The 142,142-nt window shown below is 35.2% G+C and overlaps 14 protein-coding genes across 16 annotated transcripts; 8 read left to right on the top strand and 6 right to left on the bottom strand.

Moving 5' to 3' along the window:
- Positions 1–3,377: 3,377 nt before the first annotated feature.
- Positions 3,378–14,109, bottom strand: LOC145613112 (patatin-like protein 2). Its single transcript, XM_081668167.1, has 7 exons — positions 13,808–14,109; positions 5,665–5,846; positions 5,048–5,234; positions 4,599–4,760; positions 4,204–4,506; positions 3,848–4,020; positions 3,378–3,706 (listed from the first exon to the last, which is right to left on the bottom strand). The coding sequence occupies exons 1-7, from the start codon at positions 13,937–13,939 to the stop codon at positions 3,583–3,585; spliced, it is 1,263 nt and encodes a 420-aa protein (XP_081524293.1). The 5' UTR covers positions 13,940–14,109; the 3' UTR covers positions 3,378–3,582.
- Positions 14,110–22,406: 8,297 nt separating this feature from the next.
- LOC145613807 (uncharacterized) lies at positions 22,407–24,023 on the bottom strand. The gene is made up of 3 exons (XM_081668855.1): positions 23,114–24,023; positions 22,884–23,017; positions 22,407–22,769 (listed from the first exon to the last, which is right to left on the bottom strand). Exons 1-3 carry the CDS (start codon positions 24,021–24,023, stop codon positions 22,407–22,409), a joined length of 1,407 nt encoding a protein of 468 aa, XP_081524981.1.
- A 7,398-nt stretch (positions 24,024–31,421) lies between these two features.
- LOC145615391 (uncharacterized) lies at positions 31,422–32,655 on the bottom strand. Its single transcript, XM_081670466.1, has 2 exons — positions 32,434–32,655; positions 31,422–32,313 (listed from the first exon to the last, which is right to left on the bottom strand). Exons 1-2 carry the CDS (start codon positions 32,608–32,610, stop codon positions 31,798–31,800), a joined length of 693 nt encoding a protein of 230 aa, XP_081526592.1. The 5' UTR covers positions 32,611–32,655; the 3' UTR covers positions 31,422–31,797.
- A 2,578-nt stretch (positions 32,656–35,233) lies between these two features.
- On the bottom strand, positions 35,234–36,559 carry LOC145615114 (uncharacterized). Of its 2 annotated transcripts, none has more exons than XM_081670193.1 (2): positions 36,396–36,559; positions 35,234–36,004 (listed from the first exon to the last, which is right to left on the bottom strand). In XM_081670193.1, exon 2 carries the CDS (start codon positions 35,913–35,915, stop codon positions 35,535–35,537), a length of 381 nt encoding a protein of 126 aa, XP_081526319.1. In that variant the 5' UTR covers positions 35,916–36,004; positions 36,396–36,559; the 3' UTR covers positions 35,234–35,534. The 2 variants fall into 2 exon arrangements, with proteins under 2 accessions (XP_081526319.1, XP_081526320.1); XM_081670194.1 differs by lacking the exon at positions 36,396–36,559 and adding an exon at positions 36,099–36,358.
- Positions 36,560–39,981: 3,422 nt separating this feature from the next.
- On the bottom strand, positions 39,982–48,957 carry LOC145614689 (uncharacterized). The gene is made up of 8 exons (XM_081669761.1): positions 48,685–48,957; positions 48,454–48,542; positions 48,039–48,102; positions 47,623–47,700; positions 42,347–42,423; positions 42,194–42,260; positions 41,998–42,105; positions 39,982–40,364 (listed from the first exon to the last, which is right to left on the bottom strand). The coding sequence occupies exons 1-8, from the start codon at positions 48,754–48,756 to the stop codon at positions 40,335–40,337; spliced, it is 585 nt and encodes a 194-aa protein (XP_081525887.1). The 5' UTR covers positions 48,757–48,957; the 3' UTR covers positions 39,982–40,334.
- A 5,662-nt stretch (positions 48,958–54,619) lies between these two features.
- Positions 54,620–63,353, top strand: LOC145614555 (uncharacterized). The gene is made up of 7 exons (XM_081669612.1): positions 54,620–55,217; positions 55,491–55,579; positions 55,783–55,921; positions 61,406–61,504; positions 61,638–61,760; positions 61,936–62,198; positions 62,908–63,353. The coding sequence occupies exons 1-7, from the start codon at positions 55,049–55,051 to the stop codon at positions 63,016–63,018; spliced, it is 993 nt and encodes a 330-aa protein (XP_081525738.1). The 5' UTR covers positions 54,620–55,048; the 3' UTR covers positions 63,019–63,353.
- Positions 63,354–71,502: 8,149 nt separating this feature from the next.
- Positions 71,503–74,436, bottom strand: LOC145613805 (uncharacterized). The gene is made up of 3 exons (XM_081668854.1): positions 74,019–74,436; positions 73,685–73,930; positions 71,503–72,053 (listed from the first exon to the last, which is right to left on the bottom strand). The coding sequence occupies exons 1-3, from the start codon at positions 74,434–74,436 to the stop codon at positions 71,503–71,505; spliced, it is 1,215 nt and encodes a 404-aa protein (XP_081524980.1).
- A 6,663-nt stretch (positions 74,437–81,099) lies between these two features.
- On the top strand, positions 81,100–87,163 carry LOC145614740 (origin of replication complex subunit 2-like). 2 transcript variants are annotated; one of them, XM_081669810.1, is made up of 7 exons: positions 81,100–81,118; positions 81,538–81,672; positions 81,759–81,865; positions 84,717–84,849; positions 85,007–85,298; positions 86,296–86,523; positions 86,631–87,163. In XM_081669810.1, the coding sequence occupies exons 2-7, from the start codon at positions 81,544–81,546 to the stop codon at positions 86,828–86,830; spliced, it is 1,089 nt and encodes a 362-aa protein (XP_081525936.1). In that variant the 5' UTR covers positions 81,100–81,118; positions 81,538–81,543; the 3' UTR covers positions 86,831–87,163. The 2 variants fall into 2 exon arrangements, with proteins under 2 accessions (XP_081525936.1, XP_081525935.1); XM_081669809.1 differs by lacking the exon at positions 81,100–81,118 and having other exon boundaries at positions 81,469–81,672.
- A 3,036-nt stretch (positions 87,164–90,199) lies between these two features.
- Positions 90,200–99,732, top strand: LOC145614270 (uncharacterized). The gene is made up of 7 exons (XM_081669297.1): positions 90,200–90,638; positions 92,087–92,144; positions 94,290–94,370; positions 97,009–97,044; positions 97,197–97,436; positions 97,519–97,660; positions 98,806–99,732. Exons 1-7 carry the CDS (start codon positions 90,460–90,462, stop codon positions 99,297–99,299), a joined length of 1,230 nt encoding a protein of 409 aa, XP_081525423.1. The 5' UTR covers positions 90,200–90,459; the 3' UTR covers positions 99,300–99,732.
- A 767-nt stretch (positions 99,733–100,499) lies between these two features.
- LOC145614816 (uncharacterized) lies at positions 100,500–104,872 on the top strand. Its single transcript, XM_081669879.1, has 5 exons — positions 100,500–100,789; positions 100,872–101,003; positions 101,427–101,591; positions 103,891–104,196; positions 104,547–104,872. The coding sequence occupies exons 1-5, from the start codon at positions 100,508–100,510 to the stop codon at positions 104,685–104,687; spliced, it is 1,026 nt and encodes a 341-aa protein (XP_081526005.1). The 5' UTR covers positions 100,500–100,507; the 3' UTR covers positions 104,688–104,872.
- Positions 104,873–105,823: 951 nt separating this feature from the next.
- LOC145613804 (uncharacterized) lies at positions 105,824–109,844 on the top strand. The gene is made up of 5 exons (XM_081668853.1): positions 105,824–106,093; positions 106,402–106,512; positions 108,803–108,967; positions 109,238–109,543; positions 109,704–109,844. Exons 1-5 carry the CDS (start codon positions 105,824–105,826, stop codon positions 109,842–109,844), a joined length of 993 nt encoding a protein of 330 aa, XP_081524979.1.
- Positions 109,845–113,395: 3,551 nt separating this feature from the next.
- On the top strand, positions 113,396–115,050 carry LOC145615440 (B3 domain-containing protein At5g42700-like). The gene is made up of 5 exons (XM_081670512.1): positions 113,396–113,532; positions 113,670–113,800; positions 113,894–114,068; positions 114,676–114,882; positions 114,966–115,050. Exons 1-5 carry the CDS (start codon positions 113,401–113,403, stop codon positions 115,008–115,010), a joined length of 690 nt encoding a protein of 229 aa, XP_081526638.1. The 5' UTR covers positions 113,396–113,400; the 3' UTR covers positions 115,011–115,050.
- An 8,732-nt stretch (positions 115,051–123,782) lies between these two features.
- Positions 123,783–125,741, top strand: LOC145615535 (B3 domain-containing protein At5g42700-like). The gene is made up of 6 exons (XM_081670609.1): positions 123,783–124,019; positions 124,174–124,272; positions 124,362–124,393; positions 124,505–124,667; positions 125,299–125,505; positions 125,590–125,741. Exons 1-6 carry the CDS (start codon positions 123,894–123,896, stop codon positions 125,632–125,634), a joined length of 672 nt encoding a protein of 223 aa, XP_081526735.1. The 5' UTR covers positions 123,783–123,893; the 3' UTR covers positions 125,635–125,741.
- Positions 125,742–128,066: 2,325 nt separating this feature from the next.
- LOC145613389 (DNA topoisomerase 1-like) lies at positions 128,067–136,450 on the top strand. The gene is made up of 16 exons (XM_081668488.1): positions 128,067–128,247; positions 128,536–129,786; positions 129,925–130,119; positions 130,700–130,780; positions 131,797–131,856; positions 131,943–132,037; positions 132,166–132,322; positions 132,405–132,530; positions 133,619–133,699; positions 133,838–133,928; positions 134,010–134,143; positions 134,569–134,637; positions 134,721–134,810; positions 135,012–135,115; positions 135,213–135,381; positions 135,919–136,450. Exons 2-16 carry the CDS (start codon positions 128,545–128,547, stop codon positions 135,985–135,987), a joined length of 2,763 nt encoding a protein of 920 aa, XP_081524614.1. The 5' UTR covers positions 128,067–128,247; positions 128,536–128,544; the 3' UTR covers positions 135,988–136,450.
- Positions 136,451–142,142: the final 5,692 nt, after the last annotated feature.

Raw genomic sequence — 142,142 nt, 5'->3', positions numbered from 1 at the left:
TCCCCTTTGATTTCCTGAATACCCCACCTAGTAGGAAACTTAATGACTTGATGGTGTGTGGAAGGGATGGCATTCATCTCATGTATCCATGGTCTGTCTAGAATCATATTATATGATGACAAGGTGTCGATCACTAGGAACTTGACTTGTAAGTTGACCCCTTTTGCATAAGTGGCTAATGTGATCTCTCCACTTGTCTTCTTGGTTTCCCTACTGAATCCTACTAGCATTGTTGACTTGTTGATGATGTTCTTCTCATCGATGTTCATATGCTTCAAGGTATCAAGCATGATGATGTTTGCGGAGCTTCCATTGTCAACAAGGATTCGCTTGATCATACAATTTCCAACTGGGAGTGTAATTACTAGGCTGTCATGATGGCCTTATACTGCATCGCTTTCTTCGAACATGATGGGAACATCCATTTTTAACCTTTCCCTTCTGTCGGGCTGATCCTTATTGCTTTCCTTTGCATGCCGCATTGCTGCTGAGTATGTTAAGCCGCATACCTCTGACCCTCCTGATATGAAACAAATAGTCTTGATAATTGGAGGAGGAGGTGAGGGGCCACCTTTCTTGGATTCTTTTTCTCTTCCTGGAGCTTTGGACCTGTCTGATAGGAGCTCTTTGAGATACCCTTTCTTCAATAGGTAAGCAACTTCCTTTCTGTGCGCAACGCATTCATCAGTTGTATGACCAATATCCAGGTCTATCACTCTTTCTGGGACATTGCACGGTATCTTTTATTTTGTTCAAGGTCCTAATTACTCCTGCAGGGTTAACATTGAAATAATATTCATGCAATTTAGGTGGAAGTTCATGATCTTCCCTCCAATTTGAGAATTCTCCCTTGATAGCATTGACTGATCCTTTATCAAAACGGGAACGCTGATACGGCTTGAATCGGTGGTCCCTTCTGGAAAAGTTGTTGCTCCTTCTTGGCTGACGATCTGGTTCAGGAGTCTTTCTTGCATAGACATCCTCTTCGAATCTGACTTGCGCCATAGCTTTAGCTTGCACATCCTCGAAGGTCGTACAGGGATACTTGGTTAACTCCTTATAGAGCTCACTATGGTCTAGCAGCCCTCTTCTGAATGCTTCGATTGTTGTAGGAGCATCACACTTGTGTATCCCAATCTTCTCCCTGTTGAACCTGTTAAGATAGTCCCTCAAGGATTCTCCATGACTTTGCACAACACGGTACAGATCCGAGGATTGCTTCTCAAATTTTCTGCTACTAGCGAATTGAATCTTGAAGAGATTCGCCATTTTTGCAAAAGATCGAATTGTCCCATTATCTAAATTAGTGAACCAAGTTAGGGCTGTACCTGATAACGTGGCTCCGAAACCTTTGCACATGATGGGTTCCTTGATGTCTTTGGGAATTGAGCTTGTCATCGTCTTCTGTTTGTAAAGGGATATGTGCTCATCAGGGTCCGTTGTTCCGTCATACATGGCCATGTTGGGCGGGCTGAACCTCTTTGGCACTTCTTCCATGGCGATCTCTTCTGAAAAAGGAGATTCTATATAGCCATCCGCTGCTTCTTCCTCCATGGGCTTAGGCACTCCAGGGATCTTGGCGATCTTGGCCTCAAATGCTTTGAGGTACTCCTTAACCACTTTCTCTATTTTTCCTTCTTCGGTTCCTTCTTGTCTGTTCTTATTGAGGGTTCCTGCATCCAGAAAATCTAGGTCCAGGGACGTTTCCCTGTTGTTAGATCCTTTTTCCCTGTTAGGGGTATGGAAGGTTCCAGACATGTCAAGCTGCATGGCTATACTTTCAGTGCTTTTCCTGGTGTTAACGGTTTTGGATGCAACTGATTGTATTTGGCTGCGGAGGGCTTCATTTTGTTTGGTTGGGCTAGGGATTTTGGCTTCGGTTTGAACCTTTTGGGCCAACAGTGTTTCGATTTGGCTTTTTTGCTAGTCTAAGGTTTGACGGAATGCGTTCATTCTTTCATTGATTTCGGCAATGGTGAAAGGTACTTGTTGTCCAGTCATGGTGATTGTTTTGGTTTTTGGCGAATCGGTAGGTTAATTTATTATCAGCCCCACGGTGGGTGCCAAATTGTTAAGGCAAATCTTAGTTAGGGCATCTAAGAATTTGCTAGGATTTGAGGGGTAATAACAATCAATCTACAAATATTGAATATAGCAACCAAGAACAATAACAAAGCAATAAATAACCAATAAGTAAGCAATAAGTAAACAATAAGATCAAAAAGATAAGTTTAGAGAAGCAATACTGAGTAAGGACATGCTTCCTTGTTCAGCCAGGACATAGATCCGTAATCATAAGCAAAATAATTAGTTTATATTGAGGTATATGTGAGCGTACATGAGTATTGTGATGTCTTACTATGCTATTTATACTTAGGATCCATTAGGGTTACATAGATCTTCTTAATTTATTCTATTTCCCTATTCTGTAGGTGTATTCTTGGCAAGTATCTTCATGATTGATACTTCAATCTTTGCTTGCTATACTCGTTCCAATCAGGCCTCCTTGTTTGATTTGATGTATCTTCTGATTATTGAGCAATGCCCTAGACATATTGGATTGCTTAGTGATACAGGCCCAACAACCTTAATTAGGTCTACCATGTAAGGTTTTGTTTTATGGTTAATTCAATTGAAATACTTATTTTTCGATTGTTTATATTAGTAGTATGAAGTTTGGGCTACAAAACTATGTTATTTTTTGCATGAAAACATACCCTGGCACTATGGCAGTAGACATTCATCCTAAAACAGAATGATGTTTGTGTAAAATGACTAGTTTGATTTTGTTGTTCGCGGTTGATGATATTCTCTGAGACTCTGAGTTTTAATACTTGTTTGTTTGCATCAGTCTCCTCCTAAAGTTCTTGGATGTTTGACATCGTCACACTATTAGCTACATACTTCATCTCTTGATTGCTCTACAAGTTTTGTTGTTATGCACTCCCTAAGAATAGTACTTTCTGTCCATTATTAATATTTACTTACTGATCTACAATTTACATATGCTACAATCTTTTGTTGAGACTCTTTGCTTTTGCTAGTAACTCGTTGTCAACTGGTATGTTTATATAAAGCTAATAGAATTCAGTAGCATTATGGTTTTGTGAGAGAAATCAGAGTATAATGAGAGCATGAAGTAGTCCGTTTCTGCATGTAGACTTGTTTAAAAATATGCGAAATCTCATCATTTATATTCTCAACCCTCAGTTGGCTTCCTTAGTCCCTCATTAAATATGAAATGTAGATCTTGTAATGCATGCTTATGCTGATCAATTTGTTTACTAACTGTTTACGAAATTTCAGTTTGCTATAACTCCATATAATTTCTTATTTTACTTTTGAAATTTTTTATATTTGCAAATGCTCAGGGAATATTTAGTAAATAATTCATATCTATGGAGTAGTAATTTATCATCCATACATTTAGATTTCTACGAACTAAAACCAGGATAAGTAAAGTAATAAGCATTCATATTCCCTTTTTTGAGTGTTTAAAAAGGGAAATACAACATTGTTGAAGAAAAAAGAGGCAGGCTAGTGCATGGTGTCACCAACAGATAAATCTTTGATAAACATTCACTAGCTAGCTGGTTCATTAGTTCCTGCTTCTTCGGTATGGGTTCGCCAGTAATGAACACGTCCTTGCCCTTGAGGTGATCTTATGTAACGTAGTCGCCTCTCCTTCGAAAGTATATCGGCTATCCTATATTGTTTACATACATCACATATTCACATGTCAAGTATTACTCATATAAGCTTTACTTATTTGCACATTTCTTATTTTGCGAGTTCTCTATAATAAAATTAATCCAAAAGTATGTGTTTAACGATGTAAATTACTGACCTCTTGAGTATTTCTTCATTTGTATGTTGACTGCTTGGCTCACATACACCAGTGGCTAAATTCACCTTTGAAATTGGTTTTTTAAGCAATTCTTCACCAATTCTTACAAGATTAGCCAAGTTTTCCTCTGTTGATATATCAACAGATGCTAAATCTCCGGTTAATGTATCATCCTACATGCAATTTCATACAATTTAAATAATAATGTAAGCAAATTTATGTATGTATAGTTTCATATTTTAAAAAAATCTTCCTTCTTATTTTTTTTTTTAATTCTTTAGTACTTCAATTAACACATTAATTAAATGTTAATTTGATTTTTGTAACTAAATATCAATAGAGGAAGTATGTATTACCTGGATTCTAATGTAATTTTTGTTACTATGAAGGGCCTTAAAAACAGTAGAAAGATGAAAATCCACCATATCAGCACTAGCTTGCATGAACACATCGATCAAAGGAGTGGATCCACCACAAGTAAGCCACCCTAAGACACCCCATTTTGCCGCGGTTTCTGCATCATACTTCTCTTCACACTTGGTTGTTCCAGTACCTAGAGACAGTACTAGATATCTATGATAATCTGATGGTTTTATAGGATAGAAATCCGGGCTTCCGCTATATATCTCATTTGATACTTCATTTATCGCGGCCAATGCCTATACCATAAATAAAACGTAGTTTAATAGGAAAATGATAAATGTAGCCCTAGCGATGTAATAATGCATATTGAAATTTTATGATACATTACCGGATTGTTGGCAGCTACACCACCATCGATAAGGTTGAATTCTCGGACTTCTCCATTTAGTCCTTGGGTGCTGAAGTGATGGGGTGGGAGGTAAGTTGGTGCAGCTGAAGTTCCTATGCATATATCCGAGAGTAAGGCATCTAGACTTGGTGTCCTTTTTACCTGATCGTCATTCACATTGTACTAGTCACTTAGTTTCACACAATTTATATATATGTGCAAACGAATAAAAATGTTACATGCATGTGCACCATATGTACCAGATAGGTATATGGTATCTACTCATTTGGACTTAATAAGGTATGTCTCAATCAAAATCTGGTCTTATAATATTGGGAGCAAATAACTAATTGTTTTAATCAATAATACTTAGATCGTGTTAGAGAGTTATTCAGATTAATACAAATTAGGTGCTGTAAACAAATTAAAGGCTAGATTTGATTCGATACCTCATAGCTGGAGAAGACAACTGGCTGCATATGCTTGATGTCAAATGTTGGGACAACAATGTTGGTCAAAGTTTGATGTAGCTTTGTATTTCCCAACTTTTCCTTGGCAATTTCATGTAAATACTTCCCATCGTATTTGGGTCCTTCCAGCGATTTCATTATATCCCTTGCATGACCAAAGATAGACCTACAAAACATATATTGATGTGATCTAATCCTCATATATTTTGTATTTCCCCTATTTAATTTTTAATAGATAAAAGTCCATGCGATGCACGGTTATTTAATATATATGAATCTCAACAAAAAGATGTTTTTCTTAGTTAGAGAGACTTTAAGTTTTTTTTCTTATGTATTAATTATTTGATTTTTTTTTATTATTTAATAGTTTCTAACAAAATAAAATAAAATAAAATAAAATAAAATAAAACACATAGAAGCCTATATGAGGTACTTACCCAGCTCAGGTTTTATATGAATTTTACTATAAAAAAAAAATTAAATATGAATTTTTTTAAAGGTGATCACATATATTATAACATCATGTATGCATCGCGTGCATAATGTGCTAGTGGTGAAGGGTGATATAGTCAATGTCGAAAAAAAGGGATGCATACTTCTCTTGAGGGAAAATCCCGGGGCAATGGTCTAAGTAGAATTGCTTAATGTCTTTGGCAGCAAACAAAGGGCGGTTGTTTTCGTTTGGTGCTGCAAGCATGGCTGTCACTAGACCTCCTGTGCTGGTTCCTGCCATCACGTCGAAGTAATCCGCTAGTCTTGCATCCTCTCCATCCAATTTCTGCATAAAATCATCAAATTATTATATAGCAAACCCTTAATTTCAATTTAAAACCCTAAATGATGAATTCTATTTTATAATTAGTCCCCATAATTTTGTTAATTAGGTATTTAATTTTCAGTAACAAGTATCTAATTGTAAATATGCTTATTCATAGGGGTGTAATTTAGATGGGCTCCATTGAATTTTGCCAAATTCAAGTCTAATCCATATTCTTAAAAACATGAAAATCCAAATACAAGTATTACTATAACTTTATCTTGTATTAATATTACAAAAATGACTAGTCACATGCATATAAGGTGGGTTTACGTTAATTTTATTGTAAAACGTCAATATGAAGGTAACTTTAACCAAATTTATAGTAATTTTAAGGAAATTTTGCATAAAACCACCTTTTAAATATCGTTTTTTTGCAATTAACCACCTTATAAAAATAATGTTGCAAGAAATCACCACTTTAATTGCAAGTTAACACCTACCGCCGGAAAGTGACTAATTGACCAAACACTCTGGCGTTGACCGTGTCATATGCCACGCACGTGAGTTTAAATGAAAATTCCCCACCTTTTCTTTTTTTTTCCTTTTCTCTTTCGATTACCCTCTTTCTCCTCCCCTGCTCCTCTTTCTTTCTCTTTCTTCCTCTATTTGCTTTAACTTATCAATGGCTGACTAAGGGCCTGTTCACATTTACTTAATTTCAGTTCAGTTCAGCTCAATCAGTTCAGTTCAGTTCAGCTCCTAATTTCCTTCTCTCATAAAATATTCATTTCAGCTCAGTTCAGTTCAGTTCAGCTCTAATCAGTTTAGTTTCGTTCAGCTTAGCTCAGCTCTGTAAATGTGAACAGGCCCTAAGTTGTAGACGAGATTTGATAGGCGATTTTATTGCATGTGGTTGAAATAGTTACTGGGTAATCCAAATAAGGTAAAAAAATTGATATTTCATCTTCTATTTTCACTCGAGTCCAATTTTCGCCCAATTGCATCCTCTTCTCTGAATAATTTTTTGAACTTTTATGGTTGTCATCAATGGCTAAAGGTATAAGAGGCAAACACAAGGCTCAATTTGAGTGGGATGGGGCATATGGGAGATTGCTTGTTCACATTCCCATGTTAGTTTTTAAGGCTTTTTTTTGAATTTTTTTTTACAATACTTTGAGTTGAAAGGGGGAATAAAAAATGAAAATTGTTAATCCCAAATTAATTATGTAATTCACCAACGATTATGGTGCATATGGTTGTGGTTTATTGGGTTTTTAGTTGTTAATCAATGACCTAATTTCGCAAAAATAAATAAGGAATTAATAGAGAAGAGACGAAGAAAAAGATGAACAGAGAAGAAAGAAGAAGAGAAAGGCAAAAAAAATACTTGTATTGTTATGAAGCAACAACAATCAACAATGGAGGAGATGTGAGGAAGAAAGGGGAGTTGAGAAGAAGAGAAAGAAAGAAGAAAGAGGAACGTGGGAGGAGAACCGAGAAATCAAAGAAGAAAAAGTAAAAAACAAAGGGGGAGGACTCATTTAAATTCACGTGCATGGCACGTGACACGGTCAACATCAGAGTTTTTGGTCAATTAGTCACTTTTCGGCGGTAGGTGTTAACTTGCAACATTTTTTTTAAAGTGGTGGTTTCTTGCAACATTTTTTTTATAAGGTGGTTAATTGTAAAAAAGGAGATTTAAAATGTGGTTTTATGCCAAATTTCCTGATTTTAATTCCTGTAAGCTAAGGGTAAGTTATAATATGTAATGAGTTTAATTATATTTTAATATGTAATTTCTTATAGATACATGGTATGAAGGGTAATCTAATTAATCAAATACTCCACATTATAAGTGCTTTTTAAGGGTAAACTTTATGTTGGGAAAGTGGTAACTTTTGTGATATGTAAGAGTACGTAACTTTAAATGCTTTTAGGGTAGCTTTAATTTGTCTTACAATAAAATACCTTAATGAAAGTCCGTCCTAATTTAGAATCTGTGTTATAGAAAAAATTTAATTTGCATTATTGATACATACACAATAATAAAATTAAGGAAAATGTGTCTAAAAAAAAACTTTTTTATGCCCCATTTTGCGAGAAAAAAACCTTTTAAAAGCTTAATCGTAACAGAAAACCCAAAATAAAAAAATTTTTGTTCAAGACAACCTGTGCCTCTTATTAACTTAATTTAACTCTAAGTTCTTCTAATTACCCTATAACTCTCACTTAACCATATCATAATTAAATTAATTTAGAAAAAAAAAAGCAAAAACCACCACCTCCACCACCAGCCAGCAACCATTTCCCTTTCCCCCTACCCTAGCTGCATCCCCCCTCCATCGATTGAGCCGCGCCGCCTTAAACCCCCCAACCCCGGCGACTCACCTCTGCTGCCGGCCGAGACCTTCATTTCCCAAAACCCAGAGAACTAAGGGCCTGTTCACTTTACTTAATTTCAGTTCAGTTCAGCTCCAATCAGTTCAATTCAGTTTAGTTCAGTTTAGTTTCAATCACTTCAGTTCAGCTCCTAATTTCCTTCTCTCATAAAATATTCAGTTCAGTTCATTTCAGCTCCAATCAGTTCAGCTTAGTTCAGTAAATATGAACAGGCCCTAAAAAACACTCAAAAATGGAGTTTAATTAGCTTCCATCAACATTTTCTCTCACCTTATTCCTCAGCTAAATGTCATTTCCGAAGAAACCATTAACGCCATCGCTGAACTCCTCTCAAACATCGGCTTCAATTCCATTTCATTCACCCTCCCTTTCATCTCCCACCCCTCACATCCGTCGTCTCTTCCACCACTCTCTTCACGTCATCCGACTCCTCCTTCTCAGTTCTCACTCTCTAATTCAGGCCAAGTGTTGGAGTTACTAATTATAATTAGCTATCTCCCATGATAAATCTTCAAGTCTAAATACATTTGCTTATCTCCCATGATAAATCTTCAAGTCTAAATACATTTGCTTATCTCCCATGATATAACTCCAAGTCTAAATTATTTTGCTTCAAAAGATCAACTACAAATTTGAATTGATTAGTTGACTCTGGCCACCAAAAATATCTCCTAATTACCTTCTTTAATCTATCCGTTTTGTAGCATGATTGATGGACTACATATTGCTTGATTGACTAATTGATATCACTTGCATGATTGTATCAATCAGTGGACAATTGCCATCTTCATTCTCGTATTTATGCCGGATAATTGATATTGCTTGAGATCAGAATCATCACATGCATAGTTATGGGAAAGAATTGATTCTTTGCATGGTTGACTTACTTCTTTTCCTTTTATCAGACTTAGTGGAAGTAGTATATAAAGGGTTGATCCTTTTATCAGAAAATTGATTCTTTGCATGGTTGACTTACTTCTTTTATATATATATATATATATATATATATATATATATATATATATATATATATATATATATATATATATATATATATATATATATATATATATATATTGTAGACACCCATTTGTGTCTCCCCAAAACCAAACCCAGTGATGAATGTCTTTCACGTCGAACCATAATCGAATGAGGTGAAAGTGTGGAAAGTCTAGTGTTGCGGTTAGTTTTTATCAAAAATTCTCTTTCTTTCTGTTTTCGAAAACCCACTCTATTTTATGAAAACGTCCAATCCAATTTAGTTTGGTCCATGATAAGGGCCCAATAATGGTGTAGTTGGATGGGGCTTGAAAAGACCTTTCCAACGATATATTATAAGCCCAATTCCGATGAATAATGAGGAAGTTATGGCCAAAATACTAAACTGGGCCCAAACCGGATTTTACCTACGACCCAATGATCATGAGGAGGGTCCAAAGGTTTAATCCTATTCCTAACTAATTAGAATTGATTAGAATCTTCTATAAGTTTATAAAATATCTTAATTATCCTTTTTTGAAAAGATAAGATTAAGGAATTTGATTTAAATATAAACTTTCCTTTTTTAAAACTTTCCTTTTTTTTAAGTCCTAGTTCTATTCGAATTTAAAGATGTTCAAATCCAGTCAGATATTATTTTCGTGCCTCATATTTTTTATCCAAATTTTATATGGTTGGATAGAACTTGAAATTATCTTTCCAATGATATATTATAATATTAATTCCGAGCTATAACGAAAAAGATATGAAAGAAATACGAAACTCTATCCAAAACTGACACCCTTCCACTATTTCGGCCATATCTTTTTATCTACAAAAGATTTTAATTTGATTCTAATTGCATTAGAAAGTAGACTTCAAGAGCTTTCCAACGACATATTATATGACTTATTTAAACTTTTAGATCAAAAGATATGATAAAACAAAATCCGCAAAAACTGTCTCTGTCGCCAAATGACAGGTTTGTCGCCTCGCGACAGACCCTGTCGCCTGGCGACAAGATGAATTTCTGGCGACAAGGTCGGTTTGTTAGCGACAGAGTGGAGTTTTATTCCTTATCAAATTCTATGCTTTTTCGGACTGTTTTCTTATAAATAGGATCCTAAACCTCTGTTTTTTTTTTTTTTTTTTTTTTTTTTTTTTTTTTTTGAGAAAAAGCTAGGAGTACCATTAATTAAGAATTAGACAAATTGTCCATGAGTACATAAGGAGTTATATCGGTAGGACAATGATTTTCCCATACCTTCTCACAACCGAACGGTACTAACCTAGCTAAATGATGAGCGACAAAATTCCCATCCCTACGGACATGAGACCAAGACACAAAGTTCAAGTCCTTACAAGCAAACAGAATATCATCTAAAATAGAATCAAGATCAGAGAGATAAACGACAGACTTGGAGAGTCGGTTAATGACCAAAAGACAATCAAATTCCACCACCAATGAGACCAAGACACAAAGTTCAAGTCCTAAACCTCTGTTTTTATTCATCAACAATCATTAATTCTCTCTATTCTCACTCTAAGCATTAGCTTATTCTTTCCCTCTTGATTTCTAAACCAACCTTTTAAACACAATTCCGCATACACAAGATTTAGAATCACCTATCCAAGTTCGAAGTTGCCTTCGCCCTAGACGTGCAAGGTTTAATATTTTCTGAGGGTTTGGTCCAAATCTAGTCAAAACTTTATTTAATTTGATTCTAATTTAATTCTTTAATTATTCTTTATTATTTTCTTTGAAGTTTACTAACACGTGTATTTTTTTATTAGAAAGAGGTACGAGGTTTCAAAGTATGTAATCTTATTACTCTCTTTCAATGTAGAAAGTATGCTTAGATTTGTTTAATATTCCTTGTATCATATTAGGATGTTTTTAATGCTTTCTAGTATCATGTTTAGGGTGCCTTTTATTATTTCTAATATCATGTTAGTACCATGTTAGGTTTAAAACTTTGATCTATATTGCTTAGTGACATGCTATGATTTGTTATTAATCTTGTTAGTATCATGCCTAGGATCTTGCTATTATTATTAAGCTTTAATATGCCTTATCATGATTTTTATTGTTATGATGATTATTATTATGTTGCTTGATATTTATTGTTTTATTACTGTTATTGCTTGATCACGCTTTTTATGCTTGTTAAAGGGAATTTGTACTTGAAATCACGCTTAATAAGATAATTAATAATTTGGTTTAGGCTAATATGATTTTAATACAAGTGATCGCCAATAATAGTATTATTTGTGCATTAATATTCAACCAACATAGATTAAACAGGTTAGGGCTAAATATAATGATCGCATGTTAGTCGAAAAGCGCACATGAATACGAGTAGAACAAAGTAGAGGCCTATTTTATAGGGCGGGTCCTTTCTTTTGTAGATTGGATTCGTACCCTCATCCACAAACCCTGTTTGGTTCCTGACCTTATGGAGTTGACGATCTCCTGGATCGTTTATGGGTGTAACCTTCACCTCGTGATTGGTTTACAAGTTCCTAAAACTTGTTGGCGACTCTTTTGCTCTAGCTTTCTTCCCTTTGGAACGCCACCATACTTTTATGTATGATCACAGTGGGGTTCAAGCTTGGGGTTATAGTGCTTGAAATATTCCCTACATATATATATATATACATATACATGTGTGTATATATATATATATATATATATATATATATATATATATATATATATATATATATATATATATATATATATATATATATATATATATAAAGGAAGCTCTTTTACCTCATTTCCACACACAAAAAAAATATATAGACTATTCTTCTTCATTCTCAAAAATAAATAATACATAAAATCTCTTGTTTTTGGGCATTGATCATAGTGTTCTCAATCTGTCTCTTTGTACTACACCAACGAGGCAGAGGTCGTGTAACCCTGGAGGTTGATTGCCAAAAGTCCGTGTGTACGTAACGGGGCAAATCCAACTTTAGGCCAGGGTTTATTCGCGCCACGACTTGGTTCAGATAAGTTGTTCCGATTATTATCAATTTTCGTTCCTACACCAAGCAACCCTCTCTTTCCTCCAATTCCATTTTTGTACCTTCAATCTCTCTTATGGCACCCAAATTTGATCTATCCTTGCTCTCCTCCCTAACAATTCTCTCTCCATTACTTCCTTCGATTTCCGATGACAATGTCGCCATTCATGGCGTCAAGCTCCACGACTCCCCTGTTTTCGATGATGGGAAAGGGATGAAGATTGGTCAGCAGTGGAGGTGCGTCGCAGGAGTGAGGGTTCAAAGTGGCAGTTTAGTTGGGGAGGGGGGCTGCTGCCAAGAGATGGGGAAAGGCAGGTCGGTGAAAGGCGTGGTGGTTTATGTTTTTGTTTTTTATTTTTATTTTTATTTTTATTTATAAATTAATTTAATTATTAAGGTTTAAGTGAGAGTTACAAGTTAATTACTCCCTCCGTGTTTTTTTAAGTGATACTCTTTTCATTTTTGGCCGTGTTTTTTTAAGTGATACACTTCATTATTGGCAAAAAAATACATTAAAATATTATATCTCTCTCCTTTCATGGTCCCCACCCAAACCCAGTACTACTTTTTTATTATATCTTTCCTCTCACATTCATTACTTTTCAATAAACTATTAACCCCACTATCTTTCTTTAACAATTTTTTAATACTCCACTACCCCACTTACCTCTTATTTTATTTAAGTCAATTAAATTGCCTAAAACTATGTACCGGTCAAAGTGTATCACTTAAAAAAACACGGAGGGAGTATAAGAAATTAGAAGTTAATTAAGCTAATTAGTAGCATGTGGTTGTTTTAAACAAAAAAATTTCATGATCGGGTTTTCTTTTGCCAAAATGATTAAAATCGGGTTTTCTTTTGCCAAAAAGCTTTTAAAAGGTTTTTTTTCACAAAATGCAAAATGGTGCATTTAAAATGTTTTTTTGACAAATTTGTGTATGAATTTATATAATTAATTGTAAGACAGGTAAAAGTTACCTTTCTATACTCAAAGTTATCATTTTCCTAAAAATGTAAAGTATACACTCAATAAACACTTACATATATATACTTTACATAACTCCCTCCGTTTCATAATGATATTCCTGTTTCGTAAATCAATGCAAAAGTTTACCTATCTTTGACCGCAAATATCTTTAATCTTACACTAGCAAATATTATAAAAGTTAGATATTAATAATCTACTCACCAAGACGAATCAAACTAGATCCCACATGACTATATTTGTTTTTATAGATTAAGAGAAATTTAGAAGATTCACTCTTTCTTAAAAAAGTCAAAGATTCAAAACAGGAACATCATTGTGGAATGGAGGGAGTACTGTTTTAGATTCTTGTCAAAAAAAAAAAAAATACTGATTTAGATTATTCATATTATCCTTTATAACATGCCTTGTACAAGATTATTGCAAAGTAATAATATGATGAGTACCAACCAATTATCTCAAAATACAATTAAAGAAACAAAGAGAGTATTTTCTTAGCATATATGGAGTGTAATGGGTTGAACATATACGAAGTAAGATCGAATTGGTACGTATAGACATAGTATGTATTGCAATTGACTTTACCTGAAGCTCATCTTCTAAGAAGGCTAGAATGGTTCCCGGAATCAGCCCTCGGACTCCGCCTCCGTCGATGCTAAGAATAGTAATTAAGTTACCGTAAGTTGGAGCTTGAAGAAGCGAACTAGATCTTTCCATGGCTAGCTACCACCTATCAAGACTACGTATGTGCTTAAACAACAGCGTAGTCTATGTTAGATGGATTGGAGGAAGAAATTAGCGAACTATTTAAGTAAATATGATTAACCAAGGTGTACTTACTAGTTTGTAACAAGTACTCTATATTTTATAGCTAAATAATTAAATTCAACCGTACTGAAAATGAAACAATTTTGACGTGGTAAAACCTACCAATAATAAAGACTATTGATTACAATATATATATATATATTTTTTTTTTTTGAAAGGTATTGATTACAATATTCATACGTTCATTACAATGTTGTTAGTATTTTGTCAGATCAATAAATTGAGATATAATGATTAGATCAGTCATTGGTTGATGAAATGCAAATTGTTGTCAATTGGATACATATATATTTCCATATAGGTAAGAAAATAGATATATCTATCTATCATCTTAATTTCTTATCCTTTTCTATACTCCATATAGCAAGGCGGCTATCTTAGCTTGAATGTGAATTCTTTGCAAAATGCATTCAGTTATGACTTGACTTTGTGAGTGACGATCTTTAGTTTATGTTACTTAGACTCGGGTATTTGATTTAGTTTAATATGTTTATTAAGGAGCAATAGACTTGCTTGTAATTTAAGAGCTGTTCTCTTCAGCTTATTTTCAATTTAATTCAGTTAAGTTCAGCTCCAATCAGTTCACTTTAGTTCAATTCAATTTCTAATTTCCTTCTCTCATAAACAATTCATTTCAGTTCAGCTCCAATCAGTTTAGTTTAGTAAATCAGAACACACCCTAAGTTGTAATCCAAATATTAAAAAAAATAAAATACTATATCAATTATTTGTTAAAACCATCGATAAAGATGGCAAATAGATTATCAATTTTTCATACTCAAATTTATTTTCTATGCAAGCATATCCGTTAAATTTGTGTATTACAACCTCAGTTGTTGCTATGTTTTAAAGTGCTAGCTTCTAAAGTATGTACTAGGACTACTAGTACAGTACTGAGTGTCAACCCCACATCATAAATTCATAGCTAATGCATTGTCTACCATGGCAGCTTAATTATATACGATTATACGAAGTATGTAGCATCTAATGACTTCTCACCCATGTATGCTTCAAAGTTCAACGTTTGTAGGAACTTCAAGATCTATTTTTTATTCTCATTAATTCCATTATTTGTTCATATTATTGTATTAACATGTTCATCACGTATGTACTTAGTCATATTACGTACATACATTGGCCGATGAGACCAGCTAAGTGCAAGCTGCCTGAGAGGCCCATCGACCAGCTTCAATTTGATACTTCCTTGAATTAAGTTTTTGTTTACGTACAACACTTTTCTTTTTATTTTTATTAATTAATGAATTGTCTCAATCATTAATATTGATCTCCAATTATTAATAACTATTCTATCTCATCATTTTTTATTTTTTATTTTTTATATTTACTATTCAATTAGTCAAATACATACCTATAGTAATTTACATGTAAGAAAATTTAAATTATCACGTGGAATATGATTAGATTCGCTTTAATATGTAGTAGCTTAGTTTAGTTTCATAATATCAAAGTTATTTTAAAATTTTAAAAAGTAACTAGTACAGTTGTTCTATCACGCACGTTGCACGAATATACGTTTTGGTTGATAGTATTTGTTGGACTAAAGGCAATGTTTACATACCACGACCAGCCCAGACGCCCAGTAAAGGGTTAGGCTAGGCTTACCATTGGCCTGGGTCGGGCCAGGCTTTTTAATACTATAGTTAATTGTTATATTGATTTTTTTTTTTTTTGACTATTTTTGTAATGGATTAGTTGTTGTTAACTATATTTTCACTTTTCAATTTTCTCACTCACACTTCCCATGCAATTTTCTCACTTACACTTCTCCAATTCACTTCCCAATTTTCTCACAAAGTAGGGTTTTGTGATTGGTTTTTTTTTTTTTTTAGGTTCTTTAAGGATTTTGGTTGTTGTGATTGGGTTTTTTTTAGGATTGAATTTGTGATTTTCAAACAGAGCTATTTATTGTTTAAGATGTGTAGAGTCTCACTAATTGAGAGTAGGGTCTAAATAGTTAAAGGTAGAGTCTAATAAACCAAGCATACGATTTTAAAATCTAAGGGTAGAGTCTAATAGCTTAAATGTAGAGTCTCACTGAGTGAGAGTAGGGTTTGAATAGTAACATGTGCAGCATATAAAATGGTTATTGCAGAGTCTAACTTATCAAGAGTAGGGTCTGATAATGTAAAGGTAGAGTTTGTATCATAGAAAAGCGAGCGTAAGGTTTGAATATTCAAGCGGAGGTTCTGATTGTTTAAGGTAGATGATGCAGGCCCACAATTGAGCAGCTTAATGGACTCGATCATCAAGGGAGTATGATCTAGTGGATTCAGTTAAGGGAAATGCTGAGGTGGCAGAGGGAATGACAGCTAGACAGAGTTTGTTAGAGCAGGAATAATCTAGTGCATTGTATTTGATGATGGAATCTTTGCTGTTATTTACTTGTTGTAGTAATGTAAGGCTATATAGCCATATTTTGTAACAGATACAATTTATGCTTAAGGAAATCGTCCTCCTCTCTCTAAATTTTATTCTCTATATTCTGTTATTTGTTATTGTTTTTATTGATTATACACTTGAGAATTCCCTTGTTTCTTGGATTTTCTCTAAGTTAACAATCCAGCTCTTGTTCATTAATTTGAGCTAAGCTTGGTTTGGTCGGATTAATTGGTTGGTATCATTGGTATCAGAGTCATTCCTTCCTCAGATCAACATGCCTCCAAAGAAGAACACAGCTCAGAGCTCTGCTCCAGGCTCTACTGATGCTGAATCATTTTCTCCAACTGATTTGCAGAAACTTGAGGTAACCCTTAAGAATCTAATGGCGGATCAGACTAAAAACATGACTGATACATATAACAATAATTGCTTAAATATTAGTCAGAATACAAAATGAATCTCTGAATTGCATGATATGATGGTTGGTTTGTCAATCCAAGTCACTAAACTAACTTATTTCTGATAAGAATATTGGCGGTGAGTTGAATAATGATCACATGACCTCTAGATTTGGCACTCATGAGGATTTAGGATAGGGAAATTCTTATCAATTTTCTTCTAGATGAACTAAAATTGATTTCCCTAAATTTTGGGGTGATGATATGAAATCTTGGTTGTACAAATGCAACCAGTTTTTTGAGTTAGATGGAATTCCTGATGCTCAGAAGATTAAATTAGCCGTAATTCACTAAGAGGTTAGATCTATCTTATGGCACCAGAATTGTATGAAAGATAATAATCCAAGTAGCTGGGATGAGTATGTGCACATCATTACTGCTAGATTTGGTGAAGTTTATGATGATCCTATGGCTGATTTTAAGGCTCTTAAGCAAACTGGTACAATCCAAGAATACCATGATGCTTTTGATGCCCTTGCTAGCAGACTCAAACTCTCTTAAGAATATCTGGTTAGTTGTTAAGTAGGTGGGCTGGATGATAAGGACACTCAGCTGATAGTAAGGATGTTTGTACCCACCACCATATAGCAGGCTCATTGCCTAGCTAAGTTGCAGGAAGCAACAAACAAAGCTAAGAAATCCAAACCATCACCCAAACCACCTCTCCTAGCCACCCCAAAACCTTTCATTCCTTACCAAGGATCTCCTTCCACTTGGAAAGGGACCAATTCCACATATACTAGACCAAACACTAACCATATCCACACAGAAAAACCTTAACAGCAGCAGAAATGAATGAGAAGATGAGAGCTAAGGGTTTATGCTTTTAGTGAAATGAAAGTATGAGTTTGGGCACATGTGCAAAGGCAAGAAACCCAAATTGTATCATATTGAAGTAGGGGAGGACTGTGAGGATGAGGAAGAGCAGACTGATCTTGAGGGAAGCTGAGTGTGCCCAGATATCCCTGCAAGCTATGGATGGAAACACTACATTCCACACCATGAGAATGATGGGGCAGCATGGGAAGAAACCAATTCACATTCTACTAGATAGTGGTAGCACTCACAATTTCATTGACACTTCTAATGCACTAAAATCAAAATGTACAGTAGAGAGTATGTCACCTAGGTGGGTGAGAGTTGTAGATGGTGGACATATTAAGTGTGAGGCCATTATTAGAGGATTTCAATGGAGAATGCAGGGTTATGCATTCACAGCAGATTTGCTCCTTTTGCCATTAAGTGGGAGCAATATGGTATAGGGCATCCAAGGTTTGCCACCTTAAGACCCACACTTTTGGATCTTAAGAATCTCACTATGGAGTTCAAAAACAACCAGCAGAAAGTGAAGCTAAGAGGGGCAACTAGCAAGAAATTGAAGGGTATTCAAGCTGATCAACTCTCTAAGCTTTTACATAGAGAGGGTGAGTTGTCCATGATGCAATTGGTGGGTGAGGAAGCTGACTTGTGTCTGCGTTTGAGTGAGGTGGAGCAGCACCAAGGGGGACAGAGCCAATTGTAACAACTCTTACAGCAATTTTCAGATGTGTTTTCTTCTCCAGATGGACTCCCACCCAAGAGAGGCAGATTTGATCAACAAATTCCACATAAGGAAGGAACTGATGCAATTAACATCATGCCTTACGGATATCTAGTTGCTCAGATTGATGTGATAGAGGAATTGGTGCATGAGTTGATAGAACAAGGAGTGATAAGAGATAGCAGCAATTCCTTTGCTGCACCTGTAGTTCTGGTAAAGAAGAAAGATGGGGAATAGAGAATGTGTGTGGACTGTAAGGAACTTAACAAGGCCACCATCAAGGATAAGTTCCCTATTCCTATTATAGAAGAATTGTTAGATGAGCTACTGGGCACTAAATTCTTCTCAAAAACCGATTTAAAATCTAGTTATCATCATATTAGAATGCACCCTACTGACATACACAAAACTGCATTTAAAACTCATTTTAGGCACTTTGAATACTTAGTCATGCCTTTTGGTTTGACCAATGCACCCTCCACCTTCCAAGCTTTGATGAATGATGTGTTCAAACCCTTCTTGAGAAAATTTGTTCTGGTATTTTTGATGGTATCTTAGTCTACAGCTCAAGCTGGGTATACCATATTCTACACTTACAGGTAGTAGTGTTAGAAAGCATGAGAAATCATTCTTTACATGCTAATATGAAGAAATGTTCATTTGATGCTACTCAGATTCAATACTTGGGTCATGTATTATCTGAGAATGGGGTATCAACTAAATCTGAGAAGATTCAATCCATAGTGAACTGGCCTCAACCCAAGACTCTTAAGCAATTGAGAGGGTTTTTGGGATTGACAGGTTATTATAGAAGATTTATACAAGATTATGGGAAAATCAGCAGGCCCTTGACTAATTTATTGAAGAAAGAAGCCATTCACTGGAATGATTCAGCTACTGTAGCTTTCAACACACTCAAACAGGTTCTCACAGCCCTTCACAATTGAAACTGATGCTTTAGGAACTGCTATTGGGGTTGTTTAGATGCAACAGGGTCACCCTATAGCTTATTCCAGTAAAGCTTTGTCTGATACAAGCTCCCACCTCTTAGCTTATGAAAAGGAATTGATGGCCATTGTATCTGCTGTTCAGAATTGGCAACATTACTTGATGTTACAACCCTTTACCATTAGAACCGACCAGCAAAGTTTGAAATATTTGCTAGACAATAAAATTGTCACCCCGCCCTAACAGAATTGGCTCTCTAAGTTAGCTGGTTTAAGAGTATGTCATAGAATATAAACAAGGGTGTGAAAATAAAGTTGCTAATTCTCTCTCTAGGATACAGGGATTAGAGCTTTCTTCCTTGGTCATTTCTTCTATTTAATCTTCTCTCTGGGATGAAATACAGGATGGGTGGGTAACTGATCCCACCTTGCAAGACTTAATCAAAGATATTCAAACACATCCTGCCAAACACCCTCACTATTCTTGGCAAAATAATCAGCTAAGAAGGAAAGGGAAGCTGGTTATTGATTTAATTAATCATGAGTTAAGGGATAAGATTCTTCACTGGATGCATGATTCAGCTGTAGGTGGACACTCTGGGGTGGATGCCACCTTGAGAAGAGTGAAAACCTTATTCCATTGGCATGGTATGAAAAAACTATCATCGAGTATGTCAAGAAATGCACTATCTGTCAAAAGTGCAAGTATGATAACAGTGCTTACCCAGGCTTATTGCAACCTCATCCTATTCCTAGCAGAGTGTGGGAGGAAATATCCATGGATTTCATTGAAGGGTTACCTAACTTTATGGGGAAACAGGTAGTCATGGTGGTAGTGGACAGATTGAGCAAATATGCTCACTTTGTCTCCCTGTCTTACCCTTTCTCAACACTCAAAGTAGCTCAAGCCTTTTGGATTACATCTACAAGCTTCATGGATTTCCAAAGGCAATTTTTCTAATAGAGACAAGGTTGTTATTAGCACATTTTGGGCAGAATTCATGAAATTGCAAGGAGTTCAGCAGAAGCTCTCTACCTCTTACCACCCACAAACTAATGGTCAAACTGAGTTGGTGAATAGATGCGTAGAGTCTTATATAAGATGCATGTGCTATGATTCACCCCAAGAATGGGCTACATGGCTACAATTGGCTGAATATTGGTATAACACCACCTACCACTCTGCTATCGGACTAACACCTTATGAGGTTTTGTATGGTCAGCCACCCCTAGTGCACTCTCCTTACTTAGCTGGTAGAAGTGCAGTGGATAGTGTTTATAGAAGTCTCTAGAAAAGAGAAGAGGTTATTACCATGCTCAAGAATCACTTACACATTGCTCAGAATAGAATAAAACAGCAAGCTGATAAAAAGAGAAGTGAAAGAGAATTTCAAGTTGGTGATTGGGTCTTTCTCAAACTCCAGCCTTATAGACAAAGTTTTGTTGAGTCAAAGCAAAACCAGAAGTTAGATGCTAAATATTTTGGTCCCTATGAGGTGATAAAAATGGTGGGTCAAGTGGCCTATACTCTTAAACTACCTAGTACTTCTAATTAAGGTACACCCTACATTTCATGTCTCTCAGCTCAAGAGATACATTGGTCCTATACCTCCCAACATTGTTCAAGACCCTTTGTTAAGAGAAACAACCATGTTGTTGTGCAATTGTTGGTGCAATGGTCTAACTTTGGACTTGAAGATGCTACATGGTCAGATGCCATTGAAATCGAACAGAGGTTCCCATCCTTTTATCCTTGGGGTCAATTCAAGGATCTTCTCAAGGGGGGGTATTGATGCAGACCCACAATTGAGCAGCTTAATGGACTCAGCAAGGGAGTATGATCTAGTGGATTCAGTTCAGGGAAATGTTGAGCTGGCAGACGGAATGACAGCTGGACATAGTTTATTAGAGGAGGAATAATCTAGTGCACTGTATTTGATGATGGAATCTTTTCTGTTATTTACTTGCTGTAGTAATGTAAGGCTATATAGCCATATTTTGTAACAGATACAATTTATGCTTAAGGAAATCATCCTCCTTCTCTCTCTAAATCTTATTCTCTCTATTATGTTATTTGTTAATGTTTTATTAATTATACTCTTGAGAATTCCCTTCTCCCTTGGATTTTCTCTGAGCTAATCAATCCAGCTCTTGTTCATTAATTTGAGCCGAGCTTGGTTTAGTTGGATTAATTGGTTGGTATCAGTAGAGTCTACCTAATTGAGAGTAGGGTTTGAATAGTTAAAAATAGAGTCTAATAAACAAAGAATAAGGGTAGAGTCGATTTTTTTTTTTTGAGGGAAAGAGTCAAATTATTTAAACGTAGAGTCTGATTGATTGAAGGTAGCTTTTGAATAGTTATAGGTAGGAGCTTATCTTTATTTAAAAATTAATATTTATCACAATATCTTAATGTACACTATATCTCTTTCAATGAGGATGCATATATGTAAATTCCAACCCTATTTGCCATACACGCTCAAACGATTAAAGGAATTTCGACCCTTAAAGCAGCCATGATTTACATTTTTTTTTTGAAGAAAGCAGATTAGTGCATTTAACTCAAAACAAAAGTATCCATGAGTACATACGAGGAAACCTCACAAGGAACAAGTTTTCCCAAATTTGTTCTCTATCGAACGGCACTAATTTAGCTAAATGATGGGCTACAAAAGTTCCATCTCTCTTAGTATGAGACCAAGTAATGGAAGAAAAACAATAGCAAAATTGGACAATATCCTCTAAGATGCTATTCACTGCAGCAAAGGCAAAGAGTTTCTGCAAAGCTTGGATATTAATTGCAGAGAATCAGATTTGATTATGGCATCCGTAACTCCACAGTCTCTAGCCAATTGAATGCCAAAAAGTACAGCTTTACTTTCAGCAATCAGGGGCTCCCAGCGAGCTTTTAATCTCCTCACAGCAGAAAAGGCAACCTGCCCTTTGAAATCACGCGCAACAACGTAACCTCCAAGCCAACCCACCCCTCCTCACTTAAAGACGCATCAACGTTAATTTTCAGAACACCAGTGGGGAGGGTTCCAAGACCTGTCACCAGAAGCTTGGGGACGAGGAGCAGCACCATAGATTTTTTCCATATAATCGCCAAAATCCACCACTAATCTGCAATGTCTATACAGAAGAACATCATCCAACACCCAAGAATTTTTAAAAACCCATTTGTTCCGTCTGAACCAAACGAACCAGGCCAAAAACAAGCTCTTTTGGTAAACCTCAGCAGCAAGTTCTTTCTTCCAGTGAAGAATTATATCTCCAAAAGTATCCAAGTTTCCAATTTCAAAAGCTCTCTCACAGCCACTCCTGACCCAAAGTTGATGCAGACTAGGACATTTAATGACGGCATGAATAATTGACTATGACTCGCAACCATAGCAGGGACATCTCGCATCATCAATTAGGTGTCTATTCGCAAGCACACTATGAGAAGGAAAAGTATTGGAGCATCATCTCTTAAGAAAATGGCGTACCTTCGGGGTTACATCAGCCTTCCAAACTTCAGACCAGTACTGCTCAAAACCTTCCAGGAGCAAGGATTTCCCCAGAATGAATGTTGACTTCACCTCGTAACAACCATCTTTAGACCAGGCCCACGTGAGAACATCTTGTGGGAGGCGTTCGCTGATAGGAATAGCAAGAGCAGCCTATTTATCTTGCTCGTTGAAAACTTCATCGAGCTTCTCCTGATCCCAGCACTTACCCTCAACATCAATCAGGTCCGAAACCAAAGAGTACACATCCTCCCTGACTTTTGATGTAACAAATCTGCTAGACTCATCTATCAACCACGGATCCTCCCAAATACGAATGTGTTGCCCATTCCCTACTCTCCATAACATCCCTTCTTTAACCAATGCTTTAGAGCTCCAAAGACTTTGCCAAGAGAAGCTTGAAACAGGACCAAGAGCAGCCTCAAAAACCATAGAGTGAGGAAAAAATTTAGCTTTAAAGACACGGCTAACTAGGGAGTTTTCATTAGTTGACATCCTCCATAATTGCTTCCCGAGTAATGCATCATTAAACACTCCTAAATCACGAAAACCCATCCCACCTAAAAATTTAGGTTGGCATAAGTTATTCCAGCTCTTCCAGTGAATTTTTCTCCCCCTCTCAATCGATCCCCACCAAAAATGGGCCATCATCCCATGAATCTCATTTATTAAGGTCGAAGGGAATTTATAAACTCCCATGAGATACGATGTAATAGCTTGAATCACCGCTTTTAACAGCACTTCTTTCCCGGCTCTAGACAAAAGCTTCTCCTTACACCCTTGAATTTTCTTCCAAATTCTGTCCTTCACAAATGCAAAAACCGCTTTCTTTGATCTCCCCACATCAGTTGGCAGGCCAAGGTATTTAATGTGGTTTTCAACCATTTCCATACCAAGGATAGAACTAAAGGTGATTCTAGATGGTAAAGGAACTCTTTTGCTAAAAGATACCTCTGACTTCTCCAAATTGATTTTTTGCCCGGAAGTTGCTTCATATTTGTTGAGAATATGAACAATGATTGAACATTCCTGAGAGGTAGCTCTTGTAAATAATAGACTATCATTTGCAAAGACCCAAGTAAGTAATCTCCGAGCCATTCCTGCTAGCCCGTACACCATGAATCAACTTTTTCTCCGCTGCCACCTAAAGCATTCTAGATAGAACGTCAGCAACTAGAATGAAAAGATACGGGGAGATAGGGTCACCTTGCCGAAGACCTCTAGATGGAGTCAAAGTTTCCGACGGTGCCCCATTAATAATGAAGGAATAGCTCAGAGTGGTCACAAATGTCATGATAGTGTCAACCCAAGCCCCGGCAAAACCCAGCTTTATCAACAACTTCCGCAAAAAATCCCATTCAACCCGATCATAGGCCTTACTCATATCCAACTTCATCGCAATCGATCCCCGTCGACCTTTTGACCTTTTTTTCATAGTATGAAAAAGTTCTAGTGCAATGAGCGCATTGTTTTTAATTAATCTTTTCGGAACAAAAGCACTCTGGTTCTCTGTTACAATCCCTTGTAGGAGAAGTTTTAACCTATTTTCCATAGATTTTGAAGCCAATTTGTAGAGAGCATTGCACAAAGAAATCGGACAGCAATACTAGTAGGATCTTTAATTTTTGGGATAAGGGCAACATTAGTACGATTAACATCAGAAAGCGAGGATCTACCAGAAACAACATTATTAACAAATTTTGTCACATCATCCCCAACAATATGCCAATATTTCTGATAAAAAATCACATGTAACCCATCGGGCCCCGAAGCCTTACAAGGACTCATTTGAGAAAGAGCAGTAAAGATTTCAGCTTTTGAAAAGGTACGACATACAGATAAATTCATACCTTTCGTAACCAAGGTAGGAACACAGCTTAGCACTTCCTCCATAACCATCTCATCAATAGCACCTCTCGAAAATAAGGAGCCGTAGAAAAATAGTACAATTTTTCAATCTCCTTTTTCCCTGCTCTCCATACACCATCAGAATCATTGAGCCCCTTGATATAATTTTTTCTTTTTCTCTGAGCTGGTTTGTGGTGAAAATATTTAGTATTACGGTCTCCATCTTTGATTTCAGACACCCGGAACAAAGATACCAGTAGGCTTCATTTTTCTCATGGAGATCATCAATCAGATTCTAAATCCTGCGGCATTCGGCAAAATCTGGGCACCCCCCTCCGAAATTTTGAGCAACCTTCAAGGCCTCCTCGACTTCTGCAATTTTATCTCCCAAATTTTCGAAACTGTCCTTACTCCAATTCATTAGATCTTTACCAACAGCTACAACTTTTCCAACCATACTCATGTGGCTAGAATCAGCCCACACACCTTTTATAACATCTTCAATACCCTCTGCTAACATCCAGCAGGTTTCGAAGCGAAATTTTTTCTTTCTTGGTTTTTTCTTCTTATTCCCACGAGTATCAGTATCAAGAAGAATGGTCAAGAGGTCAGATTTATGCTTCGTTAAGTGAGAAACATGGGCTTGGTGAAACCAAGAAGTCCACCTTGAGCAAGCCACGAACTTATCAAGACGTTCCCGCACAATATTACTAGGAGATGTGCCACGTTCCCAAGTCACCTAAGAGCCATCATGTCCAAGATCTTTCAAGCAACAATCATCAAGATATTCTCGGAATGCATCCATAGCCCGCTGTTCTCTCATCAAACCCCCCGTCTTCTCATCGGAGCTAATAATTTCATTAAAATCTCCCCCAGTGACAAGGGGATAAGGAGAATTATGGTAAAGGTCACGGATAAGAGCCCATGTGTTAGACTTAAGAGCTTTGTCTGCCCATCCATAAACGCCTATGAACCTCCATACTCGCCCTCCCATCTCCTTAATATCGCCACACATATGATGATCAGAATACGAGACTAAAGAAAAATCCACTCCTTCTCTCCAATAAACACAAAGACCACCCGATTTCCCCCTACTATCTACTCCTACTGCCATACAATAGTTAAATTTATTTTTTAAATTTTCAGACTTATTCCTAATGATCATAGTCTCAGACAAAAAGATTATATCCGGACAAATGCTACCACTTCAAAACCAAAGTGCACGAATTGCACGGGAGTTGCCCGCCCCACGGCAATTCCAACATATTTTCATTGCTTTTTAGGGGGTTGGCTCTCTCCAACACCCCTTACTTGATTCACACCGTCACCGGTCAGCATAGTTGATGCTGATTTATGCTACTTTCTTACCTCGGATTGAGCTTCCTGCTGGATATCACAACCTAACTCATCGACACTTCTCTTACGAGCCACTGTCCCTCTTGAAACTTTCCCCTTCCAACTCTCTGTAACCCCACCAGTCATCCTCACCTCCCTCTTTTTAATCATTATTTTTTCTCTCTCCTCTTGAGAGCAAGGTAAATCATGTTCCATCATACCATAACCATCAGCAAATTCATCTTCTACCAAGTTCAAAGCCTCTTCTGACATCCTATCACCCCCTTTATCAATGATTACGTCCCCTTCTTTCTCCTCAATGGACTCTTGGCTGTCTAAACTCTTGATTCGTAGGATAGGTTTGGAGGTTACCTCATCTACTACTCTCACCAGAACTGCCTCTTTCGAACGGGGTGGGAAATGCAGCCTTCAAGCAACACCAGGAGGGCCAAATATTTCACAGCATCCGATTCATAATAATAGGGTGTGCGAACTTGCTTCATTGAAAATAGACCATCCCTCAACTTCTTCTCCCTTTCAATGTCTGCATCAGTCTTGCGCACCTGCTTTCTAGGAGAAGCACGTAGCCACGGGCCGTACTGATAGACAATCTCCTCGCTTACTTCTTTAGCATCATCCTTGAAAGAACACCCAGTTTCGGTATGATCCAAACTCCCACAAAAGAAGCAAAAATCTACCAGACGTTCATACTTTAGTGCAATCCACTTCGAAGTAGATAAGCCAGTAGCAAGGAACAGGCCTCGTCGAAGAGGTTTTTCAATGTTAATCATGACTTTTATCCGGATGAACTCACCCCATCCAAGGGGATTCGATTCATCGATCTCCATGAAAATCCCTAAGAAATCGCCAATTTCAGTCATAGTTTTTTTTGTTCCGCTTATTAAATGGAACATCGAGCAACCGCACCTACATAGGTGCAAACCAACATTCAACCTCCGATGGTTGTTCATAACCATTAATCTCCTTAAGGACAAGCAACTTACCATCGAAGAACCACGGGCATCCCTCGATAACCTTTTCTTTATCAGCCTCACTGAAAAACTGAAAAACAAAAAGATTCATCTCCACCATCTTAATCACCACATTATCTTGGAGTTTCCATACATTCGTCAAGGTGCGCTTCATAGCCTCCACATTGAAAGGCTTGGTCGTGAGAAGTTTCCCTACCAATGGCAATTTGGTTTCTAGTACCTTCATCCTCGATATCCTCAGAGTTATCACCAATGATTTTTGTCTCCTCCTCAGTCAGTTTAATTTTCTCAAAATCGTTCAATAAATCTTCCGCCATGGGATTCAACAATTGCTAAGATTGACAGAAAGGATTATGTGTGAGAGAATTGAGAGGGTTCCAAGGAAGAAAATCTCGAATTGCTATACGTACGTACAAACCCTAGGCAAGGGACGTACAAACCCTAGACGAGGGACACACTTACAAATATCCATTTTATTATTTAGCCCCACGTGTAATACTCTTAGCCATGATTTACAGTTACTTTACTAGGAAACAATCAATTTTCAAGTATACTTTCAGTTGAAGAGCCTAAACTCTCATGATCTGTTAGAGATAATATCGGAAAATATATGTGTGATATATTTTTCGTATTGATCTTATTAGAAGAATAATATATTTAGGTTTATTATATGTTAAGATATTATTAAAGTATATCTTTTAGGAAGATTGTTTCCTATCTTATGTTCTTAGGTTTTGTATAAATACTCTACCTATTGATCAAATATAATCAAGTCATTCTATTCTCTTTATTCTCTCTAATTTGTCATGGTATCAGAGCAGGTTAGATCTTGGGATACTTCACGAAAATTCCCCCTGCCGGTGGGTTAGAAAATTAAACTCAAGAAACGGGATTCATAAATTTTACCCAAAAATTCCGTTATGCAATTTTTTTTTTCTTTTTTGTGAGTTGATTCGAGCATGATTTTTCTCCTTTGGATATGAGTTTGGTTTTACTCTGAAAAACCAATAAGAGCTTAGTTGAGATTCGATTTTTTTTCCGTTTGATTAATTTACATAATTAACGAACGATCACATCAATAATTATTTTTTTTTCTCTTAAAATCGTGAAGAGATGACCGACAGTGCATCAGGGTCCGGCGGTGGTGGCGATGGAGGAAAAAGTAAGGTTGACATGACTTATCACTTAGGTTCGAGTGATGGTCCGGAAAATATTATTACTCCGATTCAACTTCGGGGTGAGAATTATGATGAGTGGGCGAGGGCAATTCGAACCTCGTTGAAGGCCAAGCGCAAGTATGACTTTATTGATGGATCTGTCAAGAAACCGACGGATGAGGACAAATTAGATGATTGGGTGGCTGTTCATGCTATGTTAGTTGCTTGGATTACTAACACCTTGGACTCATCGGTGAGGGCTACCATTGGAGAATATGATGATGCACAATTGTTATGGACTAATCTCAAAAACCGATTCTGTGTTGTTAGCGGCACTCGTATCTGCCAATTAAAATTATCTTTGGGTGAGTGCAAGCAAGGACCTTCGGAGAATGTTGCTGTGTATTCTGGTCGGCTTTCGAAAATTCTGGATGAATTAAACACCTACATTACCGTGCCGTCTTGTTCATGTGGTGCGTGTAAATTCAATATTGTGGCGCAAGTAGAGCGATTGAGGCAGGAGGATTTTGTTCACCACTTCTTGATAGGTCTTGATGATGTGTATGCCTCACTTACTTAGGGGTCAATTGTTGGCACAAGATCCAATACCTACAGTGGATAGAGCTTACCAACAGGTTATTCAGGCAGAAAGGCTACGGGGTGGAGATATAGCCATGTCTAATACGACGGCTCGTGATAATGCTATGGCATTCAAGCTTCAACATGAGGCTCCATCAAAACCGCAGAGTTTGAGTGAGGATTCGGATAAATTCTGTAATCATTGTAGTCGGGTTGGCCACGACGAATCAGGATGTTTTCAAATTCACGGATACCCTTTATGGTAGGGTACTCGTGGGCGTGGAGGTCGAGGCAGGGGGCGTGGTGCTTCTGGTGGTAATAGTGCAGCAGGACGGGGAAATTCTAGTGTGGGCCAGCAGCACACGAATAGTGGTGCAGTAGCCACGGTTCTTGAGCAGCAGCATCGACAGTCTTCGTTGGATGGTTCTGTCGAAGAAATTGAGCAAGGTGAGGCCATTTGTGACATGGGTAAAGGGAAGCAAACGAAGTATACTTCGGTAAAACTCAGAGATTATGTGACTCACACCATTCGGAATAATAGTCCACTCACACATAAACGTTCATCCGTGACATCTACCTCAGGTACTGTTTATCCCATAGCACATTTTGTTGATTCTCACAAATTTTCTGTGAAACATAGAACATATATTGCTGCAATCACAAGTAGTAATGAACCAAAGAATTTCAAGGAAGCCATGAAGCATGAAGGATGGAGACAAGCAATGGCTGATGAAATGCGGGCTCTCGAAGAACAAGGCACATGGGTCCTAAAACCTCTACCACCTAGTGAAAAGGCGTTAGGGAGTAAATGGGTCTATAAAGAGAAGTACGATGAACATGGAAATTTGCAACGATTGAAAGCTAGACTAGTGATATTTGGCAATCATGAGGTTGAAGGTCTAGATTACAATGAGACTTTTGCTCCGGTAGCAAAAATGGTGACGGTTCATACTTTTCTTACAGTTGCAGCAGTCATAAATTGGGAAGTGCATCAGATGGATGTGCATAATGCCTTCTTGCATGGCGACTTGGAGGAAGAGGTATACATGAAAATTCCCCCTGGTTTTGACAAAAAAAATTCAGGGAAAGTATGTAGGATGAAGAAGTCATTGTATGGCTTGAAGCAAGCTCCCCGATGCTGGTTTGCTAAATTGACAAAAGCTTTGAAGAATAATGGCTTTAAACAATCATACTATGATTATTCTCTTTTTACTTTGACAAGAGGGAAAATGCAACTTAATGTGCTAGTTTATGTCGATGATCTAATTGTTGCAGGGAACGATAAAAATGCTCTGTTGTCATTCAAAGCATATCTAGGTGATTGTTTCAAGATGAAGGACTTGGGGGTATTGAAATATTTTTTGGGGCTAAAGATAGCCAGAAATAAGCAGGGAATTTTCATGTGCCAGAAGAAGTATGCTTTAAACATAATTACTGAAACAGGGTTGCTTGACGCAAAACCCGCAGATTTTCCCATGGAGCAAAATCACAGGCTAGCTCTAGCAGATGGGGATTTATTTGGTGATGTTGAGCGGTATAGACGTCTTATAGGACGTTTGATTTATTTAGCTGTCACTAGGCCAGACTTGGCTTATCCTGTGCATATTTTATCTCAATTTATGCAGAGCCCGAGAGTAGAGCACTGGGATGCTGCCTTGCGAGTTGTGAGATATTTGAAGAAGAGTCCACGTCAGGGTATTTTGCTGAGGTCTGATAGTGCTCTACAGTTGGAAGGGTGGTGTGATTCAGATTAGGCGAGTTGCCCATTATATCGGCGTTCGTTGACAGGTTGGTTTGTGTTTCTTGGTTTGTCTATCGTGTCATGGAAAACCAAGAAACAACCCACGGTTGCTATGAGCTCTGCGGAAGCAGAGTACAGGTCTATGTCCACATGTACTCGTGAGTTGAAGTGGCTAAAGCTATTTCTGAGAGATTTAGGTGTGCGACATGAGAGTAGCATGCACCTCTATTGTGATAGTTAGTCGGCAATATACATTGCGAAGAATCCGGTGTTTCATGAGCGCACGAAACATATTGAAGCCGATTGTCATTTTGTAAGGGATGCTATTACCGAAGGTCTCATAAAACCGTCATATGTGCCTACGACACTACAGTTGGCCGACATTTTCACAAAGGCTTTGGGGAAGGTCAAGTTTGATTTTTTACTCCGCAAGTTGGGCATCTATGATCCGTATGCTCCAACTTGAGGAGGGTATTGGAGATATTCTAGATACTCTAAGATAATATTGTGATATATTTAGGTAGCATATCTTATGAAAAGATATGGTAGAATATTATGGAAAGTTTAGGTTGTTAACCTAGCTATATATATTTGTGTATATTGTGACCATGAATGAATGAGAATACAGAGAATATATTTACATAATTTGTCTCTAATTTAACATGATCAATTATAGTCCACCCCTATTACATATTTACATTCCGTTTTATTTTTATCATCCGTTCGCATCTGTAAGTCACAGTTTGGAATTTCTGGCTCATATGTTGAGCAAAGAGGACAGCATTCGTGAAATACTTAAACTTTCCGGGGATCGGATTGTATGCATCCTCAGTTGGAGCTACATATCATCATGGATTCATGGATAATGATCTGAAACATTGTCTATCTGGAAAACAGCCTGTGGTTTTACATGTATAAACCAGTTTTGTTTCTGATTTTTTCTTATCACTATGTTTTTATTTATATCAATTTTTTTTTAACTATAAAAATCAAAATGATTATGGGTGCTATTACAACTCTTTAACATTCTTAGTGATGAGACCTCATACTCGCTAATACCAGTAGCCTCTTGCTCTGCCACACTGGTGCCTCACAGGCATCGAGTTTGTACAGTACTGATTTTATTACAAGGACATTCCTCAAGTATCTTAACTACATTTAGATTAACTGCAAATACAAAATTGCAGTTCCACGGGATTTCAGCAGTGTTCGTCAGCTTATATTTCTTAATCAGGAGGTTATCAGATTGTCTTCATGGTTCTCGGAAAGCTTTTACACCATGACCAAGATTCAGAGGGGGATTTTGGCAAAGGTGGAAGTAACAATGCCTTTCGGCAGAGACCAAATGGCCAGCCCTCACAATGACAGACTTCCTGGATGATTGCACGCCTCTTAACTTCAGAACTGTCCAAAGTTTCTGAAACCCACCACCTACTTTCTGCTAAATCCGGGTCTTTCAAGGTTGAGCAGCATGAGAAATCAGTCTTCACCGAGAAATAAACTTCAGTATCATCAACAGCAGTTGCAATGCACGGGGAGAAGTGGCTGTTGACAGATGCAAAATCATCCATTTCTTCGTTAACTTTACTGTTTTCCTGCTGTGCAGAATGATCATCATGCGCCTGTTGTTTTGCTTTGCTGACAAAGAGCACTCCGGATTTTGGATGAAGAACGAATGAGTAGTTATCGTTCAGCATGCTTCCTTTTCTTTTAAACCTGGCCTCTATTGCACGGCTACGGATCATTGAGACTACTATCTGCACATAAATTACCCCAAAAAAAATACAATTAGAAACAAGAAAACCAGTAACTACGACATATAAGCCATTACATAGAATTTGGAATGAAAATATAGGAAATAGTCAGCTACTATGTACTTCCTGCACATCGTTGAAATCAGTAACGGCAGTCTCTTCTTCTTCTTCAGGAACGGCGCAAGATAGACTGCTTTGGTTGCAATTACAGCAACTGGAAAACGGATCCTTCAAGATTGAAGAGAACAATCTGCACCTCTTAGCAGAATTCGATAAATGTTCCAGACAGAATATCGCCATTTCTTCCTGGCTCGTTTTCTAGGGATGAAGCTGTGAAGTTGAAGGAAATACTACCTGCTCAGCTCAGGTTCATGACTCTGTTTAATATAAACCATCTTCTGAATGTTGAAATGTAACTGCTAGTCTTATTCAGAATCTTGAAAAGTCCAATCCTTTGGTGTAAAGACAAAGTATTAACGAAAATGACTGATTTATATCTAAATTGTTCAACTTAACCTTTTTCTTACCATTAATGTATCTTTAACAGCTGAAAATTGCATAAAGCCTAATATGTATATTTCTTGGAACAGTTACTTCTAAGTTGATCTGTATATATGTGCAGTTTTCATCTCTAAACTTCAAGGTAAAGTTAAATGTTACAATAAGACAAGGTACCTAACAGTCTATTTGTATTTTGTTGGGTTTTTCCTAAGTGGTACAGGTACACCATTTATGTAAATTATCTAGAATTAAAAATAATCACTAAGACATTACCATTACAACAACCCAGATAAATTTTGTTTTGACAATGACTAACCACTACAACAACCAAATAATGGGAAAATTGACAGAAGTTATATCAAAGGGTAACGTAGATCGAATCTTTTTGGACCATTATGTTGAACAATATTTCTCAGATCTTCATCTCCCTGATACAGGTATGTACACTTGGCTCTTCGATTTCAACCAAGTATATTATTACGACTGCCACTTGGACGTGTCATAGTGTCTGACACAAATAGCCGGATTTGTGGAACATAGGTTGAGCATGTACACGAACTTTTATAAGGCTGAACAAGTACAGATTTTCCCTAAACTTCCACAAATCTGAGACTGATCAGACTTCTGGACCTTGATTGCAGATGACCTACCAGCAAACTCCATGCACTGTCCATAAAGTAACAGCTAGATATTGAAACTGGCTCCATGAAAATGCCAGCCACCTCTAATAACCTAATTTCTTATGTACTTAAAGACAAAAATAAGCACAAATAAAAATCCACTCTGTTCGAGTTGCTTTAGCTGAAGTAGCGTAGGAGATTAAAATGGAAAGGAATCCTGAAATATTTCAGAAATAAAACCTGAATCATGAAATTTTTTCATATTTTGCACATATATTATCCACTCTGTTCAAGATACTTTAGCTGAAGCTGCATATGATGTTTCAAGAAGAGCAATCATGAAATGTTTCATAAGAACAACCTTCTTTGGGCGCAGAAAATATATTTCAATATGATTCAGCAAAGCAATCATGAAATGTTTCATAAGAACAACCTTCTTTGACTACACGGAATAATCAAATTTTGTTCATCTTAGCTGACTCCACTTTTTGGATTAAGGCTTTGATTGATTGATGATTCTGTAAAGCTATTTCTCTTTTATTACACGCTTAACCCCATTAGATCTACAATAGTTAGTCATGACCTGTTTCAGTAAGTGAGCGAAAAGAAATCCAAAGTGAAGATAACTTTTTTGCAACCAGATATGTTTTTAACTGCTAACAAGACAATAAAACCATCTGTAATTTCCGATCAATCCTAGGAGACCGTCTCACACGGCACTGGTAACCAAATAACATTATAGGTTATATCATTTCCAAACTCTCAAAGTATTATGCGCAGGTAAAAGGAATATACACTACAGAATAAAGCAAACAAGCCGACAGAGTAATTGTCAGTATATCAAGCAAAAAGTCTACAAATTCTTTCTCCATATTCTACAAGTCCGATCCTCCAAGTCAATCCGATTCATATATTCCAGATGAAACACATATGACAAATACAGCAAAGAAATTAATCACACACTAAGGATAAAAGGTTGCAAACAAGCTGATGAGGTAATTGCCAGATTATCAAGTAAAATGCTATGCACTCCTCTTTCATATTCATGTCATACAAGATACCGTGGTTTTCAGAATCTATAATCATGTGAAAACACAAACGCAGAGTGAAACTTATTTGGCAATAATAACAAAGAAAATACCACTAATGGTAGAAGCTATAAATAAGATGAAGTAATTCCCAGATTATCTAGCAAAATGCTATATATTCTTCAGGTTAGATATTGCAGCTCAGCTAGAGTCGCAGCCTCTATATATACAAGTAACAGTGGCTTTCAGAAACTATACATTGCATGAAAACACAGATGCAGAATGAAACTTATTTGGCAATAGTAGCACGGAAAAAATAATAGTTTCCTGAATAACAACCAAATGCTACAAATACTTCATTCTTTTTCAAGTTATTGCTTCTCAACAAGAGTCACAACCTCTCTAATATATACAAGAAATAGATTGTTGCAGATAACAGCATTTAAAATCTACAGATCATGTGAAAAGTAATGGAAATTCACATCACTATCATAATATAAACCATTTATAATTGTCAAATTTGACTACAAATGGGTAGTACAAAAGCAATTTCCAGAATATCAACCAAAATGCTACAAATTCTTCTTCATTTTCAAGTTATTGCTTCTCAACAAGAGTCACGGCCTCTCTAATATATACAAGAAACAGATCGTTGCAGATAGCGGCATTTGAAATCTACAGATCATGTGAAAAATAATGGAAATTCACATCACTATCATAATGTAAAGCATTACGAATGTCAAATTTGACTACAAATTGGTAGTATAAAAGCAATTTCCAGAAGATCAACCAAAATGCTGCAAATTCTTCTTCTTTTTCAAGTTATTGCTGCTAAACAAGAGCCACGGCCTCTCTAATAAGTATATACAGGAAAAAGATTGTTGCAGATAGAGGCGTTTAAAATCTAAAGATCATGTGAAAATAAGGGAATTTCGCATCACCATCACCCTGTAATGCAATACTAATTGTCAAATTTGACTACAAATTGGTAGTACAAAAGCAATCATCTAACTAAATACTCACTAAAACAAGCAGCCAAGAAAAACATATCAGAAGTTAGCATGTTGCGAAAATTTCATTTGGATGACTTCTGAAGCTTTTGTGCAGTAAAAGAGATAAGCGACCGAATTTTGGCAACAGCATCAATTTGATCAGGAGGACATTTAGACAGAGAAATATGCAAAGATTCAAGCCCTGCATCAACCTTACCCTCAGACAATGCTGCACACCCCAACTGGTAAGCTTCCTCAGCAATGTCTGCATCATACACAGAAACTGAACCTCGAATCGAGCCATTACCCCTCATCAACGAAGAACCGAGGCGTGCAGTAACCTGAGTATATTCTAATGCAGCTATGGCTGCATTTATCTCTGCCATAAGAGCATCCGGTGTCGAAGGCAGAAACTTAACAGTATCAAATACACTCCACCCAACACTTCCTTCAGTTGAACCCATGTCTATAATACAACAATTACCCTTAATTATGCTTCTATTACACAAATTATTATACTACCCTCATTCGGGTTCGGGTTATCTTTGTAATCCTGCAAATCAAAATGAGAATAAACAGATTAAATAAGAAAAGCTTAATTGATTAAGAACAGTTCAGTTGAATTTTATCACCAAATCTTCACTTACTTGTAATTAATTGCTTACTTTTCCATTTCTCATGGTAAAATTTACTCATAATCTATAATAATATGGTTACAAATGCAGCAAAATATGGAGAAACCAAACACAATTACAACAACAAATTAATTAATTCAGTACTAAAGCATAGAAATTTTTCAAGAAATTTATAACAAAATACAGCTATAACCATTTTTCCCCCAAAATTTTTTCTTAAAAAAAAAAAGAGAAAAAAGAAAATACCCATTTATAAGCCAATATATTATTATCCAAATTCCCACAAAAAATGGAAAATTTATAACTTACAAAAGCAGGAAGCAGAATGGTCGAAGAAGCAGTGAGTTGAGACGGGGGTGTTTGGGTGGGCGGAGAGAGGTTGCGGTAAATGCGTGGGTCGGCAGGAATGCGAGAATGTTCGAAAAGGGGCGGTGGTCACTAGGAAGTAGGAACTGGTCTTCTTCAACTCTTCACTTTGCCGCCAACTTATGCCGTTAGTAGTAATTTATTACTCCTAATTTATTACTCCTACTACCTCCGTTACATATTATTTGCAACGATTTGACATAGGGCGTGTTCAACGCTAGCTTTTGAGTAGCTTTTAGGTAGCTTTTAGTGGTTTGACTTACCACTACTTAACAAAAAATGTGAGTGTTTGGTAAGGTAGTGGTTAGGGTAGCTTTTAGTGATGGAGGTAGCTTTTGTGAAAAGTTAGAAAAATTAGCTTTTGAAATTAGAGGTAGCTGTTGAAAATTTAGTCTATAATTTTAAAAATAAAATATTGATTTTTATATGTAACAGCTAGTCAACCGCTACTCTACCGAACACTCATAAAGTAGGGATGAAAAATGTCTAATCGTTACAAATAATATGTAACGGAGGTAGTAATAAGGATTTTTTTTTTTTTTTTTTGGGAGCGATAAGACTATAAAGAGTCATAAAAGACAATGAGCTTAACAAAAAAATTGAATGAGGGACTAACAAGATTTCATTATGAATTTATGAGTTATACAAGGTCACAAAGGGCGGTAGATAAACCAATAATTACTTTATGTAAAAAATTAATTACTTTTGTTATAAATATAATAAAATACAAGGGGATGATTGAAACGTCATGTGTGTGGCTGGTGACCGCTTGTAAGTTAATAAAATAACCTTTATAATACTAATCGAGTAATTTCTATAGCATTGACCGGATGCACTGATGAAGTAACCCATGTAACACCGACCAAGTAAGCATATAACGCTCGCGAAGTAACCCCATTATGGACACGATGTAGCCATTCACATCTAAGAGCTTGTGTTTAAATAGTGAGAGTTACGAACTTACGGCGATGATCAAATGAGTTTACCTTGATATATAATAAGTTACCACAATGTAAAAATAGTGTAACTTTTATAACAAGTGGAGTTATTTTTTTTGGTAGTTAAAATAAAAGAAGATAGTTACTCAAATTAACAAATGAAATTACTTATTTTTTTTTAAATTTGTGGTAATTGATGGTATTTTAAAATAAACTGGAGTTACTCTTATGAGCAATGAACTTAAGGTTACCCACATGAATAATTAAAATTATTCTGACTAACGAATAATGATTATTCTTACAAACGAATAAAGGGTAAGAAAGTAGACTATTAAAAAAAAAAATTAATTTACTAATTAACAGGAGTAGTTGAGGATCAAGGAGTGAAAGAATGGTTAGTCCTTCCATCTCCCCCCCACCTCGAGTTATACAAATTCTTAAATGGACCTGGTTCACACTAATTTATTGTGGACTACTAACATTAGAGGAACTATGGTTGTTTTATTAATGAAAAAAAAAAGTCACTATAATAAAATGAAGGTCACTATGTTGAAAATAAAAGTCATTTTGGTAATATATAGACTATAAGAGGTTAATTTTTTTAATGAAATATTTTTATAAGGTTAATATTAATAATAAAGGTCACTATGTTAAAATTAGGGTCATAACGTCGTACTTCAAGTTCACAATAGTATTAAACGTTATACAACTTTTAATAAAGGTTACTATGTTAAAAATAAGGTTACTATGTTAAAAATAAAGGTCACTATGTTCAATATAATGTCAGTTGCGTGTGGATAAACCTCGGGTCCACAATAATATTATTGTGAACCAGGTCCACGCAAGTATTTCTGCTCGAGTTATGAGATTCGATCCTCAACCCCCTTTTGCGATAAAAGAGGACTCCCCGTATCTTATCGTTTAAAAAAAATTGTGAGTATTTTATTGTATATGTTTTTTTTGTTTTTTTAAAAATGTATTTGAAGCTTATGATTGTGGAAGTGAGACAACACTCGTGAAAAAAAAAAAATCACAATTGGGTGTCATGTCACTTCCAACAACCGACTTTCTATAAATTTTACAAATTCAATAAAAATTGGGGATAAGAATGAACCAATCCTTGTCTACCACCTCATTCTCACCTAATCATCCCCCAATATTTATTGTAAAGAAAGATAAGGGATAAACCTTGTACAACGTTATGCTTTACATTAATGCTTGACTATTATTAGCAAGTTGTGCATGATGTTTTTGTACATTAGTGGTTGTATCATTGTTCAACCCGTCTCAACGCAATGAATTAATTTGTGACCTTACTATCTTGTTTGTTAGGTAATCAATCATGGCTGTAATGAAAATAAGCTTCAATTTATTTAATTTTTTTGCAACAAAAATCTCATTTGATATATACAATAATACACTCGTTCTATACAACTGACAATGAAAATAAAAAGAAAGATAAGTTGCATGGGATTCTTGGTGTGTCAACTTAAGACTAACTTGACCCGAAACAAGTTGAGCTAACCTAGAGTGATCCAATTTAGATTGTTTTGCATGTGCATAATAATTTAACATGACTTTACCCAACTAAATCTGGCTAGTAATCCAAATTGACACGTCTATCTTTACGTAATGTGTTGGTGACAGCAATTCTAATTATGCTTCTTTTGTTCCTAAATATTTGCAACACTTAAGTTTGCACATAAATCTAAGAAGAATCATGAGCAGTACATGGAACTACTGTACATAAAATGATGTGCAAAACATAAGCATGATGATCACCTGTTAGTTTCGATCCCATTGAATGCTCACTTTAGACCAACCTTTATTTATTTATTTACTTATTCATTTTTGCTTCTTTAGTAAATTCCAATCTATAAAGGTCTATTCTGTCCAGTTTAATTCCAGTTCAGTTCAATTTGGCTCCAATCAATTCAGTTCATTTCCGTTTCTAATTTCCCTCTTTCATAAACATTTCATTTCAGATATATTCAGTTCAGTAAAGTTCAAAGAAACAAACTCTAAACAAGTTAAACAACAATGAAAATATTAATTTCGAATAATTACAGGCTTGGCAGTCCGAAAATAGATAGTTGACTCTTTGAATCATTGGAGGGGGTGATAGTGTTGATGTATTACACCGTAAAAATTAGTTGTTTGTGTTGATAGCCATACATTTGTTATTGTTTTGTTATCTCTCTGAAAGTCTTATAGAAAATGATAGAGCAAATTAGTGAATAAACTTAACTACTTGTCTCTCGAATTATAAAACAGTTTACCTGATACTCCGTATTTGCTAGTGAAATAAATCCAAGTTTTTTTGAATTCGCGTTTTCTTGTGTTTAAATGAGTTAATTTACTTAGCCCTAAATAACCTGGCTTGAATGACCCCAGCAAGATAAATTGACCCCATCCAAGTATAACTAATCGATAATATATCTGATTTTACCAAATACAACACAAACTTGAACCAGATGAGCCAATTTCCATCTGGAATAGTTCTAAAGCAATACGCCCTGCAAAATAAAGATGAGTAACAAAGCCTCCCTCACTTCCATCCAAAGATGCACAACACTTCATAACTTCATTCCTCTCTCCATATAGCCCTGTTGTCAAAATATTCAATTTGACATAATAATCAAATTTCCACTACGTCGTAAATTACAGTCAACTTTTGCGAAATGTATCATCCCTTGAATAGCTTCTCAAAAGCAGAAGCTACTCTGACAGTGACAATCCATTAATGTGCCTACAGATAAGGTCTTCCATGAAAAACAAATTGCACTAGATGTAGTAAAAAAAACTGAAACATCAGGACTGCAATGAAAAGAATGTAAACCTCCTTGAAACACTAGGAAGCCACCTAAGCTTGCGACTTTTAGAGAAGATGGATCAACTGGACATGATACTTCAACTGCCCCTTAACCTGTAATCTTAATAGAAATCAACCTAATCTTGCTTCCCTTCTAAGAACCTGCATTGAGACAAGTAAACAGATTTATTAGGACCATAATATTATATCAGAAATAAACTTGTGGTCGAACTTCAGCAATTTGCACCTTGTCTCAATACTCAGAGGGTTAATTTATCAAGGTTTGCATGCAGAAAGAAAAACTATTCATCTGTATTGTTGGATAACTAAAACCGAACATATTGAAAACAAGTCCTTGAAGAAAGTAAAGCAAAGGTTGAAGTAGGATTAAGGGAGAGAGCTCACATTTTAATTATTTCATACTGTGTTTGGTGACTAGCAAGTTAGCTATGTATTAAAATGATATGGGAGTGAAATATAAAAGTGTGTAAGTTGTATCAATTAACCCACCAGAAATAAAGAAAAAAATAATTAATAAATAACACTAACTGCAGATCCAGAGTTTAAAAAATAATTGTACTACTCATATGGAATGCAAGTGACTGATGCAGATGTCAACATTGCAAAAACTATGGAGTGTGGAAAAAATAATTATTGCAAAGGCTTATGTCATTAAAATTGACAAGACAAGGCCAATATAATAGGCTAGCTTGAACTATTCACCAACCTTAAATGTAATATGAAAAATGTATTGGCAGAGTAACTAAATTAAGGTATGCTGTTTAAAAATGGGCATCTGCAATATGTAAATTCAATTGATGTTGCAGAGTAAAAGTAACAGTATTTTGTATGCTCTCCTAAGAGAATAAGAGAAATAAACTTCAAGATAATTGCTATGAATAGCAGCACTTCTGAGAGAAAGCCCACCAAAGAAAGAGGCAGCAAGAGCTTTTAACATTTACACTCAAGACTCAGACATAATAGATACGAGTGTCAGATACAAGTACATATCCAAGGGTTAGACACATTATTAGAATTTATGGACATGATCCCTATATTGGATATGGGTACTAAGGCATGGTAAATCTGAAACATATTGTTGAATGTGCATACGCTTTCATGTAAGAAACATATCCTTGTTTGCTCGTTGTAGTTGATATTCTGAGCTCAAGCACATTTATAAGCATAGACCTTGTAAGTTTATCCTCTATCCTGCTCTGTTTAGATATTTAGCTCTATGATATTGAATATGCTGTTTAAACAGGTTTTATAAGACCTCCAGTACAAGTTTCATATAAGTAAAATCACATAAGAACATCAGTTGTTACAGGACCAAAGTTTCAGAGGAACTAAAATGTTGAGAGAGAACATCAGATAGTGGCAGCAAGCACTGAGATTCCATCAACCCTGAACATTTATGAAGCCTCTCCACAAAATTAAGCATGTGGTTTTAAATAAGAAGTATAATTGTCACTCAGCATTTTTAAGCAAGCTTTTATTATGTCTAGTTAAAGAACCTAGCCAGCTTAACAAGAGAAGCGTAAAGATATACCAGATGGAAAGACCAATGTATCAGCAACAAGCGTTAACAGTTTTCACACGCAAAACAGCCAATGAATTATAGGGTGTTGGTAACTAATAAAATTATTATGCATCTTCAAGTTTAGCCTTGATATTAATATTTATTGCTCAGTCCTACAGAAACCATTCAATATGATCAAGTGAAATTCTTGAAAAATGTAATATTCAAACTAAATGAGTGAAAGCGTGCGGTAAAATTTAGCATAGCAGGTACCTCTTCAGCAAACTTTATCAATATTGTCGTCCTTGGCCGCAACTGCCCCTCCACTGGAACAAAATGAGCAGTTACAACAGCTGGAAAACCTGCACCATCCAAGACACCCTTCATTGGGTAACACTTGTCAGTAGAACATTCAAATTGTTAAAAAGTAGTCATGAAGTAGAGTAGTTGACAAAGATAGACTAGATACCCTCACTATTCCAGCAACAAATGCACCACAGTTGAAAGTTCCCATATCTTTTGGTATTGATATAAACCTGAGATGTCACAGCGCAAATGATAGATCTAGGCTTGGCAGGAAATCTAGAGAAAATGTTATTTAGCACAAGAAAATTAATTTTACCTGTTCACAAGGAGCTCTTTCTCACTGATCATATATTCATCTTCATGTTCAGTACCCTTTTCGAGTGAATCAGCAACCTGCCATTGATAAAGCGGAATGCAGAAAGTCAGCAAAGGATATAACTAAGAAAGTATGACATCCCTAACCAAGAGGTTATACAGCTCAGCTAACCAAAATCCCAATATATCATCATGTATAAAAACCTTTAGAGCACAATGATTGGGGAGGGCAAGGGGGCAATGTTCAAGGTTATAAATGACAAAAATAGATTGGTGCCTGTTTTTCATACTTTCTAACATTGAGTCTGATGTGAAAATCCTTCATGGCATCCATAATTCATGTACAAAACAGCAAAAATCTGTAGTAAAGTAATGAAATTGTTCTAGTTGATAGTACCCAAGATACCAATTTATTTGGTTTCTAAGGCTCCTGTGAGAGATTGAGGGCAAAATTGTTTACCTAGGATTGTGACTTAAATTTGGAGTCCTATTAAACCAGACACTACTACACAACAAAAGCAGAGAACCGTGATATGAGGTGGAAATCAGAGTAGACCAATAACTTCTTTCTAAAGTCTCATTTGAGACTGAACATGGGAGCACTTAGGTTCCAGATGTACATTACAAAAGGAAACCAGCATGGTGCAATGATTGCAAGAAGATTGGCACATGAAACCTCAGTATGCAAGCAAAAGTAAAAACAAGACAAGAAGAAAAGGTTTAGAAAGTTTATGTTCAGCAAGTCAACCAAGCCCGTCAGCAATGAGATTCTACTCCTTCAAATAATTAAATAAAGTCCTGTAGCCCCAACGGTTCAAAATATGTTTGAACAACCTGTTCTTTTTTATAAGAAGGATAAAAGTGGTTTGGTTACTGAAAGTTTTATGTGCTGACATGAAGATGCATGGAGGGGGAAGAATCCAGTTGGTTTAGTTTACGAAAGTTTGAGCTGACACAAAGAAAGCATAGAGGGGGTCGAGGGAAGAATCCAGTTGGTTTGGTTACCTAAAGATTGAGCTGACACAAAGGGGGGGGGGGGGGGGGTGGTTTACCGATAGGTAAGCTTTGATAGCATAATAGTCTATACCTAGAATCATGCTATTGAAAGGAAAGAGCTTTGGCAAAATGGATGGGGTGATCAGATTCAGGAACCATGATTGTTATTAGATGATTTGAACTGTGTCTTGAAAAGTGAAGTTGTGAGAGGATTGGGACCCTTGCGACTTATGCAAGTGTGCACTTGCAGACATAATGAAAAGGGAGGTGTTTATCAAGATGAGGATATCATAACTTTTGGCAAGATTGCCAAGTCTCTAGTGAATCCTGATTGGGTACTCCTTTACAGAGATGGCATTTGGGAAATAAAAAAAAAAAAAGAGCAAGTAACAATCATTTGAAGAAGAAGAACCCACTGATCACTCTAAATCTAATGATGATGTTGGAGTAGAAAGTGGTGAAGAAGATGACTCTGATCACTCACCAACATCACATCAACGTATGATAAACAAGGTGGTATTAAGCCTTTTAATCCTTATATGATGAAACCACAATCTTGCCAAGAGTAGTGGAAGGCAAAAATCTAGGAGGTACTAAATGGTGGTCATGCAACCACTGCAAGAACACCTATAAGAGCTCCTATACCAGAATGCGTGTCCATATTTTTGGACTGAGGCCTAGGATGAAAGCTGATATTAAACGATGTACATTACTCATGAATGATCGAGATGCATACAGAAAAGTGATGACAAAAGTTCAGGGCAAATGTCATCAAGATTGAAGAACTCTACCACCATCAAGAATAAAATCCCGATGCCTAACCGATCACTGATTAAAGAGGCATTTGGAACCATGGAGAGAGCAGCAGTTGATTTAAAAATTATGAGGTGCCTTAGTGCAAATGCCATTGCTTTAAATGTATTGAGAAGTCCTCAGTGGCATGAAATGGTACAAGCAATTAATAATGGGCCAAAAAGTTACAAATCACCTTCATTTAAGAAAGCAAGAACCAGTTTGCTTTATGAATGTTATAGGAGCATCGAAAAGAAGTTGGCTTCGATAAAAGATACTTGGTATACTCATGGGGTATCCGTTGTCTCACATGGTTGGTTTAATTGCAAAAGTGATCAACTAATCAATGTCATTACTGCAAGTAGTCGAGGTGCCATGTTTATGGATTCCGAAGAGTTCAATGGTGAGTAGAAAACAAGGAAATCATAGCTAAATTTTTGCTCCCCCTCAAATGTCCTCCAAATTGTGACAGACAATGCCAAAAATTGCATAGCCGCTGGAAGAGAAATTGAAAAGGTACATAAGCACATATTCTGGTCTCCATGTGTTTATCATACTTTAAACTTGATTTTTAAGGATTTTGCTGAATCTATTCCTTGGATGGAAGGCACTTACAAATGTGGGAAAGAAGTAGTGAAATTTTCCTTAATCACAAATACTTGTTAGCATTATTTTAATCACATTCAACATAATACTATTAAAGGTAGCTAAGACTAGATTTGGCTCACATTATATAATGTCAAAGAGGTTGCTTAATTGTAGAGAGGCACTTGAAAATTAAAACAACCATTGTTTTGAAGGCATGTAAAGAATAATTGCCAAAACAAGATGCAAATACAAGAGCCATGGGAGAATTGGTAAGATGAACTATTCAAGATGAAATTTTTTTGAGTGAAGTTCAAGAAATTGAAAAAAACACCGAGCCACTTTATAAATTATTGAAGTTCTGAGATGGTGATGGTCCTAAGATGGCACCTAATCTTGATAAAGAGGTAGTTGTAGGTAGCATGGAAGCCTTTGCAAAAATAGCTGAAGATGCAGATGAAGCAAAGAAATTACGTGATCAATTTGCTGATTTTCAGTTAAAGAAAGGAATATACCCAATGGCCCAAGCACAAACTGATGCAGTAACTATGGAAGCAATTAATTGGTGGTCTATTTATGGATAGCAAACTCCAGAATTAGCGGATGTGGCTAAGAAGGCTTTAGCTCAACCAATTAGCAGTTCTTCGGCCAAGAGGGCTTGAAGTACGTTTGTGCTTGTGCATAGTTTGAAAAGAAATAGATTGAATTGCTCCATGGCAGATAAGTTAGTTTATATCCACTCTAATCTTCGTCTTTTAATTAGGTTCACACAAAACTACAAGAAAGGTCCGTATAGAAAATGGGATGTTGATCCCAAAATTCTTCTCTTGGTGTTTCACCAACAGAGTTAGAGGACATGAGATGGGTTGGATTGGATGCAAAAGTTTGAAGATGAAGAGGCTAGCATGGTAGAGAGCCCTTATGAAAGAGCAAGAGTGGAAGAAAGTGAAGAAGACCAAGGAAGCAGGAAGGGTAAAGAGAAAAGGGAAAAAGAAGTAGTTTCTAGAAATTTGAATCATGTAATAAAGTTTGATTCAAGTAATAAAAAGTTTGATTATGTTTTGAGCTTGGCTGCCGACAAAGTAAAAGGGCTAGGAGTGATTTTTTTTTTTAGCTTCTACAATCAAAAAGCTTAAGCAAGTTTGCAAAAAAAAAAATGAGGATGCTAACATTGGTTAAAGCTGTCTAAATGAGGCAATATCATAATAACATTCTCTAATTTGTTGGATATATATAATCAGCTGATGAGTTAGGTGAATTCCCTGAGCAAGAAGGTAGTGAGGAAAGGATCTGCTGTGGTGTCCCAGCATCAAGCCATTATGCTGTGTACCCCTTTCTCTATGGATGATGTTAATAAAATTCTTTCCTCAATTTCAAGCTGCAAAGCTCCTAACAGTGATTTATATAAAGGTTATTAGGGGTGATGTAGCAGCGGCTGTGTTGAACTATATTGAGACTGGTCATCTCCTTGCAAGTACAATAGGTACTCCGTTAACTTTGATATTAATGGTTGCCCATCCCACTAAGGTCACAAAGTATAGACCAAATGACCAATAAATGTACTACAAAGACGTGTAGAAGGTTAAAGGGTAATTTACCTGAACAAAGTGCTCCCTGGAAGAATAGTGCACAAAATTCACAGAGTTCAGGATATGGTAAGCAAACACAAGAGAAATAATGCTGGCCCTAGTTGTTTAATCGAGATTGTTATTAAAATACACTTCACAGCATGATGCAGGCTTTCATTTTTCCTCAAAAATTCATTGGCTGGGTCAGGATATGTATTTGCACTCATACCTTTTCCTTGTCTACAATTGTGTCTTTACATGGGTTTTTACAATCTAAGAGGATTTGAGACCGGTCCCCTCTTCTGTTCATCAAATATTTATGGAGATCTTATCAACATAATTTCGACTAATATTACTGCTTGGGTAAATATTCATCCTTGAAGTGCTAATCTTAAGCTTAATCATTTGGGGTCTGAAGATTTTACTTTTCTTCTGCAGAGGGGACTGTCAATTATGCTTATTCTGAAGGCTCTTGCGAAATTCTCTGATCCTTTTGGTCTTGTTGCTAATGCAGTGCCTGACTTCAAGCAAAGGGATGTTACCTTTCAAGTACTTAAGGGTTAATGTTTCTGGTACAAAGCTATATTTCAGATTTTGCCATTAGAAGACAGATATACAGTGTGATTTTGTTTAGGGAGATGCCAGTTGGTGAACTCTGCTCTTTAGAAAGCCCACACCTACTGAGCTAATAATATTATTCTTCCTAAGTAAGTGTTCTTGCTATAAATGCTACAAACAGAATTAGTGAAAAGTGTTGGCCAAAAAATGGAATTAAAATTTTTAAATATTTCGCAACGGATGAAAAAGAAAAGTGTCAAGTCTTTGAAAAACAGAGGCAGTGTAAGGGTCCAGAATCCTTCAACACCAAGTACATATTCCTCACCAGCTAGTACTTCCTCCGTTTCAAAAAAATTGCACCACTTTGACTAATAATGTGAGAGCTTTTTGGACAAAGTGTTGCAATTTCTACAAAATGGAGGGAGTAGCAAATGAATCCTATCACCTCAAAAGAGCAACAATGCCATATGACTGAAAAAGAAAAGTCTAATGAGCTCCTAATGTTCTCGAACCACCCGGCGAAACCTCGAGATACTTTTCACTTGTCTTCTGCTCCTGAGCTCATCTACCCCTCTTAGTCTCAGAGAGGTCTAAAATAAAGTTGTTATTGTCACTATCGTAGTACCCCTCATCCTCCCCCCCCCCCCCCCCCGCCCTCTTTTCCGCACAAGAATATGAAAAGGTACCATACAAAGGACAAAATGATTTAAATCATGATGGCATTGACATTTGAAAAATTGGAGTATCAATGAAGTGAATGAACTTGAGACATACACACCTTTCCAAACAGCACCTTCCACACAGTGCTGTGTACAAAAGATAGAATACCAAGCAAGCGTGTCTCCCTTCTGTTACCCTACAAAATTTACAGATATCAAGGAATGTAAAAGGTTATTCATATGTATCAAATTGTTAACTCAAATCTATTTGCATTTTCAAAAAAAAAAAAAAAAAAAAAAAAAAAAAAAATCAAGTTTAAATACAAAAAATTCAAAAGGTATGTAAAAAGTATCATGGAACTTCACACGGTTACTTATTGTCATCCAAAATGCACCAACAACAGTGGTTCACATAGTCAATTGCAGCTAATTCAGATAAGGCAGCTCGCCGAACCATTTTGCCATAAAACAGGAAGGTTTCTAGTAATCAAATGTAGGTTAAAGTCATTGAATTGACAGTGCAATTGCTGCTTACCTTATCCCTATGGCAAAGAAGTTCAAGAACTCGTGCTCCAACAGAATAGCCTGCATCTTCTAGCCTACACAAAGATTAATACCTACTTTTGTCAGGCAAATAAGGCAAATTCTTAATTCCTACGCTACTCACACTCATGTTATCGGTGCCACATACTGGCGCATGTTCAACTGTCATACTAACATTTTGAAACTTTCCATGAATCCATGATTTTGGTCCAAATTAAAGTGTTACACGAAATGTGTTTATACCCATGTCTCGAATAATCGACTTAAGTAGTTTAAGTAAAATGAAAAGTCCGAGTAACATATTTTATATCTTGAGCAAGGTGATCACAAAATGAAGCTATCAAACAAGAACAGAAACAATAACAACTAATAATACATAGTAGATGCAGAATTAATAACAACACCACCTTCGTTCGAGTTCGGCAATATTATCAACCTGAGTCTGATTATATTGTACAAGCTCCGAAAACAAGAAGGCGAAAGCACTTAAGCTAACCTGCAATCGAATAATAAATCCAATTATCAAATAATTAATCAAACTTTCCATTAATAAAAGAACACCCACAAAATTAAAATTGAAATGCAGAAAATGGGATCAATCAAACAATTAAGAAATCGGAGAAATTAAAGTGAAGAACCTCTTGTTTTCCTTTGCTTAAGGGTTTGTCGAGAACATTTGAGTATTGCTTGATCTTCCCTACTCCGATCATTGTTTCTGCTCTCTTTCTTCACAACACGATTTCTCTCTCTTCCACCTTTGATTTGAGGAAATGTCAAATAATCTGAAAAAATCGTATTGAGTGATTTTTGGGAGGTTATTTGATGATGGTATTGAGTGAAAAGTAAATTTGTTGGATCAATGGTCGTCCCCTGTACCTGGTTCTATCGTTCTACTTTGCTTTGTTAATTAAAGTTTGATTTTATTAAGTTTGGAGGAAATGCGAAATGCAAGTCTATCTCCGTGATAAACAAAATTTTGTTTTAGACGACGATAAAAGTGTAATTTTTGATGTAAATATGGGTAAACCCGCTTTAATGGTTTTTGCCTAAGTAACGATTTTGTGAAAATTAGATAATACACCAGGGTGCACCATGCTCATGGTACACCCGGGTAAATAAAAAAGGGCGGAAAGAACATATAGTGTTTGATAAAGAACATACTTATATTTGACAAAGAACATACCTTTAATATGTTCTTTGAGTGTGATCAGTGTGTTCTTTAAATAAAATAATATGTTCTTTACATTATAACTTATGTTATTTAACATATGTTGATAAACATATATGTTTTTTTGGGATTAATAATACAAAGTATGTTCTTTGAATTTGGCGTGTATGTTCTTTAAGGTCGTAGTGACGCCCAAATTCTATTTTTATTATCATATGTCATATTTAAATTACTTTCGTATGTTCTTTGAGTTTGATTAGTGTGTTATTTAGGTATTTTCTATGTGTGCTTTACAATATAAATTATGTTCTTTTAACTTATGTTATTTTGAAATTGGGAAATTCTCAATGGTACTCTTAAGGTTTTTTTATTTTCTTAATGGTAAACACTAAAAAAACAAATTATCAATGGTAATCACTAATTAGTAAAAGTAATTAAGCGGTAACATTAGTTAAGTATTTTGAGGAAACATTAACCATGGTTAATATTTTAAAAGGAAGGGAAAAGAGAAATGTCTAAAATACCCTTTTTAATAAAAAAAAAAAACCAACCCACTTTTTCCCCTCCCCTAACCCAGCCCAGCCCTGCCTTTATCATCACCACCTTGAACACCACCCCATAAAACCCTAAGAAACTGACGCGGATGTTGCGGCTACAGTTCCGGCATTCCTTGGTGCTTAACTGGCGAATAAAGTTCAGAGGAAATCTCATTATCATCGAACAAAGTTTAGAGGAAATCGTAGAGGAAATCGCAAGATCACTCGAATGCGGGAAATACCCTAGCGTGACAGTTGTTGGAAACCACCATTGAAGGAGATTGAAGGTTATTTAGGGTTTTTCTCTCTCCTCGAGATTTGAGGTGGTGGCTGGCTGGGAATCGGGGAAGGAGACATAAGGATCGCCGGAGCCATAATTGAATTCATTAAGGTTCTATTGGGCGACAAAAGGCTAAAAAGTTTACCCCGCGAGTTCATAATCATTAGAAAACGACACTTTATCAATCCAACCAGTTACTGTAGAATTGGCGGCGAAGTATTTCCTAGCGAGGTCGGGGGATTTGGACTTGGAATCAAGAGAGTAGGAATCTGGCATCATTGAGGGGAGATAAAGAGATGAAAATGTCGAGAATCTGGAAAATTAGAGAGAGATTGAAGAAGAAGGGTGGGCTAGAGGCCCAGAAAATGGCCGCCGCTACCAGGGAAAGCGTCGTCGGCCGCTGCTTCCAGGGTGAGGGTCGTCGGCCGCCGTTGGCGGGGGAGGGGGCTGGCAAGGGGTTGGGGTACGGTGGTTGGGGTTTTTATGTTAAATTATTAATTTAATTAATAGGGTTATATTAGTCATTTTGCCTTTAGTTAACTAAGGTTAGGCTAATAATTATGGATTAATGTCATTAATGTTACCACTGAATTACTTTTACTAATTAGTGATTACCATTGATAATTTGTTATTTTAGTGTTTACCATTGAGAAAATAAAAAAACCTTAAGAGTACCATTGAGAATTTCCCTTTGAAATTTGATATTGAAATCTTAAATTATTTTTAATTGAAAATAATATTAGAGTGTAAATTATTATGGAAAGTTGAATTTTTTTTTGGATAGATAGAAAACTAATTTTTAGGGGAATGATATCTTTGGTAAGGATTTTTTAAGAGGTGATCAACATTTGGCATGACTCGCATCCCGACCCGATCCGGCCCGACATAGGGCTCGAAAAAAGCTCGAAAACCCGCTACTTTTCGACGGGTTTGGGCATGAGAAATTATGATGTGGCCCGGCCCTACTCGATTTTTTATCACCTCTAAATTTTTTCCGTTAATAATGTGTAATTTTTCAGAAAATTTTATTAAGTTTTTATCTAGTTCTTTTTATTATATCTTTATGTTCTTTGGTAACGCATGTTTTTGTCAAATACAAACATGTTCTTTGTCAAATACATGTATCTTCTTTAAGAAACACAGGATGTTCTTTCCGCCTTTTTTTTTATTTATTTGGGTGTACGATGAGCACTGTACACCCGTGTGTATAAACCACGGATTACGATTTTGAGCGCAAAATCGCTACTTATGAAATTTGTTTATCACGAAGACTAACTGGGGTAGCGTCTTAAGTTTGGTTGGCTTTTACATTTTTTTTTAAACTTTTTATTTTTTAATCTTGGCTGGTTGTTTGTTGCCCTTCCTTGAGGTTTTTTGGCATCCTTGTTAGCCTTGTGTGTGGGTGGTTTTGTAATTAGGTAGTGAGGGTTGTGTTCCCCTATAAATGTACTTTTTTCAATGGAAATTTTGCATTAAACCACCTTTTATAACCCTTTAATTGCAGGAAACCACCTTATAAAAAAATTTTCGCAAAAACACACCTTCGTCGTAAAATTTTTTGCAATCACACACCTTTTCCCGGAAAATACCCATTGACCTTGTATTCCGGGGTTGACTCGACCATGAGACGCCCTAAAACCGCTAACCCTCCCTTTTCCCCAGCCACCCACTTCACAAAGGTACGAGAATTGGGTTTAGGGCTTGAGGGTTGGGTTTAAGAACGGGAATTGGGAAAGGGAGGGGATGAGGTCGTCGGCGACGAAGGAGGGAGGTGGTCGCCGGCCACTGGAAGTGGGTGGGTGGGGAAAAGGGAGGGTTAGCGGTTATAGGGCGTCTCATGGTCGAGTCAACCTCTGAAAACCAAGTCAATGGGTATTTTCCGGGAAAAGGTGTGTGATTGCAAAAAAATTTACGATTAAGGTGTGTTTTTGCGAAAAAATTTTTATAAGGTGGTTTCTTGCAATTAAAGTGTTATAAAAGGTGGTTTAATGTAAATTTTCCTTTTTCAATTGATAAGTGGATGGATTTGTGTCGTGCTTTTGCCGAAAACCATCTACCTCTAAGTTTAATGACAAGTGCGTTGTCCGTATCCCAGATTCCTTGGCATGTCCTGATGATGTGTTAGTCCGTTCTAATGTTTTCAAGGAGGAAGGTAACTCCTTGTTCAAGGAACGCAAGTTTAAACTTGCTTTTTCCAAGTACGATCTAGTGAGTAAAGTGTTACTTGTATGTTTTAGTTCGTCAACATACATGTAAGCTTTTGCTGTGTTTCGGTCTTTAGCCTTGGCCTTAAATCTCGATTTGGCTGTGTGTGCCCTGAATTTACAAGGATCTGATAATGAAATTAAATTTTCCATCAAATTATGTATGTTTGTGTTCAGGTATATGATTCCTATCATACATGCCAAAGGCTTATTTAGGAGAGTCCTAGTTTTTAAGGGGTTAGATTATCTTCTATCCGCCAAATCTGATCTTTTTAAGGAAGTTAATAGAATATGGAAGTATATATTAAAAGGATTATAGGATGTTGAGACTCTGGAAGCTTTTGCTATGCTTCGATCTTTAGCCTTGGATTTAAATCTCAATTTGGTTGCGTGTGCCCTGAAATTACAAGAATTCGATACTAAAATAAATTATGTATGTTCGTGTTGAGGCATGATTCCTATCATACTAAAGGCTTATCTAGGAGAGTCTTGGCTTTTAAGGGGTTAAGTTATCTTCTTTCCGCCAAATCTGACTTTTTAAGGCAGTTAATAGACTATGGAAGTATTAAAAGGATTACAGGAGGTTGAGAGGTTTTTGGGTTATGCCTCTTTTGTAGATCACACTTTAGGGGAACTTGCTTCTTCAACAAGCAAGGGGTATGTGTTATGGAGGTCATTCCCAAAGTGTTGCCCAATAAGAATAACATGTGATGTCAAAAAACCTGTTAGGGATTAATTCGACAAAAAGAATTAATAACGATTTGGACATTGATTCTACTTCGAGACTAATACAACTAAATAATGGTTTGCACCCAGTCCGACACGACACGAGCCAACTAGCGGCACGGCAGAACACGAGGAACGAGGGGTGGGCCATGGGCAAAAAAAATAAAAACCCGGCACGAGCCCGCGGGCGGCACGAACTTTTGTCTTGCTAGCACGGCCCGTGGTAAGACCGGCCAACACGACCTATAATAATAATAATACTTAAAAGAACTATATATAATAAAAATAAAAACAATGAAAAGAAATTTTATAAAAATAAAAATAATAAAAAGAACCATCCTAATAATATAACTAATAATAAATAATAAAATAATATAAATATTAAAATTAATTAATAATAAAATTATTTAATAAATTATAAAACTAATGGGCTAGCCCACGGCCCAGCGGCCCGTCAGGGCACGTGGGCCATGCCATGGGCTGGGGTGTGCCATTTGGTGGCCCGACATGGCACATCCCGCAATTAACCAGACCCGCCACGACATGGCATGACCCACCTCCTAGCAAGGCAAGGCACAGGTCTCCTAAGCGAGAAATCAAGGGAAGCAGATACCTCTATTCCTTCAATTCCTCCTTTTTGTGGCTTGAAGCACCAAGTGGTTCCCTCTTAAAAGGTCTTGAGTGCTTCTTCTCGATTGTCGACAATCGACGTAGCTGTAAATCATTGTAATACCCCGTATTTTCATACGTATTTTCCTAATTAATTAATTAGGAATTATTTTATAAAAAGGTTATTTTAGTAAATTTACTATTTGGAGCCAAAATAGTATTTGAATTTGGCGCTAAAATATTTTGAAAACTAATCATTATTTTGGATAAGATTTATTATTCATTTATCTTATTTAAAAAACCGGATTATTTACATATTTCGGATATTTTAATTAAAGAAAAAATAATATTTTAATTAATTAATTATTATGGCCGAAATTACCTAATAACTAGCTAGATTTTTCGGATTTTCCATGTATGGAAAATCTGATTTTTCTTGGTTATTTGTTAGTAAATAATTGGTATTTAATTAATTAATTAATTAATTATTTATTCTATATTTTTATACAATTATTTTATTCCTTAAAAAACGAGCAAAATCATTGGACATAAAGCGTGAGTGCCAAGTGTCTAATTGTTGCAAATCCTTGATCCTTATTTTATTATTATTATTACTTATAAAAAGTATAATAAACTCTTATGAATAGTGTGCTTTCAATTATATCCTTCAAAATGTGCATTTACATGTTTACCCTCGTTATTATGTACATGTTTTATTTCCCTACCTTATTTAATTTATTTAATGCTAATTGACTTTCTTTTTTTTTTTAAAAAAAAAAAAACTATTTAGAATAGTATGCGAACATTTATAATCCTAAAAAAATATGTTTGCATATTTAATCTTTTTAATGTCATCAAGAACTAAAAAAGCTCATCGTATATGACTAGCTATGATGCGCGCATCACTCCCGGCACTCAGTCACTCACCCATCCACCAATCCACCATAGCTCACCAGTCGGCAATCACCATTCACTACGACCCAATTGCCAAATATTAATTTAAAAAAATTCCCCTAAAAAGCAAAAATTCATATTTTTCAAAAAGTTTCAAAATTATTTATTAAGTAATGTGGGGTCAAGCAAGAAAATCAAGGTGTTTGGCCTAAAATAGTGCTCAAAATTCACCTAATAGATACTCAAACTTTTACAGAAGCCCGCAAATTCCGACATTAATACAATCTCTTAAATCCTTATTCCCTGGATTTAGCACTGATCTACTACTTATTAGTAGTAAATTACAACTACTACAAACAAACAACACCCACTTTACTGTTCTTGTTCAGCTCATCTGTGCTATCTTTTTGCAGATTCTCCAACTTTTTGCCAAATTTGAGCAATTTGAACATCGATCTGAAATACCCAGAATCCAAATTTGCCAAAAATCTGTAAAAAATTGCACCCCAAATCATTGAAAATTGAAGAGAGAGAAGAAAGAGATGGTGGTATGGAGGAAAGGGTGTTGAAGAAGAAGGTGGAAAAATGGCGAGAATGGATTGGGGGAATCATGGAAGAGGGAAATGGGGTTGTTCTTATAAGAAGATTACTTTAATTGTTTGCTCAATTAATATTGTTATTGCTCTTTATGTTCTTCATTGCCTTTACAGCTCTGTTTATAACTACTCCAATGCTAATACTTCTTCACAAGATAGTAAGTTCATCTTTCTCTATAATTATAATAATTATTATTATACTTGTTTTGGTCAGTAAAATGTTATTTATCAATTTGTGTATGTATGTATTTATTATATATATGGTGTTTGATGATTTTGGTCAACGGTGGAGTGGTATCTTTTGATGGAACTGGTTTAGAGTTGATGAATTTTTAGTGTTGTTGCATGATTTGATGAAGGTTTTATGAGTTGATTTGATTATGTGGTGTTAGAATAGTGGATATTGATTGAAGGGTTGTTTTTGTGATCAGTTGTTAAACACACCCCAGATCAATTGAGGAGAATGGAGGAGTCGGTTCGAATTAGGAAAGCAGCAGAGCCTATCGAGCTTGTCAAAGTGGTAAGGATTGGTTTTTGAACTTAAATTTGGTTAGTACTTTGTTTTGCTAATTTTGAAACCGTGTTTTAAGTTTCCGTGGGAAGTTTTGGACCTTTTGGTGTTATTTGAGTTTTAAAAGGAGGGTTAAGAATGTTATCTATTGAGAAAGTTTCTTCTGTCAGTCGAAATTGCGACTGATGTTGATTTTCTGATTGTTTATGAAGGTTGAGAATTTTACAGCAGTATTGGCTGAACAAAAAAGGATCACGAAATTACCCCTACATTTGAAGCAGATGATAAGAGATGAGATCCTGCAACAGCTCAAAACCCTACCTGCTAAAGCTAATACGACCGAGCAAAGAGGTTGGTGTTACTCGTCTTCATTGTCAATGTCAATGTCAATCTCTTCTTCATATTTGGTGTTGCATTTGAACAGATAGATACTATGTAAAAAAATGCCCTTGCAAGGATTGGAATGTAGCATTGCTTGTTAAATGTGCCTGTGTTCGGAAATTATTGGTGCAATTTGTGCCTTTTCCCATCTTTATGCACTTCACTCTGAATTGGAGTCTGTACATTCTAAAATGTGTGCCATAATCTTGTTGAGTCGGTGAGCGAAATGACTTCAGTGCAGATGGAGTCAATGTTCTCTAAAGCATGAAGTGCTGCCAGAGCTTCAGCTTAGAACGGGGAGTCAATGTTCTCTCCACGATCCTTTATCATTCACTCATTCTGGTTGCTTCGCTTCCATGCCCCCTCAATATGAATTTTTAAAACACCATTGCCAGGATCCTGGCTACACTGCCAGACCATGCTGTTTGGTCTTGATTCTGTCCCCCTTCCATTGGATCTTGCCTTCCTTGATGCAGAGTTTCTCCCCTTTCTTCCATCTCACTTTCCACTGTTTCCAGTGATTTTCTGCTGAAGGAATCCACATCCTCATCGTCTGCTGAAGGAATCCACATCCTCATCGTCTGTTATGTGGAATTGTGGATAACATTTACATACCAACAAGGAGAGAACCAGGGGTGGGAAGGGGGGAGGAATTAATTCATTGTTATTATGGTAGGTACTGTGTATTAGTTATGTTAGTTATAATTGATTTATTGTGGATCTACTTATTTACTCTAACTTGAATAATAAACTCTTTCATTGGTTTACCTTTTGTTCCAATAATTTGACCTTGGCTGGTATTAACATAAGCATTATCACGGTGGAGATGTGGAGCAAATCCAATTACCCTAAGCATGCAGCTGCTTTTTGTCTGCTCTGTTTACTGGCATTGAATTAAATGTGTAAAAAAATGCTTAAGGCACGCTAAGGCAACAGGGTTCCTAAAAGGAAAGAAAAAAACTTGGTTTATAAAAGACGTATGCACCTCTTTGAATTCTCCTCATCAAGGGCAATAAAGACACTTTACTCCTTTAGTCCTATTGCCTGCGCCTAGGCACTTCTTTATATACACTGCATAGAACTTTTTCATCCATAATACTTTAGTCTCGTTTTCTGCAAATTTAGCTCATAAATATGAACCATTTCGAATTTTGTCCAATTTTCCCTAATAAGGCTCTTGTCAAGATTGGGATTTAGGAGTCGGATGTCTCTGTAATTTTGACTTCATTAGGAATTCTAGCCTTATTCCTCTGTTACATGGGAGTAATTTTCTGAGGAAACCTTCATCCAAAAGGACTCCTGCCATTTAATTCATATGAAAAAGATGTATAGGACGGTTTAATCAATCTTTGAGCCCTTTGTAATCCAGTGCTGAAAAGTTCATTAGAGACTCTTTTGATACAGCTGAAATTGGGTGGAATTTTTAACAACTTTGGTGGTGGTTAGAATGTTAAATATGAATAAGATGTATTCCTGCTTGTTGGGACATTTGCTAAAACCTTACGGGCAAGATGTGTAAGGAATTTTATAATTCACTCCTGGATCTAGCTTAAACTTTTCATGTTGGAATAAAATGAGACATGCTATTCTTTGATCTGGCAAAAAATATAAGCAGTTAAGTGTAATTACCTATGCTTTTATCACATGCTGTACTGATCTTAAGAGTTAAGACCACTGTATTTATTAACTTCCAAGGAACAGTATGCAGTAGCTAAATCAGGTTGTATTAAGTCCATCTCTAATGGTGAGACTCAAGTTTGAGTATTGAAATACAAAATGAGTTGTTTTTTACCTCCAATGGTGATACCATACCCACTTCTCAATTTAGCAACTCATATGAAGTCTAAATTCTCAATGGTGAGACTCTCTAAAATATACAAGTGTCATTTTCAATTTATGACCCATCAGTTATTATAAGATTAAAAAATAATTAAAAAAAAAGGGTAAAACTTAAATAAATTACAAAATATATTAGAATATTGACAAGGGCCCACATTTTTTGTCAAATGAGACTCAAAGTTGAGTATCTAAACTTAGCAACTTTCTTTTGGAGTTGCTAAGTTTAGATACCAACTTATTGGTATACATTGCAAAAAATACTATCTCTCTTCTAAAAATACTCACTTGAGTCTCACAATTGGAGAGGGTCTAATAGATAAGACTTATTTAGCTCCTTGCACCCATTTGTTGTTCTAGAAAATCTTAGCTGAATCTATTGTGGTCTAAAATGAGCTGCTAAATTGTAATTTTTGCTGGTTCAATGTGCAATTTGATAACTACATATTCTTCTTTTCTAGTTGCATATGCTTGTTTGGTAAGGTATTTGCCTCGTAAAATTTAATTGACCCATTGATTGCTTAACTTCACCTTTTAATTGACTATCTAGACAACCAATTATCAATCTTACAAACAAACCCCAATGTTTTAATTGACATGGTAATAGTGAATAAAAGAAGAGTACGTTACACTGTTCTATGGTCATTTCTGGCCTTAAGTCAAGTGTTGGGATTTACAAAAATATCAACTGTAAGATAACAAAAGCTTCAGGAAGAAAGGGGGGGGGGGGGTTTCATGTAGTGTACACAACTACCATGGCCTCATAAAATTTTATCGAAACATTTTCAACTTCTCTAAACCATGTAGTGTACCCAACTACCATGGCCTCATTAAAAGATCTGTTCATCATCAAAAATCTTTCCCTAGGAGCATCAATTTCAGTCACAACCTTCTTCTCTCATGGAGAAGTTGTATGTCGTTTCCTTTCTGTATCAACAGTATTCAATAGCTTTGGTAAAACTTCACCTAGCTGTAGGATCAGGCCTCTCCTTCTCATGAGATGGTGAATTGATGGGCAGCATCAGCAGCCATTGGCTTAAATATGTAGCTTTTGTCACCTACACCTGCTTCACTTCAGAAACATTCTTACTGGTCAAGTTATGCCTGTCTTTCAGTCCTTGCACATCTACTACTAAATTAAGCTATAATATAATTTGCTGATCTGCTAGCGTCTACGTCATGTTGTCATCATTGTGCATGTATGCATGAGTCTCATCTTATCTAATGCCACCTAGACTTGGATTCAGGGTCGGATATGGATTCAGTTGTTTGACATGTCTTGATCCACAATTTGGAAACATGGAGATCCTGTCCTAGAAGGTACAAGTATAGGGACAAAAACTAATATGTAGTACAATGCAAATTAGAAATAACATCTTGCTGAGGAATTTGACACTTTTATGAAGCTAAGAATGACCAATTACAAAACCCAATATAACTAAATATTATAAGTCCCAAGATAAATACTCATTAAGGGATAAGATGTGTTTGATCTCACTTGATTGATTTTACGGAGATTTCTACCCTTGTTCTCTTCCTCCTTCACCATATAAGAATATATATACTACCTCTGTACAGGTTATGTGCAACGATTAGACATTTTCCCTCTCTGCTTTATGTCAAATCGTTGCACATAACCTGTAACGGAGGTAGTATACACCTTGTTTACTTTATCTTCTATGTTATATGATTTTGCATACTCATGTCATATATATACCTTGTTTACTTTATCTTCTATGTTGTACGATTTTGCATACTCATGTCAGACTATGTGTCCCAGACCTTGCTAATTATTTTAAAATTTCATAACTTTGGTCTTAATGACTTGTCAAGTGTCCAAATCCGAGTCAAAGTACTTATGTCATTGGGAGTTAAGAGTAACATTGCTGATCTTCTCTTTCTATTTGTTCCAAAATTCTCCAAATGTGATATGCTGCCTGTCTCACTCCCTTCTCTCTCCATTAACACCGGTGCAACATTGATGATGAGATTGTCTCCATCCCGCCAATTTTTGTTGCAAATATTTTTGATATTTTATTTTACGTAATAGTATCAGTAGCAATATGAGCTTTGACGGTATCATTAGAATTTTCCAATCACAGTCCATGCATTGACACCAGAGTTCCTCTCAATGACACTCACAAATCTAAGGTCACCAGTTAAAGAGGAAAAAGAATAACCTTCATCAAAGTGAATCACAGTAATGATTCTCTTCTGACCATTTTCAATGGAGCTAATATGTCTAGTGTTTTTTACTTTGATTTTTAATGGACTAATGTCAAAGTGGCTCACTAAATGATATGCACTTTTTATTGATTGTAAAATAGCAAATGCTCACTTTCATCTTGGTATTAAGGTCGCAGCTCCCAATGAAATAGCCTCTTTGCTGTCATGAAGGTAGGTCGCATACATCCCATATTATAATATGTTTAAGTGGGAGTTTTTTTTTGGAGGTACTGAGTTAATGTAGATGCTGACATTCTTTCTTTCTAAAACTTTCTCCAAAAGGGATCCAATTCAGCAAGCTGTTTCTGTAAAAAAAAAAAAAAAAAAAACAACATAGAGCTTCTAGGTTCTCTAGCTGGCATTTCTGTTATTTGATGGAAGCTCTGATCTTTCCATGGCTGCCATTATAACATACTGGCAGGCCTGGTAGAGTCTTCTCTGAGAAAATTTTCAATCATGATGCTTTTTTTTTTTTTTTCTCCTCTCTCTCTTCTTGGTTGGAATATATTAATTCAATAGACTGAAATCGGATAAACTATGCCCTAGCTATGGAACCTTTTGAGTGTTTATTTCACTAGTCTTTTGAAATTTCGTTCCGTATTAGAAGTCTGCCTACACAATGTAGCTTTTACATGGGCCTCCTATGTGTATCTTTAGCTGTTAGCTGTTTCAACTATGTATAATTAAAAATTAAACTACGTATATAATAAAAGCACAAAATTTCCAATGCTAATATTATTCTTTTATATAAGTTATAACTGTCAAGTTGTTTTGCTTTGTCCACAAGAGTAGTGAGTCAAACTTTCAGGAATGTAGGAAATATTAGTATTCAGTCCAGTGGCATGTGAAACAAAAACAGACAATGTGTTTTTTCAAGGTATATGATTATCAGCACCCATGATAGCTAAAATTGTGTTCTTAAAGATAACCCCATAAGCTTTCAGAATATTATTTATTTTAGAGGAACACTTTTATGACTTTGCGAGGTATATAAATGTGAGAGATGAGAGTCTTGTATGTACAGCTCTTTATGAAGAGATCCTAAAGCTTGCTTTATCCTCAGACCAGAGTCTTGTATATGCATGTTCTTGGTGGATTCTTAAATTTTGTTTCATTGTCAGATCTTAAACTTGGATAGTAGAGGTCGGCACAGTCGTGAATTGTTGTCTGTGAAGCTTATAATCATCAAGTATGAAATTTAAGAGAATATGATACGCGATCAATTTCCTCTTGCATGCCCTTGCTTTGTGTGTTTTTATCTTTATGATCTTCACTGATTGGGAAAACACTTACCCCTGTTAATGTTGTGGTCAGTTGTGATTAGTAAGGGTTCAAAGTTGTGTTTATGATGCAGTTGCTTCCTCTAATGTACGTTTCGCTCACTGACTACAGAAGCAGTTGAAAACTGGCGGGACGCTAAATTGCATGAAGCAAGACTATTGATCCTTGGTGAACAGAATGTTAACTTGACGATTTCATCCGATGATGCTGGTGAGACTTTCTTTCCTCTGAATGTGCTTTTTGGTTTTCTTTTTGTTAAATTGTTAATAGTTTGTTGATTTTACATATTTGCAATATCAAACTGATTGCCCCTTAACTTCTTGTCTAATTGTGTTCAATGTAGCATTGCTAGTTGAGGCCATGGAATCAAGTTGGTCTTCATTTATGGAAGTAATTGGGCTGTGGATACCACCTGCAGTCATTCACAAGGAGCATGACGATAAGCCTCCTGGAATAGATGAACTCGGTAAATGATCAATCTGACACTCAGTCGAACTAATTCTAACTCCTGCCTTTTGTCTTTTGTGTATTTGTTGCCTTTTCTGAAACTCAATCAATATAATATCTTTTGGTATAAAAATTGTACTACTCCTTTGTTGGTTTAATGAGTGAATAACTAAGACATACAATTACATATACAGAAGAAGACCTTTTAGCTGGAAGGCCTGTTCCTCCCGAGTGTCACGCTGAACTTCATACAGATTATGACGGGGTTGCTGTTAAATGGGGTCTAACCCATCACAAAGAGAGTGCTGCTGACTGTTGCCAGGCTTGCTTCGATCAGGCTAGTCGAGCTAAACCTGGTGAAATGAAATGCAATGTATGGGTTTATTGCCCATCTGAAGCAGGTTGTTATTCTCCAGACATCTATGAACATAAGCATCAGGAGTGCTGGCTGAAATTTGTAAGTGCCTTTTGCATTGGGATTTTATTGTTATTCTTAAAGCTGAAAACAAGATGCACTCCAACTCTCAACTGGCAAGTTTTCTAAGTTGACATATCCTTTGGTGCTTTGATGTACAGAATAATGTTTGATATTACGGAGTATCATTTTGTTTTCTTTTTTTTTTTTTTTTGTAAAGGTGTTAAATAGACGGGGTCCTTAAATTTTCAGTAGTGTTATTTTATTCTCTTTTTCATTTGCTCTTAACTCAAAATTACCTATTTTTTGTGCAGTTGCTCCTTCCCTATATTAATCTTCCTGTCAGCCTTTGGCAGGGTGATCAAGAAGATAGTAGGGCTGAACCATTTGCATATTAGAAATAGTTTAAAATTACGAGAAAAAGGGTTAATGTGGCGGAGTAACAGTCGAGCCTTAGCACATGGCAGAGTGAATTTTTGGGTAACAGAAAGATAATTTTGGGACAGACCGAAGTGATAGTAAGAAGTTTACTGGGGGAGGGAGTACTTCTTCTAATACTTTTCACAATGAAATTTTATTGTTATGAACTTGTGAGGGATTGTTAATTCTAATACTCTTTATAAGAAGTTTATTGCAGAATAAATTTTAGACGTATGAATAGCATATAAAAGGCTGTTCGTTGTTTTTCCTAGCATATTTAAGCAGTCTGCTGTTTTTACTAACTTATTTTCACTGCCTTTTGGTTTTGCAGTCAGAAAAACCGAAATTGAATTTCAAAGACAAGTATTCTGAATCATATAGAAGTTCTCACCCAGGAGCACCTCTGATTGTTCCATGGGTTTCTGGGGTGCTGAGTGCATAATTGGGGAATTGCATTCAGCAAGCTACGCAAAGAATTGGAGCAGGCTTAGCATTACACAATCTTCAGCGAATTGTCAAATTAGAGACCATCTGATGCTGCTTTGCTGGAAAATTTCGCTTCACTCTTGTTAGAATCAGTGAAGGCTTTTGAACTACATTGTCCGGGCTTCTTTGGTTTCTGACTCAATTTTTGTTAACTCATGGCTTGGTGGTTTACTGGTGCTGGTTCTTTAAATTTGAATCATGGCACCCTTTTAGAGGGTTGTTACACTTTTACTTGAAATAGTTCATTGTAAAACATTTTGAAGATATATAAGATCTGTTGCGCAATTCTTACACTTTTGGTTTCCTTGTCAAGTAGCCAATTGTTAGACCTTGTGATTCCATTATTATCATCCAAACAACAGTAATTCAGACTTTGAAGTATTTTCGGCTATATTGTCATATTAAAATGAGCAAGAATGTAAGATTAGATGCATGAAATCGACCGTGACAAATTTGATATTCAATTACTTCATTGTCTATTGATCTCTCTCATTCCATTAACTCTACTACCCTAAATGCTCGCAATGTATGTATAATCTAGGCTATGTTTAGTACATTTGATTTGTTTGAAATCATATTAATTTAACATATATACAAGCAAGAATGTAAAGTTGGTTTGGCACGTGAAGTAACGTCTGTTATAGTATGTGGAAAATTGTGACTAAAAAAAAAAAAAAAACCAAGAAATTGTTTTCTTGTATAACGTCTTTCATCATATCATCAGCAAACACCTTTGATTGTTCCTGTGAGAATTTTTATGGTGATTTAAGAGTATTTAGTATGTCTATCTAGCAATTTGTTACGAAGTATTTCAATAGGAATTTCTTATGCAAAGAAGTGTGGTTACGTATGGAAAGTCAAAACAGGAAGATTGTTTATAAATAAACAACCAGTCTCACATCTTATAAGTAAATCACAACACAGCACTTGGAATATTACATAATTAGTTAGTTCCAGCTTTATAAAATCATGACACTTATACACCTTAGCCCTTCAAATTCTTAATTTAAAAGATGAACTTTTGAACCAGTGGCGGATCTTGAAATCTTTTCTTTCGAGGGCCAATAATATCTAGCATAAGTGTAAGTCTAAAACAATAATAACAAGAAGTATAAAAATATAACTAAATATAATAAATATTACCAAACAATTAAAAAAAAAATGCAAGTGTCACAATCTAATTCTTTCTTATACAAATGTCACAATCTATTTCTTTAGCAAACTATTAAAGTAAGACTCGTCTTTCTTTTAATAATTTGAAATCATCAGTTATTGACTTAGTACTAATGACTTAAAAATCTTCCTTTCAATGGAAATAACTAAACTATCGGCCAAAAACTCATCCTCCATCTTGTTACGTAGTCTTGTTTTCATGATTTTCGTTGCTGAAAATGCTCTTTCAGTGGTAGTTGTTAATACAGGAAGGGTCAAAACTAGACGTATCAGTCTATCAAACAAAAAGTATAAATCTGATTTTCCTGTGTTGTCCCAAGTGTTCACAAAATTCCTCCAAGATAGAATGATGAGTCAAACTAGGCTCATTTTTTGCTTCAAAAAAAAAAGTGTTGCAATTGATACTTCAAATTATACCTTTCTTGCTCCGTAAAATCCATGGGGTAAAACTTTTTTGCAATTGAGAAAACCTTCTCAAGATCAAAATTTTTAAATCCGCCTTTGGGCTCTAACAAAGATAATAAAGTTAAGAGTTCTATAGCGTCATCATTAAATATGCGATTTAGCTCTAGTAATTGTTTGTCAATTGCACCTAAAAATATTTCAACTCGATAAAATGATTCATTGTAGCTTGATCTTGTTGATGATGAGTTCAACCCCAACAAGCTATATAAAGTGAATTCATATCAGGTATTAAAATATCATGTTGATGACAAAACAATACCATTGACTCTAAAAAACTTTCCCATCCATATTCTCTCATATCCTGAATTAGTGCATGATTTGTAGACACTAATTTCGCACCATTGACATATCTTGGGACTTTTGTTGTAAGGCTTGACACAGAACATTAACAATTTCCAAAATTTCTTCCATTAAACGAGCAATGAACACAAAATCAAAGGAAATCATTAGATCTAAAGCAGCATCAACATACCCACGTTGAGAAGAATTACAAGACTTATCATTTGAGATGTGTTCAAGTACTAACATTGTTGCATCAAACATATTCATCAATCTACGAATAGAGTAAAGATGTGAACCCAATGTGTATCTCCAGCTCTTTTTAAAGTACTCGTCTTATTACCTCCTCTACCACTGTCTATTTCATCAATTGAATAATAGTTTTTTTTATTTCATCAGATTTGACCGGTTGCAATTGATCAACATGTTTAGGAGATAAAACAATGACATTCATAATGAAAGTCAAATTTGAAAAAAAAACTGATGTATTACTCTAACATCTCTAGATGCGGCAACCAATGCTAATTTTAAACGATGATCAAAACAATGGACAATCAGAAAGAAATAACGCTTGCAAACCATTCCACTCACCTCTCATGTTACTAGCACCATCATATCCTTGCCCTCGAATATTTTCAACAGATAAATTATGTCGAGCAAGAACTGAACACAAATCTCTTTTAAGTGTTGCTGCCATGGTATCGGAAACTCGTATAAGGTCAAAAAATCACTCCCTAATTGTTCCATATTTGTCAACAAACCTTAAAACAAGACCCATTTGCTCTCTTTTAGATTCATCTCGTGCCTCATAAAAAATAATACAGAGTTTAGAGTTACCAATTTCTTCTCTAATATAGTTGCGAACCTTATTTGAAATAATATGGAGAATCTCTTTTTGAATCGAGGGAGAAATATATTTGGCATTATAAGGAGCTTGTCTTATAGTTTGGAAAGATCTTTATTATATGCAGCCAACACCTTTTTGAATTCAAGATAATTTCCTTGATTCTCAGAATTATTTGTTTCATTTGACCTCTTAAAGGACAAGATTGTGTAGTCAATAAGCGGAGGACATCGATTCAGGCCTTTAAATGCAATCGATTTTGCTGGATTTGCATTTCACTTTGTTTGTAAAAAACATTACAAATCTTTGTTTTTTGCTTAGGAAGAGTCATGTATAATTGAACTGCATTTCGATGAGCTATACATGGATCTTCTCCAATATGAGCAATGAACCCACAACATTTCCCGTCATTGACTTTTTTCCAATTTTTGAATCCGGTCAAAGTAAACGTTTTTACCCAATAATTTGGTGTTTCAGTAAACAGATAACAAGGTAGAAAAAATGCATCATCTTTAGAAGGTGAACATTCTAACCAATCCGGGAACTTAGCAAACCAAGTATATTGAAATCAGCAACGATGCTTTGTAGGCCCTGAAATTGGATATCCTGCCAATTGAGGTTGATAAGGCCCCAATTTAATAAAAGCACGTCATATTTCATTTCGTTTTCCAATTGGATAACCCATATTGGAGGACGTAACCCTAGATCACATTCTAAAGAATTGATATCCACATTGTCAATATTAATAATTTATGGACCTTCTTCATGATTATGTGTCCGTGTAGGAGTATCTTCATTAATTGGATTATTTTCATCGGGTGTTGTGTCATTTTCTGGCTTTTTTCGTTTGAAAAAGGAGGTAATTGATTTTTGTTTGTACTGTTTACCTGAAATTAATATGTTAAATTTATTTTATATATGTCCTACATCTTTCTTGAAATATGTTTTAATTAATTATTTAATTCTAACAAGTAACAACCAATTAAAAAATATAATATGAAAGAAAACAAGAAACTAACTTTAAGCAATTAAGCATACATTCATAAGTGACTAATTTGTTAATTATCAATGCACTACAAATCACAAATTACTAGTATAAATCAAAAGTTAAAAATAACTTATCAATTGATAAACATTAATAGAGAAATAAAGAACGACATACCGAAGGCAAACCGTGCTCTATACTTTGAACTAAGTAATTTATTAACTTTGATAACGTCTTTCACCTAAAATTATCAATTTGTTTATTAATGCTCAAATTAATCAATAGTACATAGTATAACATAAAAAAATTTAATTGCAAAAAGTAAAAAAAATAATTGAAAACAAAAACTTAAAAACAAAAAATTGAGAAAGTAGCTAGTCGAGTATAATACCTGATATAGTGATATTATAAATTTGTAATTTGTAGCAGGACATTGTTTAATTAAAGTTGTTCAAAGTATATGGTAACAACTAACAGTAATGAAATTACCATATCTTCCATCTGGATCTACAACTCTTGGAATAGTGAACAATGGCTGATATTTAGGCATAATTGGACGTCCTGTATCTGAATGAAGTCTTTGTATAATAGTTTGTTGTCCAATTGTCATTTGATATGGAAGTTCTTCTAAATTCAGACTCTGATGACCTTCTACAACACTTATAGGTGCCTTAGATTTTTCATAGTTTCCTTTTGGAACAAACACTTCTCCATAGGCAGGTATTTGATCTCCAAATAATGAGCACCGCATTTTGTTTTTCTATGACATGCAACAACAACCAAGACAATTAGCATCACATATGTTCTCTCTATATTGAATTTAAGAATAAGGTAGCATCTATATAATTATGATTGTTCTGAAATATTAATTTGGTACTAAATTACCATCAAATAATCTGACAGATTGGTAAATTAATTAGATTAACATTTTCATTGTAGTGTAAGAAGTAGAGTAATTAAATTTTAACAAATTTTCTAGCCTACATATTAGAATTATATACCTTAGAACATGTAATAATTCTTTTTTTTTTTTTTTTTTTTTTTTTTTGCAGAAGATAATAAATGAGAAAAGTACATATACCTTTGCATCTTCAAGGATCAGAGTTTGGAAAGTAACCCCAGGTTTTTTGGGTGCATCACGGACATGCCCTTTTTCAGCAAAAGTGACTGAAACCTTGTAGTCCTTACTTTGTGTGTTGAGTTCATCCAAAAAGACAGGTTCAAGCTTCATGTTGATATCTTATTATTTCTAAAAATCAAAAGGTAAATTATATTAGTAACACACATAATATCATATTTATTAGGATTTTTTTTTAGTTATTGTGTCTTGACTATGTTTATTTTTCAACAACATAGCTTTTACCATAAAAATAGATACAAATCATTTATAAGTAACAGTCTTTGAGAATTATTTATAATTTCCTAAAAATCAAATAGCAAAGAACTTGTAAAAGATTTAATTGTATTATTTATATGCTAGTTTGCATTTATTTATGCTATGTGTCTTCAATTACAATTTTTTTAAGCAGGTTTTTCTTATACGAAATTTGATTAAGTAATCCTGTATAAAGTAGTAGGTCACATTATAATGCAAAAATATTCTACATGTATATACCTAATTAATGAGGTATAATTTAATAATTATTTGACAAATACATGAATGAAAACAGAGGAAAATTGAAAGCATTTATATGCTATAATCCAAGAGTAATGTAGTGAAACATAGGAGCATAGCATCAAATATATATTCACCTATATGTATTTATTGAATTGCTCTAGTATTATTATGCAAATTGTTCATGCTCTTAGCTAACGAATCATATAAAATTCTGAACACACAAAATTAATTGCTAGAGTTAAAGAAGAAGATATACCTGCTGCAAGGAGTAAGTAACTGAGCTTCAAGACAGGTTTACTTCAATAAGGAAGCGTGCTATTTATAGGCAAATGAAGAAGAGAAAGGCAGCCACATATCTTTTTTGGGATTATTAAATTTGGCAAGGCAAAGGAAATCCAAAAGGGGAATTTGATAGTACCATTCCTGTACAATGCATACTCCAATTGAATATTGCATTGTTGTTGTACTTTTTCAATCTAAATTTCCTCGTTATTTGAAGTAAAAAAGTATTATAGACTATTTTTTAACACTAAAAGTACTTAAGACCATACTTTTATATAGACCTTTTTAATAGTTACAGTACTTAATACCATACCTCTATTTAGATATTTATCCTTGATATAAGAAAGTGTAGAAAAAGTAGTGGTAATAAACTAAAGTGTTATCAACTGCCTTAACTACTCCTATTGATTTCGATCTTGTAAAGGTAAACAATAGAACTATTAAAATAAGAATATTGTATACTTAACCTATAAGATAAAAATTGTACTTGTAAACATATTGAATGTCTGTATTGTAAATGTTAATGTTTAATGTTTGTATAAAATGGCTAAGCCCAAATAAATATTGATGGGCTTGTTTAATTTATCAAATAATTTGGAAAGGACAAAGAAACAAATTTTAATTTTTCATGTTTCTACTAAATTTAGACTAAGGTATGTGTAGAAAGTTTGATTACTAATGATAACTACATAACTTAGTAACATTACGGTGTCCTCAGTATTGATAATTGTTCACAAAAAATACATTGTGGTTAACAATAAGTAAAATTTTATCAGCTATGAGACATTTAGCCATTTAGCCTTGGTAGTACGAATTTTATATGCATCATATACTTGCATAGTTATTATTCTGTCATCATTATATAAAAAACATTAACAATGATAGCACTGGCTAAAATTAAAAAGAATCCTACCTTTTATAGTTATAAATGCAGATATTAAGAATGAGGTAACATTTAAGCCAAAAGAGAGTCAAGTAGCGGACAATATCTCAGCTCATTAGGTTGATTTGACAAAGAACTGCTTGAGTTTAGGTAGGCCAAGCAAACCCAATACTCTATGGATTGGTTGCGTTTTGTTCAGTGAACGATCAACAAAGATCCACCTTGGATTATACCTATTATATAGCAAATTTCCTAAAATGTGCAATCTGTAACATAGTGAACTTACTAAAACACTCTTGACATGGAACTACCTAGAGTATATCGTATACCAAGTAAATCAATAGTTCTTTTTTCTTGCAAGTACAATACTTTTCCATTAGTTATGTGCCTAGCAGGGAACGCATGAATTAGCTATGATTCTAAGGGATATGCAAGCTCTCCTCAACAAAGGATGCTCGTTTTCCTTTAGTTATGTGCCTAGAGAAGCAAATAGGGTGGCTCATAGCTAGCCTTGCTAAAATTGCTATCCAGCAAGGAAGAAATGCAAGGTTCTTTGATAAAGCTCCTACTTGTGCTAAGAGTGCTTATGAGGAGGACATCATAAGGAGTATCTAGCTGCATCATCACTGAAGTTTAGTGGTTGCATGACTCAGTTGGTTACATTGGAGCAGTTTTCTTCTCTTTTGTTATGTTGGCTTACAATATTAATGCAGAAATGATTTGTAGTTTTTGGATTTTGATGCTTAGAAACAGTAGTGATGCTAGATGTGTGAGGCATGGCTTGATCATACTTATTATGCTCTTGTTGGTGGACTTAGATTATCCTTAATGAATGAATTGCCTTTCTATCTTAAAAAGTACAGTACTTTTGAGTAGGAAAACCCTTATGTCATCACAACTACCACTCATGTAACAGCTGCAATTTCCATCCTACACCCGAGTGTAGTTTTATTTACACTTTGCACGCTTTCTAATTTCCCTCCCCATTTATCATTAGCTGACCACATTGTGAAGCAAATGTGAGTGTGTAAAATTACACCCGCTCTAGGACAGACACCCTATATAACAACATATAACACATTATAAGGATATTACAACAAAATTTCAATGCAGTTTAGACCCTCAAAGTCAACAAGAACACGCCATACTTCGATGAAACTGCACTAAATGACTACACAACACAAGGTGCTTTCCTCATACTTCACATTAGTACTATAATTTCCCGGAAGTGAGACTAAGTCATTTATCAAAATCTTACATACACAACACAATTCCAAACACGGGTATCAAATTCAACCAAAACCCCTAAAATCTAAAATAATTATATTTTCACTAAATTTTAGGAATGATCAGAAAAGTAACAAAAAAAATATCAATATATATAATGATAAAATAAGAACAAATATACCTGAAACCGCTCTAGTATATAAAGAAAAGCATACAAATTTGTAATGATGAAGTTCAAGGAATTCTGCAAAACAAGAGATAGAACAAAACATGAATTGATATTTTTGGCCAAGCAAAATGGAAGGTTTTTACTAAAAAAATATCTTACAAGCTGGAACATTCTCTTTTGCCACATACTTTACTATAACAAATCCAACATTAATTGCAGTACAATAGATGTACATGTATATGATGGTATCTAATAGCTGCATACCTTATGCTTACTGCTGCTATATTCTAGATTCAAGTGCATTTTTCTGAATAATGATTGGCAATACCTACTAGCCTTAAGACTTCATATGATACAATATTCTTTATAGTCTTTGGTGCATGCTGTTCAGGAGGCTTGGCAGAGAAAACACTTACATCTTTTGCTTTTTTGGCACGGGACAAAGCAACGTATAACAGTCCATGAGAGAAGCATGATTGAGGCAGATATATCGACACTTGGTTAAGTGTTTGTCCCTAAGACTTATTGACTGTCATTGCGATACTTAACTTGATAGGGAATTTCTTCCTTTCAAATTGAAATGGATAGTTGGTTGAACCAGTAGGCCTCAAATTAATTCTATGAATGAAAACTTCTTCTCCTTTATATTGGCCTACACCAATGACACATTGAATAACATTGGGGAAAAATCTCTTACAAATAAGTCGAGTGCCGTTGCATGACCCTAAAGAAGGAAGCAAATTCCTCAATAATATGACAGGACAATTTTCTTTCAATGTAAGTTCATGAGGACTCATTCCTCCTAGGCAAAGGCTATTAATAAATTCTGTAGGATAGACATTGCATGTGTCATTTAGCATGGTATCGAAACTCTTGTATGTGACAGGCTTCTCAGGAAAGTCATTAATCATGAAGGAATTAATAGAATCTACATCATCATTTAGTGGTGTCAAAATAGCCTTCTTCGTAAAAGCGCCATGGTGAAAGTGACCTTCAGTTATCTCAGGGAATGTTGCTCTTGTTAGATCATAGATTAGATCTGTTTTATTTTCAAAAGTCTGTGCAACTGTATGAAAGCAGCTTCAGTGTCTTGTAGATCACCATTGCCCAAGGCAAATGACAGGGTAAAGTCGTATCCCCTAATCAAAAGTAATATCTAAGTCCTCTAACTAAAGTAGATAGGGAAGTAGGGTCGAATCCACAGGAAAACTGGTCTTTCTATTCCTAATTAATTAAAATAATCTAAACTATTAAACAATTTGATGTTTGTAAAAAGGAACTATACTACGGAGATCAAGTTTAGGGAGAAAATCAATAACAAGGAGGACTAGGGTCACAGGTTCACCAATAATTAATATTCCGGGATAAAACATAACAAACAACAACCAACATTGCACAAATAACATGATTAACAGGCTCTCGCAATTTATTAATCAACATAGATCTAACAGGCTCTCACAATTTACTAGATTTAAGTTCCTATTGAAAATAGCATTTAATATCAAATTAACATCTGCTCGATTCATCAATTCAATATTGCTAAACATTCACAATCAAATTACATCTGCTCGATTCATAATCTAATTGCAAAGAATTAAAACAATTTAATAAAAAATTATCATGCAATATCAATAATCAATAATAACAAATTATACCTTCATATTAATTATGGATCCCCATAAACCCTAGAATTAAACTACTCAGACATAATTAAATCTAAACTAAGCAAAGCAATTAAATAAGCCATAAGAAATTAAAAGAATAAAATTACTGAAATAATTAAGGAAGAAATCGTTACCGAATCGACGAAATTACAAAGTGGAGTTAAGAACAAGGAAAAGAGTTGAGAGAAAATCTAGAGAGAGAAAATAAACTAAGTAAAGAGAGAAAGTCTAAGAGAGAAGGTAAGTGAAAAATATAATCCTAAAACTTACTTAAACAAAGACTAAACAACTTCCTAATTAGAGATTAATTGCTCGACACAATTTCCCCTTCCAGAAACACGCGCCCGATCGGGCTAAGGGTCGCCCGATCGGGCGCGCCTTTTTCTCGCAATGCCTTTCTCAACAGCCGCGCCCGATCGAGCTAGCAGCTCACCCGATCGGGCGCGCCTATGGCCACGCACCAGCCATTTGTTGCACGCCACGCCCGATCGAGCTAAGCTTGCCCGATCGGGCCCTTAATTCACCTCGAGGCTTGGACTTCGATTGGGCTCGATTCTTCGGCCCAATCCGGATTTCCTCTTCGGGTCTTGAATACTTGGTCCAAATACCTCGGTATTCCGATTACCGAGCCCTTAATCACTAGCTTGATAACTCTAATCGGCCTTGTGCTTCAAATATGGTCGTGTTCCCCTAATTTCCGTAGTCGCTCCATGAAAACCCGAGAAAATGCTCCAAAAGCGCAATTGCTACAAAACTCAACCAAAACTACGAAAACACTAGAAAACACCAATTAGTAATAAAAGTGGCTCGAAAGAGCCAAAAACACTACTAATTATGACCAAGGGACGGGGGTAAATCACTATATAAAATAGACATATCAGCAAGTAAGAACGCAGAATACAATAAATCCTCTCGAGCTCTAATATTTTCTGTTAATTTGAATTTTATGAATTCAGGCCATAAATATGATGTAACAATGCTAGTTTCAACTGCTTCCTTCATTGTCTTATGAGGCACAACCGGTAGAAATCACCTCCAAATACCACAATTTTTCCACCAAACAAAACCTTATTTTCACATAGATTTTGTAGTAGTAAATCTAGTGATCCACTATTTTGTTTCTTGGCCATTGAAGCTTCATCCCATATTATTAATGTTGCTTCTTTCAAAAGAGCAGCCAAGCTACTTTGTTTGGGAACATCACAGGCTAAAGAAGCTTCACTATCAATTGGAATTTTAAATCTAGAATGAGTTGTACGACCTGATGGAATATTTGCAGCTTGCAATGCCAGATGTTGATGTAGGTATAACAATCTTATTCATAAGATGAACTTATGCATACAAAGAATTATACAAGAAAGTTTTGCCTGTTCCTCTGGGACCATCTATGAAAAATGCACCAGGTTTTTTGTCCATAACATATTGCATTATTATGTTTGTACACGCAACATTTTGTTTAGGATTTAACCTTGAGCGACAATTTAAACATTCTTCTGGAATAAGTGCATCTAAGGCATCTATTATATCTTTTGTTCTTCTAAACTCTTCATCAAATTGGCTATTGAGATGTTCAAGGCCAAAAGCAGCAAGAGATTTCCCCATAGCTTCAAGGTACTGTTCTATTGTTCTCACAATTAGGCAATGAATCTTCTGAGAATTATCTGGAAATTGTAGGCGGTAATCTTCAGACAAATGAGAGTAATATTTATGCCAAAGAGCTTCAGGATCGGTTTCTTGACAAAACATAAGAACGATTGCAAATAAACGGCGGAAAGCAACATGCATTTGAACTTGACAGGAGATAAAGTTAGATTGGCTATATCATCATGCTCTATTAAGCATAACTTCAATGCTGCTTCTTTGATGTAGGATAGATTTGGCCATTGACAGTGCCTAAGCCTTCAAATAATGTAGGACTTCTGACATCTAATAACAACAAGCGCAAGAAGAATCGCACTCCTTCTGCAGGGAAAACAAATGCTAACCTGCCAACAGAAAATCTATCATAAACTCTGCTTCCATTGTTTATTGCTTCGTTCCCAACTATAATGTTCACAAAATTCTTCATATAAGTGACCTGTGCCACCTTCAGTAGCTACATTTACAGCGAAGAACTCAGTCAATTGAGTTCTAAAACGCTTTGAATTAGAAACAACATCATTCGGTTTCTCAGGAGGGTGCAGATGAATAGTTTGCATTTTTGGTAAGTGCACTTGTAGAGGAAGCACTAGGGGATACATTTCAAACAAGTCAAAGCTAAAAATTCTCCATGCTAAATCACAAGGAGATACCCATCTTCCTGAATGATATTGTTCAATCTCTTCAATAGGTTTAGTAGCATCAGGTACAATAGTATATGAAATCTTGTCATGGCCGTTGTATACATACTTGTACAAGTACTTTACTGCCTTAATAGTACATCATACTTCAACATTTAAATGGCAATCAAATAGCATAGACAGATATAGATTATAAGGAATAACCCACTGATTATCAAGCTCTGCTCCTCGGATCTTAACCTTTTCTCCAGTGTTTCGCCTTCTGTAAAAGGGATAGCCATCTTTGTTATTTGTCGTCTCAGCTGCATATTGCTTTGGATACTTGTTCTTGCAATTTTGTTTTAGCCCATTTGTACCCATACAAGGACATTCGGGATTTAATTCACCACACGAACCATGCATCATATGTCCAAGTATAATTTTTCGTAGCATAGTATCATTGGCAGAAGGTATTTCAGCTTATACAAACCTATCATAGTCAGCAGGACATTTCAATTTTTATTGTGGCTTCTGAATTATCAAAAAATAAGCATGGGTAGTCCTCTTTTCTGAAATTCTACAACATAGATCATTGCAGCAACTTCGCTCAAAACCTTTTTCTCCATAAATTCTTTTTTCAGTGCAAGCAGCTTTGCTCTAAAGATTCTGGCAACTAAATCAGGTCGATCCTGTGCTAATTCACCTGCAGCTAACTCAGCCTTAATTTCTGGCCAATTAGCATTACAAGTCATGGTTACAAAGAAATCAGGCTTACCATATTTCTGAACCAAATCCATAACATTTAAATATGTCTTCTTCATGTCTCGTGGCCCTCCAAGAAAAGTTGGAGGTAATATCACTCTACGCCCAACATTGTATGCTACTTTTTCTCCACAATCTATTGAATCAAGGATGCCTTGATAAAGATCAACTCTGATGGTTTCCTGATTGTTATGAAAATAATCTAACCAGGTGTTTTTATTTTCACATACATATCAACTATATATTGCTGAAGGCATCTACCAGCTCGTAACAACATGTTATTGGGGCGAATCTGGAGCTTATAAGCATACTATTCCCGTGGAGAAATAAACTTATCTACTCTAGTGTTCTTTCTGTGTGCTCCTATGTACACAAATATAGAATAAATTCATTAATTGTCTCATATATGTGATATAATATACATAACAGAATATGACTAAAGACTGCAAATAAGAAATGTATATGTGTTCCCTCTTCCTCCAGCAACTCTTCAGCTGTGTGTATAGCACAAGACTGTATAGGATATGTATGTGTAGCTGCTTGCTTGCCTTGAACCTCCATGACTTTTTTTTAAGTCCTTGCGTCCAGCCACATTCACCACGAGGGAATAACAAAGGATATTGCAGTGGGTCATAGCAGCAATAGTTATGGTATATTCAATGAGATTCATTTGATTTTCCATAAACCATTATATGAGGACTTAAACTCTCGCTACTTGAAGCATTTTCTGGCCCAATGACTGCAACATCATCTACAACAGGAGCATTATAAATTTTTTAAATTAATACTGTATTTCGATTCAGAACAATCTTAGTATCAGCATTGACCTGTCTTTCTTTTAAAGATCGAAAGAATGCAGCATATGGATTTGCAATGAGACATCCATGGGAATGTCAATCACATCCTCCCTTAACTCAGGAAAACAAGCAAGTCTGTTATTAGGTTCATGCTGGCCATCATAAAAATACAACTATAAATATTTAGGAGTTTTCTTTTCAGGTAATAAATCTGGAACATAATGATATAGCTGCCCATGCAACTTGAAGACGTAAATGCCTTTGTAAGTGTTTGCATCATAAATTCCCACCAATAGAGCTAAAGGCAAATAAGTTGTTATATAGCCTTGCATATGTGCGAAAGTGTATAGCATCTTCATCTTGAGATGTAAATAAGCGTGCTAATTCAGGAGGATATTCATTTGCTACAATTTCTATCTCTCCATCACCACAGCAAAATTAAGAGACTCTAATGCAAACTTTTTTGCACTACACTTGTCACATTGGTTAGGAACAGGTAATTTCAAAGGATGTGCTGGTATTTCACGATCAATAGCAGCAGCTAGGATATTTAAAGATGTCATAAACAATAAAGACTTTAATCAAATAATACTCTACTAATGTCATATTTAGTAAAGTATAGAGCACAAAGGTCAAATTAAGTTGTTACCCTCATGCAGAACCCCTTTTTTTTGGAATATATAGTAGTATTATGTCGTTGATCACTGTCCCTAGGTAGAAGCAATGGAGCAGATCCTTGGATACTTCGACTCATTTTAGAGGTTCTCGTTTTCACTGAAGAACCAATTCCATCTAACCTATTGAAGATTAGTCCAATATATTATTAAGCAAAAGTGTAATAGCCTTAAAAACAACACAATAGGAACAGGTCTATAAACAGAACAATAATACATAAATAGTTTTGATTGATTGTCATTACCTTTCTGAAGTCTGATTCAATGTGTTTGAGCGTTTTTTTTTAGCTGGTGTTACCTCGGCACTATAATAAAGATTAGAAATGTTATTGTAAGTATAATGCAACAATGTATGCAAAAACTTTTCAGGAAAAGAAAAGGGAAGGAATCAAACATGAAAGAAACTTAATTAATCATATACCCATGTCCTTGCATCTCCATATGATCAGTAACATTGCGATTTCTTTTTGATACTCGAGGCTTAATAGCCTATGGAACTTCAATGGAATTGCTACTTGCTGATGAGCTGTGGAAAAAATATAGTTAACGATTTTTAGGAATGATGGTATATGGCATTTTAAATATTACTAATTATTGTACTTTATACCTTGCAAATGCTGACTGAGATGTTCTTTGTGCAGCCTGATTTAATCTATGGCAACTATTCTTAGATAATTGAAGTATCCTAGAGTGGTAATCTATTAAGAGACAAATACACATGTCTGAAAACCAACATTTTCATTCTACAATATTGCCAATGTAGAAGTATACTGTATACTATGCAATGGTAATGAAACTTAAGAGTTTGAACAAATACCTATTACTATAAGTAGCAACCAAACAATGCGTAGGCTTGTTATAAAATAAATGAGTGTGCGTCCTACAAAAATCAAATATATATTTACTTATGGTAACCATTGATTGACATACAAGAATTTGAAATAGGCAAAGACAATTTTAATTCAAACAAAATTGTACTTTGCAAGGACACATTGTTCATAGCAAATAAACTGATACTTTATATAATAACATTACAAAATAATACAACCTAGGTTGTTTCATGTATGCAAAGCAGAAACTTTTTTACAACAAAAAAGGCAAGAACATGCTGCCTGAATCACAATAGCCATACAATTTAGAGAAAGGTTTACAAAAAAAGCAAGGAGATATTGCCTAAACCACATCAACCTAAAAAGCTTAATAAAATCTGAGATAATTCTTAAACGTAGCAGCTAATGAAATAAGCTAACGAAACCTAGCAGCCTTAATACATCTTCTAGTTTACAAATTTCAGCCACCATCCCATTAGAAGTCCCTACGCACATGTCCTTCACATAACAAAGCTCCAACATCTTTTTACACTTAACAAGATCGTGTGGAAGAACAATGGTGACAGGAACTTGTGAATCTTCACCAATTGGAGTAGTAAATCCGTCATCAGGTATACAAGATACGGTGTCAATTTGTTTAGGAACTTACTGTAGACTTTCAAGATGTTCCTTTAAAACCATAAATTTCTCTCATGAGGCAACATTCTCGACTTATCTTAGCTGCAGCTCCAAAATTAGCATCAACAATTTCCAGATTATACTTACAAGTTAAGAAAAAAAATAGCTATCTTTGCAACTCTTTGCTCAACAATACTTATTTCAGGGCAAGGATCACTATAAATGCACTCAATCCCAGTATTGCCACGAGGAAAAGTAACCATTACCAAAGAAATAAAACCACAACTCTCTACCCAAGTGGTTTCTATAGGAGTGACAGAAGCACCAGTTTTCCTCATAACTATGCCTAAGAACTGAACATAGTTAATTGTAACATGAACATTCTCCATTAGTACATTAGGCCCTTGACCTGAACTAGCATCTTGTTTCTCTCTTTTCTCTTGCAACAGAAGCACACTTGTGCCTAAACATCTTCATACACAATTGAAACATCTTAACATGATCAGATGTGAAACCACCTAATTTAACCCCAAATCGGCCAATTAGTTTTTTCATAACCTTTTGAGCTGTCCTTTCATGGGATTCTGCTGCAGTACTGGCATCTCCACCATAAAATAAAAAACGAGATGCACTATTTGGTCCATTAATCCTTAGGCAAACATTATTCCTAGCAGCATCTGCAAATGCATAAACAGGAGGTGGAAATTGCAGCCAAGCAGTAATTTTTTTAAGCAGCGGTTCAAAAGGGATAAACACCTTGTTCAACTGAACAACCATAACCTATAATGGGAACATTCATGTTTAGGACTACACACACTTAAATAAATCTTTATTGTCCAATTTCTTTAATACATTCAAAATCCATACATAATCTAACACAGAAGAAATCCAAGCCAAACCATAACAAACTATGCTATATCCTTTTAAAATCTAAATTTTCCATGGTCCATTATAATCAACACAATTATGGCATGATCCTAATAACAATGGTCATTTAAAGGGGACTATTTAAGTCAAACACATCACAAGCAATCATAACAATTGAACATAAGCTAACAATTATTAGACAACAAACTAATCCCCAAAAATGCATAATTAAACTAAAGCAAACCCAACAAGACACAAGAAAAAGAATCAAGCGAGGGGAAGCTACCTTCTTCAGAAGAACACAACCCGAACAACGACAAAACCAGAAAGTAAATCATCATACCTGAAAATTGACAACCAAAAAAATAAACACACATTATCAGGTCCAATTTATCAAGAACCAAACAATACACCCCACACTAATTAATTTAGAGCCAACCTCAATAGAGCCAACCTCAATATCCACTTGATAATATTAATACTATACTATTTTCCATAACCAACACATTATAATAAGGATCTATGAAAATTACGCATTATAAAATAAAAACATTAATAAAACACAATTATCTACTTAAATGTCAACCAAACCCAAAACTACCAAATTCACTGCCACCCTCAATATCAACTTGATACTATAAATTCCATAATAGTTTTAACAACCAACACAAAAGAATACATGAAAATTTTGCAGTATTAAAACATAAAGCCAACTGAATAATCAACTTAAATATGATCAGTAATTTGGGTCATTCATTAAATCAATACTCCAATTGATGTGTCATGGTCTAGGATTTAGTGCATTGTCGAATTTCATATGAACCAATAGAAAGGGTAAATTCAAGGGAAGAGAAGGAAAAAAATTAATTAAATAAGAAGACACTTACACTGCAGAACTGTCCTAGAATTCTACCTCAATCGCCAAACAACATAGATGTTAGACCCAAAAAGCCAAACAAATGCACATATATATAGCAATCTACAGGCAACCAACTTAATAGAAAACCGACTTAAGACTACTTCCCCAAGTAAATGTTAGGCTCTTTTCCAATCCTAGAAGCCTAAAGTCAAAGAGGACCTATTACAACAGTAACGTAGTACATCAAACATGTAAAAATTGGAGTAACTACTGAAGTAAACAAACCAAGCAAGCAAGGACAAAAAAGGAAAAACTCTAAATTCAAGGGCACCAAAGTAATAGCACCACTTTTTACTATTCACAAGGGAAATACTGTAGCTAAGCTATAGTGCTCGAATTGGACTTTTAAAGGTTTTAGACTCAATCTAATGACCCGATCTAATATTGACCCGACCTTAATTCAACCCACAAAAATACTGACAGACTTGAATCAACCCGATCCAAATTGACTTGTATCCAATTCGAACGAGATGTTTACCTGGTCTAGGAGCAAAGTCTATAAATTGGGTTTGTTGATTTACACGGGAGATTGAAGATACATCCCTCAATTTGGGAATTGATTTTGGCACACCCTAAATTGATTTAGGCACACCCCTATGTGAGAAGAGCATATAAAACTGTGCTCTCACGTAGGGGTGTTCCAAAATCAATTTAGGGTGTGCCATAATCATTTCCCCTCAATTTTCATTCAATCTCACTATCCAACCAATATTTGTTTGCTTCCAGCCTTCAACTCTTCTAGGTAAGTATTTATTTAACACTTCGTATTTACAGTATAATACTTTCGATTGCTCTTGCATTTATTTTGTTTTAGTTCAAATTGCTGTAAGTAATTGAGTGAAATAAAACAAGAAATGAATCTGGGGTTTTGGAATGAAAACGAATTATTATTAGAAAATAGTTATATTCATCAGATTATGTGCTTAGTATGGTGTAAATTGAATGTTGTTGGAGAAATATCTTATAAATTTTCAATTTTGGTGGGCTTATAATTACAAAAATTGAAACTTTTCATGGAATATAATGTGACCACCACCTGTTTGTTAAAATGCTTGTGAGAAAAAAAAAAAAAAAAAATTAAGGTCTGAGTATATCATCTACTTAAGTGGTTGATTACTTGATGAGGTTTCTGACTTATTAGTTTTTCTTGTTTACCTGAAGTTGGTAATGGATATCAATGATGTGGAAGATGAGGACTTTGGGTTCTCTAGGAATTACTTCCTGGCAAAAGAATCGGGTACTTCGGCCAAAAAATCAGGGCATAAACTCTCTGATATTGATCTTGTTCCTGAGGAGGTATATCGAAAGCTTCCTAAATTTATGGGTTGTGTGCCTCCTAATAGTTTTAATGATTGATTGTATAAATTAATGTACACTTGTAGGAACTTAGAGCTGCGGCTATGGATCTCAAACCGAAGCATGAAAAAGAAGTTAAAGCATTGATGGATAGCTATAGGAGTTTATATCAGGATTGGTTGTTTGAACTCAGGTACATTTCGTTTTTTTTTTCTTTTTTTTTTTTGGGGGGTTGGGGGGGGGGGGGGGGGGGGGAGTTCTCCTAAGGAAGTTGGAAATAGATAGCTATTATTCTCGTTGATCTCAATATTTTCATGGATTAGGGATATAGGAATTGATGCCTGTATGATTTTATGCTAACTATATTATATAGGTCTGGCTAATTATTACTCCCTCCATCTCTTAATACAAAACCCCTTTCTCTTTATTATGTGTATAATAAATGCTAGAAAGAGGCTTTCTAGGGAGTATTAGCTATGTTTTTTTAGCACTTTGGCCTTCCATTTGCAATATAAACCTAGCCTAATTCACAAATTTGTAAGGAGGCTAACATCGTTAATACTTAATTCATTATTTGTATAAGCACGTATTTCGCTGCACTATTTTTTATATTTCTCTATAGAACAGAATCAGCAGTCAGCACCATATGTATTGAGTTGAGGTCTTGCATTAGGATGCTTCATATGGAAATCTATCTTGAGTATCCATGTCTAAAACCTGGCCTTCTAATATGGCCATTTGGGTCTGAATTACACACCTGACGCTTTCAATTTCTATTGGTTACATAATTATTTGAAATACATGCTGGTAGAGAACAATATAGAAAGAGGGGAAGAGGGTACAAGAGTTATATGCTGCCTTTAAATCTGCTGTCATTGTAGAGCTATATTATTTAAGACAAATGAAGATCAATGCCGGAAATTAATTATGTCTTTTAACTTGATTTGGATCTGATTTTATCCTACTCACTTTTCTTTAATTCATTTACAAGACTTTCTCAGTTGCATATCAGCTTGTGATTAAGTTTTTCAACAAGAAATGGCAAACAAGTTAACCTGTAATATGTGCAAATGTGAAGATCGTGCAAATGCCTTTTAGATTATGCAATAATTTTAATGGATGCCATTACTATATCCTTGAATGCTTGTACATTGCCCCAATATCCATGTTTGGGTTAACATTATGTTCATTACTTCATTCCATCCTTTTCTCTTAGTACTTTTTCTTTAACGGTGTGTTTGGATAGAAGGAAATGGAAGGAAAAGAAGGGGAGGGAAATGGAGAGATGTGATATCTTTCATTTGGATAACAAATGAGGAAGTAAGGGAATTGGAGGGGAGAGAAATGGAGGGATTAAATTGTAGGAAAATGATCCCTCCAACAATGGAGAGATTTGGAAGGAAAACTCACCATTCTTCTCTCCCCTCCCTTTCCCTGCCCTCCTCTTCTCCTCCCTCCCCTTCTTTTCCTTCCTCTAATGTTATCTAAACACACTGTAAAGGAAAAGAAGAGAAAGGATAGGAGGGGAAAAGAAAGGAAGAGAAGGGAAAAGAAGGAGATTTTATTTCCAATGTTTGGTAAATGAAATGTAATGAAGGGAAGAGAAGAGAAAGGAAATATGCTTTTATTTTCTCTTTCTAGTCAAATTCCTCCAAATTTGGGAGGAAAGGAAAGCTGAAAATTTGTAAAGAGGCTTTCCTTTCACTTCCCTTCCTTTCCTTTAAATTTTCATGTCATTCATCAAACCAAACATGGGAATATATTAAAACCTTTTCCTTTCTTTTCTTTTCCTGCCAAATCCCTTCAACCAAAAATGGCCTAAATTCTCAACTCACTTTTAATTAATTTTTGTTACATCTAACATCTTTTTTATTATATATTTTATTGCCCGAAGAAAATTGGAAGGTAAATTGGGACATTTATCTTTACTATTATTTTACTTTACTTTAGTTGTTGGAGGTCTTTTGATGAGCACCTCTGTTTGATGGCATACATCCATGCATAATATTGCCTGCCTTGTTCTCTGTGTTTGTTAAAACTTGAATTGTTGTTGTATATTACTTGTACTATAGTAGGCTACATGAAATATGTATCCTTGTTAGTTGTAAGTGAAATGGAGTAAAAAATAAGTTCCTAACCTGACAATCTGACTACCATATACTTTGTATATGTTAATATATATACTTAGAGGCTGACTTTGTCAAAATCACTAGATCAGTAATGATCACAACTCTCCTGTGTTGTAATTTAATAGGAACAGTTAGCAGTACACCTTCTGTTAAATGGATAATACTCTTGAAATCTCAAGCTCTCTCAGAGAAGGATTGCTAAGAGTTGAAGCATAAATTAGAGTGACTTGTTGATCAGAGATGTGAATGTGTGGAGATTGGAACTGGAGGAATAGGAATTCAGAACTATTTTTAGGGCCATTATCCCTATGTTTTGTTCTGTTATTTGATCTTGGATTGTAACTTTCTGTTTTTGCCTAGTTTTTGCTGTATTCTTGAGGTTGGTTGAGAGGCTCTGCTGTTTAACTTTGGTACTGGCTGTAAAATAATCAATACTTAGAGAAGTGATATCAAGTTTATCAACTATACAACAGGAAAAATTCTTTTTATCATCATGTAGCTTTAGATAAATCAAGAGTTTAGCCGATATGGCAGAGTAAGATCACTAAACCTGTATTGCATATTGTCTTCCCATTACTTCCCATGCTCAAAAAGTCAGGGCAAATGTGCTTCACTTGATGTAAGTTTGATGATGCAAATAAAAGCTTTTAACCTAATATTCTCAGATGATGAAATTCAAAGAACGCTTTTCAGATGATTGTGACAATAATTAACTCGAACACTTGGAGCATGGAGCACTAGGCTGTAAAGTGAATGTTGCCATTATTGTTTGCAAATGATCAATCTATCAAGACCTGACATATTGAGCTTTAAGTTTTCTTTAGTTGATCTAGTACATGGAGTCATGGGCATACACTTAAACGGCATATTAAGATTATGTTCATCACTGTTTTCCATTTGATGTCATTAACTCAGGTGTGGGTTTGGCCTTCTCATGTATGGTTTTGGATCAAAGAAAGCCTTGACTGAAGATTTTGCTTCAACGACTTTGACCGAGTACTCAGTGCTTGTAGTTAATGGTTATCTACAATCAGTAAATATCAAACAGGTAAATTGGTCAGAGGAAATGTTTTCCTCTCCAGGAAAACCTTCTCTCTCCATCCTAGATTCCTAGGTGTACCGTTTACCTTCCCCCTTCTCATGTTTGTAAGTGCACATTTGACCCTAGGTAAGCATGATCTTTTTAATAATGTTCTTTACTGCAGGTCATTGCTGCAGTGGCTGAACTTTTATGGGATCAAATCAAATCCAAAAGGAAAACAACTGGAAGCTTGTCTAAAGCTCAACTACCATACAATTCTAAATCCACTGATGAAGTCTTTGCTTTTCTGGATGGGTCACTAGCAGAGGAAAATGATTCTTTCGTGTGTGTTCTAATTCATAATATTGATGGACCTGGTTTACGGGATACCGACACTCAGCAATTTCTTGCGCGGATGGCTGCTTGCTCTCATGTTCGAATTGTGGCTTCAATTGATCATGTAAATGCATCATTGTGTAAGGATCATTATCCTTTTTTTTCCTCTTTGAGACTTTAACACTGTGTTTGGATAAAAAAGGAGGAAGGAAAAGAAGGGGAGGGAGGAGAAGAGGAGGGGAGGGAAGAATGTTGAATTTTCCTTCCAAATCTCTCCATTGTTGGAGGGATCAATTTCCAACAATTTAATCCCTCCATTTCTCTCCCCTCCAATTTCCTTTATTCCTCATTTGTTATCCAAATGAAAGATATTCCATCTCTCAATTTCCCTTCCCTTCCTTTCCCTCCATTTCCTTCAATCCAAACACACCGTGAGGGTGACAGCCAGTGTAAAACTGTCACATCCCATGACATGAGCCAAACTGATATTTTATGGGATTAAGGCTTTGATTGATTGATTGATTGATTGATTGATTGATTGATTGATAGTGTATATCCTTTGATCATAATTACTTAATTATTTAACCTTTTCTCTTTTACCCCTCCTGTTGTTTATTCCTCTCTGAAATTCATAGGGTTACATTACAATATTACATATAATGCACGATCAAATCATTGATTCAAAACCTTGATCAAAACATATAATGCATCATTTTCTGAGGCATTTTGCCTTCTGCTTCCATTAGCTGTTATCTATATGTTCTAGCTTTTTCACAAATATTTCCTTTATTCCAACTTTCTTCAAAACTTCAATCATGTCAATTTTGAAACTGCTGATGTAACTGGCACATGCTCTGTTTTTCTGTTTCTGCCTGCCAAATTGTTAAAATAGTTTGCTGCACTTACAATATAAGCTATTGTCAAACAATGAAGCATAATTACAATTACTGGATGCAAGTGTGTGATTATTATCATCATATTATTTCTGGCTATCAGCTAACTTTGATATGAGTGGCTTACCCACTGGTTATTATGTTCCTTGATTTAGCACTATTATGATTATTATTACATATGGATATAAGTTGATTACTAGAATTAGGACCTAACTACTAGCATTGTTTTTTCCTTGGGTGGCAGTGTGGGATAAAAAGATGGTCCACACACAATTCAACTGGTGCTGCCATCATGTCCCAACCTTTGCGCCATACAAGGTTGAAACAACGTTCCATCCTCTGATTCTTGCGCACAGCGGTAGTGGCCAAACTGCGAAAACAGCTGCCATAGTTCTACAAAGTTTAACACCAAATGCCCAAAGTGTATTCAAAGTTCTTGCTGAGTATCAACTGGCTCATCCTGATGAAGAAGGTGAGTAACCTTTTGCTCTTATTCACCAATATATGCGATTTAGGCTGTTGATTCCTCTCATTAATACACTCTTTCTCAACTCTTGGAAAAAAAAAAAAATCTTTCAGGGATGGCAGTCAATGATTTATACACAATTTGTCGGGAGCGCTTCCTTGTGAGTAGTCAGGTCACTCTGAACTCCCACCTGACGGAATTTAAAGATCACGAGTTGGTGAAGACTCGAAAACATTCTGATGGGCAGGATTGCTTATATGTTCCCCTTGCAAGTGAAGCTATTGAGAAGCTGTTGATGGAGATTGGTCAATAGATTCTTGCCAAGAATACCGATATGATAGCAGGATTAGCAGCCGGGGTAGCATTTTACTGATGTATTGTATAAATGATGGTTGTTCATGAACCGGAGTTTTACTGGCTGGCGGCATGTTGTTAGAATCCACCTCTCCTCTAGTCTTCTTTATGTATTTTCTTTCCCTTCGCTTGTATTTAGCTTATGTACTGTTTTATAAGGCTTTTATTTGAATATTATGGGCTCTATTATTGTCAATCTAGCGTTCACTGGGAGAATATTGTAAATGTAAATTAAAGCTCTTTAGAGAGTGGGTGGTTAATGAACTCTAGGGCTCCTACCATTTGCTTTGAATGTTATTGTTTTAGGCTGTTTATACTAGTTCCTCACAAACCTCAAACATCACCCCCCCCCCCCCCCCCCACACACACACACACCCACCCACCACACACACCCACCCTCCAAAACAAATACACTTTATTGTTGGATCCGCTTGTGCTCGTCTCGACTTATTCTGCCTTACAAGCCCTAATTGACCGTTGTCACCACAAGAATGTGTTCAATCAGATGCTTAACTTACTTGTGTTGCTTTGTGCCATATGCCATTTAGACACTTGGCTTTCACCTTCGTCACCCTTAAACGGGAGTACACTACACAGACCTGGTAACAAAATGAACACATTTAATCAGATCATGACACATTAAATGATATGTCACCAGCAAAATGAACACTCTTGAGTATTTGTCCTTGTAGAGCTCTATTGTTTGCACTTAATTAACTCAAAATCATAAATTATCAAATGAGACAACATAAAGATTCTTTGAGTTATGCACTATTTATATACTACCTCCATTCCCTTTTGATAGTCCCTTATGGGCATTTTTCACGGGAATTAATAAACACAAATAAGAATAGTTAAAGTACATTGAAAAAGTAAATTGACATTGGTTATGCAAAAAAGTAGAGAGAAAAAGTAATAAAAGTACATGGGAAAACAAATTTTACATGGAAAAGTTAAATTTGCACAAATATTGTTGCAAATTGGAGGGAATTTTAGTAAAAATGTAATATTAATGGTTGTTGGAAAAAACAAATGTGGTGAATATTTTGGGACTAAAATTTGTCCATAAGGGACTATCAAAAGGGGACGGAGGGAGTATTTACTTTTACTATGTACGAAGAATATTTTACCAATATATAAATAAATAAAATAATTAATGCTTTTATGTATATTTTTTAGGTTAGTTTTTATGTATATTTTCTTTATAATATCAAACTTTTATGCTTTTTACAAATAAAATAATTACAAATATTAATGGTTAAAGTTGTACATTAGCATGTGTATCAATCCAAATATTGCGATTATTTAATGAGGGAATATTAAATTAGTCACAATACAAATTTTTATGCTTATCTTTAGGGGTGTCCATAATTCGGATAAAAACCGAAATCCAATCCAATCCAAACCGAATTATCAATTCGGATCGGATCCGAACTTTAAATCGAATCGGATCGGATCGAATTGAGAGTTTTTGAAAATTCGGATTTTCGGATTGGATCGGATTGATCCTAATTGGATCCAATCCAAACTGAAAAACGAATTGTAAAATTAATCTTGTATAAATATAGATTTCTTCATTTTTTGAAGTTTAGCTCAAATACTTACTACTACAAAAAGTAAATTAGAGAGACTTTGTATTAATTAATTAATAACTTGACGTTGAACTATTTATTTTAATCATTATTTTAAAGACTTTTATTTATATTAAAGCTTTATCTTTATAATTGTATTAGGAGCTAAAAAATAATGTATTATAATTCAGATTTTCGGATCGGATCCAAATAACCGAATTTTAATTCGGATTGGATCAAGAGAGAAATTCGGATCGGATTGGAAAATTGAAAACCGAATTATATTTCGGATTGGATCGGATTTGGACTAAATCCAAACCGAAAACCGAATGGACACCCCTACTTATCATGTTTATACTAACGGTTTCTAAACGATATTGGTATGTACTTTATGGGGGTGTTTGGTAAGTGGGAATTGAGGCTAGGGATTAGGAATTGAGGAGGTGGGAGTATGTATTGCCTTGTTTGTTTGGTGGGAAGGGGAATTGTAGGTGGGATTGAGAATGAGAATAAATTTGCTCTATTCCCATGATTTTATTATTGGGGGGGGGGGGGGTGGGCAAGTAATAATGATATGAATTGGAAATATATAGGAAAAGATTATTTTGCCATTAGTGAAAGCATAAGGATATAACATTAGTAAGGGTGTTATTGTAAATTTGCTATTTATTCCCAATCTATTTCCTTCACACTCCAAACAAGGGATTATCAATATTTATAAATCCCAATCTCATTCCCAACCCTCTAATCCTTAAATTCCCATTTCCACTTGCCCAATGCCCCGTATGTGTTAAACTATTGATTGAAGTAATAGTACTACCTCCGTTATACATTATTTGCAGCGATTAGACATTTTTCCCCTATATTTTATGTCAAATCGTTGTAAATAATGTGTAACGAAGGTAATACTTGAAAAAAAAAAACTGGAGGTAGTAAAATGAATGACATGTCAAGATGTGGCACAGCGATCAAGACCTCACATCACCAATTCAGGCAACAGCGAAACAAATCTTCTTCTAAATTTTAAAACGTCATGATTTTTTTTTTAATTATTTTTTAAAATTTTTTTTAAAAATTTTAATTATTTTTTTATTTTTTATAATGAGTAAATTTCTTGGATTTTACATTTCTGGCTTTCATTTGTAATTAGGGGTGTCCGTTCGGACTTTGGATTGGACTAAAGCTTTGTCCAATCCAATCCGAAATATATTTGGCCTCTCATTTTACAGTCCAAATCCAAATCCAAAGTTTTCAAAATCCAATCCAATCCAAAATAAAATCTATTGTCGAATCCAGTCCTATCCAATCCGAATTAATAATTAAAAATCATAAGAATCATAGCTTTAATAAACAAAACAAACTTTAAATTGTAATAAGGGGATTTGGCAGATTTAGGCTATTGGGTTTGGGCTTATTAATGTTATATGGGTTGAGCTTTTTATTATTATTATTTTAATTATTTATTTTATATATTAATTTATATTTATATATATATAATTATGTATTTTATTTATTTATTTATTTGTAAATTCGGACTGGATTGGACTTAAAAAATTTGAGTCTTAATCCAATCCGAAAATTCGAATTTTAAATTTTTTGAGTCCAAATCCAATCTAAATTAAAAAAAGTACAATCCAAATAGTTATTTGGACTGAATTGGATTGGATTTCGGACTGGAGTCCGAATAATGGACACCCCTATTTGTAATCGTAATTCCGATAATATAAAAAACAACCCAAAAAATAACATAAACTGCAAACACGAAACACCCAAATATAAATAAAAAATAATAAAAAAAAAAAAGAGAGAAAATCCAAAGTGTATGTGTTTGAGAGAAAGAGCTTCCCAAAGTTGCTGTTCTTCCCCGTCAAACCAGAATTCCATTAAAATATGGGCAAAATCCAACTGGGTTTTAAGCAATTTTGATCAAACTTTCAACAAAGTTATCTGGGTATTTTAATTATTGCAAAATTTGTGTGCTTTTTTTGCAATCATCCAGGAAAAAAAATATTTAAAGATGTGGGGTTTTGGAGGAAGGTATTATTGGGGGAAGAGAGAGATTGGAAGGAAAAGTGATGGAATTGTAGTTGTATTTGCTTGGATGTCTAGTGAAGAGAGACATTTGAAGCATTACATCGATCTTTACGCTTCTTTGGGTTGGGATTCTCTTATTTGTCACTCTCAATTCCTCAATTCGTAAGCTCAATTTCATCCAATTTTGCTTTTGTTCTTAATTTTAATTGTTTTATTTTTTTTAAAGTTATAGCTTTTTGAATTTTGTAGCTGAAGTTTGTAATATTTTAGCTTTGACTTTGATTAATTGTATTAATTTTCTTTTATTGGGTGTTCATTGATAATTGAAGGTGGGATGCAGAATTATGTTGTTCATATACTGAATTGTCCATTTGTTTTGGGAAATTGGGTTATTCTTGAATTTTCTTTTGGTAATTGTGAGTGAATTGATGTTCCTGACTTCCTGGTCTAATTTAGAATGGTTGTAATAGCAGTTTTTAGGTTGAGTAGCTTATAATCATCAGACTAGAACCTTCGTTTGGCATGACTAATCTGTTATACTCGTCTCGTCATGATCCAATATTTCTAATGGTTCATTTGATGTGTGAGTGTAATTTTGACTTGTATAGTATTGTTTGTATACCTTTGATTCTAATTTATATTTTGTTTTCAAAGGAGCTACCCATCTTGATTAAATAGTTTCATTATTATTTGCAATCGGTAGAGGGCATTTGGTAATTTAGCTTCATGTCAACATTTAAAAAACCAAGGGATGTGCAATCCTTGCAGTTTGTTTAATATAAGTATTATTGATCTCCAATAAATTCCTTGGTCATGGTGGTATCTTTTGTGTGTGGTCTATGCTTACTTTATTGCATAACTCGCGATCTGTTTATTCATTCTCCTATGTCACTTGTATTGTGGGGTTGCTGTATGGGTACACTAAGCTATTAGAGATCTGTCTGAGCTATGGACTCATATTAATATCAAACTTTTTGAAGTTTAATGTTTTTTATTTTATTTAATTGAAGATTGACTGTATTATGTTATAGGAGAAGTTTAGTTATCCCTACGTTTGCTTCACTTGATACATTTTCTTCATAATAAGTAACATGATAAGTATATAGTAGTGCCAAAATATCTGATATTTATGAACAAAACATGGGCTGGGATATGATCAAATGATAATGTTTTATAGAGGTGTGCATGCATATACCATTTTATTAACTTATCCTGATAGCTAATTTTGTTAGACAACTCCTCTACATATTACAATGCTGAGAAGGGTAAAAACTGAACAGTTTCCTTCTGACCATGTGCTGATGTATCCTGTGTAATCTCTATTTATAAGTGTCTTGAAAGAAGATCTCAAAAAGATGTAATGCTTTTATTGTTCTCCCTCCATTCCTTATTGTTTTTTACATTTGGAATCATTTTGTGAGAGAAAAATGGTCAAAGTGTTAAAAAAACAAAAAGGAACAGAGGGGGAGTAGAAATCTGTAGTGAGTAACAATTTCTGTGTTTTTGCAACATCTTGCTATGAGACTTTTTTGTTTATTGAATGCTGTTGCAAATTGCTTATCTATCCTAAACATGTAGTGGCTTCATGTATTTCACTTGCTGTTCTGCAGATTCTTCCCTGAGAAGGCAACCTTGTTGGCTGTAGACATTCTAGATGAGCTTATAAAGGTTAGTAATTCAGTACTATACTGGCTTTTGAGGAGAATGGGTCTTCTTCCTGTACTACATACTATAAATTGTTATTGTAAGTTTTGATAAACTCTAGTTGTCTTTGACATTTCTGACAAACACTTTTAAAAATTAATTGAGGGTTCATGGCAATCTCTATCAAGTGTATTTCTTTTTAAGTGCTAGAAGGTAAGGAAGCACAATGGCTAGTCTTGTATATGTTCATGGCACAATATATCCATAATAAGATATCGAAAGGGAGGTTGCACGTGAAGAGAACTTTTGAGGACTTAGGGCTTGTTTGGTTCGCCTTATTTTTGCTAATTTGATGTGATGTGATTTGGTTTGATCTAGTCTAGTCTGATCTAAATGTCAAATTTGACCTAACTTTAACCTTATATAACGATAATCTATACGGAAAAAATATATCAAGCGGGGTCTTGTTAGATTTGTAATAATCTGTATTTTATTAATATGTGATTTTCATAATTTTTTTCACTATGAAATTAAAGATATTTAGCGATAAAAACTGCACATAAAACGATGATCTGATCTGAACTTATTTTTTCTAATTTGATCTGATTTAAACTTATTTTTCAAATCTGATCTCATCTGAACTTAATTTTTCTGAAATAAGTAAAAATAAGGTGAACTAAAAAAAGGCCTTAATGTCTAATTTTTGAGAACTTAATGTCTATTTTTTTAGCTTTACTGTACCCTTACTCATGTGTCAAATTTGGTTATTAGTAAGACCTAATTACCTTTGAGATATTATAATGAAATATTTTAGTACATATAAAGCTGTTGTTGTACTCCTTTAGTTCCATTTTGTTTATCCCATTTGGGATCTTAGGAGAGAGTAACTTTAACTTTGAGAATTTTTTTATCAGTATAAGAAAATGTACATATTCGTTTGGGATCCTCCTAGATTTGTCTCAATGTGTAGTTTCAAAATATCAATTATTAATAAACTTTTATAATGCTTGGTTTAAGATATTGACGCTTAATATTGAAAAATGTGCAAAAAGACAAATGGGACAGATAGATAAGAATGGATAGAGCATAAGTTTTCTAAGCTTCGTTGTAATACTTTCTTTTTACCAATAATGAATTTTTATTGGTTGGTAAAAAGAAGAGCCCTACTTCTAGAACCCCTCATTGGTCAACCTTGGATTAGCAGGCGAGACAATTTTTATTAGGGAGGTAAGGTAAGGGAATCCCTTCCCCCAAATTGTCCCTTGTGAGGATTGTACCGTTCTCCTATTCACTAGGCCAAGCTTAGCTTGGTTTTTACCAAGATTGATGGTATTTAAGTAGTTTGTGTATATATTCTATTGTATTGATTATATTATGTTTTTCTTTTTTTTTTTTTCTAACAAATCTATCATAACATATTATTTAAATCAGGATAAAGTAGCAACACAAGGTCGTTTAAGATATTTATAATTATATATTTAAAGTTGATAGTAGAGACTAATTACTTCCTTTGTCCTTATTTACTTGCCCCTTAGCCATTTGCATATAATTCTGTGCAAGTAAATAAGTAGAAAGGAAAAAAGTGGTTGAGTAATTGTGGCACTAATATAAGAGAATTAGTAAAGAAAAATAATTCCTTTAACTGAATTGGGACTAGTAAATTAGGATACCCAAAAATGAAAATGGAACAAATAATAAAGGATGGAGGTACTTTTTAGTTTCGTACTCTTTCTCGTCAATATTAGAAACATAAATCAGCATACCATAACATATCACATAGATAAAGATTACAGTAACTTAAACATCCTCTTTGTATGTGTGTGTGTGCATGTAAGGTACTAAGGTGTGTAGTTTGTTTTAACCCCCTACTTAGCAAACATGTGTTAATTATGTTAAATCTGAGCATTATACATGTATATAACATTGATAGAAAATATTTTAAGACTGCGTAGTTTTTATATGTGGCTATGCAAAAGAAATTTTATGCACGCATCATGTGTATAAATACTTGTAATATAGAAAGGCAACACCTTGTAATAAGTATAGATTCATGATTGTCTCCATGTGATGGATTCGTGTTATAAACACATTGCCCTCTTGCTTTTTATGAAGATTAATATTATATGGAACTCGCATAATATACTGACAGATTGCTGTGCTATTATGTAGGACTTGAAGAAAAGTCCGCGCCCTGTTGTCTTTGCTTCCTTTTCTGGTGGCCCAAAGGCTTGCATGTATAAAGTTCTGCAGGTATTCTGTTTTTGGATACTTCTTTTTTATATATGGGAACAAGTTGCTTTAAAGTCTGAATGATCAATGTACTCTGAACTTTTTTCTTAAACATCTCTTTTTTATTCGCAATAAATTCTAGGATAGTGAACATAACTTCAGAAATTATATTGCACACTAGTTCATGTTTTCTTATACTTCCTCCATTTCTTTATAGTTGCAACAGTTCCCTAAAATGTAAATGTCACAATAGTTGCAACACACTATAAAAGGAAGACTTTTATAGTGGAAATTATACTATTATCTTTATTTAAAACTCATGGCCCACTTGATTATGCTCATAACAACCTCCTAATCTCATTTTAAGTGTATAATATCATGTGAGATCCACTTTTCTTAAATACCGTGATAAAGTGTGTGTTGCAACTATAAAAAAAACGGAGGAAGTATATGTTAGTAGCTCAAATGTGAAAACTTATCCGATTTAGATCTCTGTCTTTCTTGTAAAAATTTAATCATTAAAGAGGTGCTCCTGTCAAAAGTTACCAGCCTAACTATGTGATTATAGGAGTTCTGAGTAGTATTATTGGTAGACTTGCAATCATTTTCCTGACAAGTAGTAGGTAAAGGGTGTCACTGCGTCAGAAAAAGGGCGATGAAGTGTTAGTGTTAGTCTATAGATTATTCTTCTACACTTAAATTATGAACATTTTGGCAACCTTTACTTTAGGTACCTTGCTTTTTCATGTTTTCCTCTGCTTACTATAAGGTAAGGATTAGGAGGTTTATTCTTTAGGAATTTATTATAGTGGTTTGTCACAGGCACTGTACATTAGTATTTAGTTCCATACTTGAGCCTAGAGGCTAAGGTCATGTTTTCCAGACACTGATCATTCCTGTGTTTGCATACCATGAAACAATACATTCCAGACCCGGCTATGATCTCCCTGTCAGACATCTCATCTTGTTCATGGAATTGGTTACTAAATCAAGGGATTGACAGAAAGATATGGTAGAGTATCCATGTTATATATCCTAAACTTTGTGTTATAGAATAGATAATTTGAAAACTAAGATAGAGGGATAAGAGGAGAAATGTTGGGAAGATGGTGTAGACTGTACTTTGATGCAATTACATCATCAAATTGAGCATTAAGTCCCGGGCTTCAAAGTGCTTGGACTTACTTACCAAAAATGCTAACAAAAGTGAAACAAAACTCTCCTATATGCCTCCCCTTAAAACTGATTTTATCTGTATCTATATCCCTAGTTGCCGTACTCCGCAAGCTAATAATAGCTAATTTATTTGCATTAATGATAATGCCTCTTTTTGTCGAGCTAATCAACTTCCTAAAAAAGCAAGCAGCAGTCAATCAACCAATCAAAGCCTTAATCTCATAAGTGGGGTCGGCTACATGAACCAAATTTGATTATTCCGTGTGGTCATCCGCAAAAATCTTCCTCCTCCAACCCTTACAATCCAAAACCTCATCCTTATGCAAGTCCATATACTTCATATCCTTTGTAACTCCTTCCAACCAAGTCATTTTCAGTCTCCCTCTCCATCGTTTAACCCCTCCATGGTCCCACTCTTCGCACCGGTGCACCCTCGGGTCTCCTTCGTACATGCCCAAACCAACACAGACGATTTTCCCTTAGTTTGTCTGCAATGCCTGCCACACCTACTTTCTTGCGAATAACCTCATTTCTAATTCTATCTAGCATAGTATTCCCACACATCCACCTCTACATGCACATTTCTCTAACCTCCATCTTTTTGATGTGCTCCTTCTTAGAAGCCTAACGTTTTGTACCATAGAGCAACACGTAGAAATTTCCCGTCAACTGTAAGGGAGCGCTTCGGTCACAATACACTCTCGTGGCCGCATTCCATTTAAGCCACCCTGACTTAATCCTGTGGGTCATGTCTTGATCAATGTCCCCATTTTTCTGGATGATTGACCCCATATTTTATAAAAAAGCAATACAGTTGAATAATTGTTTGAGGTAGGATTTGAGAAAATCTTTATATCTGTTAGTAGGTGAGGAAATCTGCTTCTGCCATATGAAGAACCAAAATGTTTGAGCTTTTGGTGGTAAGAAAACTCTTTGATCTATCACTTTATGGTGAAATTTACTATTAAAAACTAGATGTTCAGGCAGTGTTAGGGTAGCTCCAGTGATCTTGTCTGGCAGAGGGTCTCAATGGCTCTCTCTCTCTCACTCTGTACTGCGATTGTCTTTGTTTTTCTCCTCTCTTTTGTGCTGGTTGATTGGTAGGGTTTGATATAATGTGATTTTTTAGTAGTATTGAGCTTTAACAAGCAGATACTTGGGAAAATACTTGAACCTAACACGTACATTAGATTTTGCAACATAGGCTTGGAGTGTCCAAAAATTTTGCATGTTATGAGGGCGGTGAGGGTCACTTTTTCTTGAACCATGCAACTGATTTTCGGACATGGAAGGTTGACACAAAGAGCTTTTGGATAAGGAGAATGTTTCTGGAAAAAGCTCCAACTTAGTGTGCAACAAATGAATTCCTTCCCATAACCCCTCCCAAACTGTTCTTTGCAATTGTTTCCATACTTTTACTTGTGTTAGGATATTTCTAGGATTTAATTGTGTCAACCTAATGAACTATTTTTACATATTGCAGATAATTGAGGGCAAATGTGACCAACGTGACAATCAGGTATGTTTATCTCTCTGCACTACTATAACACAACTCATAAAATTTCCATTTTCTAGATGTTTATTTTAGCCTTAATTAAGGTTTTCATTCATGTAACTATCAGATGCAAGTTATGCTTATGACCAATGCATATTTTCTTCCTTTCATTGAAGATTAATTATCAAGCTGTCAGAGATTACGTCGCCGGCCACATTTATGACTCCAGTCCCGTGGATTTTACCAGTGACTTGGGTACGCGTTTTGTTCTTCACCCATCAGTGCTAAAAGTATCAAACCCACCAAGATTTGTGTCGTGGTTAGCAAATAGAATTGCCTCTGGTTTAGATGGCCTTTTCCTTAGTAGGTTTGAATCACAACGGGCTGAGTACTGGCAGACTCTATACTCTTCAATTGTATGTATCATTAATTTTCTGCTGTTTAATTTACTTTTTTTTTTTTGTTTTTATCTTTGGTTAACATTTGTTTTTGATGCAGAGCATGGGAGCACCATATCTCATAATGTGCTCCGAAGATGATGATCTTGCTCCCTGTGAAACAATCTGCAATTTTGCACATCGGTTGCAGGAACTTGGTGGTGATGTCAAGCTAGTGAAATGGACCAGTTCGCCCCATGTAGGTCTGTTTCTAACTGAGTATATAATCTTTTTTGAACAACTGTTCATGGTTATGGAAAGGAATTGTGATCTTAGTCTCTTATCAGTCATTGCTTTTTTATACTTTTGATTGGTCCGCACTATTAAAAACTATCAAATAAAAACCCAAGATTTTCTAACCCTAGTGGCTAGTTTGTGGGCTGGTCCAGTCATGGTTTTTTGCAAAATTTGTTGCATGCTTACAATCTCTTCTAACAATGATTTTATTGGAGCTCTTCATTCTCCTCCCAAGCATTTCACAAACGGCAAAATACGTGTAAATTGCAAGGCTTCCTTATAATTTCACATCTTTGCCCATTAAACTTCTTACATCACTTCTCTGGTCTCTACATGAAACACTGATGGAGCAAAAAAAATTTGCATGAAATGAAACTTTTGCTAACTCCTGCAGGATCAAGGTGGACTCATGCCACTATTCTCACAAAGACACAAGAAATACTCCCTCGGTCCCACAATATTGCATGCTTTCTTTGTTGAGGAATCCCACATTATATTTCACTCTCTTATTTTAGACATTGCATCACATTCAGACATGTGACAACTCCAGTCTTATTTCACCCTACCTTTCTCTTATTCCATGACATAGTATTATCTGCTATTCTGATCTCTTATCACATCTACTTTTTTACTCAGTAATTTAATTATCTACTATCTTCAATCAGATGTACTTTTCTCACTCACAAGAGAAGTTACTAAGTGTATTGCAGGAGATGACTTCTGCTTTAAATAAACACAACGGGAAGGTGTGTTCTGCTAGTTGGCTAGTGCTGATTGGATTGGTTGGGAATTAAAGTGCAAATTTGTTTTGTCTAGTGTTCTGTTTGCAGCTGCTGCAATTGCATTGTCATAACACAAAGTGTATGCTTCTAGGATTGATGTACTATGAGTCATTTGCATTAGAAGCATGACATGCTGAGCGTTTATCCATCTATGCACCTGCATACTCTTGAATGTGAAATGCTTATAGTAAAGGACATGTGTGTAATTTATGGGTCTCATCAGTCCTTGCCATTAAAAACTGCAATATCCATTTTCTGGACAACTGATGGTTTGACATTATGAACAGAGGTATAGTGGCTAAAGCTTTGCTTTAATTCCGTGAGTGCAGGTCACTATCGACAGCATTCAGTTGATTACAAGGGTGCTGTGACTGAGTTATTGAGAAAGGCTTCAGCCATCCAATCACAAAGGATACATAGGCTTGAAGGAGGGACGTTGGGTTTTGAGGGTACCTGTGATGAGATTTCTGAACCATTTAGGGACCTAAGGACTGCCGCAGCCAGCTCAACTGACATTTGTAAAAAATTCTCAATTGAGGTGGCAGAACAGGCCGTTGTGCCCAAAAGCTCATTTGAGTATCATGGGGGTGGAGCTGTTGGATCGGTCCAAGATGAGAAGCCAGGCCTTGTTCGCTTACCCAGCCCACCAAGGATCAATGCTAATGGGGTTCTTGGCCAAATTCTCTTTGATGTGTGTGTCCCAAAGAACGTAGAAGAATGGGATGTAGGGCCTCTAAGCTCTTTACTTCATTCACCCTTTCCAACAAGAAGACATTCCATGCATTTTAATCCCATGAAATGCATACGGCGTTCAAGGTTATGATTTATATGTCTGACCTTTTCACGGGGATGGAGAATGCTTTAGATTTTGAAAGAGTGAGATGTTCCTCCTAACGACAAATGCTCGTGTGCATTTCACTGCAACATGAATGCAGTGAAACGAGTGAGAAACTGAATGCAAAGGGCTAAAATTCTAGAAGTTTCGTTTCTCTGATTGAAGCAATAGGCAGGCTATGTAGCACGCCTTCACTTTGGTGTTTATATTACCCCTATAAAGAATGTACAGTGGTTTGTGAAGTGCGCTCCCTCCAGAAGCTATTTCAGAGATAAATCATCTGTAATAACTTATGTAAGAGATAAATGTTATTTAGTATTTACACTATTCTGAATACTTAACAATAGTATGAGAACTATGTGTTGTCGTTTACATGTAAATGCCGGTTTTGTAATGTAACTATGAAGTTTATTTTGTTACATTCCTTAACTCTTCCTAATTGACCTCATCTTCTCATCCTTAGCTAAATTGCGCTACATGGATAAACAATCTTTTTTACCTCATCTTCTCATCCTTAGTTAAATTGCGCTATAGTGGATAAACAATCTTGTTAAAGAGTACAAAAACCGTGATTGCATATCATACTCATATATCTAACACAAGTTGTGAATTATAACCACCTTACTATATACCGTTTCAGATTTTCAACACAAATCACTAGAAGAACAATGAAGCACTTGTAATGATTTATGATAGTAAACCAATTTCGGAGTATGATTAGTTATTCACAGGGGATGTTCAGTATGGATACCTAGGATTGCACAAGATATTCAAAAATCGAACTCTCTTTATTAATTCTTGTATTATGGGCCTGTTCTTTTCATATTATTTTCAGTCCAGTTTTTAATTTCATTCTCTCATAAAATATTCCGTTCACTTCTTAATTTCCTTCTCTCATAAAATATTCAGTTCAATTTAGCTCAGTTCAATCAATCAGAACATGCCCTAATACGATTATTTTCAGTTCAGTTCTAATAAGTTCAGTTCAATTCGGCTGAGTTCAGTCAATAAGCACAGGCCCTAAGTAGTGACATTCCCTTTACCTTCCCCACACCCGACCTCCACGGAAAATTGACCAAAATCAACCCTAGTGTTGACCCAACCCACACAACAATCACAAACCCATTCCCCAATCCCCACTCCCATAAACCTTCCTTGAAAAAGAAAGAACAAAAACAAAAACAAAAACAGCCAAAATGAAGAACAAAAGAGTACTAGTAACAGGTGCATCAGGCTTCTTAGGCGGCAAACTCTGCCACGCCTTACTCAACAATGGCTACTCAGTCCGAGCATTCGTCCGCCATTCCAGCAACCTCTCTTCTCTTCCCACCACCTCTTCATCCACCCACTTTCATCTTTCCTTCGGCGATACAACCGACCTCGTCTCCCTCATCAACGCCGTCTCCGGTTGCGACATCGTCATCCACTCTGCTGCTCTTGTTGAGCCTTGGCTTCCTGATCCTTCTCGATTCTTCACTGTATTTGCACCCTCATTCAATTTTGTAATTGATTGTGTTTTTTATGTTTGACTTTTATAATTGATTTTTTTTGTTGTTGAAGGTTAATGTTGGTGGATTGAAGAATGTGATTCAAGCTTGTAAAGAAAGTGAATCGGTTCAGAAGATTATATATACGTCGTCGTTTTTTGCTCTTGGACCTACTGATGGTGGTGTCATTGCTGATGAGAATCAGGTGAATTATATGCAAAGTATTTTGTAATTAATTGATCGAATATATACAGTTGACAATTTTGTAATAAATTGGTAAAATTAGGAAAATAGCATTTTTAAACTGGAATTTAGTTGATGAATATATATATAGTTGCAAGTGTTGATATATTTTGAATGATAATATAAGAATTTAATTATTGCAATTGTACTTTGAAATTAATTATTGTATTACCAATTGAATTTGTTACTATCGACTATATAGGAATGTTTAGTCGAATGGGATTAATTTGTTACAAATATAGTGTTATTGAGAAAATTCAATTAATGAGTACTTTATGTGAAACTTTGATGTATAGTTGAATTAGTTGAATATGCGTGAATTTTGCTTGAAAATTTTGTAATCTTGGGTTTTAAGTGGAGTAGAAATTGTTTATTTAATTTGTAGGTACACCATGAGAAGTTCTTTTGTACAGAATATGAGAGGTCGAAGGTAGCAGCTGATAAGATAGCATTACAAGCTGCATCAGAGGGGGTTCCGATTGTTGCAGTCTATCCAGGAGTTATCTATGGTTCTGGCAAGCTTACGGCTGGAAATGTTGTGGCTAAATTGGTGAGTGAGAAAAGTTAAAGATATTGAAATGAAGGAATGTTTACATGTGATTAATATTTTGACTATCGTGTCATCACTAGATCTTTGTGTATGCTAATGCGTCATTGATCATCTTGGATTTAGGTCTTGCAATTGCTAGTTATTGCTCTTATATACTTGTGACTGCAGTAATGTCTGACCATTTGCATAGTTTTCCAATGCTTCACTGGTTGACTGTCTCTTATTGGAATTATCCTTAGTTTGTAAGCTGCTAAATTTGCCTATATAATGGGGTGATATATGAATATTGGCTGGGAACTTGGATAAGTTTTACTTTCTGAGTGTGTGTGTGGGTGTGTGCGCGGGGGGGCGTTTGGTGTATAGCATCTAATTTCTTCTAATGGTTGAGCACGTAAAACTGTTGATCATGGTTTAGGGGTGTGGAGCCAAATATATCAGCATATCGTATGAAAGTTAGCTGTTTATGTGTCTGAATTAATCATAGCAGACAGGTACTAACACATTAGGTTACTGTAGAATGTAGATTATACCTTTAGCTGTTTTTTGATTTTGAATCTTCTATTTCATACGTGCATGACCATCAAACCTTATAGTTTTTAATTTATTTTGAACATTCTTGCCAGTTTTTAAATTCTGACCAAAGCCATAAAATATAAAAGCAACATTGATTTTTATGCCAACCTGCTATGCGTAATTGGGTACAATCATATATATTATATGTTCTATAATGTCTTCCCTGTAGGCCATTGTGTTTAGGATTGTTTATGTGCCAAGTTTACTTGTGAACTACTCAATGCTCAGCTTGCTCAAAAATCGGCTCAAGCAAGGCTGGAAGATCTTCACGAGTTGAGCCTAAGCTATCTTTGGCTCAGCTCAAAAGCTTGTGAACAGGCTTAGGAGTTTATAAATAATTATCAATTTATCATTATCATTCACAAAATGAAATTTAACCTTGGAAAAAAAAATTGCATACAATAGCTAAATATTGGTGTTAATCATTATACCAATCTTAACATTAGTGCTTCAATATTTTTCAATTTTTTTTTTTAAATATAAAAAAGCTTCAATGTTATATTTAGTTCAGATTGCTTGGAAGCAATCTAGCAGTTATAGATCCTAAGGCTGTAGTAGTTACAACCTATTGAACATAAATGATACAGAAAAAAACTTTCATAGTTGGGGAAATAATGACAGTTGGAGTAGTTACAGTGATGTTGATCATTTAGCTTGTGTTATGGACATTTGGAATTTCATGTCTGATAATATTTCCCACTGGTACTTATATTGTTTGGTTGATGTGGGAATTTAATTCCCATAGGAATTTGTTCTTCATGGGAAGTTAACTCCTTAATGAAATTCCTAGGAATTTCTTAAATGTGTTTGGTTGGCAATAAGTGAAATTGAATTTCCCATGAATTTTTGTTTACTAAGGGAGGGCTTGGGAATTTACTTCCCATGTATTGTGGGAAGTTTAAATTCTCATGAAATTTCACTTCCCGCATTTTTGCTTTTTTTGTGTCAACCAAACAACTACCCACTTTATTGATTCCCGTGAATTCCCAATTCCTCCATTTTATAATGTCAACCAAACAAGGACATTCCATCTTTTTAGAGTGAACTGCAAAGTTTCTTATTGAATTAGAGTGACAATATTTAATTACTTATAATGTTCATTCCATGGATTGTACTAAAGATAGGTGAAATAATCACATTAATATTTTCACTGACAATTATCTTCATTCTCAAATCCGTAGTGGCAGTTGGATCCTAAGTGGTTGTGACAATTACAGTGTATGAGGAATCATGACAATTATGTTTATGTTGTACGCTCTGAAAATATGTCCTTTTGGTAGTTTGATGAGGAATCATGTCTGTAATGATGTTTATTGTTACACCATCTGTTGGTCTGTTAATGATATTTTACTATTACAAGATTGTTGATGGAATTGTGTTACTATTTTGGATATCCCAAGTCTTTATTTTATAGTAGCAAGTGACTTGTCAATTGTCATTTGTACTGACAAAATGACGTGATTGAATTATTTCCAAAATTTGGTGCTCTGAAAGTTTGGCTAAACAGTATGGAATATTGGAATTGATTGAAATCATTTATCTTATTTACAATAGGAAATGTAATTGAAGTACTGCATGAGCTGCCTGTTAGGCATCTTTTGTCAAACAACTCAGACTACTTGCTGGGCTTGGTGCTTGCTCCAACCTTCATCTTTGCTGGTATACACTGTATTATGGTTTCTCCCTTCATCGACTTACCTAACTTTTTTTAATCTACTCATGTCAGTTAATTGAACGCTTTAATTGGCGACTACCTGGATATATTGGGCCTGGACATGACAAATATTCTTTTTGTCATGTTGATGATGTGGTGGAGGGACACATAGCAGCTATGGAAAAAGGTCGTCCTGGTGAACGATATTTGCTTACCGGAGAGAATGCATCATTCAAGTATGTTTTTGATGCTGCAGCTGTCCTTACCAACACGAGTAAGCCCCGTTTTAGTCTTCCCATGTGGATGCTAGAGACTTATGGATGGATCTCAGTACTTATATCACGGATTACTGGAAATTTGCCGTTGCTCAGTCCCCCGGTATTTATCAATCCCAGACTCTCAGTAGTTGGTTAATTCCTCTCCAACTGTTTGGTAAAATTTAAATGCATAACCTATGATGATCAGGTCACTTCTAAGTTAATCTGGAGCACTGTCACTTTTAGATAGAGTGCATGTTCCTAAAATGAATATGATTCTTGGGGCTGACTTCTTTTGGTGCTGCTTGTCTTCGTCAAGTCATTGTATTGTAGTTTGTGATATCAGTTATAAATGCTCTGCTATCTCGGTCTAATTTCATGCTTTATTTCCCAGCCTTGTATTCGCTTTTACTTCTTTTTGCCTGAAAATTGTACACCTTTTGACGTCTGAGTGGTTAAAATTTGGAGCAGACAGTAGCTGTGCTGCGGCATCAATGGGCGTATTCATGTGGGAAAGCGAAGAAAGAGCTTGGTTACAACCCAAGAAGCTTGAAGGAAGGCTTAGAAGAGATGCTCCCGTGGTTGAAGGATTCAGGCTATATAAAATACTGATCTGTAACATTCATCCAAACTCTCTTGTAATTGTCATGCTTTTGTAAGGTCTAAACTAATCCAATAGTGCTTAATACATTAAAGCCTTTGAGAGTGTTGTTACCTGACTCTTTTCTGTAAATAAAACTTGAGCCCGGTGTTCTTTTTTTTTTTTAAATAAGAAAAAAGAAAACATTAGGAAATCATTCTCATTCGAGGATATACAAGTTAATCTTTATGATCGACAAAGTATGTTAATCATAAGGGTAAGATCGGCATATTCATATATTATTTGGGATATTTTTTAAAATTCACTAGGATGTCCGTTAGTACTAGCTTCTTTCTTAGTCTTTCCTACTATTTCTCCATCCAACTTTCTTTCTCCTCTCTCTTCTAACTCAACATTGGCGCTTCAACTCCAAAATTTCGACCTCACTTATTCACCATCACAACAACCACTGCCATTTGCTAGCTATCTCCTCTCCCTTCGTTGCCAACATCACCTCTGTCATCATTTTGGAAATTCAAGCTTAATTGAGGGAGTTTCAATGGAGGACATGGTCACCCTTACCCTTTGGGGTTGACCATGCCTTTAATTAACCCTTCATTAATAGGGTTTTCGGACATGGTCACCCTTACCCTTTGGAGTTGACCATGCCTCTGATTTTTTTCTCCATTGATAGGATTTTCGTACATGGTCACCCTTACCCATTGGGTTGACCATGCCTAGTCAATCTTCAACACTCCTTCATTGAGGCATGTCCATATCACTTCTTCCTAGTTCCCAACTCCTAGCTCTTGACTCAAGGTTATCGATTCAAAACACATTCCTTACAGTATTCATATCAATTACTACTATGGAGTATAAATAAAAAATAAAAATGGAGGAAATATTCAATATATATTTTTTTCTGAAATATGGGAAATATTCAATATTTTTAATTTTTTTTTCTGATCAAGTGGTTAGAGCTTCCCTCTTTATTCCAAGAGATTTTAGGATCGATTCTCATCATCCATCCTATTTGAATCGGTCCCCACTAAAATTATAATCATAAAAAAATAATACAATAATAATAAAAAACACTATAGAAACCCCCCTCCCTGTCTTTTTAAAATCCTTTCTCCCGGCAAAATTTCCATCAAGTAAGAAAAAAAAAATGGAGAAGAAAAAGATACTTGTAACAGGTGCATCTGGTTTCTTAGGTGGTAAACTCTGCCACGCCTTACTCAACCACGGCTACTCTGTCCGAGGTTTCGACCGCCAAACCACCAACCTCTCCTCCCTCAACACTCCCCAGTTCGAATTCTACTTCGGCGACATTACTGACTTCTCCTCCCTCCTTGCTGCCGTCTCTGGTTGTGACTTTGTAATCCACTCCGCCGCACTCGTCGAGCCTTGGCTTCCTGATCCCTCTCGTTTCTTCACCGTACGTACTTAAACCCGTCTATTTTACAACTTAACTTCATAAAGCTATTAGCTATATTTGTTTTTGTTGGTTATTATAAATTTATTATTATTGTTTTAACTTATGCAAGAAAGATTATTAACAGAAAGTCAGAAATCAACAAATAATCAAGAACACAAGATTTACGTGGTTCACTAACAATGTCTTATTAGATACTAAGCTATGTCCATGGACTCTAACCTTCCTAGTCGTTAACAGATTCAAGACATATTCTTAGAATACGGAGTAATATTTTTGAAGGCTGACTTTTATTAGATATTTGGTTGCAGGTTAATGTCGGTGGATTGAAGAACGTGATTCAAGCTTGTAAAGAAAGTAACTCCATACAGAAGATCATCTATACGTCGTCGTTTTTTGCTCTTGGACCTACTGATGGTGGTGTCATTGCTGACGAGAATCAATCAATCAATCAATCAATCAATCAAAGCCTTAATCCCAAAAGTGGGGTCGGCTAACATGAACCAAATTTGATTATTCCGTGTAGTCATCAACATAAATCTTTCTCCTCCATCCCTTACGATCCAAAACTTCATCCTCACGTAAATCCATGCACTTCATATCCTTCCTCACTCCTTCCAACCAAGTCATCTTTGGTCTCCCTCTTCCTCGTTTAATCCCTCCATGGTCCCACTCTTCCACTCTTCGCACCGGTGCACCCTCGGGTCTCCGTCTTACATGTCCAAACCAACGCAGACGATTTTCCCTTAATTTATCTACAATGCCCGCCACACCTACTTTCTTGCGAATAACCTCATTTCTGATTCTATCTCTTAAAGTGTTTCCACACATCCACCTTAACATGCGCATTTCCGTAACCTCCATCTTTTTAATATGCTCTTTCTTAGAAGCCCAACATTCTGTACCATAGAGCAACACTGGTCTTATGGCAGTCCTGTAGAATTTTCCCTTCAACTTTAAGGGAATGCTGCGGTCGCATAACACTCCCGTGGCCGCTCTCCATTTAAGCCACCCTGACTTAATCCTGTGGGTCACGTCTTGATCAATGTCACCATTCTTCTGGATGATCGACCCTAGGTACTTAAAACATTCACTCATGGTCAAATCCTTTCCATCCAAACTCACCACTTCATTGCTTGTCCCCCTCTGAGTGCCAAAACGACATACCAAATATTCAGTCTTACTCCGACTTAGCTTAAACCCTCTAGATTCCAACCTTTGCCTCCATTGCTCCAACTTGACATTAACCCCATCCTTAGTCTCATCCACCAAAACGATATCATCTGCGAACAGCATACACCATGGAACCTCATCTTGAATTGGTCTAGTTAATTCATCTAGAACCGTTGCAAAAAGAAAAGGGCTTAATGCAGACCCTTGATGCAATCCGATTGTAATAGGGAAATCTTTTGTCAACCCTCCGCATGTCCTCACATTTGTTGACACTTCCCGATACATATCCTTAACTAGGTCTACATACCTTCGTGGGATACCTTTCTTCAACATTGCCCACCAAAGTATCTCTCTTGGCACCTTGTCATATGCCTTCTCTAAATCAATAAAGACCATATGAAGATCTTTCTTCTTTACCCTATAAAACTCCATCATTTGTCTTATCAAATGGATTGCCTCCATAGTAGATCTCCCAGGCATAAAACCAAATTGGTTATCTGAAATGCTTGTGCATGCCCTCAACCTTAATCAGGTGAATGAAATTAGATGAGAGTACAATTTACGCAAATTAATTGGTAATTTCGTAGCACAAACGATATATGCGAATTGCAAAGTCAAAATAATTGTATAAAATATTTACAAAGTCATAGTTCTTGCTTTTGAATTGGATAGGTTTTTTTTTATTTTTTTCCTGGTATTTTTAAAAATATCTGATTTAAAAAGAAAAATACATCATCCGTTTTCGAATATTGCTGTTGATAGCTTGGGTATATATATTAAAGATGAATATAGAAGAGAGAAATAAGAAGAGGAATCGTGTAATGAGAAGAGGTACATAGAAAGTAATTGATCACAATTGAATTCAAAATGATTCCTAGGCCTAGATTGGAGTTTGAGCAGTAGATTACTATAGTTAATCGAAATCGAAAGAGATTAATCAAATTAATTTGTATGCTAAAATAGTAAGGGAATTTGGGGATGAAAATGTCCTAGTACAAAAAGAACTAACAAAAGGACAAATTAATAGGAATATTTGACAAACATAATGACAAATTCTGCTAAAAGGTTGATACTCTGGCTCTAATCATTGCAAGAATGCACACATTCATCCTATTTTTATACTTGCCATATTAGGTAAGTTGTTATTATAGGTATTAGAGAGATCGCGTTTTCAAAATTGAGTATGTAACACTTGTTATGCAACTTCAAATAAGACAAATGTAGCATAGAGGAAGTATGCAATTTATTCTACTTAGTATTTTATAAACTTGATAAACATATAGTCGCAAAATGGTAAACATTTTTGAATGACTTATTGTTTATTGAATTTTTAGGTTCGAGTTAAAGGATTTGTACCACTAATTGAATTTGTTTGGACAAATTATGAATGATAGTTGTATGAGCTTCTTATATTATGTTACCGATTAGTGTTTTTGAAAAAGTTCACGTTTATGATTAAAACTTTGATGGGTATACTATAAGTTTGGTAATCTTAGCTTGGGTCTTAAGCGAAATTGAAACAATAGATTTATTTTGTAGGTGCACCATGAGAAGTTCTTTTGTACAGAGTATGAGAGGTCGAAAGTTGCAGCTGATAAGATAGCATTACAGGCTGCATCAGAAGGGATTCCCATTGTCGCGGTTTATCCAGGAGTTATGTATGGTTCTGGCAAGCTTACCACTGGAAATATTGTTGCTAAATTGGTGAGTGAACGCTAGTAAAATTAATTATAAAATCGTTACATATTATTAAATTTTTGAGTACTAAATCACTTCATCATTAGATGTTTGTTTTTGCTAACGAGTCATTGATTGTCTCAAAGGGATTTAGGCCATATCAAGTTCTAGCTTCTAGGAACGAACACAGTAGATTCATGAAGATATTTAACTGATCATACATTTGGTCTTTAATTTGCTGGGGTTTGTGCTTGTTCTTACCTTTATCAGTAAATTCATTTTTTTTCCTACTGTCAGTTAATTGAGCGCTTTAACTGGCAACTACCTGGTTATATTGGGCATGGAAGTGACAAATACTCTTTTAGTCATGTTGATGATGTTGCGAAAGGACACATAGCAGCAATGGAAAAAGGTCGTCCTGGTGAAAGATACTTACTTACCGGAGAGAATGCATCATTCAAGTACATTGTTGATGCTGCAGCTATCCTTACTAACACGAGCAAGCCCCGTTTGAGTCTTCCTATGTGGATAATAGAGGCTTATGGATGGATTTCAGTACTTATTTCACTGGTTACTGGAAAGTTGCCATTCCTCAGTCCCCCGGTATGTTTAATTGAATAATCGATGATCAGATCAATTCCCAGCCTTTTATTCCCTTTTACAAAAAATACCCTTTTGTTACAACTAAAAAGTAACGGAGGTAACACTTCATTTTTCTTTTGGTTTGAAATTGTACTCGTTTTGACGTCTAAATTTGGAGCAGATGGTAGCTGTAATGCGGCATCAATGGGCATATTCATGTGGGAAAGCGAAGAAAGAGCTTGGTTACAACCCAAGAAGCTTGAAGGAAGGCTTAGAAGAGATGCTGCCTTGGTTAAAGGATTCAGGCTATATAAAATACTGATCTATAAATTTAATCCAAACCCCCTTTGCAATTGCCATGCTTAAGCATCTGTTGGATCAAAACTGATCTGCTAAAGCTGTTCCTTGATCTTCTTTTATTTTATTACTACGAAGTACATATTTATTTTAAGGGAAATTTGTCAAAGATCAACTTTTAAAACACTTTTATTATTTGTGAAAAACCACATTATTTTTTTCTGAAAAAACACACCTAAAACCCGTTTTATTAACACGCAAAAAAAAAAAAAAAAAAAAAAAGGCTTTTGACAAATTTTCCTTATTTAAATTGGTGTCATCGTTGTACCTATTCTTCATATTATAATTTTTACTTCGTATATTATTAGTTCCACGTCAAAATAAAAACATTGGCATGTCAATAAAAATAAATAAATAAAACATTACGCTCTTTGTATTGGCCAAATGAGAGTAGTTGAATTCTTTGCAATTGATTTCTCTGGATTCATTACGTTTGATCTCTTATATTTAATCGATGACAATAAATACGAAGTATATAATTAAGATAATTTTGAATAAATTTAATAAGTTTGATTGTAATTGAATCAATATATACATACATACAAATAAACGCTTAGAGACACTTTAAGAGTAGGGATCGCTTACCTTTTCCCTTTCACTTTAATATAAAGTGTCTGACTCACAAATATCGAACAAAAAAAAAAAAAAAAAAAAAAAAAAAAAACCCATAAAAGTTAAGATATAGTCATAATCATTCTCCTTACCTTACAAAATAAAAAATAATAAGGCTTCCAAAAAGAAAAATAATAAATAAATACATACGTACGTACGTGCAAGCATAACTTTAAATAAAAAATACTAGTTTTGTGCGTATACGATGCTCGGGTTGTTAAAATCTAATATATATATATATATATAGGGAGAGGCTCATGTGAGAACACCTCTCTTATATGAGAACACCTCTCTTATATGAGAACACTTTATATGTGAGAACACATGTATGTTCTAATATGTTAAGGTAGATGTTATGAAAATAAACTATTCCCATCATCCTCAACCTCAACATTCTCTCTCCTCTCCCTAACACCACCACTGCCACCATCACATGTCTCATAACTTCCCACGCACATTTGTGATAAAAAATGTTAATGTTGAGGTTTCAATTTTAAATCCAACCTACCATCTTCAACCTCAAACATTCTCTCTCTTCTCCCCACCAACACTATACAATCTTTAGCTTCTCCGTCACCACCACCGCATGTTATATAGCCTTTACGTCGCCACCTCCACCACCAACACTCTTTCTCTTCTTCCCACCATCATGGCTACCAATCTCTCTCCTCTCCCACGACAACCACCATCACCACATGCTTAAGAATTTCGTGTATTTTGTATAAACTTCTGAATAATTACAATCGAGAATTCAAGTTGTGAAGCTTAATGAAAGGTAAACCAAGCTTAATTGACACTTTAATATGTCAAATCAATTTTTTTTTCATCCAAATCAATCAAATTGGGAAAATTATATAGAGTTTGAAATTTCAAGGAATTATAATTGATTTAAGAAACAAAACAACAATTCAGCAATTTTATGTTACATTAAAAATCAATAATAAATTGATTTCAAATCAATTCGTAGTAAAAATCGAATTTCAATTCCTGTTCAATATTAACGAATAATGTTCAAGAAAATTTAAGTATGTTCTAAAAACTATTACAGATGTTCTAAAATACGTTGCATATGTTCTAAAAAAGATTGCATAGGTTCACATTTGTTTTTGAGTTTAAGGTCTTAAAATTTGAGTATCGTGTTCAAATTAAAACTATATTCAGTAAAGCTAAGTTTATTCTTCTAAGAAATATTACATATGTTAAGAATCATTGAGTCTAGGTTCTAAATTTATGGGCATTTTGTTCTAAAACCTATGCTACAAAAAGTTAAGTGTGATGTTCTAAAAGATGTTGCATATGTTCTAAAAAGTTCTTCTAATGTTTTAAATTTTATTAAAGTGTTCTCATATAAGTATAGTAATCTCACATATAAAGGTGTTCTCACCGGATCCCTCCCCTATATATATATATATATATATATATATATATATATATATATATATATATATATATATATATATATAAAGGGGAGTTTTTTCCCAAAATTTTAGAACGTCACGTAGGATTTTTATTTTTAAAAAATTATTAGAGCGCCACATAGGATTTATATTTTTAAAACGCTACAATAGGATTATGCCACCTAATATAAGATTAGTTAACGTGCCACGTAGGATTATAAATTATAGTTTATCCAATAAATAATTCAAGTGCCACATAAGCAAAATTGACTAATGAGATTTTAATGGTTACATTAATTAAATACGAAATATTATCTTTTGAGATTAGGAATTTATCTAATATTTTAAAACAAATACGGAGAAAATGATATATTACGTACAACTAATAAAATAACAAATGTAATCACATAAATATGAAAAATATTTTTTTAAAAAATTAGATCGACCCGTGCATCGCACGGGCTTCATCTAGTTATATTAGATTGTGAAGTATATTATTTTAATTGATTATAATATATTATAAATAATGGATATGGTACATTTTGAATTAATTCATTCGCTCCAAAAAAAATATTATGATACAAAAGATAAATTTATATGATAATTTATAAGAGTTATAATCTAATTGTTTTTTTTAATGAAATTATAATCAGCTCGTCTTGTGTGCGGTCGGCCACACCGTGTGACAACTTAAAGTAACCCCTATAAGATTAATAAAGTAACCCCTGTAATACCGACCGGGTAACCCTTATAACACTGCCCAAGTCACTCTATAACAATGACAAAGTAACTCCTTTAACACTGACGAAGTAACCCCCATTACAATAGCGAATTTACCCTTATAGTGGTTGGCCACACAGTGTGGCCAGCCACATATAAGACTTTGTTAATTATAATTAATTAACAATTTTATCCTAAAATTCTATCCGAATTTGATTAAAAATAGAATTATAAACTAACTTTTATCCTACAAATAAAATTCTATATAACTTTATCTTACATGCCGCGACAATTGGCGAAAAGTTAAAACGTCAAATGTCGTCGCTTGGCTAAAAGTTTAGCTTTATATATTCACTTTCTCAAAAAAATAAATAAATAAATAAATATTGATTTTAGATTAAGTGAGGGAAAAAAATAATTTTGGGTGGGCTTTTCACAAAAAAAAAAAAAAAAAAAAAAAAAAAAAAAAAAAGGGGGTGGGCGAGGTGGAACTGGGTTGCTAATTGAAGGCAATTCAGCCTAAATTCCAAGAAAACTCGAACGTTTTTTTCATCAATAAAAAAAACCTCTGCATCATCAATCGTGTCACAACCCACAATCTCAACTACAGTGACTCAACTTCACACTTCACTAAACACTGCCATTCAAACGGTCGACTCCTCACATTATTCAAATTCACAAATCCTCTCTCCTTCTTTATATACAAACACACCCTTATATTTCTCAATTTTCTCTCCTCTCTTATAATCCTTAAAAAAAAATACCATTGTAAGAAAGGAAAAAAAAATAAAAATGGGGATTGGAAAAACGTCATATGAAGAGCGTCGCCAAAAGAGGGTGGAAGAGAACAAGAAACGCTTGGAAGATCTCAATCTCATTCATCTTTCTCAAGCTCTCAAAAATCTTTCCCCCAAATCGTCTCCGGTATTACCATTAATTGTCGCATTAATAGTGTAATTTGAACTAGTAACGTTAAACCCCGACTCGGGTTTTGTTTATGTGTTATGTAGATGATGAATTACTGATATTTGTTTTTTGGGATTTTTTTATGAAATGGGCAGATGAAGAAGGTTGGTAAGGCTCGTATAGTTGATAAACAAACAATTGAAGTGAGACGATCTGCTCGGGTTGCTAGTAATCCTGCCCTTGTTTATGCTGAAATTTCATTACCTAGATTTTCTTCACCTAGAAAGTGGGTTCATTTTCAATTAATTTTGATGGGTTTTATAAGAAAGTTTTAGATAAATTTACATTTTTTTGATGGGGTGATTGTAAATGTATGTAGGAATTATGGAGTAGTGAAAGCAAGAGATTTTACGAATCGAGTGATAGCAAGTGATGATGTGAGAGAATATGCAATTGAAGAAGCAGAGAAGCTGAATGCTAAGCTTGAACAAGAGGGCTTTCCTACTCTTGTTAGACCCATGCTTCCTTCTCATGTCACTGGTGGTTTTTGGCTGGTAACTTTTTTTTTTTTTTTTCTCAATTATTTGTCCATGTTATGTTTTTTTGTTGACACGTTTTGACTTGACAAGTTTTGATTGTTAAAATTGGTTGTCGGTCTTATAGTTTGGACCTCTCGTATTTAAAATATGACATGATTTTATGAGTAAACCATTTTAATTTATGTGCAAATTGTATTTGATTGTATCCTCTTTAACTCTTTTGGTTGACACGTTTTGACTTGGTGAAATTAGTTGTTGAAATTAGTTGCCGGTCATATAGTTTGGGCCTCTCTTATTTAAGAATATGACATGATTTTAGGGGTAAGCCATTCTATAGTTTAAGTGCAAATTGTATCGATTGTATCCTCTTAGAGTTGGTTAATTTACTATTCAACAAGCGTGTATTAACTAATAAGAGAAATTAGCATATGCGACTATTAATTCCGGACATGCAAGGTAATGTACATTATCCCACCTTATGTTGAGTCACTTGTTTGCGTCACAACATTTTCAGTGTAGATATGTTTGTTGGGTTATTAAAATGCTGTTTTCAATAATATGAAATGAACCATTAGTGTGTTAGTTAGGTAAATATGATATTTTATACTGCCGTTTACTGCAGGGTCTCCCAACTGATTTTTGCCGGAGGAGCCTACCTACAAATGATGGAATGGTGACATTGGTAGATGAAGAAAATGAGGAGTATCCAGTTGTTTACCTGGCTCGAAAGCGCGGTCTTAGTGGAGGCTGGAAGGGTTTTGCTGAGTCTCATGAACTTGTTGATGGGGATGCTGTTATTTTTCAAGTGATCAGTAGCTCAGTTTTAAAGGTAAATCTAAAATTTGTATAACTTAATCCTTAGTTCATTATATAACAAAATTTCTGATGAAATGTCTTATACTGTAAATGCAGGTCTATATTATAAGGGGAAGTGGGCAAGATTCTGGTACAGATTAAGACAATTATTTGGAAATCATGCTCTAAAATATAAATATAGGTAAATTATGCATCTTTTATAGTTACTGTTTTTTATGCAATGCAAACTTTTGCTGCATGCTCTGATGTTATGTAGTTCTTTGGAAATCATGCTCTAAATTGTAAATATAGGTAGAATATGCTTCTTTTTATCTATACTGATTCTTCTGCAATGCAAATTTTTGCTGCATGCTTTGATGTTATCATGTTATGCAGTTATATGAGCACTCTTCCATTGTGTGTGTTGTTTAATCACTTGCGCAATTACGCCTATTTGGTAGGCAACAATAAATGGTGGTAAGTGTGTTACCGCGTACCATGAGCTATATAGGCTATTCTAGACCTTGGGTGTGAATGGTATGATCGTCCTGTTCAATTCGACCATAAAAGCCAGTATCATGTTAATAATGGGTTGAATTGTTGTTCAATATTGTAATGCTAATTTTGTTATGCTATGTAGGCATGTAGCACATAATTGCCTTCAAATTTTCTTATGGTAAACATAGACATGGCGCGATTTATAATAATGTGCTGCTCTGTTATTGATCTTTTTCTTGTTAATATTGCAGGTAAACATCATCAGTTAGAATCGAGTAGGAAATTTGAGTAGGAAAATTGTGCTGATATTTATGGAAATGTCTTCAATCCAACTTTTTGGTACAACATGTATTAGTGATGATCATGAATGGATTTTTGTATAGCCTTTGTTTGGTCAAGTGGAAACACTCCAAAAAATTTCCATTATGGAACTTAATTTTATATTAGATCGGAAAGGTACACGATCTAAAATTTTTATCAAATATATGTGTATGGAATAGATGTTCAATTATGGTAACATAATAGATGTGAATTAATCGAGTTGTATCCTTCATTTTGCTATCTATGAATTAACATTTATATCACTATTACTTTAACGAATCTTAAATTAGATGATATAGATTTGGTGATTTTGTTGTAAACCACTATTTCATGAAAACAAGGTGGAGTCGAAAGCTCAAATGTAAAATCTTCTTCTATGGAGTTTTTTTGTAATTTGAAGATTCCCAATTAATTTCTTAATTTCAATGAAAATTTTATTTGTAGGGGACATGAGATGTAAGATAACATTTGTGCCATGTCTCACAACATACTAAATTCACCCCCAAAAAAAAAAATGGAAAATCTAATCCTAGAAAAAAGAAAGTGGCCGGTCACGATCTTAGGGGCTACGAGTCAAGTTATAGATTAAAGAATGCAATTGCCAAGGATCTATAATGTGCCACTCAATAAAAATGATGAAGGCTTGAACTTAACCTCACAAGAAATAGCAATTACTAACTCTAAGCTTCATGTCTACTATGAAGAGCAATATCATCTTACCACGAATAAGTGAAGTAGTAATTCATGGTCCCAAAGTTCTTAAATCGACTACCTTAGCATGCAATCAAGCTCCCACACCAAAACCTCTGTTGCAACGTAAAACTCGACATCATACACCAAAATAAAAGAAAAACTAGGCCTAACTTAAGCTAGCGAGAATAGCTACTGTATTTATCAAATTGTTGTGCTCAGGGAAAGAAGCTGCAATTGGCAAAGCCTGAGGTTGAGGGTAATGTCCAAAAGCTAACAAGAAGAGATGACATTTATCTTATGTAATTACGACTCCAGCAACTCTAAGCCTTACCAATAACTTACACATCTCCTATCTACAATAGTGAGCAACAACCAGAAAAAGCATATGAAAACCAATGACATTCCGTCACTTCTAGCAGATAACTCAGCTGAAGGACAGCAAATTCGGAGTATAAGATAATCTGATGCTAAGACCTCACTAAAATTAAATTCTGGAATTCCAAACAACAGCATACTGCAAAGTAAGTTGTACTTTCAAGCATATATATTCATAGTTTTACATACAATTCAACTATAACTAGAAGCCATAATAAAAACTTCCAGCTCTAAATCAATATAGGTTATTATCAATTTATCACCAATCACTGCCAAAAAAAGCAAAATGCAGTATCATTATCGTGCCTATTTCATTTTGGCTTCAGTAAACAAAACATGGCGATTAACTCGAGGATCAAACTTACGGAACTCGAGCTTCTCTGGAACCTTCTTAGGGTTCTTCTTTGTTACATAGAAGAATCCAGTACCAGCCGATGAGACAAGCCTGATAAATATTGCACCACCCTTGGCCTTTCCCATTTTTCAAGTTCACTCAAACAAGGCCAGTTACACCTGCAAATTGAGAATTTCAAGTATCAATCTTTGGTATCTAACCCCTAATAACAACAAAACAATAGTTTGTGGATACAAAATCATAACCATCCATTAGACAGTCAAAAAGAAATATAAGTGATTTATTAAGAAACGGAGGATTGGAGATACCAAATATCCGAGCATGAATCAAAATTGATCTAAATAACTTTACTTTTATTGTTTCAAATGCAGCTTAACTTCTCACAAAAAGTGTCAAATATCTCTTCCCATTAGATCAGATCCCTAAATAATACTTCGTATATAAGAAGCCACAATTAAAAAAGAGTGATAGCTTCAATTCCTCAATATCACAAGTTCACAGAATGAAATGTACATCACTCATTCAACATTTGAACGAATCCAGGGTCACAAAAGTGCAGTGGAAGATGTAAATTAACCATGATAATAAGCAAATCAAACAAGTAAGAGACAAACAAGGTTAACAGAGAATCAGAGATCACCATACTTTATTTTAAGCATGAAAAATAACATGTAGTGTTATCTTATGAAGGCTGGTAATGGCCATGAAAATAGCCTCGATAGAATTTGTAGGATTACTTTAGCTGTTTGGCATACGTAGGGTGGTGGCGAAAATCAGCAAAAAAGATAGGCTATGGTAATGTGTGAAATCACCAAGTAATAGAAGAAAAAAAGCCGAAGACACAACAAAATCTCCCATTTCATAACAGAATATTTGAGATCATAAACTTCATGTGTGTGCAAATAGATTTATAGTAATGCAGCCTATACCCGAGCTCAGTTCAGCCTATATGTTCTCTAATCTCTATTACATCCTCCTCACAAAGTCACAATCCAGGCTCGATAAGGGTAACACAAGTCGGGCCATGAGTCGAGACAAAATAAGTCCCAAATCAATAGTACTACCTCTGTTTCAAATTATTTGCAACGATTACACGCTTTGTATGAAATCATTGCAAATAAATTGAAACGGAGGTAGTACATTATCAGTCTCAAAGAGACTCAACCATCAATATTTGTCACTATGCCCACCATCAAATTATGTCAACTCAAACAAGAAACTAAACTAAACCCAATTGAAATATTTAATGTGGATTGCAAGATCAACTCTTGTCTCTAGTATTCTTCCTAATTAATCAATGAATAGAGCTCAAACCTACATACTTCGAATCTTAGATATTTTACCCAGGTATAAATTATTGAGCTAAAACAAATTAACCCAGAAAAGTTGAGTAAAACAACTAGAATTGCAACAATAAATAGATAAATCCAATTATCAAAACATAAATCACCAGACATTCACCAAGAAAAGATTGAGCAAAAACAAACAAAACCCAGATAAACTAAACCCTTAATATTGAAATCAAAAGGATGAGAGAGACGGACAGTGACAATCAACCCAGAAATTCAAATAACAAGATTACAAGAACACTACCTTGTTCGATAACAAATAGGGTTACAAATCAAGCAAAATTAAAGGGAAAAATCTGAAAATGCTTTGCACTAATAACAAATAAACTGACTCTTTTTCCCGGAATCGTTTGATATTCAGGTGAATCAGATTCGAGCTTCAAGTTGTAGATTCGTAGATTCGAGCTTCAAGTTAACTTGCTAGCTTTTCTCAACTTGACTGCTTCGCTTCTTAAGGCCACGGTGTTTGGTTCACAAAATTTAACTTACTCCTAAATATGGCTCTGGGCCGTGTCGGGTCGTGCCTCACTTCCTCATGTCAGCCCGACAGCGTAAATTTTAAGATGCACCACATCTATATTTTTGAAAATTCAGTAAAAATATTTAAACAACTATAAATTTTGAACATTTAGTAAAAAAAAAAAAATCTGAACATCGCAAAATGAACATTTAGTAAAAAATTTGAACAACTGCAAATTTGCAATGCACGGCCTCGATACTTTTGAAAATTTAGTATAAAAATCTAAACAGTTGTAAATTTTGAACATTTAGTAAAAACATATGAACATCGTAATTTTGAACATTCGGTATAAAAATATGAACAATCGCAATGCACCACACCTATATTTTTGAACACTTAGTAAAAAAATATGAACGAACAATCGCAAATTTTGAACATGTAATATATTAAATAAAACATTATATAATAAACATCAATTTGTTTGAAAGAAGTTTATGTGACTCGTAATAATTCAATAGTTTTGTAATTAATATAAATTGAACATTCACTGCATATAAAATGAACATTTCTTTATTAAATATGAACATATAAAATTGCATGTGTTATCTCCAGTTTTTGTTATATGTTCATATTTTTTTACTAAATGTTCATTTTTTGTAAAGTGTTTAAATTTTTTTACTAAATTTTCAAAAGTATTGACGTAGGGCACCTATTTCTAGGTGCACCATGGTGCACATAATAACAGTTCTCGTGCCAAGTCTATGTGCTTTGTGGTTAATTACGCCCAGTCCAGGAGTTTTGTGTCGTTCTGTGTCGAAGTTTTCAAAAGCTTGGTCCGTGCACGACCCAAGCCCACGTGACATTGTGTCAGGTCGTGCGGGCTTGCATGGCCAAGCAAAATGGCATTGATTTTAGCATGTTTTGTCGTGTCGGGCCAGACCATGTCGTGCCTTATCGTGCTTCTCCCAATTAAAGGCGGCTGTAATTCCCCCTCGCTTTGTTGAAATTGCTTCTATTGATCTAATGAATTAGCCCGATTGAAGGGCTTCCTCAATCTTTACATTCTCTTAATATTGTTTCAGTAGAGTGTATCCGTGCAGTGCTAATGCACGGCGACACAAATTTATTTGTAGCATGTATATATATAGAAAGAATAACAATAGGAGATGTGAAAGTTATAAGAAAATTTGGAAAAATGGAAGTTATTTAATTAGAGGTTATAGCAAAAAATATTGAAAAAAAAAAAAAACTAAAATGTATAAAATTTTAGAATTGGCCTTTTGGAGGGCTGTGGTTAAGTGACTCTTAAATATATTGTATAAAAGATACTCCCTCTGTTTTTAAATATTTGCTCCATTTCTCCATGTGCGGAGTTTTAGGAGAAATTGGAGAAAAAAATAAAATATGGAGGTAGTGTGGTAGTTGAGAAAATAAAAAATTGTAAAAAGCAAAAGTAGTGGAAGAATAGGAGGAGAGAGATTATTGTGTTGGGTCCACCAAGTGTGAGAAATAAATTAAATATTGTATAAGCATTCCAAATAAGGAAATGGAGCAAGTATTTAAAAACGGCCGGAAAAGAAAAGTGGAGCAAATATTTAAAAACAAAGGAAGTAAGTTGGACACATAATTTAAGAGGATGAGAAAGGTAGAGATTTATGTGATAAGGATAGAAAATGAATAAACCATGTACAAATATGAAAATATTATAATATTTATACAATTACCTAAAATGATAATTATTGCAATATTAGGGGAACGGAGAAAGTATTTGTTTATTGATTTTTAAACTTTCAAACTTATAATTGTAGCTTAAACCACTCCAAAGGAATAGGGTTTAGAAAACTAAGGAGAAAGTGGATTTGGTTAATTTCTATACTTTTTGGTATCAAATTAAAAAAACTTCATTCCATAATTATACCAAAAATAGGTATTCAAAAGTAAGTTCCTAACCTATATCAGTGTAGTTTCATTCCTAATTTCAACCTCATACCAGTTTACTAACCAAATGCTCCCTTAAAGTTATTTGACCCAAGTTTTGGCTAAAAATACTATAACTTCTTTGTGTATTATTATTATTTTTTCCTTAAATTTCAATTGTAATCCTCTTTCATTGTTACATTAAAATGATACATTTTTTTTTTTACAAAATGATCCTAGTTAGGAATTTATTCCCACAAAGTTAATGTGAATAGTAACCCAAGTTCACGTGTGAATTTATCCTAGTACGGAGGGATTAATAGGTCGTCAAGACTCAAGACCATGGACTAAATTTTGGTCTCCCAGGCCATCAAGTTGTTCAATGCAATCAACGGTCATATGGACTCATATCTATAATAGTCTATACTAATTTATTAAAAGATGTTCCTAGTTAGAATGTTGATGTGTTACGTAAACCCCATATATTGCACCACGTCACCTAGTCAACCTCTCATAATGCCACATCACCATTCAATCACCTTAATCACTATGCCATGTCACCCAATCAATCAACATTACTCCACATAAAAACATAAGGATACGGAGGGTGATTATTTAACTATATAAACTAATTATCAACTATGTTATAAAAATGAAAATAAATAAATATAACCATAAATCACAATGTCTAATTACAAAAAGAAAAAAAATTCTTGTAATTATTAAAAGAAAATGCTATACATAGCCATTAGAGCTACATATAAGCATTTTATTTACTCTTGAAAATTGTTTAAATTTAGAAATTCATGACAAGAACACACCAATTACACCGATTTGCGCGTGTTTTTGTTATGAATTCCTAACTTTATACATTTTTCAAGAGTAAATTTAATGCTTATATATAGCCCTAAGGGTTATGTATAGCATTACCCATTATTAAATACCAATCACAAGACTTGAATTATCTCATTTTGAGGTGTACATCATGATGCAAACATATATTCTCATAAAACCCAAGCCGTTTTTTCTCTTCTTTTCTCTATCTAGATTTCTTAAAAAAAAAGTGTTTCATAGTCAAATTTCTTTGGAAATTTGGCTATTTCTAACCCTTTTCTTTATTTATTTATTTTTTTTAAAATTGAATTCAATACATCTATACTCTTTGAAGGTAGTAACTAGTAAGTACCACTATTGTGGGTTTGAGTGTAGTTAGTGCCCTTATGGTGGGGTTTAATATAATTTAATAATAGATCGATAGACCCCCTCGTCAAAAAAGACTGTAAATCACAGTGATATGAAAGAGAACATAAAGAATGTATGATTTGCAACAACGATTGTAATTCTACTGAAATGATGTTTTTATTTGATTCAATTCATTTGTCATGTATTTATTAGATTTTAATCTCTTTATACATGTCGTATAACTTTTTATTTATACTTGACCTTTTTTTTTTTTTTGAAGCATCACTCGACCTAAACACTTGTAAATTATACGAAGTACTCCCTCCGGCCCCGAATGATAGTCACTTTTGCCATTTTTAGTGACCCAAAATGTTAGTTACATTTGCTTTTTTCAAGTACCATTAATATTATTTTTTTACCAAAATTCTCTAACATTTGCATAAATATTTGTGCAAATTTAACTTTCCCATGTGAATTTTACTTTCCCATGTACTTTAATTACTTTCTCTCTCTACTTTTTTACATACCCAATGTAAATTTACCTTTTCAATGTACTTTCTTTAATTCTCCTTAATTCCCGTAATTTTTCTTCAAAAGTGACTATCATTCGGGGCCGGAGGGAGTAATACTTTCCAAGCTCAATTATTATAAGAATTCACCCATTCCTCAAAATCTTCCTCGAAGACTACTCTACTCAGCTGACACGCCTATTCCAACACAGTGCTATTCCAACGGTCGACTATTGTCCCTTCCCCTCACCTATTAAATTCAAATTCATCCCTAATTTCATTATCCTCTCCTTTCCACCGAGCTTCCCCCAGTTAATATGACATATTAACGTTATATGTTAATATGATGGCATTTTCGTTATTATTGAAGCATATTGCAATATTTAATTGTTTTCTGGCACTGTAGCTGACCTGACAGAAAACTTGCTGAAAACTTGCGACGTTAGTGGATGGTTAACGCTGAAGTTAAATCCTGTTTTGTGTTGAATTTGGGAATCAGAAGATCCCGTCCTCGAGGAGCTGGAGAACACCATCCCAAGCTATCCAATTCTCCATTTTTCCAGGTCGTCCAATCAGTCCAAAAATACTAAACTAACTAAGTAATCGTTTCAATCAAGTATTCCGGCTGGTTCATAGTGTTCAATCAGAGTACCAATTCAAATCAATTTTTTCATAATTCATTTCCACTCATGCTAGGCAAACAAACTAACATTATGAATTCAATTTACACTTGAAGTCGTTTCTGTTAATAAATTATTGCAACCCAAAACCACAAAATTCAACAACAACGAGGTAAAACGACGATATTAGAACAGTTACCTGGTTCAACCCTAACCGTACATGTACATTGCTCGCATCCTACCGCCGCAGTAACCACTTGGTTAAATAAGAAACCCAAAACCACCGCAATCGCCCACTTAAAAATTGAATCGCTTTAGCATCGATGACATTTGAGATCGCTGACATGAATCAGAATGTCGAAAGAATTAACAACAATTGCAAAACGGTGTTACAATCAACGGCACGGGTGTTACAATCAACGGCACGGGCAAAGATGGTACAATGTTTTTGAAATAAAACGTAACCCCGTCCAAGTTAACGTTCGTTAACCCACAGTTAGTCACTTTTTTCCCGCTAGACTATTTTACCCTTACTAAATGATATGAAATGTCTTTCACACCCTCATATAAACAACAGGCGTTAATATCGCATATTAACAAGGCATTTCTCCCTTTCCACCATTGAATAACAGTACAACATCTTAATCTTTTTTTTTTTTTTTTTTTTTTTTTTTTTTTTTGAGAAATACAACATCTTAATCTAAAAGACTAAAAATACCAAATTCAATACTCAGAAAAAAACAACTACTACTAATTAAAAAAGATAATGGGAAAAGTGTCGTATGAAGAAAGTCGCCAAAAAAGAGTTGAAGAAAATAAGAAACGATTGGAAGATCTCAATCTCATTCATCTTTCTCAATCCCTCAAAAATCTTTCTCCCAAATCGTCTCCGGTAATAACCCTTCTTTCTCTCTTATTTATTATTTCTGTTCGGGTTTAGTTGTCACATTACATTAGTTCTCTTTAAAAATTACATTATCAACGTGACAATTAATTTTGAACGGCACGAGTTAGCTAATGTGATGTTGTAACATTTTAATGAGAAGATGAAGAAGGTTTGGAAGCCTCGGACAGTAGAGAAGAAAATGGTGGCCGTTAGACGTTCCGCTCGAGTTGCTAAACATCCTGCCCCTGTTTATGTTGAAGTTTGTTATCTTCTCTTTCCTTCCCTTAATTTCCCTTTATCTAATTTCTCCACATTTTTTGTAATTTCTTATATCAATTTTTGGTACAGGTCCATTTGCCTAGATTGTCCTCACCTAGAAAGTGAGTTTATTTTAAATAACTTAGCTTGTTCGGATTTAGTTGTCATGTTACGACTATCAACGTGACTATTAATTCCGGAGGTTAATTTATTTAAAAACTGTTGGGTTGTAGGACATATGGAGTAGTAAGGGGGAACTATGGAGTGGCAACCGAAGAAGAAAGAGCATGTACAATTGAGAAAGCAGAGAAATTGGTTGCTAAGCTTGAGGAGGAGGGCTACCCTACTGTCATTAGACCAATGCTTCCTTCCCATGTCACTGGCTGCTTTTGGCTGGTAATTTCTCTTTATTTCTCATTGAATGTATTTATTTGTATAAAAGTTTAGTCTTCAGTGGATAATTGGACTGTTTTCTGTTGACAAGCTACATTACTAGAACTTGAAATTACAATGAGACATGGTTACGTTTCTAAGTGTCTAATTTGGCTACTAATAGTATTATAGTCTACGGAGTACACAATTCACTTGTCAATTAAAGTGTCACATTTGTTAATTGGATAGGTGACAAGCTTTGTTAATTCGACTCAGATACTTGAGCATGACACGACTTTGTCTATGTGTTGAATTTGACTACCTAACTTAGAAATGATGAGTATTTGATTCATGTTAACATATCAAGAATAAGTGGTGGGTACTTGAGAGTTGAATTAACAATTTAACATTGGTGACAAGTTTGTGATAATTTCTCACTTAATATTATAGATAATTAAAATTCTTCAACCTGATAGTTAAGAAATGCATTTGAATTTTGACTAATCAAGCCTATTTATACACTCTATATACGAAGTATAACTAATACTCAGTTTATTAAAGTTGATCTTTGGTTCTGCTTACATTCCGGATTTTGATCCTTTATTTCACTGATTATTATCTGTACCTAATCAGAGCCCCTTAACTTGAGCTGCAGGGTCTTCCTAGTGACTTTTGCAGGACTGGCTTACCTAACAACGATGCAACAATAACACTGGTAGACGAAGAGGGGGAAGAGTACCCAACAGTTTACCTAGCACGTAAAACTGGACTAAGTGGAGGTTGGCGCGGCTTTGCCATGGCTCATGAACTTGTTGATGGGGATACTGTCATTTTCCAAGTGATCAGCCACTCGATTTTTAAGGTGAAAAATTTATCCACTATTTTTCCCAGCTACTTTACTTGTTATTATGTCTGAAGCGTAATTTTGTATGATTTGGGGCTGCAGGTATACATTATAAGGAGAAGCGACGATGTAGCTCTAGAAGAATAACTAGCTGCAACTGCAAACATCTTTCAGAAATACAAATCTGCTGTAGTATTAGTGTCCACTGAAGCATCTCTTTGTTAAGTGTTAATACTCTAGGCTTTTAGCTAGTGTAACAATTTTTCGATATCAAGTGTAAACAATGAATCAAAGTTTTTCGTGTTAATATTCTAGGCGTTTTGCTGAGCTAGTCGAGGACGGAGTACTTCAATTTCAGGAACTATGAAATTATAACATAATTTTGCTATGAAATCTGAACATGGATGTCAGGGGTGGTTCTGAGCATGTGCAGGGTGGTCGACCGTACAGGGCCCCTAAGTGAAACTACTATAAAAGGGCCCCGACTTTTTAATTTAGTAACATACTTTTTCTTAAAAAATTGATTTTAGGTCCCAATTCAACAAAATTGTACCGGGCTACTTTAAGTGTTAGCATTTGTAGCCCCGCCTCTGATGGATGTAAAACCTTTACTACTTGCTCTGTGAAGTTGCTCAATTTTTCCTTTGTGGCCTTCCGTTTGTTTGTTTTGCGTAGTGTTAATTGAGATGATTAATAAATGCAAACATAGTAGTGATTCTTGTTTGCATTGCACATTTTTATTACTCTCTTCATGCCATAATGACCAAATAAACAATAGAATAGGGAGTATAAAGTATAAACTAACACGTGAAAAACATTGAACTAATCATAATATGAAGTATAAACAAATACTGAGTACAAAAAAATATCCAAACACCAAAGTATAAAAGAAACATTGAACTAAACACTAGTTGATTTGCAACATGTTATAAGCTTCCTAAGCACGAGTATTATTAAAAGTGAGTTTCATGACGATGTATTTACTATAATGATTGAGAATAAATTCGAATGTTGAGTAAATTGTTGCCTATGCTTTGAAGATTAATACGAAGGGGCGTGAGGTGGGAAAGTTGAATAACAAGGGGAATGAATGGGTGGAAAGAATGTCTTTGTGGGCGGGTCTCATCCGGCATCTGATGTAGTTAAAATTATTGTTGATGCTGATGTTTTAGGGGAGGTGGGGACGGGGCTGGATGCAGTCTACAGGAATAGTGAGGGGGAGGTGCTTTGGGGAGCTACGGCATAGTGGAGTGAAAAATGAGAGATTAAGATTGCAGAGGTGAAAGCTGTATTTTAGGGCATGAAGATGGCAAAACATAAGGGTATGAGCTGCATTGGAATCGAGAGTGATAATCTGGTGGTGATTGAGGCAATGAGGAAGCGTTTGTATGGCTTCACTTCCTTTCATCTGATTATAAAGAATATTCTAGATTTTTTTTCTTCTAATTTACTAGTGTTTCATGGTCTTTTGTAAAGCGATGGGGTAATAATGTACAAATTGACTCACTTTCAACCATGGGAGTTTGGCCAACAGGTGTGGAGTGATGTAATCCCTCCTTGGATTTTGGAAATTTCTTCGATTGATCGAGATAGTTTTTTTTTTTCAAATTTTTTTTTTTTTAAAAAATAGAAGTATTAAAGTTGTCACTTCCAAAGTTATTCACTAACAATTTTCCGTTTTACACATAACACTAACCATCTCATATAATTAACTAACTCATACAATTTTACACTTGCTAGTCTGCAACTGCATTTATAATAAAATGTAGGTGACCATCAGCTGATGTTAAAACCGCAAAGGTAACACTACCTATACAATTGCATAGTTCACACTTCACAAAACACTATTAATTTGGCATAATGGCCACGACAAAAGTCATCCTAACCACATTTGTTTTAGGATAACTCATCCTAAACACACATGATAAGCTGTGATTGATTTATGTTACTATACTTTTCTTTCGCTTGTTGTAAACTCACTTTAATTAATTAATGCGATTTAAGTCGTTTTTAAAATTTAAATAAAAAAAAACCAAAAACACTTAAAAACAAATTACTTATACAAGGTTTTTTTTTTTAAAAAAAAAAGTTTATTAATTTTTTTTTTTTACAAGACAAATTATACAAGCTTTGGTGTGTGAAGATAATACTCCCTCCCTTTTTAAATATTTGCTCCATTTTGAATGAATAGTGCAAAAAATAGAATAATCACTTTTGTATACACCCGGTTTTCAGTAATTTACTATACATCGGGTTCACTTTTGTCAAATTTAGTGTCACTTTTGTCAAATTTATCAATGAAGTATAAATAACTCTTATATATGTCAGAGTAACTTTTGTGCGTTTTAGTGTAACTTTTGTGCGTTTTAGTGTAACTTTTTGCGCATTTTATTTAAAAGTTTGTGAAAACCGAAACGGAGCAAGTATTTAGAAACGGAGGGAGTATTTGAGAAATGAAAGTGTAAAGATAGACTAATACTCGGTACTTTTTAAAACAGGTTTACAATCCTTGATAAATTGGGCGACCGTATAAAGACTGACCCATTTATTTATGAGACGGATCTAACCCTTTAATAACTGTGGCGGGTCATAGGGATCCAAGGCGTCCAACCCATAGAATTGGTCTCTCTCAGATATCCATTGAAGCGCATTTGGCGTTCTCCATTGAAGCTCAGTTTGGCGTTCTCCATTGAAGCGCAGTTGGAGTTCTCCGTTAAATCTAGTTCTTGTATCCCCCATTGAAGCAGCTTCAATTCTGAGGTAACTTGTTTGTATTTGTTATCATCGTTTCAATTTCACAATCTAATTTAATTGTCAGTGCATTAAGTGTAGGGTTCGAAAATCAAAAGAAAAGAAAAGAAAATTATGAGCCTAATTTGATTATTTGAGTCAAATATCCCTAAAATTATGAGATATTTGAATCAAATATCCCTGTAATTATGAGACAATTTTATCAAATACCCCTAAAATTATGAATGAAATAGCCCTAAAATTAAAATAATGAATGAAATTTGGTTGCTAATGTATTGCACAACACTTTAATGTTAGGAATCAAGTATGAAATCGGATAGTGATGATGAGGATGCCCCATTAGTGTTTTGTAGAAGGAAAACAACTCCAATAAGCTCAGAATTAAAGAATTCGTCTTTGCCAGTGAGAAATGATAAGCCCACAGGGTCAGGGAAGTTGGGTTCTGATGCTAGAACCTTGAATGATAGAAATTCTAGCTCTTTAAAGGGGAAGACCGTTTCATCTTCGAAGCCGTCTTCTTCAAAGCCGACTCTTGGAACTCATAAATCACCACCTCCATCCTCGAGAAACGTAATGTCATCAACTAGACCTTCTCCATCTCCACCTTCATCGAATAGACCTTCTCCATCTCCACAACCTTCATCGAATAGACCTTCTCCGTCTCCTCCTTCAACTCGACCTTCTCCATCTCCCCCAACACATGGAAAATTACCTTCCACAAATGGAGCTTCTTCAGCAAATCACCAGCCAAAGAAGGATATACCAAAGCGTTCGCCCATTCCAGTTAAAGAGGAGAAGCGTGCCCCCGCTGTGATTAAAGAGGAAAAGCCATTAGGTGATGACTCTGATTCTGATGATGACAAGCCACTTAGTACAAGATGTTCAGTTGGTTCACAGAAAGGAATTTCCAATATGGCTGTCGGCAAGCCTTCTATTAGTGATTCTGATGATGATAAGCCGCTTTGTGCTAGGATAGATAAGGGGAGGGCTACTGCTGGAGTATCACAGTTAAAGGGCGGGAGTGGGAAAGTGAAACCACCAGATGATGATTCTGATGAAGACAAGCCATTATCTTCCAAGCTACAACAAAATGGATCTATTAACAGGGAAACTCAAATTAAGAAAGGACCTGTTACTTCAATTAAAAGGCCTTCATCAGATCTCTCTGCTGCTCAATCTTCTATAAAAAAGGCAAAGCTTTCAGATGCATCTACCTCAGGTAAACCTAAGCAAATTCAAAGGGTCAAGGATGATGATGACCACATTCCAATAGGTCAACGGTTGAATAAATCTGCGTCAGGTGGTAAATCCGTGCCAGCTAAAAAAGTTAATTCTTCCAAGTTGAAGAAAGTCAATAAGAAATCAAAGAAAATTATCAAGAAATCAAGTTACTCCAAGTCTTCAAAAGAGCTACCTAATTCAGGTGATGGGCAGAAATGGACCACCCTGGTTCACAGTGGTGTTATATTTCCTCCTCCATACCAGCCTCATGGGGTTAAGATGCTGTACAATGGTAAACCAGTTGACCTCACACCTGAGCAGGAGGAGGTACTTTACTCATGTGCTTGTAGTTTCTTCATTTTTGACTGTCTCTCTAAACATTTATTAGCTTAGCTTATCATCATTTTTTCCCTTTATGCAGGTTTACTTACTTGTATGCTTTGTTTTATTTATTTCTGCTCACAGGTTGCTACTATGTACGCTGTGATGCTTGAGACAGATTATGTACAGAAGGAAAAATTTAATGAAAACTTCTTTACTGATTGGAAAAAACTTCTTGGGAAGAACCATGTGATTCAGGACCTTAGCAAGTGTGATTTTAGGCCGATACATGAATGGCATTTAAGTGAGAAGGAGAAAAAGAAACAAATGACCACTGAAGTAAGTGTGTCAGTTAGAATAGTGATTTTATTTGATAAAATATTTTTATAGCCTAAGATGGTGATTTGATAGAATCTTGTAGGGATGAATTTGCTTGTTTATATTTGTGTATCATGAGTTTTATGATGATTATTGGTAACTTTTTAGTGCAATTGTATCTGCTGATAGGTATAGCTGTTTGCTGTACATGATAAGAAAAAATGATTTTTTTTTCTTGCTCGTATTTGCTGCTGGAGTTTGTTGTCAAAATCTGTTGTGGGCATTTAGCTCTTGAGTTTCCCTCTGTAAAGCTATTTGCAGGTTTATTTTGGGATGTAGGGAGTACAAATATCTGGTTAAAGGGGTTAAGACAACTATTTTAAATTTTTTTTTTTTTCCTTTCTGGGTGTCACATTGATATGTGTATTGTTGTCATTCATTCTGCCACTGGGTTATACCTTAGGTGACCTTGTTGTCCATATTTGTTGCTTTGTATCTTTTTATGATTTGTCTTTTGATCCTTGATGATTTTGGTGAAATGAATATGTGATTTGTTTGATGCTTTTGCTCAAGAATCTGACTATAATCACCATTATTGCAGGAGAAGAAGGCATTAAAAGAAGAGAAATTGAAACTAGAAGAGAAGTATATGTGGGCTATTGTTGATGGTGTCAAAGAAAAGGTTTTCTATCATTTCAACCTGCAATTACAGTGGTTGTGTTAATGTGTGCATTTTTTTTTGGCCTTGTTACTTGTATCATATAGTGAGGATGTTCATACTTGTGGCAACTTGAGGTCTGTTTTTTATGCAGGATTGCAGGAACTTGGTCTTGTTTGTTGAATGTAATTTCATATCAGGTTGATCACCATGTGTATAATGTCTTGTTTGTTGAATGTAATTGCATATGAGGTTAATCTATTCATGTGTATAATGTTCATACTTGAAGCGAAATTTCATTGTGTATCATATTAAGGCAATCCTTCCACTTTTGGCACCCTGCTTCTTCCAGTATCAAGTGCGTCACAGAATGGTTGAGTTTCAGATTTTGGACTGTATCCTACTTATTGCTGGTTCCATAGTGACATTTTTTTTTTAGTTTTTGATTACTCGTTTATAAATTTAATTAGAGCAGGCCTTGCAATCATGGCTACATGTTCACTATTGAATGCTTGTATAATAGCATGTGATACTGCCTTCATTCTTATCTGTATGTTTTTATTATCTTTTCTCTTGGTATTTAGTATTTTTTTTGTTACAATAAATTTTCTTAAAAAAATGGGCTTCTCACTAGTATGGCACTTGTGAGATATTTTTGGGTAGGAAGAAGGGGACCCCCCATTGAGTTTCAAGTCCCTAATATGTTTCAAATGCCAAATATGTTGCTGTTACTGATTATAAGGCCAATCAATATCATTATAATAAATACATCGGTACTACCGTAATATCATTACCAAGCTGTTGATGATTTAAACATAGTTTCTATGTAATAATGCTTCTCTTTTTGTGTAAGACGCATACTGTTGTTTTGATAGAAAGATTGACAACCTTCTGAGGGTGATCAACTTTTATTTAGATAAAATAATGGGCAAATTAGTCAGTTTCCCTATTCCTTTTTGTGTGAAACAATGCTACTAATCACATTTGTGTATTGTAGTCTGATAATTTAAATCTGAACTATTGATGAAATTTTGTTACAGGTGGGAAACTTTAGAGTTGAGCCTCCTGGGCTGTTTAGGGGCCGTGGAGAGCATCCCAAGGTTTTCATATTTTCATTTTGTGTCTTAGGCTTAATTAGTTTACTTGGCAACATCTTTAAGCATTATTTTTATTTGTCATGGCACAGATGGGGAAACTCAAAAAACGTATTCATCCAAGTGACATTACAATAAATATAGGAAAAGACGCTCCGATTCCAGAATGTCCCATCCCTGGTCAGAGGTGGTGGTTCATTCATTTATTTATTTTTCACAAAATAAGATAATACTTCCTTCTGTTCACACATTATTTAAAGAATTCTTGTCTTTCTCTGTAAAAATGTATTCAAGATGTTCCATCTTTATTGCCAGTTGGAAAGAAGTAAGGCATGACAACACAGTTACATGGTTAGCTTATTGGAATGATCCCATAAACCCAAAAGAGTTCAAGTATGTGTTCTTGGCAGCTAGCAGTACGTTGAAGGGGCAAAGTGACAAGGAAAAATATGAGAAAGCAAGGAAGTTGAAGGTTGCTCGACTTTCATTTTGATGTTATTGTTGGTATTGATCTGTTGATGATTAGTTTTAATGCTTGCTTTTATCAAGTGCAGGACTACATTGAAGGTATTCGAACAACATATAAAAAGAATTTTAGGAGCAACGATATGACCAGGAAACAGATAGCGGTTGCTACCTATCTCATTGATAGACTTGCTTTGAGGGCGGGTAATGAAAAGGTAAAGTTTCTTTCTAAATATACTTAATATGTTCCGTAGATGCAGCTAAGTGCTTGTTTCAGAGTTTTACTAACTATAAGTTGGTTCATTGAAGTTGTTTTGGCATGGGTTTGCCCTCTGTACGTTAATGCTGTGGGGAGGAAGCCTTAAAGCATTGGATGAATCTTTATTGTTTAATTGAAAATTTAAAATATGTGTTCAGAAAAGACTAAATAGCGTATGCCGTATACTACTATACTAGTGAAGCCTTTGGTATGTTTTTGCATGTATAAAAGCTGATATTACTCCAAATTCCGATTTAGTTTGCCCACATATCAAAGGATGTAATAATGGGAAGTGTTTTGGTGTTTGGTTATCAATTATTTGAATAAAAAAGTAGATGTAATTGGATATAATGGGGTAGTATTATATTCAAAGTATATGTGAAGAGAGAAAATTGGTTGGCCACGGGTAGAGTGAAGAACTTAAGTAATACTGGGCCCTTGCCAACTATAGAAACAGGCAAACTATTTTTGTATGGATTAAAAAGAAAAGTAGGAAAATTTAATGGGCAATGATTTGAAAGAAACAAATTTTTATCTTCAATTTTTTGAGCTATGAAAACAGCAGTTTCATAAGGTTTAATTGTGAATTAGCAGGTTGGCGAATGAACTCATAACTTAGTAAAAATAGATTCATAAGCAGAAATTAGGACTCCATTACTCCCAAGGGATTGTAAGCAAAACAAATGTGCATCCTGTTGTCCTCTTCATTTTGAAATCTGTTTGATAGTCACTGCAGTCACATAGGCAGTATACAAGTTCAAGATTCCTGTTCGTTTCCATTGCTTGTTTTCCCAACATTTCCTTAACCCACTCAATTATTACCAGATAATGGAAAATTGCCCCATTGCTCTCTTCCCTCTCCCTCCCTTCCCTCTACATCCTTCTATCCAAACACATTGATATTCGCCAATCTTTACTGTATTTTAGAGTTTTTAATTAGCCTTATTGTCTCTGGTTCATACCTCAAGACGAGGACGCTTTGGAAATCAGGTTACTTGTTTATTAACACATTTTTATACTGTGATACCTCTTGCCATGTTCCAGGATGATGATGAAGCAGATACTGTTGGTTGTTGTACATTAAAAGTGGAAAATGTAATACCAAAAGAAGGGTGTATATTGGAGGTAAGTTGATTTTCACTCCTTTCTGGCTTTATTCAACAATGATAATAGGGTTGGGGTGAGGTTCAGGCAATGTTTGTGGATTTCTAAAATTTTGCAGCTTTGATTTATCACGACCTTAATATTATTTATGCTGTCCAGTTTGATTTTCTTGGTAAAGATTCGATCAAGTACTACAAACAATTTGCTGCTGACAAGGATGTGTATGAAGCAGTTAAGATTTTCAGACAAGGTATCAAACAGTAGTTTATGTGCGACTATGTTGGTGTTGTTTTGGCAAGTCTTAATTTACAATATTAACTCTTTTTATCAGGGAAGCGTGACGGTGATGATCTCTTTGACAAGTTGGACACTAGCAAGTTGAATGCTCATCTGAAAGAACTAATGCCTGGTCTCACTGCTAAAGTATTCCGTACATTTAATGCATCTGTCACTTTGGATGACATGGTATGGATTTCGTGACTGTCTCTCTAGTCTATAGCTTAGAAAGAGTGGCTATGTTCACGCTGTTGCATAATCCATATCCAGTAGGAAAAAGAGGAAAAATTTGAACCTGTATGTTATTTCTCAACAGTTTTTTTATCATCTTTGAACAATGGAATACTTCTGTTATGTCTTGTTGCGTGAATAAAATGAAATAAGAGTCAAACAACATTTTAATGGTTTATCCTTGCGCTCAGGTAGTTGTATGATCAGTGTTGCATATTGGATTTCAAGGCCTTTTATGGCCTTTTCAAACTCTGATGCAATACTTTAAATGGAGATGTACATGAAGTAGATTCTGATCCCCCTTTCGAAACAGAATAAAATTAATGTTAGTTTGCAATGAGTTAATTTATGTCATTTGATGAATTTTTGTTTGTGTATATTAGCTTGCTAAAGGGGTTGGAAATGGAGAGGTGCCAGAAAAAATAGCCAGTTATCAGCATGCAAACAAGGAGGTAAGTTGGTCTTCAGCGTTTCTTGAAAACTTGCTCTGAGGTGCATGTACTAGGTTTCATGCAATGTGTCATTTCTCTTGCAGGTTGCAATCATTTGTAATCATCAACGTGCAGTATCAAAGTCTCATTCTACGCAGATGGATAGACTTCAAACAAAAATAGATGAAGCAAAGGTATGATTCTCTATTTTACACAATTTGTGAAGCTTTTGATATGGGTATATGATGCCTCACAGACCATCTACTAAGAAGAGGAGCAGTCCTTTTGTGTAGTCCAATTTCATGATATTTTGGAGTATAACTGATGTTTCTCTTTTGCCCATTATATTGGTGAGTGCATATTAATTAATTACATGGTTTCAAAACTGACACTAGGCTGAGTTGACTGAACTGGAGATGGATTTGACTCGGGCAAAGAAAGGAAAGCCTCCATTGAAGGACAGTAATGGAAAGCAAAAGAGAAATTTGACCCCTGAAGCGTAATTGTCTTAATGCCTTATGCTGATTGCCTATTGTAAAATCTTTTCTAAGTTACTTTTGAGCATTTTTGGCTGATCTATGATGATGTTTTTGTAGGATTGAGAAAAAGATTCTCTCAGTGAAGACAAAAATTGATAAATATGAGCGCGATATGAAAAGTAAAGAAGATCTCAAAGAAATTGCTCTGGGCACATCAAAGATAAACTATCTTGATCCTCGGATCACAGTTGCATGGTGCAAAAGAAATGAAGTCCCCATTGAGAAAGTAACGTTGTTTCTCTTGCACAACTTTCCCATCTTAGTGTTATAGCTTAATAAATTAATTTTATAATGTTGATTAATCTGTACACTTTGGATCCTAAATGATATTTTGGAAAAGTAACAAAAGTCCCCTTAGTAATGTTGTTATTTAAAAATACTACCATAACTATGATGTAAAATCCACTTCTTACTCTAAATCATATATCCACAACCCCTTGTACTGTCATTTTTTAATTAATTTAAATCCATTCTTGAATGGAATTTTTATTCAAATAGTTGTCTTTAAGATTGAGTCATTGTTCTTGAAAACCACCCTCAAGTGACTAGCAATTTGGAAAATGAATGAATACACCCGGTTGTGTGGATATGGACTACAGGAAATGAGTAGTTAAGTTTATCCTAAGATTAGGGGTAATATTAGTCTAATATCCTCGTTCTGTCGTGGTTGTGTTAATGTTTTTACATCTAATCACTTTAATCTAAATATTATGTATCTGACTTGTACTTCTCTGTATCTCTCTGTTTCACTGGTTTCTTACAGATCTTTAATAAGTCTTTGCTGGCAAAGTTCTCATGGGCTATGGATTGCGATCCCAGCTTCAGATTTTGACTGCCTTTCAATTATCTCTTTCCATGCCATTACCCATCATCGATACAGGCTGGTATTGCCAGATTTCATTTCTTTCATACTTTGCTCCTTCGGATTCTTGTGCTCGCTGTTGGGTCTATGGAACCTTGGGTTTTTCAGCTTTAATCTGTCTGAGCGGCCTTTTCTTTATTTTTCCTTTGCTATTCTAAGACAACGGGAAATTAAGACAATCCTCTGCTGAGTAGAAATTTTAGTGTTGTACCATTATTGTTTCAATGCATAATTCAACATTTCAAAAGGAATTGTGGGCTGTTTGCATTAGTGAAGCTGATGAAGCAAGTTCAGTGGATATGAAATACTGCCCCCGCCCCCCCTACTGATATAACTTACAGAAACGTGTTCTTTGTGCTAAGATTGCTAATGTATTATGTATAGACCTTTTTCAGAAATTAATGTACAAGTATAGCAGGTTAATTTGATTGCATTTTGAGGCAGGGTTCAATAACAACGATAATGCTGCGTATATTTGAACCTACATCTTGTTCACAAAAAGCTGAAACTGGAAGTTTTCCATTGAGATCCATATCCGCTGGCTGAGTATATGTGAAGCTTTATTCAGTTCTAATTTTCTAATTTGTATACCAAGTTCTGCCAAGGCAATGGTATCTTGGTTGATAGAGGACGGGATGTGAAACTCAATGTTCCCACTTCCCAATTTTTTTTAATCTCATAGAATTTTGTTACTAATTTTTTTTGTTGTTAACTGTTCTGCCTTTTGGATTATGTATTCTGATGTTGAGTGCTCCTGGTTTTGCTACTTATTTTCAGCTAGTCTTTTGGCCCATTCAATTTACAGATTATTTTGAATTTGCTACTTATTTTCAACTAGTCTTTTGGCCTATTCAATTTACGGGTTATTTCTTATAGATTTTCTTTTTTGAGGTGTATTTTTAAGAGAATGAATCACCTCAATTTGATGCTTAAATTATGCAAGTTATGGAATGTGTAGAGTCTTTTAACCATTTATTGTGAAATATTTGTAATTTTTTTTTTCGAGAGAAGATAGAGCGAGCATTTATAAATTCAAATCAAGTTCCGTCAGTACTCTGAGGGAATTCACCAATACAAACATATCCTAAGTGACTATTAGTCTCCCATCTAGCAACTAGATGAGCGACCGTGTTACAAGCTCGTCTAACCTGAGAAAAATAACAGAAATCAAATAGGAAGCTATCTTGCCTTTTTGTCTTCGTAAATTCAGTGAATTGGAGAACACTTGCCACCACAGCTCTTAATTTCATGAACGACATTACAAGCATCTGACTCCACAAGAATGTGATTGTACCCAAGCCTGCTTGAAATCTGCAACCCGAATAGCACAGCAGTAGCTTCAGCATACTCAACAGTAGTTGCGGGCAGCACCTTTCGTTGCAGCAGCAAGAGTAATGCCACATTCATCCCTAATTACCACACCCACACTTGCTTTGCTTCCCTCAAAGACATGAGCATCCGTGTTGGCCTTCACATGCCTTGCAGGTGGGAATGTCCAGGATGAACTCCCATATAATTTGTAATTATGTTAGTGGAAGTGTGAAAGATATAATGTTGATTATATGTAATAATGTAATGAATCAACTTTATTGATGATTTTAACATAAATGTTTTATAATAATAATAATTAAAAAAAAAAGGTTAAATGGTAAGTGTGACATGGGTAGAGCTGAGCTTGGTAGCGTGAGCTTGTAACCCAAGTGGGAGTATTAATGTGATGGAACACGATCTTAGCCTCCTCTAAAAAAGTGTGACATGGGTAGAGCTGTTAAAAGCGGACCTGACCTGAAATACTGTCCCGAACCCGATTATTAACCGATCCATATGAACCCGAAAAATGGTGATTGAACCTGACTTGACCCGACCTGAAATCAACCCTAGAACCGAGTTGAACCGAGATTTGTGACCCGAATCCGAACATGATCCGACCTGGAGATGACCTGACTCGAATGTAACCTGTTAATTATTGACTTGAACTGAACCCGTCCTGGACGAAATTGACCCAAACCCGTTTTAACCCGAATTTAACCTGACTTGTTACTAACCCAACCTGAATTCAACCCGACCCGTTCCTAACATGACCCGAATTTAACCAACATGTTATTAACCCGACTCAAAATTCAACCCGACCGAAATCAACCCGACTTGTTATTGACCCGACCCAAATTCAACCCAACTTGTTATTGATCCGACCCGAATTTTACCCGACTATTAATAACCCGACCCAAAATTTAACCCAATCTGTTACTAACCCGACCCAAAATAACACGACTTGTAATTGACCCGATCTATTTATATACACATAGTCAAAGGAAATAATTAGCTTGATAAAAATGATGATTATCTATTTATAGTTAGGGCCTGTTCTCATTAACTGAAATAAGCTGAACTGGACTTTTTAGAGCTGAATTGAACTGAACTGAACTGAACTGAAATGAAATGAATATTTCATGAGAGAAGGAAATTAAGAGCTGAACTGAACTGAACTTATAAGAGCTGAACTGAAATAATCGTATGAGAACTTACCCTTAGTAGGGAATATTTCCTGCATCCCAAACTTAAAACCTACTGTGATCATACACTTAAGTATGATGGCGTCCAAAGGGAAGAAAGCTAGAATAAAAGAGTCGCCAACAAGTTTTAGGAACTTGTAAACCGTTCACATGGTGAAGGTTACACCCTTTCATGATCCATGGGATCGCTAACTCCATAATGGTCTGGAACCATGACTGGATATTCGGGGATGAAGGTACGAATCCAATCTAAAAGAGATTAAACCCGCCCTAAAATAGGCCTCTACTTTATTCTTCTCAAATTCACGTGCGCTTTCTAACTAACATGCAATCATTAGATTAACCCTAAACCTATTTAATCTATGTTGGTTGAATATTAATGCACAAATAAAATTATTATTGGCGATCACTTGAATTAAAATCATATTAGCCTAAACCAAATTATTAATCTTATTAAGCGTGATTTCAAGTACAAATTCTCTTTTTCCATAAAAGGCGTGATTAAGCAATAACAATAATATAATCAATCAACTAACATGATAACAATAACAATCATAACAATAATCATGTTAACAATAAAGCTTAATAATAATATCAAGATCTTAGGCATGATACTAACATGATTAATAACAAACCCTAGGATGTCACTAAACATTAAAGATCAAAGCATTATCCCTAACATGATATAATAGAAAGCAATAAAAGCGTCCAAACATGATACTAGGAATTAATAAAATCTAAGCATGCTTTCTACATCGAAATAATAGATAAGTAATTAAATTACTTACTTTGATACCCCGTACCTCTTTCTAATAACAAAATACACACGTTAGTAAACTTCAATAAAATAATAAAATCTAACAATTAAATCAAATAATTGAAAAGAGTTTAGAAATTGGATTTGGGGTCCAAACCCTCAGAAAGTATCAACCTTTCACGTATAGGGCGAAGGCAACTTCGAGATTGACTAGGTGTGTCTAGAACTAATGAGTGCGGTGTTGTGTTTGTGAAAGGCTAACTAGAAAGCATGAGGGAGAAATAATAAACTATATTGCTTAAGAGAGAGAAGTGATAGAATTGATGGTTGTGGATGATTTGAAAACGGGGGTCAAGGACCCTATTTATAGAAAAATAGTTCGGAAACCGATAGAAAAGAGATGAAGTTCTATTCGAAATAAAAACCTCCTGTCGCAAACTATAGGAGCTAGCGCCAGATGATAGGCACCAGCGCCAGGCGATAGACTTTATCGTCTGGCGACAGGCTTGTCGTCTCGCGCTAAGTTAGAAATAAAACGCGCTTTGTACGCGGAATCCTCTTCTTAATATGATTTAGCAGTAAATTTCACATTTATCAATTAAAACCAGATTTATCATAAAATACTTATTTTATTCCAAGTAAAACTCTTTAAAATATAATTATCCATCCTCATTCCATAAGAATTTACAAGAACCTTCTAGATTATTCTAGAAGATTAAAGCCAATCCTAATAACTTTATAAATAATAATTAATAGGCCCTCCTCTAGATCATTGGGCCGCATATAAAAAACATTTCGGGCCCAATTTAGTATTTTGGCTATAACTTCCTCATTATTCATCGGAATTGGGATCATAATATATCGTTCGAAAGCTCTTTACGATCCTAATCCAACTACACTATTATTGGACCCTTATCATAGACAAAACTAAATTGGACTGGCTCTTTTCATAAATAAAGTGCATTTTTGAAAACAGAAAGAAAGAGATTTAATAAATACAACCGCATCACTAGTTTTTTCACACTTTCACTTCGTTCGATAATCAAATGACGTGAAAGGTATTCATCACTGGGTTTGATTTTGGGTAAACACATATGGATGTCTACAGAAGCCCCCACTTTGACCGAATTTGGAGAAACACAAGTTTCGAAAACAAAAGTCAAAGTAGCGATAGGGACAGAGAATTATTCAAAACGTTTTGCGATCCTAAATCATTCTTGCAATTCCGATACCTACAAACTAGCGTTAGTTAAACAGATAAAAGAGTTAAGAAATGCGTATCTTGCACTGTCGAGCACAGGTCTTTAAAGTAACCGATTTTCTGTTGCATTTGTTGTGACGACCTCCATAGTGCCTCGTGAACGCCATCGTGGAAAACCGTTGCTTGTAACCATCTTCAACTGCTTGTGACGATCTTCTACAATACCTCGGGAACATCGTTGAATGTGACTACTTGTAGCCATCTTCAGGGTTGTGGAAGTACCTCGCCACGGTTGTGCCTAGCTGCTATAAACAATCTCCTCTCTACCTTGGGACATCGTCGAAGACCGCTGCTTGTAGCTATCTTCAATTTTATAGTGATAATCTTCCGAGGAAATTTATCGAAGACCACCGCTTGTTGATCCTCAGTGCTTTGCTTGAATTTTTGTTGTGTAGATGCTTCGCTGAAATTGCTGTTGTGCCAGTATCTCGGTGCATTTTGTGAATGATCCGGTACCTTGGCGCTTGTGCTTCTTTGTGAACCATTACTTTCGCGCTTGCGATGAGCCAATGCTTAGGCGCTTTAAGCTAAGTGAGATAATCGTTTGTCAAGTCGATTACTTACTGTGATTGTAATCGAGCCGACTACCTAATCATGTCAATTTGCTTATAGGGGCTAACTGATTTACCAAGGAACCTGAAATTGCTGTATAGCGCCCGCATAATCGCTTATGGGGGCCACGCATCTTGTTGGCGCATCGGTGCGCGCTACTATATGATGTCGCTGCGAATTGCCTCTGTCGACAGGAGACAATTTTGTCGTCTGGCACTGGAGTCGGGATTTTTGAATAAATCCCTCTCCTTCTCCATTTCCGCTGTTGCTTCTCTTCGTTGCTTTTGGTTCGTGAAAAAATTCACTTTGCTCGTTCTTGCTCGTTTTTCATTCAAATTCGCTCAAACTTATCGCAAATCGAAGCTTATTTCATCTCGTTTCCCTATCTATGTAAGTTTTCTTCAAACTCACTTCTATTTTGTTGAATTTTGCTTGTCTTGTTCACGAATTTTTGGAAAATTCGAACCTCAACTTGCTTATATTGCTTTGTTTGTTGAATTTATGCCATGAAATTGCTTGATTATGCTTGTATATTGCGTTGGGAGTGTTTTGAGACTTGTTTGACTCAATTTGGTGAAGAAATGAGAAAATTGCCATTATTGAGCCCTTTGAGTTCGTGAGAACAATGTGGCTTGTTCTTTGTGATTTGACTAGTTATTCTTGTCTAATTTGTCACAATATTTGTCATAGTATTGTAAGAAATTTTTTAATTGCTGAAAAATGCTATTTCTACTTGATTTGAAATCATGCTCTGTTTTGAGTACTATGTACTCTGTTTTGATGAACATAGTATCATGCGGCTAATATAGCATGGCTAGACGACGCGGCTCTGGCTCTAGTTCCCGTGAGGCTCACCGGGAGGACGAGCTCAATGACGCAGGCGTAGGGACTTCCTTTGATCTAAGGGAGCTCCCACAGTGGGACGAGTGCACTCTGTATTTCGCGCCCAAGTTCCATATTTCGGAGCCCGTTCGGTGCGGGATTCATAGCGGGACCGTTCATTGCCATGGTTTGGGCAACGATACTATTGGCACCCTGTACG

This window comes from Chenopodium album, chromosome 25, assembly GCF_948465745.1.
Source record: "Chenopodium album chromosome 25, dcCheAlbu1.1, whole genome shotgun sequence".
NCBI lineage: Eukaryota > Viridiplantae > Streptophyta > Magnoliopsida > Caryophyllales > Amaranthaceae > Chenopodium > Chenopodium album.
Note: the sequence above shows the minus strand (reverse complement) of the source record. Positions and strands in the feature narration are given on the sequence as shown.

Excerpts from the sequence above, each read along its gene's own strand:
- LOC145613112 (XM_081668167.1), bottom strand. The coding sequence starts at position 13,939 with ATGGAAAGATCTAGTTCGCTTCTTCAAGCTCCAACTTACGGTAACTTA. Across the intron at positions 4,761-5,047 it reads TTGTCTTCTCCAGCTATGAG|GTAAAAAGGACACCAAGTCT; the intron begins GTATCGAATCAA and ends AATGACGATCAG. Across the intron at positions 4,021-4,203 it reads AAAATTACATTAGAATCCAG|GATGATACATTAACCGGAGA; the intron begins GTAATACATACT and ends AATTGCATGTAG.
- LOC145613389 (XM_081668488.1), top strand. The coding sequence starts at position 128,545 with ATGAAATCGGATAGTGATGATGAGGATGCCCCATTAGTGTTTTGTAGA. Across the intron at positions 131,857-131,942 it reads GCCGTGGAGAGCATCCCAAG|ATGGGGAAACTCAAAAAACG; the intron begins GTTTTCATATTT and ends GTCATGGCACAG. Across the intron at positions 135,116-135,212 it reads AGAAATTTGACCCCTGAAGC|GATTGAGAAAAAGATTCTCT; the intron begins GTAATTGTCTTA and ends ATGTTTTTGTAG.
- LOC145613805 (XM_081668854.1), bottom strand. The coding sequence starts at position 74,436 with ATGCATGTTGCTTTCCGCCGTTTATTTGCAATCGTTCTTATGTTTTGT. Across the intron at positions 73,931-74,018 it reads AGATGGTCCCAGAGGAACAG|CTGCAAATATTCCATCAGGT; the intron begins GCAAAACTTTCT and ends TGGCATTGCAAG. Across the intron at positions 72,054-73,684 it reads AAAAATTGTGGTATTTGGAG|TTGCACAGACTTTTGAAAAT; the intron begins GTGATTTCTACC and ends GCTTTCATACAG.
- LOC145615114 (XM_081670193.1), bottom strand. The coding sequence starts at position 35,915 with ATGGGTTCAACTGAAGGAAGTGTTGGGTGGAGTGTATTTGATACTGTT.
- LOC145614740 (XM_081669810.1), top strand. The coding sequence starts at position 81,544 with ATGGATATCAATGATGTGGAAGATGAGGACTTTGGGTTCTCTAGGAAT. Across the intron at positions 81,673-81,758 it reads TTGATCTTGTTCCTGAGGAG|GAACTTAGAGCTGCGGCTAT; the intron begins GTATATCGAAAG and ends GTACACTTGTAG. Across the intron at positions 81,866-84,716 it reads GATTGGTTGTTTGAACTCAG|GTGTGGGTTTGGCCTTCTCA; the intron begins GTACATTTCGTT and ends TCATTAACTCAG.
- LOC145613804 (XM_081668853.1), top strand. The coding sequence starts at position 105,824 with ATGGAGAAGAAAAAGATACTTGTAACAGGTGCATCTGGTTTCTTAGGT. Across the intron at positions 106,513-108,802 it reads TTGGACCTACTGATGGTGGT|GTGCACCATGAGAAGTTCTT; the intron begins GTCATTGCTGAC and ends TTTATTTTGTAG. Across the intron at positions 108,968-109,237 it reads GAAATATTGTTGCTAAATTG|TTAATTGAGCGCTTTAACTG; the intron begins GTGAGTGAACGC and ends TCCTACTGTCAG.
- LOC145614555 (XM_081669612.1), top strand. The coding sequence starts at position 55,049 with ATGGCGAGAATGGATTGGGGGAATCATGGAAGAGGGAAATGGGGTTGT. Across the intron at positions 55,218-55,490 it reads TAATACTTCTTCACAAGATA|TTGTTAAACACACCCCAGAT; the intron begins GTAAGTTCATCT and ends TTTTGTGATCAG. Across the intron at positions 62,199-62,907 it reads AGGAGTGCTGGCTGAAATTT|TCAGAAAAACCGAAATTGAA; the intron begins GTAAGTGCCTTT and ends TTGGTTTTGCAG.
- LOC145614816 (XM_081669879.1), top strand. The coding sequence starts at position 100,508 with ATGAAGAACAAAAGAGTACTAGTAACAGGTGCATCAGGCTTCTTAGGC. Across the intron at positions 101,592-103,890 it reads GAAATGTTGTGGCTAAATTG|TTAATTGAACGCTTTAATTG; the intron begins GTGAGTGAGAAA and ends TACTCATGTCAG. Across the intron at positions 104,197-104,546 it reads TGCCGTTGCTCAGTCCCCCG|ACAGTAGCTGTGCTGCGGCA; the intron begins GTATTTATCAAT and ends AATTTGGAGCAG.
- LOC145614270 (XM_081669297.1), top strand. The coding sequence starts at position 90,460 with ATGTGGGGTTTTGGAGGAAGGTATTATTGGGGGAAGAGAGAGATTGGA. Across the intron at positions 92,145-94,289 it reads TTCTAGATGAGCTTATAAAG|GACTTGAAGAAAAGTCCGCG; the intron begins GTTAGTAATTCA and ends GCTATTATGTAG. Across the intron at positions 97,045-97,196 it reads GTGACCAACGTGACAATCAG|ATTAATTATCAAGCTGTCAG; the intron begins GTATGTTTATCT and ends CTTTCATTGAAG.
- LOC145613807 (XM_081668855.1), bottom strand. The coding sequence starts at position 24,023 with ATGGTGTACGGGCTAGCAGGAATGGCTCGGAGATTACTTACTTGGGTC. Across the intron at positions 23,018-23,113 it reads GGACCTGATTGATGTTGAGG|ATGTTCTCACGTGGGCCTGG; the intron begins GTAAGTGCTGGG and ends GCCTCCCACAAG. Across the intron at positions 22,770-22,883 it reads AGGCTGATGTAACCCCGAAG|TCAATTATTCATGCCGTCAT; the intron begins GTACGCCATTTT and ends TGCGAGTCATAG.
- LOC145615391 (XM_081670466.1), bottom strand. The coding sequence starts at position 32,610 with ATGGCGATATTCTGTCTGGAACATTTATCGAATTCTGCTAAGAGGTGC. Across the intron at positions 32,314-32,433 it reads ATTTCAACGATGTGCAGGAA|ATAGTAGTCTCAATGATCCG; the intron begins GTACATAGTAGC and ends ATTTATGTGCAG.
- LOC145614689 (XM_081669761.1), bottom strand. The coding sequence starts at position 48,756 with ATGATCGGAGTAGGGAAGATCAAGCAATACTCAAATGTTCTCGACAAA. Across the intron at positions 48,103-48,453 it reads ATTGCCGAACTCGAACGAAG|GCTAGAAGATGCAGGCTATT; the intron begins GTGGTGTTGTTA and ends ATCTTTGTGTAG. Across the intron at positions 40,365-41,997 it reads TGATAAAGTTTGCTGAAGAG|GTTCTTAGAAGGGAAGCAAG; the intron begins GTACCTGCTATG and ends GTCTCAATGCAG.
- LOC145615440 (XM_081670512.1), top strand. The coding sequence starts at position 113,401 with ATGGGGATTGGAAAAACGTCATATGAAGAGCGTCGCCAAAAGAGGGTG. Across the intron at positions 113,533-113,669 it reads TTTCCCCCAAATCGTCTCCG|ATGAAGAAGGTTGGTAAGGC; the intron begins GTATTACCATTA and ends TGAAATGGGCAG. Across the intron at positions 113,801-113,893 it reads AGATTTTCTTCACCTAGAAA|GAATTATGGAGTAGTGAAAG; the intron begins GTGGGTTCATTT and ends AAATGTATGTAG.
- LOC145615535 (XM_081670609.1), top strand. The coding sequence starts at position 123,894 with ATGGGAAAAGTGTCGTATGAAGAAAGTCGCCAAAAAAGAGTTGAAGAA. Across the intron at positions 124,020-124,173 it reads TTTCTCCCAAATCGTCTCCG|ATGAAGAAGGTTTGGAAGCC; the intron begins GTAATAACCCTT and ends TTTAATGAGAAG. Across the intron at positions 124,394-124,504 it reads AGATTGTCCTCACCTAGAAA|GACATATGGAGTAGTAAGGG; the intron begins GTGAGTTTATTT and ends GTTGGGTTGTAG.